Raw genomic sequence first — 143,026 nt, 5'->3', positions numbered from 1 at the left:
TAATCTTATTTGGGCAACTTTACATGGATCATTGATGCTCAAGCAATCCTAATTCTCATTTCAGGAAATAGCCTATTGGCGGCCAGGATTGACATAATCAATTATACTAACGAGAATCTTTATTCACATTAGTGCAAATTATAAGGTTTGTGATATGCATCAAAGGAAACTGGTGGTCTGATTAGCATCACACTATAGGCTAATGCCCAGATTGCTCTCCACTCACAGGTGAAGCCAGACAGGAGAAGCAGCCACCCCAAATACCAGAATGACTGGATCATACAAATGCCTGTTTTAAGGTGCTGTGGTCACCCAAAAAAAGAGCAGATTTAAGGTGTAAGGTGTAACAAAGATTGTGCAGTTTTCATTTATTGTAAACATGTGAATATTTCCCTTGACAGTAACACAGAGCCTTGAGAAGCTCAGCAGAGAAAGAGAGAGCTCATTTATATTATTAGCAGGGTTTGCAGACTCAACCAATCGATATTTGCAGAGTCATTCATGCAGGGCAAGCTATAGAGCATGCCAAGGGGCTGCTGACAGGTACTAGCTACCCTTAGGAGTGAGAGAATTCAACTCAGCAAAGAAAATGCATTCCCCCAAACACATGCAACACATCTCTTTCAATGAAAATCAGTTTATATGTATGCCTGCTTTGCACCCATTCATTAGAGCATTGTCATTTATTTTCTTTTTAATAAATGCTACAGTTTAGGCAGGTATTTTAGCATGTCTTTACTTTCAGACCCGTAATCTCCCCCTGTTGTTTCACTGGATTATAAAAAGAAGGACAGTTTAAAAATTCCGGACACATTCTGCATGTTTTAACTCGAGGGCTTAAAGAGACCAAAAACAGAAAGTGAAACATTAGAGGGAATCAGGTCCGATTGTCCTGGACCCAAAGGGAAGCGGTCTGTAAAATATATCACGGGGCTTCCTTTGTGGGCTTTAAGGGTATTGCTCACGTCTGCCAGCCCTTACTTATCAATGAGATGAATGCGCAGCCGCAGGCTGTACTGTAGCACTGTAGCTGCGCAGTTTATGCAATATTTCTTCTACAATGCGGTATGTATGGACTGCAGTATTTTTGTTCTGCTGGTTTAATGGCATTGCATACTCACTGATAGGGGATGACAGGTGGATTACACCAAAGCTAAGGGGATTAAGAGATGAGACTGACCAAACTCCTATTGAGACTGGAAGCTTTTCATTCACTCTCAATCCTAGGCTCCTCTGAGTAGTTTTTCAGTTCCCCAGGCTCACTGTATGCTATGATTTTCCCATGCTCTTGGGTGGTTTTACCAAGCTTCATATGACATTTAATAAAATTTGAACATTTCATTTGTTTGAAAGGAAATATTTATATATATATATATATATATATATATATATATATATATATATATATATATATATATATATATATATATATATATATATATATATATATTCTATATCAAATTATCAGACACATGGGGACCATTTATTTTCCTTGAAACAAAGCTCTTCCCTCCCCCTGTCAGTGACTCCCAGATTAAAGTTTAATTATTTGGGAATTCCGGGAATGTGTTTTCACTCTGATAATACGTTGACAATCCTCTGCATTGGACTGGATCCAGAATAATGATTAATGCCAAATGGCTCCGATCTCATTACTGCCTCCTGCCTGGCCATACAATTCCCAGGTGCCATTTTTGACTGTCATCTTTTATTAACTTTTTTTAGCACCAATCTACTCTGTTTGCAAGCACGTGCATGTAAATTAGACAGTGAGCTGAACCAACATTGTCTGCTGTTGTGTTGCATCCCACAGCCAGCTGGAGCTGTTTAAGACCAAAGCACAGCAAGGTGCAAAGTAAAGCAAGTCTAGGGAAGCACGGTAAAGAGCATAACTTATCTATGCATAGCAAATATAGTACAGTAGCTACAGCTTGACATGGTATGGGAAGGCTCTTTGCAAGCTTTATCACATAGATCCACCAATACACCTCAAAAACCATGACCTCAGCAGTCACCCCTGCTATTCAATCCCGAGCCTATTCTGAGAGGTAGATTTCCAATGCCCCTGGAAGACTAAGCTGAGGCCAGCAAACTTATTTTGATCATTATTGGTGCAGTTTACAAACCGTAGAGTTAACTGTCATGCCATCTGAACAGACTGATTTTGCACAGTGTTGCTTGCAATGCACAAGCAGTTCTTTGGTTCGCTCCCATTGTCCCAGAGTACAGGAGCACTGCATTGCAACCGAAGATCATTAGCAAACGGTGGACAGCAACACACCACTAATGATACTAATTAGCTAATTATCAGCCCTGGAAAATATGAGTATGGTGCTGAAGCATATTTGTACAGAATAGTTTTTTTCTCCCGATATTTCCCTCAGTTCAGCCAGTCGTTTGTCACAAAGAAGAACTCAGTCTGGAACCTGGGAAAAAGCAGAGGAATTTGGACAGTGCCTTTTAGTGCACTAGCACTCTATTTAGAAAGCAGAAGCTTTGTGGGGTCTCACTGAGGTAGCAAATAAGCGACTTCAAAGCACTTGATGAGGAAGCAAGTAGATGTCATTGTTTGGAATGGAACACTGAATTGTATCACTGGGTTCCAGTAACCATGGCAAGTAGTGTAGAGCTACTAGTTTGTTTTTTTCTAATTTGCCTTAATGAATCTTTAACATTTGTAGCACTACTGTAAACCTATATAATAACAGCAACCTTATATAAGTTTCCTGTAAAAGTATAGAAAATAATAGTAAATGAAATCCATTAAATACATGAGCTGTATTAGTACAGTAGTTTTGCAAGGGTAAGCTGTGCATTTCATTCACGTTTCACAACTTGCCCTACTACAGTATATTATTATAAACAAATAGCAACAGGTAATTCTATCGAACTGTCAAATAAATAAAATGCAAAAGCATTTTGACCGTATTGTACCACATTTGTTATCTTGTTCTCATTGGCATATATATTTCAATTGTGATTTATCTCTTGAAGTCTATCACGAAAGCATTTGCAGTGTAAAGATGTGGAAACACTTGACTGTTTAACTGGGTGCTGTGCAGCACTGAGGGATATCTCAGTGCTGCTCCACTGGAAGGTATTACAGTATATAGTGCCCCCATTGTGTCTAGATTTTGCCTCCAGCCTTTACGTCATGTTTCTTTGAGCTCCTGTAAGTCTTTGCCAGACAGTTCTCACTGACTGGGGAGAAGACACAGACTCTGCTGCAGCAAAGAATCCAGCTGGAGGTTCTGAGGAACGCCCATGGATTTCTCCATCTGATCATTAGAGAAGTTCTTGGCGGACAAATTCCCTAATCAGCGACAGCCATTCATATTAACAAGCAACCATTCTCACAATGCCTCCCTGCACTCGCTGAAACAAATACGCACGCACACACTTCCACTCACTCACACACACACAAACACACACACACAGAAACACAAAGGGGCTGCAAGCTGGCCGTGAAGGAGGGAAACTTGTGTCTTGCCAATCCTGAAAAATCTTCCTGCATCCAAATTAAGCAACTCTTAATTGTGACGTATTGGTGCGGGGAGGGTGGAATTAGTTTTCAACTCAGTTCGTCACCAGACAGAAAAAAAAAAAATGGACAATTGGCAAAAGTTTTGAAGTGAAGGCATTTACTTTACTACAATTTAAATGAAATTTGTACCTAAAAGCTGATTTTTTTTCTTTCTTATTTTCAATAGCACAGCCGTGTTGCAGAAAGATGCCAATGAGTGACTGTGGTCTGACCCATAACTGACCCTGCTGAGAAAGAGCCAAGAGTTTAAACAGAGGGGAGTTGTCACTAGCACTTCCATTTACAAACACAAGGCAAATTTACTCAAACAATCTGCAGTATATCCCTCCACAATGCAAGAGGGGTGAATTGATATAGTCCCTAGAGAGAAGAGGAAGCACTCTTCCACTGTGTTAAGACAGCATCAGGTATATCACAAGACCTTTTTTACTGGCAAGCACAGAAGTAAAATGTTGGACATGTTTTGTGGTTAAGCAAGTCTCTCATCCTCAACACATTCAGCAAAGCTGGACAGTGCAGCTAAGTTAAAGCACAGCCCTGTAGCTTACACTGGGTCTGTCTATCTGTCTGTGCTGTACCTGCTGCATGGGTAGCAGAAGGCTTTGATCAGCAGTAGCGGCTGTGGAGCATCTTTCTCGCACATTCAATACACAGTATTTTCCTTTAGAATATAAAGGCGTCATTGCTTCTAGCATGGCCAACAGTAACTGAGGGCCTTGGCAGAAACTGGTACCAGCCTCTTGCAGACTTTTAGAGCACGTTGCCATGGCAGCGACCGTGAATGGAGCTCAGTTCGGGAACAAAAAGAGTGACATTGTCAGTGTGAATGAATCGAGTTTCCGAGTCTACAAATTTGTGCACACGAGCCCTGAATCCGTTATTAGTTTCAGGGTGCTTTAACCCTTTCCCCTGCCAGGCTTTGCTTTCTCATCGTTGTGATTGTAATGGCTCTTAATGTATTGCTCTTTTCCTGTTTTATATGAGCCATTGTGCTGCTTTTATATTGCCGGGCTTGTGGGTGGAATGAAGGACAGCTTTGTCTAGCGTTACTCTGCAGGGGAAAAGAAGTGGATAAAACGTGTGTGCAAACAGCCCTGTTACAGATTTAACTCCTCAACTGCCAGGTTCCGTGATAAATTTCGGTTTTTGGACCCTAAGGAGTAATTATGATTTGACACTTTAACCAACCTGGACCTTGAACCTAAGCACTCTCGATATCTCTACATACGATCTCGTGATCCTAAGAGTATAAGCCATGATGCCACATCCTGCTGATACAAGCAATTAAACATGGGTCATGCCACGTCAGCCTTTTACAAGCTGAGCCTGCGCCATCCAGTCCTGTAATTGACAGGACATGAGTGATCTGTCTTAATGTGTTAAAGTGCTGCATGACAACCTTTGCTGTCTACAACTGTGTAATACAAACAGCTGATGCTCAAAAAATATAACAGAAAAATAAAAAAAAAAATCAACCATGTCCATCCAGAAGAGGAGGTAGGGAAAGCCAGCACTCACAGAGTCACAGTACTGTATTTTGCACTGTGCAGAAGTGCACCTTTTGAGGTTATAGAACTTTTCTTTTGCACTATTGCACAATGTTAGTAAATTAGATCAGTCTCAATGTACAATGCAAAGGGAGCAGGTTCAGGGTTAGGATCCTTTGTAACCTGCTGCTTTTAATCTAACCCAGGATCTTCAATATCGGAGCAAACAGGCTTAGCCTGCTGAGACACTGCAGGGGGTTCATCAGCTGGGACAATCGCATACAGTACCTGTCCATTCACCAATCTGTGGAGACACCAGGGGTGGAGCCAAGGACAGGGGTGCCTCGTTTTCATGGGCACACTAATCAGCTGCGAACCATGTCCCCCACGCTGTGTCACGCTGTCATCACCTAAAACCTGCACGCTTTGTAAAATATGAACTGTGACTGTTTGGAAGCACATCATTAACTGTGTCCCAAGCCCCGCAGTGCCCTTCGATTGGGGTTAGAGATTCAAATGCCCGGATTCCAGACTAATTCATTTAATTGTGCCGTGCGAGGCCAGCTGTGTCAATAACAACATGAAGGGGGCAAAAGGGATGTCAACTCTTAACACACTGGCCCCAGAGATCCTTTCTCCCAAGGGATCCAATCCTAATTAAACAGGGATGGGAATAAGACTCCCAGTACATAGCAGTTTGATCCACTTTCAGTTTTACTGGGAGTTTGGTAAGACACACCTGAGCTTGTCACCTATACACAGATATGCAGGTCACTGCAGTAAAAAAGCATGGAAAAGCTGCCACAGTGTGCAAGTACCCATGCATACAATATTGTTTTGGACATTATGCCTATAGCATAGAAGCACTTCATCCTAGCCACAAGTACAATAATCTGCACATTGGATTTTTTGGAATAGATAAGAGGCTTTCTACACTTGCTTTTAATTTAGGTAGGCAATCAGTCTAGTACAGTAAGTTTTTGTAGATAAGATGATATTGCAAATGCATTTTGCTTACAAAATGTTTACAACAAAAAGAGAGAAAATAAATAGAAATTGGACACTGGTATGCCTTGAAATGTTTCAAAGCACACAATTACTTCCAGCAAAAATCAGATTTTCCCTTGCAACTGATGTCTGTGCCAAGCAGCTGGCGCGCATCGTTACTTGAATTCTCGCTCAAACCCCGCGGTTCTAAGGCTATTTGTCGTTGCAATTAGACGTGACTGCGATGGAAAGATTTCAGGTATGCGTGTGGGGCTGCCTGCAATGGATGTGGATGTTGAAAAATTCAAGGTACTGAGCGAGTTTAAGCTCGTTATCGAATGTGCCTGTACGTAATTGAAAGAGCTTGTCTGGATTCAACGCAGATTTTTTTTTTTTTTTTTTTTTTTCTTGAGTTAGGCAAATTTATGTTTAAACTGATGACTGCTTCATGTTGAAAAGAAAGACACGGTATAAACGATGAAAACCCTTAGACTGAAGCAATTCAGCCTCCCTCAGTCTGGGCTGACAAACGTGAAAGCCCGCACTACTTGCTTCAACTGTTTATTTTAATTTAAAAAAAAAAATTGGAACGCAGTTTTCATGTTATTGCCAAACAAACTCTTTCTGTCTAATGCTTTTGAGAGGAACGTAGCTGCGTAACGCCATCTCCCAGAAAAAAGGTTGCTTTAAGAAATCTAAGATGCTACCTCTTGTATTTAGACGGTAACCTAGGAGAGATTTTTTTTTTTAACTCAGTTGGCCGTTTAATTGTAAATGCAATGATCTGGATAAAAACAGGTGTTTAATACAGTCCTTTGCAATGCGGGAAAGAAAAGACTCCGATACCACCAATGTCTTTTTTCTATGCAGCAGGTAGACTAGGCATCGTAGTACAAATCAGTCTCGTGAAAATACACAACGTTTTTATTTATTTTTTTTATTTTTTTTTATTTTACTCTGTAAGGAAAGGGTAGTTCATATAAACTTTCCAGTGCAGCAAACCATTCACAATATGGCTTTAAGATAAATGCATTTATTTCAATATAAACCAGTTAGCTCTGATTATATTGATTATATCGATATTTTATAATAGTTCAACTTATGCACAGTAATTCTGCTATGCCTGACAGAAAGTGCAGTTCGATATAGGGATAATAAAACACGCTTAAATGATCCCACTTAAGGTAAAGTCAGAGCTCTTCAAAACTGTTGCCTATAGTGCTGAAGTCAGGACAGGTTTACTATTCTAACACCACACAAACAAGCAGCGTGTCAAAAGGGAAAGGCTTCAGCCAGCTACTTTCTTGTGCTAATAATAGGGTTGGCTGCACTGCAGTATTTAAAGCCTTTTGAACCATTCCTTTTTATTACAGATGCAGTCTTTCACCTGCAGTTTCTGGACCACCAGCTGTGTTTTACAGCCTGTTTAATATTTCAGTGGCCGCTGGCTCTCCAATGACTGCAAATCTACTAATCTAGAGCCCCCGGATACATCTTTAAAGACCGCCTGCTGCTTCTTTTAGTTCTGCAGAAACCCAGGCTCTGTCAGCAACGGTGAGGCGAGCACTTTTTGAATGTATTTGAATTAAGTGTCTCTCACTCAAGCAGGCACGTTAGGTTCTCATGCCCCCAGAAAGCTATGTCATGGTTAATCTGGAATCTTTGATGTCTTTAAAGGAGATTGAACCTTTATCAGCAGCAACCCTCCCCAGACTCACCACGCTGGAGTAGATTAGACAGAGTAAATCCAATTCATCCCTGCCCAGGATTTAGACTTTTTACATACAAGAGGTTTTCGAATGTATAAACAGCTTCTGTAACTCTTTGCCATTAGTGTGAAGGGGCCACAATGGGCAGACTGGCCAGCACTGATTCTGCAAGGTGTTCAAATTGCATAGAAGTGATAAATGACCATTCCACAGTGATTATCTCCTCTTAATTCCTTTAGGCACTGAACTGTTACTGTATGGTACAGTCACTGATTACAGTAAAGCATATAGTCATGGATAGATACATTAGCGAAATCAGCTGAGTGTACTGGGGTTATGATTTAACAGTTCCTGTATTGTTGAAAAGAAACACTGTAAACCTGCAGCTGTTTTAATGAGTACCATATTTCTTACAACAGGCTCTCTGTGGCTCTGCCGTGACCTGGGACATAAGACTGCATGTCTGAAATGACTATGCTGGTGCTAGACTGAGTGAACAATACATCAAAGATTTGCATGCCCAAGCTTTCACGGGATCAGAGCATGGCATCCTTTAGAAAGCTCACCTGCTCGATGAGGGCTGCAGAGGAAGTCAGCCAGGCATCCGAATGGAGGCGTCTCAGCAGCGCTCTTTTCTCTCCGTGTGTATGCGTGTTTTTACATTTCTTTTGATTTGTCTGTGATGAATGAATGGAGATGGGTTGACGGCGCTAGAGACGAAAGCCCTCATCCACAGCATGTGTCACACAGTTACCTTTCCCAATGAGCCTCAGCCCTGCACTAGAGGAACCCATGCAATCATCGGGTTCCCTGGCAGCCTGCCCACAGCGTGGCTGCTTGGTGTCCCAGCTTTTCCCATCTATAGGATTGCAAAAACTGCTGATTACCACCAAACCAGGGCTAGGAGTCTAGCCTCCCACAGACACTTCATTAGACAGTCTAGGATGACACACTCTGATGATTTCTGCTACAGTAAATTACATGATGTCAGTGGAATTAACTCTATAAGGTAACGGCTCAGATAATCACAGGGATATTTTGGGTACCTGCTAATTCTCCTTCATTATTTCTTTTTTTGCTGTCTTTTCATGCTTGCCCTACACTGTACAATGTAACAGATACACGACTAGGCAGATTCCCAGTGATAAAACATCATACCCTGAGGCAAACTATACAGGCTATTATTTCAACACCTTCCTTTGCTATTTAATCTTGCATCAGTGCAAATGCTCTTGTTTATTATTCAGCATATAGACAAATGGGTTTAATCTGTTATAAGAAGTATGCCAAAGAGTAAATATTTCCAATACAATAAAAGCCACAAACCACTAAGATGAGGGTTAAGGTATTTAGTATAGACTTACAAACTTTTTATGATAAAAACCTAAAGGAAAGCTAGGAAATACTGTTCCAGGACTGTGTAGTTCTCTGATTTACAGTTATGACTATATATGTGATCACAGTAAAAATCATAAATAATTTATTAATTATTGTGCTGTTGAAGTCACACTAAAACTACTGTACACCATACTATATACTACAGAAATACACATACAATATAACTAGTTGTGGTTATACTGCAGTTTTACTGCATTATACCTGTTGCTGAAGTTTTATTATAGTGGTCTTAAACTGAGCTACAACTGAGCTACTGTGCTTCTGAACGGCAGTGACAGTGTAGTTTAGCTGTAGTCTAACTAAACCCCTTTTCTCAGTTTCTGTGCACATTTACATCGGTACAGTGTCATTATTTCAAAAAGTTAAGCTGCATAACAAGTGCTTTTAATAGGGTTTTATGAAAGCAGAAACACCTTTAAAATTAATCAAACAAAAGAAAAACAAAGATCAGTAGAAATTGTCAATGCATATCCTAAACCTGTTGGTCATATTTTTAATGGTTAAATATCAGATAGAAGAACTAACCCTTATGCATCTATTAAACTCCATTACAAAAATCAGAGACCTTACACCAGTAAAAGCAAGTTAGGAAACTAAGCACTTAGTTTGCCAAATTGAGGGCTAACCAGTCCTTGTAACTGATTAACTCACAGTGCTTGGCTAAACCTCTATTAGAAAACAAAATGCATTATAGCAAAGCAATGGAGCCAGAGCTCACTCACTTACCCCCACTGACGGAGTACAGCATGGACACAAAGATCAAAATCACCAGCGTGAAAATCTTCACATTCATTTTTTCCTTTCCCCTCTGGCACTCCGCTAGCTGTGTGTTGTAAAACAGCGTGTGTGTGTGTGTGTGTGTGTGTGTGTGTGTGCTCTTGAATGTCAAGGGATATATATATATATATATATATATATATATATATATATATATATATATATATATATATATATATACAGTGTATGTATGCAGGCGTGACAGCGACACTCCGAGACAGAAGGCACGTCTTTCTCTGTGAGCTTCCGAGGAGGTGTGTCTCTTTTGAGAGGCAAACCAGCGCCAAGTTCAGTAGAGCTGTGAATGTGCGGAGAAGCAGCCTGCAGCAGGTTTATGTATGTGAGCTGTTTGCCTTGGATAAGAACCCCAGTCGGTCATGTGGCTAATGTGTCAGGGACTGTGTGGGTTGTGGAAAAGGGGCCTCCCCCATTGACCCACCCACATGAGACACAGTAGAAAGGGAGGGGGGAGAGAGTGAGCGGTGTTCAGGGGTATTGTAACTGAACCGGCAGTCTTGTTAAACAGACTCAAAGTTTTTTGAGAAGCTTGCCAGAAATAAAGGTAAATTACATATGAAGGGGGGGGATTAACCCTTTCCTGCTTTTGTTTCCTCAACATCTGGATGGGAAATAGACATGTTTCTGCAGTGAATCACTTCCCTGCTCTCCAGAAGAGTTTTGTGCGTGTGTGTTTGTGTCTATGATGTGTGTTGTTTTCTTTAGCTAATTACATTGACCTGTAGGGTGATCCAGGGCCAAAATGCATCCACAGTTCAGACAACCAAGCAACATTCCAAACCAGGAGCCTTTTAAATGAATTAACGTTCTGGGGTCAATTTGAGATATTTTGAAAAATGACAATTTTAGTAAGCTTTGCTTTGGAGTTAAACTTATGTAAGTCTTGTCCTTTCCCTATAAAGTGTTTTTAATATGCTTTACCATACTTTTCTATTATTTACTGTGCTTGCCTATGCTGTACCATGCTTTCACTGTGCTTTATTACACTTTGCTATGCTTTTACAGTAAACCTGTATAAGGGTTACTTCTTGTACCAGATACTGTGGTAAAATGTAGGTTTGTTTTAAATTGGGTGTGCCACATAATTTTATTGAAATTGCTTCCCACAAAATGTTTCGTTTGGTTAAAATCGTGAGAGTTTGAATCTTGTGTTGATTTTAGATGAAGAAGCCACATGCAATAATGACCAAGTGGTTATCTCTCCAGGTGGGTGATTCAGATAGTTGGACAAAAAAGGATACAGAATTTTCAATAATCTCAGGACATTAGACATTATTTTCCACAAGCCTGAACACAAAGAGATACAGAGTAAAAGCCCAGTGCAAGAGCTGCAGAATGATGTGGCAGTGCATCTTCAGACAAGCTTTTACTGAGGTGTCTGGGAGCGTAATAATGTCCTTGAGAAAATGGAAGCTCTTGAAGTCGAAAAAAGTTAGAGCTTGGAAAACCTAAGGAGCACTTAGAAAAGTGATTTGATTGTGAAAATGATATGATTATGAACTTCCACAATTTTAATTTACAACATTTTAAAGCAAGTTTCGTCGTGGACTTTGTCTGTTTTTGTGCACTGGTTTTTAGTATGCTTGTAATACTGTATAAAACGGTGTAGTGCTTGGGGTAGTTATGTTCTAAGTCAGCTGAACTTTGTAGCACATGTGAAAGTTGTATACTTACCTTATTTTGGTATGTGTAAAATGAAGAAAGGTGACATGAGTTTTCAACGTGCACATGAAAGCAGTAACGTGATAAAAAAAAGTAGAGGGGGTGTTGGGACTGTGTGGGTCAAAGGAACTGTTAAACAATGATGCTGTGGACACAATGCCAGTTATCCAACCTAAACGAAGCATAAAATGTGATCAATCAAATGAGGTAAAACGACCAGGACAAGCAAGACAATATCACCCACTTAAAAGACTGAAGTGCATGAGCGCCTGACAGGCTTTCTGTGCACTTTCAATGCCTGACTACATGTAAACTAATCAATTACTGTCCAGGCCACCGAATCCCTTGTTAAATAAAGATGCATCTCTCCCTGTTTCTTTAAAGCACTACCTGCAAATATGTGAGCCACATCAGTGGAACAAAGAGATGTAGAGGAATCAGAAATTGCAATGCTGGTTGTCAAACTATAACAGTTTCTCTCTGCCGTCTGTTGCAGGCTTTTCTTTGTAGTGTTTTTCTTTGTTTCTAGCAGTGTGATTGGTATGTGTATATACAGCGTATATCACTATATACTGATTTGCAGTGATTTCTTTAGATTTTACCCCTTTTGACGCTTGGATGGCGGATCTGATTAGTAGTTTAAATCACTGTGTTTAACTTGCATTTAAATGATTTTCTGTTTCAACGGCATGTCGTTGAGAAAACATGCATTAGCATCCTGTTGCCATGTTTAACGCTCCATTTAACAGCAGACTGATCACTTTAGGATGTGCCTCTTCTGCAGGGACAGTGTCAAGGCTATTTAGTGGTACGGTCAGGAGTGTAGGAATGATTGTGTGAACGTAAACGTGAACTTTTATCAGTTTGATCCATCATCAGACGATCTTAGTGTCTCATCTTTCAACTCCTCTTAATCCCTATGGGCATGTTTAAGCACGCCCCCAAATTGTTAGTTTTAATTGAATAAGGTTTCGTGCAAAACATTCTGTAGCAGGAAATTTGCATATAACAAAACACACATAAACCTCTCCCAGCAGTGGTGCCCGGCTCTGTGCACATGCTTACCGACTTCATGTACACTTTAGTCATTTAAATTAGCACACATTTTTTCTAAACCTGTGTATTTATCCATGCACCAAAGCACATCAACGTGAGACATTTAATGATTGACTATTAACTTAAAAAGGCATACTCAAAAATATTTGCATTTACAACTAGTGTGTACTGTATATTCAAAAGTACGCATCTGCAAGGTGCTGACTCTTGAAAAAGGGTATGTTTGCCAAAGGAAGTTGTTCAGAAGTGTTTTTTACTACTCCAGTTCAAATATGCACAATTTTTTAATTTTATTTCTCTATTATTCCTGATACAGATTATACAAATGTTATTGTTTTTCTAAGGAAAATGACCTATTGGCATGATATCCTTATGCTATAAATCTTAAAGTGACCTAGCCTTTGTCAGTTACTTTCCTACATCATCCAGGATACCGCGACAGCTGGAGGAACTCAGGAAGCACTTGGATGTTTGCGGGAAACGGGGCTGTAAAAGAATTTCAACAGCCTCACAGTCCAGCTGAACGCTGAGACCGGTAAACACATTTTTTATTGTTCCTCTGACTTTTAATTTTTCCTGAATTGATCCCTTAAAAGTAGTCTCGAGATGTGCCCTTCATCAGGAATTTGGCACAGGAAACCAAAATGTTTTTGTGTGCGTGGTTACAGGGCTGAAATGGAATAAGGGAACACAGGTACTGTGTATTAAAACGCATTTAAGCAGGATAGTTCCATTGTATTGTGACATCTCTCATTGAAACACGTGCCATCCTAAATGTTGGAGTTGAAGAATCGACGAAAGCTATTAAAATTTATTTGCTTAAGGTATCCCAGCACAGTGTGTTTTTTGTTTTAAATGTATTGGAATGTTACCATCACAAAATTGGTTTATTTTTGGCCACTTACTTAAAACAACTCATAAGGGATTTCCTATAGCTCAGCTGCTGACATCTAATCAGATTAGGATCCCACGCTACAGTTTAATCTGAAATAGACAGACGCTTAGAATAACTTTGGAATCACATGTGTTTCTATGTCAGGGTGATCAAAAGCAGGCAGAAATCTGTTATTACTTGCAGTAGAATCAAATTTTCAGCAATATAATATTTCCATATCCATGATCCAGATGCTGGAGAATTCTTTGCTGATGTTTCACCGGAACAGATCAAGCTTGATGTTAACAAGACTATACTAATTCATATACTTTTTTATTGTTCCATCACAGTATGCACACTTCTGGGATAAGAGTCCGTTCAATCAGATCAGTCAATCAGATGGCAACAAAAACATTACAGGGAGAATGGAGTCCATTTCTGAAGCAAAAAGACCAGTGTTATCATATAACAAAGTGGGAGGCATACTATACTTAGGTCATAACATCACTCATATCTGCTTGTTCATTCAACACCCAGCAACATTTTTACATTACACATGATTCCCAACTTTGAAAACAGCCTTTCCCTGGAGAGATATTCATTTGAAGTTTAGTCTGTGGACCTTAGAAATAACAGAACTGGTCTGGCTGTGATTGGCCTGAAGGTTGCACAGGGAGTCCCCGTCCCTCCACATCCCCACTCCAACTTTCAATCAGAGGGCAATAATGAAAGCAATCTGCATTAGGCCCCAGTAAGATAATGATGTTTGCCCTGTACAGTAATTATCCAGTCGGGGTTTCATGGAGGTTCTGTCAGCCTGAAATGACCAGAGAAGCAGTGTGATTGTGAAGACACTGTCTGCTGGGAATGAGATTCCTCCTCGCCACCCAGTCCTGCAATTCAGAGGGCTAGTGCAGTTATTGATTGGCAGTGCGTTTTATTTACAGCGGTTGCATGTTGGTTAAATTGTTGTATAGTAAGGGGCCTGACTTGCTACTTTTACAGTACAGTCACGTGATCGCAGAGCGTTGGCAGCAGCTGTCTCTGTGGCCTGCATTAGCAGGAGTTTCACAAGTAGTGAATTGCATGTTAGTTTGGAGGTTGCCAGCGATTGGCAGCTGTTGCTAAGAGAAAAGGATACATCGGAAAGTCACCACTGCAGTCAAAATGCCACCGATTGAGACCAAGTATACAATACTTCAACCTCAGTTTCTCTGTGCTGTCTGCAATGGCAGAAAATTAAATTACCTTTCCGCTGCTTGATTAAGAAATAAAGGGGTTGTTTTTTTTTCCACCAGAGTGCTTTTTATAGATCAAAGGTCTGAAAAAACTCTTGCCCATTCTTTTGTACACTGGCAGAAAGGGAAGGGCGCACTGCACCTGCGCTGGTTCAGAGTCCTTTCCCATTGTGTTCTCTCTGCTGATTCTGCAGAGGCTGCAGGTGACTGGTGAGGTTTGGAGGGTTAAGTTACCCAGACAGGGGCTGCAGCAGAAACATGGCTTTGTCTAGGCAGGTTCTTCTAAACTGTTGGGAGTGGATCACTGGTTATCAGCAGTTGAGTGTCTGCTTCTTTGTATGGAAGCTTAGATCACTGATCTGCTACACAATGCACTGCTGGCTTTAGAGTCCCAACAGAGGTTTTTTTTGTTTTTTGTTTTTTGTTTTTCTATTTGTACTTTAACTGTGATTTTTAAGAACATCAGATATACCTCACATTTATCAAAACCAACTGCTATGGGTGCCAGAAATGAGAGAGGGACCTGATCCAAGCGTCTAATGTTAGGACAGAGTGGAGAATGAATCCTGGAATATGGGAACACAGATAGGAGCACATGATGTAGTAGGTAACACTGTACATTAGGTGTCTCTGATTACTGTGTGATTACATAGCAGTCATTTAGTAAATACATGTGCACTTGTACACAATTACAGTGTTATTATGCATAGTTACAATATACTTAATGTGTACATCTTTTTGCATGATATATGTAAGTACAAAATTGTATCAGAACAAGGCTAGGGTTAAGGTTGGGGAGAGGGTTAGGGTTATATTGTGCAAAAAGTGTTACCAAATAGTATTACATTCATGTTAATTACATGCAACCTCTTTGTTCTTCTTTTTTTTTTATATATATATTTTCAATATGGATTATTTAAAAAGTTGCCAAAGTGATATCCCTGGATTGGAGTCATCATAACCAATAGCATCGATAGGAATCCAGCCCTGAGGCAGGGTTTAAGACTGCTGATGCACGCTACAGGCTTGGGGATGGGAGCCAGTCATCAATCCCCAATGCTGTCCACCCTGCTAAAAACACTTCAGTTTGCTTGCGCTGTGTTGAGTGGTAGAGCAGACTGGGTTGACTGGAATGGTAAAGTGATGTAATCGAGAGAATTCTAAGTGCTGTGATTAAACTCAGCCCTTCATGTACTGTGCAGCACAGGGCTGGGATGCATTTCCCTTTATAATAACTGTGAAGCCATCGCTCTGTTTGCTGTAAATTCCTATAACATTTGATGTATATATTTCTATAGTGTATTGAGAGGTAAGAGTTATTAATAGTGTTTGTAAATAAGGATGCAATTATGATAATCTCTTGTTTGTTGTAATATATCTAATGCTCGTCCAGTTTATTGAAAATGGTAATAATGTATTGAAATGATTTCGATAAGAATTATCTAGATTTTATTGTGATGTGATTGTCCTGTCCTTTGCACACACATCTGTAACATTTATCCATTTTCAGTATTTATTATAAAACTGAAGTTAATTCAAGTGATTTATGGTCCATAAATGTTGACACAACTAACACCTGTCTTTTAATGTTTTTTAATTGTATATTTTGCACGTGGTTTACACCACATTAATTGATTTAAGTTAATTAAGCTAATTGCTTAAATATGTGGATGTTTTCTTATTCTGGTAGCACTGATGATGGTCAAACACTGAGCGAAATGTTTGCACTTTGTTCTCTCTGCACAATTGGTCAGCTGTCTTAGCTTATGTAAATAAGTGACCTGTTGGTTTTCACTCTTGTTGGAGCGCTTTCTTTTCTTCAGTGTGCGGATCTACTTGAGGCTTATGATCCCTGTACTGTATAATAACTAAAATGACCGTAGACTCATATTTGACAATGGATGGGACCACCGTTGTGGCTTTCAGATATGTTACAGAGGTATGATAAATCCCATGATGTACAGGGTTTGTCTTTGCATGTTCTACACATAACCCTTTCTCGTAGTGCATCCATTGTACTACAGAAGACTGAGATGCTGAAGATAGTTTTTTTGTACCCTACTGCTTTTCATTGTTAGACTGTTTGACTACACAGTGGTCTCGATGCTGAAGACCATTTAAGTTGTTGCATGGGTTCAGTGAAACCTTCATGCACATGAATATATTGCAGCTGGGGAACTGGGATTTAGGAGATCCGAACATTATGTCAGATTCTGCGATGGTAACCCTTTGTCAGGGCTTGCTAATTTTCTTGGAAGTACCCGTTCCTCAGTCATGATCCTTTTCCCCCAGAAGCCGTACTTTGGTTTATTTATCAATGGATTGATATTTGCTGGTCCTTGCATCATCTTCTGGCATAATCTCTAAATAGAAATGAAGATGACCTAGTGACCGCGGCCCTCCCTGCACAGGCACAGCTTCTAACAGGAGAAAGCGCACCGCTTTGTTTTAGAAGAACTCCTGCTGCCTGAAGCTGTCTCTGAGAGTTTATAATGTGGCTTTTGCTTTCCTTTCGAAAAAACATTACATTACTGTCTTTTTCTTGCTTTCTGCGTGTGGCTCCAGTTCTGAAGTATAAATCACCTGACGTTATCAGGCTCTCAGCAGGATACACCCCGGCATTTCATTGTGCCCTTGCCAAGAAGCAGTGCGCTGGGATGCAATATAAGGAACGTTAGCACAAGCAGCTAGAGACTGTGACTTCAATTACAAAGTTAATAATAATGAAAATAGAGGAGTGATATATTAATATTAAAAGAAAGAATCTGGGGAGCTGAATATGCAGAATGTTAGAGTAAATGGATGAAGTAAAATGCAGGGGAAAGGGAAACGAGCCCATGAAATATCTGGTGTGCTTTGTAAGTTTGGCAGGTTAGCAGCGCTTGATAAATGGAGTTTAAGAAGAGCATTTTTCTTAACACAATAACGCTCCCCCTCCCCTCACCCCCTCCCCTGTTTTCTGTAGCGTAGCAACTAGCCTATCAATTCTAGGAATGGGATTTAATTTCCCAAATTGCTGTCAGAAAACTGAAGGTCAGCAACTCTATTCCAGGCTGCCTCAGTTTTTAATTTCATTTTAGATTTTAGGGGTCCCTTTTATAGAGAACGATGGTTCTCTCAACGAGTTGCTAGGTATTGCTTCATACTGTACCCCATTAACCCGGGTTCCTGTCCCTTGTGAATAGCCAGTCCTATCGGAGAGGGATCACTGTAATTAATTCCTGGATTTAACCATATTCCCTCATGTCCGTCGCATTACGTCACAGCGATTTCCCAAGATATTTGCTTTGCCACTATGCTGTGTTAATTTCCTAACCTGATTAGCAAAGTTTGGCTTTAAATCCATGATCTTCTGATATAGAGAAGCAGAATGTAATTTTATGCAAAAAAACCCCCCAAAAAAACCAAACAAAAAAAAAAACACTTCCTGATACTTGGCCAAGTTTTAAGTTCATATTATAAAATTAAATCATTTTTAATTTTTAATTTTTATTCTTATCAGAATATTTAATACCTTTTTTTTTTTTTTTTTTTTTTACTTTATCCTATCATTTGGAAACATTTGCTGGAATAAAACGTTGTGATCTACTTTTGTGACTCGATAAAGAGAGTTCTTTACAACAGCGCTGATGAAATCTTTATAAGAGTTTTGTTTTAGGGTCTTGTTTGGTTTGGCTGAACTCTGATGTGTTCACTATCACCTTGATCTGCCCCTAGATAGCTTTGATTAGTTTGAACTCAGCGTACTGCAGTTAAAAAAGACTAAAACTATTTAAAGTGGTCATAATATTCTGTGAAATGCAGAAACACAGAAAATCCCTTGACAGTTAATAATTTTGTACTGGGAGACAAAATAACTAGTGCACTGTTAGAGACAGTACATTTCTTTTGATTTGTTATGGTCTTCATTCTCTAAAGACTTCTACTGAAAAGAAAAACACAGACAAGACTTGCATGAATAATACTTGACGGTTGATAAGAGTTACAATTTAATAACAGCAGCATAGTTTGCCGTTAACAAGCTGTCTCAGAGCACTGTTTGGATATCAGAAAAAAAAAGATGCCTTTGAACACTGATAAACTCTCCTATGTCTCTATTCCAAATGCTGTTTAGGCCCAAAGCGATGCACCTTGCTAAGTCCATGGTCTACACATTAATAACCTAATTTGAATGCATGAAAACAAACATTTGGTAGTTATTAGTTTTACTGCAAAAGCTACAGAACTGTGATGGATGCAATTGTGGTGTGAATGTTTTGAGAAATAAAGATGCATGGGTATAATAATAACCAGGTTTTCAAATGATACTAAAATGAGTGCTCAGTTGTGCTGTGATGTGAGGTAAGGCTCTGTGGTATTTGCACATCCAGCATTGGTTGTAAGCCTGGAACAGGAGGTAAAGTCTCACTGCTGTGTCCTTCTGAGTATCCTCCCTCTATGCTGGCCGTATGTTTTTCCCAGCATTGGGTTACAGTGAACAGGGTCATGCGGCATACTTGCTGTGCCATGTCGATTGGAGCTACAGCACGGAAACAAACTGGGCTTCACAGGGTGAAGTGTGGCTGCTATGGAAACTATCTGCTGACATCACAGGCGGGATCAGCCTCCAGTCACGTCGTGGTAGGATCTCACGTAGGAACGCCAACTCAGGAGTCAGGACGGAGCTCTCCAGAGCACAATGGACACCTTGGACCAGAGCTGGCAGGCAGGGCATGCATTAGATATGAGAATGCCACCTTGGAATGCCGTCACTCCGCGTGGCTGACTTGTTATACAGCAGATTGTAAGGGAATCTCCGCTCCTTAAAATATATATATATATATATATATATATATATATATATATATATATATATATATATATATATATTGTCAGTCGCGTACTGTTTCTAAAGTGTTTCACGAAACTTTGTCATGTGTAGAGCCACCCGGTGCGGTTTAGGTTCTTTTGGTTCAATTTGGAAACAGTAATTTATTTTTATTGAGCTTCTCTTAATAATATTCAATTATGAAATCTAAATAAATGCATTATAATGTGATATGGCTTATTTATTAATTTGCTGTTGTTTTTATATTGCCTAGACATGTGAATTATATTACATGAACGTAATGTATATATTCAGTATGTAGGCCTTTGCTGTGGAGGGGGGGGGGTGGTAAAATTATATATCATCTTCTGCAAGCACAGGCGACTGTTCCAGTGAAACAGCTGTAGGGCAAGGGAGATCTTGGAAACTTGTTCCCCCACCAAGCCTCCTGAATCCGCTGCCAGAATATTTCAGCTTCCATTCATCCTTTACTGTATCTGCCTCATATTTGGCTTCATTGAAATGCATTATCCTGGCACTCAGCTAGCGTAGTCACCTTATCTATATGTATATATACTCTAAAGCACCTAAAGTTGTTAAGACCACAGGTTAAGGGACAGGTTAACTTGGCCTTACTAGAGAACTGATCACAGTGGAGGGAGATCCACCTGTAATCTCCTTATTGAAACGTTCTGACACTCGGGGGTCTTAGCCGTGTCACCTTTAAATACAAACTGTTGGTTGAAATTTGAACAAATTCACTGATCCCTGAACAAGTTACAATATGTTCTGTTTTGGAAACAGTTTTTGAGCTCATATGTCTCCGTGATTAAATAATGCAGTCAAAGGCAGAAGTTTAGACTTGTATTTAAAAATAAATAAATAAATAAATGAGGGAGGTGTGTTGCTGTTGAAAATGAAAACTATGAGAGCATTTGCAATGAACCCTGAGCATGCCTGCCCATGCTGCTTCACTTCGGGGTGAGAATCCACACGCCTCTCCAGTATATCACATTGTCAGTTGTTACACCTCCATTCTGAAAGCCTCACGGCCAGTAACCCTAATCATGTGAACAGCATCCTGCATATACTGTACATGTAGATATAAAAGAGAAGGCTTGACTGCAGCACACAATTCAAATATTAAAACGCAACAGAATCTATTTAGTCTGGAACAAAGAAGAGTCATGGGGGTGTGACAGAAATACAATGAATCTTGGTTGTAAATCTCCCGACCTGTGAGGGCGCTAAGCGAGGACAGAGTTCTTTGGATGGGCTGGCCTGACAGTTCTTTCCCCCAGGTCGGGAAGTCGGTCAGTCTGGAAGAAGGCGCGGCTGCGTGGCAAGAACATATTGACCCGGAAGGGAAACAATGTAGCAGCCGCAGATTGTAAAGGCAGCTGCATTCATTTACCAAGGGGTCGTGCATGACAGCATATAAGGGGGATGGAGAATCGTAATCTGTTCCTTCGCATTGGTTTGTAGTGATTAAAAGCCAGAAGGACAGTGAAAGAGTGTTATTACCAGAAATCGTGAGTGTTGTGTTTTTGTTTGTTTGTAATTGTCTTGTCTTGTATGTTACCAGACAGTAAACACAGTTCCGGAGCTGTCACCAGGGGTCAGCACGAAACCGGACAACACTGCACCTTTGTCACAAATATAAACTGTATCACCCACCACGAGCACTACTGCACACACCCAGGACTGGTGACCATGTTTGTATTATTGGGGGATGGATATTTGTTTAGTATTTGGGACTGTCTGTTCTTATTATATACCCTGTGCTGTACACATAAAACGTTTCTAAACTGGATTACAATTATCTCTGTCTGCTTTTTTCATGCACTGCATCACCCTGGCACCTGTCTACAATGAACCACTTTGCCACACAGGGTCATGATTGGCGTCTTTATAATCTTAAAAGGAGTTGACATAGTTAACCCAACCCATTACTTGAAGCACAGTACAGAAACCAGGACCAGAGGACATGGTTGGAAATCAAGTGGAGATAGACAGGACTGATTGAAGGAGACACCTCTTCGCACAGAGTGGTGAGTGTATGCAATGGGCTACCTAGTCATGTTGTTGAGGCAGAAACACTTGGATCCTTTAAGACCCAACTTGACAAAGTTCTGAGATTACTCAGCTACTAGGAACAAGACGAGCTTTGATGGCCCAAAGTACATTTTCTTATGTTTTTGTAATGTTTGTCATCCTATAAGGATAGACTGCTAACAGTAATTATGGAGTTCAATATTTCAGGAACAATGGAATGGTTTGAGTGATGCTTCTCCTGACTTCAGCTTCATCTCAACCACTTGATTTATTGATACCCGTTGTTTTAAGAAAGGTGTCAAGTCTCACAGAGGAGCCCCTTTGAACTGTCTAGAGATGAAATGACAGTATCTGCTAGCTTTGCAAGCCCTGTCAGAATTCTGTAATGGAGTCTTATTGTTTAGTCTTGGTAAGGCACCTTTGCTCTCATTTTGAATAAAACAGCATCCCCTCTGACATGGGATTGAGCAGAGAAATGAGGACACGGTCACGGTATGTGTTGTGTCTGACTGCATGTCAGGTGGTGTGTTGGTATGACCTCACTGTTAAAAATCCCCTGTTCTGAGCATGTCCTCACACTTGAAAGTGAGCGGTAGAACTGGGCTGATTGTGATAAGGGGGTGGGCTCAGGGAGGGCTCTCTGAATGGCTCTCTGTAGAACAATGATAAGATCATCATTGGCCATTTTTCCTTGACGTATCCTTTGAGTAAAGCTTCTGCCTGTAAAAAATACGTTTTGACACATTTCCAGAGTACTGTTCGACACATTGTACCCAAAGTGGATTTTGCTTTTGTTTTCCTGCTGGAATTTCGATATAAACTCAGTTGGTGTAGGCAGTCATTGATAGTGTTAAAGAAATAGCTGCTGTCTTCCAAACCAGTCCGGTTCTGTCACTGCCAAATTCCCCGCTCCTTTGTGTAAAGCAGAGTTAAAGAGTTAAACTTTCTGCCTGGAGGTGTTTGATGACTCTTAGAATTGATGTCAGAATCACTGCCTTATTTCAGAGGGATAAACCATCTGCTTTAATACAGCAGTTAGCAACCCGTATCCCAACTAAATTAGATTATAAAATATTAACTAAGATATTAGCCAAGAGATTGAAAAAAAATCCTACATTATTTTCCATACCTAGGTTTTTGTGAAAGGGGAGTAGGGTCTGGATTATGCCCGCCATATTCACTTCTACTAGGGTAAAATGGAAGTCAGGCTGGTTGACAATACATATTGCATATCCAAACGTATTGATGTGTTCTTTCTGTAAACAGTGAACCTATAAAGGCTGAACTAAATGTTGCAAGCTTAGTCAGGGGTGAAGAGGCACACACATGGAAAGGGACTTTACTGTATGGAGTAGAGGAGTCCCATATAGCCCCCAGACAACCCAGCTAGTGCTATTATCCAGGGGACTCTTGTAAAAACAAGACTTGCAAAAATCGTGAAGTATAGTTAAGTGATTTGAATTTGGTGTTTCTGGATAGTAAATCACTAAATTCCCGTGGCAGTGGGGGTCTCTATCTTGAAAATAACAAATGAAAAAGCCAGACAGCATTATCTGCTTAATGTAGCATGTCTGCTGGGGAGTAAAAAAAAAAAAAATGAGACACAAAATCACTCCATCTTTGAACTGGAAGTAATTGTGCAGAATAAGGTACTTAGAGCAGTCAGTCATTTAAAACAAAGTCTATTTCTCCAGTGCGGTTTTAGCTCTTAAAATAAATAAACAACTGAAACACTCTTGTTTACAATTGACAATCAGACCGTATTCTGACTGTGTGGAGATAATCTTTCACTGATTAAAAAGAAACGTTATCGTTTGTTGTGCTTGATGACTCCTCCATTTGGAGGGGCATCATTGCAATGCAGCTGGACAGTTACACTCCAGGCTCAATCCTTTGCAAGCTGAATTTGATATATTGTCTTGAGAGTGCGCTCTTTGCTCTATGTCCAGACTTTGTAGTGTACAGTATGATTCTTCTCTTAAATCGACCTGAGAAGTCAAGGGTAACCACAGCCCACATTGAGGGCTCATTTACTACATCTCAGCCACAAACCATACCGTGCTGGAAGTATTCCCAAGGAGATTCCTGTTTTCAGTACAATTTAAGACTTTCAATTGCAGCAAATATCTGTGCATCTAATACAAAATAATAATAAAAAAAAGATTAGTGTTCAAACTTTTGTTGGACGTTTATCATATGCACGGTTATTTTTTCTTCCAGTAAGTTTTGGAGAATACTTGACTATACTAGATATCAAAATCACTGTATTAAAATAATGAGTGGCGTATTAAGGATACATTTTTTTTGTCCAAACATTTGCTAAAATTGATTATTGTGCTTTAACTTTTCTAAGACAGGACGATAGGGAATTGATATAAGTAAAGCAACACTTGTAACACTATTAAATCCATTGCGCATTAGGCAGAAAAAAAATTGTTCTATGTGTAAATAATCAATATACCATTTTAAACTTTATCAGAGAGATACTGCAGTGCAGTCGTCTTGCAGACACAGATACTTGATAAGGAAATTAATAATTAATGCACGTGTTTTACAAGTAGCGTCAATGGTAATGTATCATCTGCACTGGCATTACTCTGCATTGTATAACAACACATTTCTGTTGCAGTGTGGAAATTGCCACTGGCAGCTCTCCTGATTGCAAATACGAAATACAACTGGAAAGATAGAGATAGCCCCTCTGTGAACTTCATGAGAATAAACTGCAATCCTGGAATAGAGGTTTGATAAACCCTAATCCTTGTTTTATTACAATATACCAGGGATTATCACTGCTGAGTCAAACATGAAATTAAAAACAAAGCGACATTTGGTTCTCTTCCTAAAAAAAAAAAAAAATTTAAAAAGGCTCTATGCTGAGTAAATGACAAAGAAGGGGAAAAACCAGTCTGGGAGAAGTCCTTATTTAATTCTGTCTAAACCCATTCTCTTTGTAATTCAGCCAGAGACATCTGATTTAGTGTACGGGTGTCACAGTGAATGGTATTGCTGTTGGCTGATGCAGTGTGTTGTACGTGAAGTGAATATTAACGCAGATAAAAAAAAACAAAAAAACTAGCAGTATGCCATTTAGGTCCTTCTGTAATCTGAGTAGTCTCGTTCCAAAGAAGGCTCCTACGGTACAGAAAAACTGGCTTTGAATCTTGGGAAGGGGGCAGGGACTAAAGAAAAAGTGGGTATTCAACACTAGCCCCTGATTGTGTGTGAACACTTGTGGCTGCTTTAGAGTTTAGAGGTTGCTGCCGCTGTAATTGACAAGGGTCCATTGTTTTGTCTTGGTTCCCGGGCTACTCATAAACGACATGCAATCTGTGGAAATGTGGGGTTAGGGAAAAACAACCCATTGTTTTGTTGCAGTTTTTGCAACACTGTAGCTCCGCAGCCCCAAACATTTACAACTGCATAAGAGCAAAGCCATCCAAAAACTGTTATGTAAAGCCTTAAGCTACCTAAAGCAATAATTACTGGCTGATTCATACAGTGGGGCTTATTGTAGGTTATTGGTTGCTGCTAAGTGGTTTAAGTATGGTGTTGTAAATGATATGTAGGATTAATGTCACATTGTGTGGGGGTATGAAGACCCTCCCTCTCTATTTAGTTCCATACAGGAGCAGTCAGGTCAGTACTGGTAATGAAGGAATGTTATTTAGATCTTGGCTTTGTTACACAGATTAAATACAGTTGGGTCATCTGTGTCCCTTGCTGGTTCCTGTGGTTTCTTTAAAATGACATCTGTTTATAAATGTAAACAGGGATATTGTTTTCTGGAATTAATTATAGTAAGTGGAGCATTTAGAAGTGCTGAGCAAAGTCTATTCAAGAGTTTATTTTCTGATGTGCCCCTGCTTATTGCTTGAGGTACAAACCACGCAATTGGGGGGCACTTTTGCATGCAATGTCTCCGTATGGGCGAGGATTGGAAGAGCTTGGAGAGGGAGCTAACCTCTACACATGGCTGTGTGTTCATTCGAAACTATAGAAGAATTGCCATCTCCCTCAAAACACAATGGACAACATGATGTGTAAAGATATGTAAAGTAACTATGGTGTGATCCCTGGGCATTGAGATTATAATTGGTTCGGCTGCACATTAAACAGATAGTAAATATTGTCTACATTTTCATAAATTCACAACATCTTACCCGTTTAATAGCATGCTATGTGTGTTCACTGTCATTCCTGCTTCAGTTATTATTTACCATGTTTACTAACTATTCCAGACCTCCTGAAGATTTCTATGTAAAAAGCTGAATTTCTGAAGGTGGTTTGAAAAAATGACCATTAGGTGTGGGTAGCTGTAATCCTCTCTGTAAGGGTGAAATGGAGACCTTACAGCACACAACACATTAATTATATAGGTTTTAGGTTTCAGCAAAAATAGCTGTTAAAAAGCAATTGACGTGAGTGAGGTTTCACAAGAAAGCGTGCATTATCTTGAGGCAGGGGCTGCTTGTTTTTGAATGGCAGTATCCCAGCATGCAGGCAGAGCGTGCTCCGCTCAGAGAGTGGTGTGTCGTGATCCGAGTTATCTTGAAGTGGTGTGATAGGGGACTGACTCACAGCTCTGTGACTCGCACACCCTGTGCTTCAAAGTGATAATGGTAAGTGGAGGAAAGATCTTGACATGCACAGGAGCTGTGTGGCTAAAATTACTGCTCATCAGTTTAGGATCTCTAATTAGGAAATGGCCCCTGAATATGTAATCGTGCAATCAGTTTCCTGCCCTGAGGTAAGTTGAGTAATGGTCAAACCCAGCTGCCAGCCTGATCTCTTCACACCGCAGGGGGAAAAAAAAAGAGAGAAAGCACTTGGACAGAATTAGGTTGACAACATTATTTAAAGGTTTTTCAATTATTTGGTGCAGATCAGACTTCGGGAATGAAGGACTGCAACCCAACTTTTAATGGCTCCACTAAATTAGCTGTTAGCTGTTCCATATCCCTTTCTGCTTTATCAAACTGACATTCACAAGGCCAGAACCATTGAATGCACTTCACGTCATACTTCCTTGTTAACAGTCAGTCTGTCTGATCACCCCCTCTTCCCTTCTTTCATAGAATTTATACAGTATCTCACTGTCTGTGTCATATTAGTATTACGATCACGATTGCAAAATGTTTTTAAATGTATCTAAACTATATCAGTTAACACACAGTATCAGATGTACAATGGTTGTCAATTTTTAAAACATTAGTAAGAAGTTTTAAGATTTCCTTTTTTTTTTTTTTAACCCAAAGGCACCTGTTTAAAACTTTTTAAATGTATGGACCCTTAAAAAAAAGTCTGCCACTATATTTTTGAAGTTTTGCCATGCTTTTCCCATGGTTATACTATACATTTACCCTGGTTTACCCTGGTTTGCCATACCTCGCTATTCTTTACAGTGCTTATCTATGCTTTCACTATGCTTTATTACACTTTGCTATGCTTTCATAACAATTGTTGGATTATTGTTGGATTTTATTATACACAATAATGAATTTCACAATTACTGTAGAAATATTTTAGGTAACCTCTGACCTTCTGAGGCTAGAACGTTTCAAAATCAGTAGGATCCTTAATCAAGCAGACCAATCTTTTTAAACAATAAAATGTGCTGAACATGCTCGCAATAATAGTCCTTACAATTATTTCCTGGCAAGAATGATATAAATAATAATTGCGGTAGCTGAACAAACCAGGAAGATAAACATCAAGAAACTGAAACAAGTGTTGTGCTTTACTGTGAATGGAGGCGGCCATCTGAAAGGCACTTTGTTAAAAAGCTGGCAGGGGTCCAGAAGCTTGTTCCATATGATCCCGCTCTACAATCCGCTGAGCGCCTGATTTATAGCTGCCATGTAACGTGTTGACTAAACTTCCTTCTCCTAACAAGCAGAAAACCAGTATAGCCGTGCACCATGAGGGCAAATCAACACAGCGGGGCAGGGGTACCTGTGAAGAGAGCAGAGCAGCAAAGCTGGAGGGAACAGGGCAGTGCAGTCTAGCTCTTGTATGGAGCAGACACGTGTGTGTCAAACACGAGCTAGTAAAACACTTACTGAGCCAGACTAGAATTTTTATACCATGCTCCCAGAACCAGACTGCTGCACAAAATGGTTAATTTGGACATATAACTACAGGCAAGTTCATTCAATCATTCCCCCCTCCACTCCACTCCACTCCGCTCCAGACACCTGCTGATCGTTCTGCTGCTGTGGGTCATTTTCATTAGTGTTTCTCAATGTCGCATGGCCCCTTCAAGGTCCTTCAAAAGCCATTAACAATTCCACTGTAGGAGTGTTCGTTTAGCTGATTTGGAGTAATTACTGTACATTTCTTACACTGGAGGAACAATCCTGCTGGGTTCTGAGTGGAATATTTTTTCAGATGCCTGCTTTAAAAGCTATAAATTATACTTTTCTCCTTTTTGAATTCTTTGAATTTTAACATTACCCAGCCTGGAGTGACCTGAAGCCTAAAAGCTTTTTGGGGTTTGGGCTCAAACGTATCTGGCATTAGACTTTGATTATTTTAAACGTGATTGCACACTTGTGCAGCTCATTTTCACCCTAAAACAATTACTTCCCATAAAACCATCTATATCTGATACTGTAGTACATGTACATAGTCTCCCAATATTCGTACTCGAGTAAGAAAAAAACTTTTTTGTCTAGCCCAAAAAAATTAATTATAACTGGAAACAAATGCCTGCTGTACATGCATGGGGAATGCATCAACCAATGTTGAGAGGCCCTTTCTTGTATGTGGCGTGCATATCCCATAAGAAAACTATATACGCATTGTTTTATTCTTAAACCCAACACATGCCCCTTAATAGAGGCTATGGAATAGGTTACTGAAGTATTGGGATCCTTTAAAGACCCGGTTTTACAAAGTTTTGAGCACAACTACTGTACTGTACAAAGCACCGAACCAGCATTGCTGGGCTGAATAGCCTCTTCTCATTGTTACATTTTCTAACGTTTTTTACCACAAGAGTTCTAACTCTGATGTCTGGTGCTTGTGAATTTGGGGTTATGAAAGGTGAGGGGTAATGGCATTGGCTACAGTAGGGTGCAATCCTCCCCACGTGGTTCTGTGAGTGCACTTCATTCCTGACCTGAACACCCCTGCCACCTCCCCCCACCCCACCCTCCTCTCCCAAGCCAGACTGACATCAGAATCAGGTGCTGGTTTCGTGAAGCTAAGCTGAGACCACTCAGTTGATTTCAGTTGTAACCTGAGACCGATTTGAAACCATGCCTCCATGGATGAAAAATATGTTTTTTTGGTTGTTTTTTTTTTTTTTTTTTTGGTTGATTAATTAAATAATATAATAAGTTGGGTTCATGCATGAATATGCTTTGCCTGCGCATTGGCGTCACACGGGTTCTACAGGATATGTGAATCAACCAGCCTGTATTTCTGAATACTTTCATGTTGGGCCTGTAAACCTTACAGTATCTGCTAATCAGCTCTGTTTAGGTTGGAAATGAACCGGCAGACATGATCTGATTTGCCTTGTGTGGGTTTTTCCACACCGATGCACTGCAGGTGGCATGTTTATCAGCATCCAGTACGACGTAAACTGACTGAAAAGAAGTTTAGATGATTCTGTCAGAAAAAAAAGACACAGCATAATAAGGGAGCAAAGGATTAACTACCTCAAATTGGAAAATGTGAAATGGCTGTTTTAGTTTAGTTTAATAGCCCCCCTCTGTGTTAAATATCAAATATCCATCCGTTTTTGTTACCCTGTGCAGTTCTGCTTGGGGAATCCAGATGTTGTGGAGCAGGAAACAAGTCTGGAGCTCGGCCATAGAGGAACTAGAGGAGATAGTTCACAACGACCCCTGCGAATGAATTCCCAGGTTCTCCTAAATGAGGGATTATAGCAGAAACGGGAATAGAAACCGCAGGCTGCTATCAACATGCAAGGAAAACATCAACAGCTGTGTCATCTGAGCATCTAGACATGCATTGAAATAGGATGTCTAAAAACGGTGTATGTATTTAATGGCATGAAAACAGTTCTGTGAAGTCGTCCTTCAATCACCCTGTTGATTTTGATTCTGCAATTCATCTGAACACTGCGGGTTCATCAAAGAATTCTCAGTAAACCGTGTCTTTGTTAAAAACCAAACAGTAAATAGACCTGCAGTGGTGTCTTACTGAAGGTAAGTACGTTAAAAAGCTGTAATGCACGTACAGTGCTATATTTAGTCACGGGATACCATGGCTTTAATAAATAACGTTGTCTTGGATCAGCACCATTGCTGTTTATTGAAATTTAAAAGATCCCTTGCATCTTCGTAACTGATTCAACGCCATTCGACAAGCTTTTGTTTGAATCCAAAAAAAAATACTTCTGATCTGATGTTGCCAAGATCTGTCTAAAGATCGCAGCTCTGTTTTGGAATCGCTGGGCTCCTTCCATCCTCCCTTGTTTTTCGACTGCTCGGTTCAAGTTCCTCCCGTTTGTGAAGAGGACGCATTAAAAGTTTAAAGTCCAACTATTAAGAAACCCCGGACACGAGCGGAAAGCATCCACAGGAAACAAAGACTGTAAGATATTCAAACCCAGCTAATGGCCGTCACAGTAAAGACCCACTCTAGTTCTAAAAGCTTGGAATGAAAACAGCTCAAGGCGATGAGGGACGCTTTCAACATAAATCACCATTTCCGACAAAAAAAAAAAAAAAAAAAACTGTCACTCAGGTTTAGCATTGGCCCTGGAACAAAGAGCAGGACACCTGCTCTTTTAACTTTGTGTGGATTTTCTTATAACTGTTTAAAGACAGTCCTTCTGCGGCCAGCCTGGCAGATAGCCCTGACACTGATAGCCGCTGCCCTCTGTAAATCGATATGCCTCAGGGGATCTTCTTTCTCCACCGACCACCTTCATGTAGCAGTCGTGTTCGGTCAAGGTCACAGAAAGATACTGTATCAGCACTTTTCTCCAAAATTAATTCCTGGCGCAGAAGATTTTGGAAACTGTCATTTCTGGCAGATCAAACTTCAATTTTTTTCCAGTTGGGATTAGCAACTGAGGCTTTTGCTTACAGGTTCACAATAAATTGTCCTGATCCTGTTGATATGGCCTCATGAATACAGAAATTAGGACTCATGGGAGAAGCAGAAGACGTTGCCAGATCCTCTACAAAATCTGCAAAGAAAAACTTGTAGCCCATGGAAGAAAATCCCATGTTCTCCCTCCAAGACCAGCTTTGTCAGTCGGGTTTGTTTTGTTGGAATGTGTTTCTGCCCTCTGCTCCAGAAACAAATAGGGGCAGCAAGGAGGATATTTGTTTCCCACTGCTAATCCAGAGTGGGTCAATGAAAGAATGGAATAACCATACAAGTGCAGAGGTTCGTTTGCTGTTTAATTTTGGAAGTTAATTTCTTCATAACAGTACGTGTTGTATTCAGTATATCTAACGCACTCCTGCTTTTAAACACAGAAGGAATAATCAAGTTGCTCATCATGACCCAACATGTTATTCCCTTGTTTTACTTAAGCATCTGACCAATGATTCTTCTAGAGAATTGTAAGAACTGAACAAGTGCTGATTAAGAAAACGTGCTGCTCTGAGTGTACTCATGGCTGTTACAATAGCATCAGTCTTATTGAATTGGTTTCACTAGTTGCGTTTTCCCTCATTCTTCCTCAGTCCCTTCAGCTCTTGTGTTTCTGAGTATTCTCCCACTCATTGGCTGTACTTTGGACTGCTCAAGTAGAATAAGTGCAGAATGATTAGAGTGGGTTTGACAGGCTGTGCTATAAATCAATCCATCAAAACACAGTGTTCCCCTTTTTAATATATAAATCATTTAACCCAATTGTGATTGGTTGAAACTGTTTACATGTCACAGTTCTGGGAAGCTGTTTACTTGCATCCTGTCTAAAGTCTGCTTGGTTTCTGAAGACGTTTTTCACTGTGCTTAATGTTCGCTGGGGAACTGGGTCACCAGTTAAGTTAGTAACCTATGACAAAATCAAACATGATGTTGATAATAAGATGCAGATGTTTTGTTGGCTTCTCCATGCATACCTCTGTATTTGATTTGATCAAATGTGGCATAAGCTCCAATATTTTTCTATTTGAAACGCAGGCAGAAAGATGGACAATTCAGATAAATGCAAACCTTATCTGTTGATGACAGTGTTAGTTACAGTGTTATGATTTCATACCATCTGTTGCACAGGAAACATTCCAACAGCATTCCAGCAGACCTACAAACATAGTTATGCAGTGGGTTGCAGGATGCATTGTATCTTGTAATACAGAGGTCTCCTTAATGCATCCCGTAGACACACAGACAAGCTGTTTTAGCTCCTCTACTACAACCCAGATTCTCACCTTTGATCTGTGTTTCCTAGCTTGATGATCTCTGCTCAGTGTATTCTTGAATGAACACCTGTTTAGCAGCAAACAATACTTATAATAATAATGAAAACAAAAATGGACAAATACAACCAGTCAAAGACTTGGGATGAACTACAGCACATTAACACTAATTCTTATGGACACTATTGGACAGTTTGAGGGTACAATATATTGGACAATAAGCTAATGCTTATAAAACATATGAGACAGGTCATTTTTGTTGAAATGCTGAGTCTCAATACATAAGTTTGTTTTGATATTACTGAACAGTTACATCACCCCTATAACCTTTGTGTTAAACTTTATTGAATAATGAATGTGTATTCTGCTTACCGAGATGGTGCACAGGGTTCATTTTAAATGGTCTGTTGTGTTTCATTGCCACTCACTTTGTGGTCTGTGCTGACTGTCCTGTGCACACAGCAGCGCTTTGCAGTGGCGTGTTGGGTTTCTAGCTGCGCGACAAATCAGTGGGAGTGAGAAAGTGAAACACTAATAAACTGTTGGAAAACATTCTGTGGGATTCCTGTTTGAGTCAGTGTGACCCAATTGGAATTCCACTTACCCTCCCAGAGTTTGTTGTTTCAGAAACAACATCTCATTTCTGTGTGTGCGTGATGTATAGTATTTAAACAACAGTGTTTATTCTTTGTAAAGATGCCTCAGTTGCTTGAGCACAGGCCTCCCACCTTGACTGTGGAAATGTTCCTTTGTATGTTCAGTAAGGCATTGCTCTCTGAAGTTAAAGGTCACTGGCTTGATCCCCGGCACTTAAAATGAGATTTGAGAAACTGAGAAAAATCCAATTTACTTGAAAAGGTCAGACTCCAACCTATGGATTTATTCATGTGGTTCTCAGTAGTTGATGTAATTGAGTTTGATTTGCAGGCCAGCTCTTATCTTGCTTTGCAAAGTTCGTTCTAATTGCTTGATTAATTAGGTCTAGTAAACTGATAAAAAAAAAAATCAGGGAAAGGATATTCCTTGTCTTGTGTGGCTTGAAAATTGAGGGGGGTGGGGGAGGGGTTCTAAGATTTCACTATTTTTACTTTGCACTGTAGTTTATATCATTGTTTAGCTTCAAGTTTTGTTGCTTTTGTAACTTTCTCTTTCATTTGTAAGATGTTTGCTGTCAAACATCTGTCGCTCCCCATATTGAGTTCTTAAGAAGTTCTAAGAAGTTATTTCTTCAGAAGTTCAATGAAGTTACTTTTAGAAAACTTAAAGGAATCTTTAAATGCTTTGCAACTTGGAATCTGTTCGATTTGCCAGCGTGGATCACTCTTGACAGTCACTGTTTATGAGGTCTGCCACTGTGTCGTATGGAAGCTATTATAGGGTTTTGTTCCCACCCTTGTCCAAAGTCTGGTTGCCCATCTCCTGGCTTCTGCAAGACATTGCACAGGATGGGAATTATCCATAGAGGCAGAATTCCACTGGGATTGAGATCAGCACGAGATGATCTGCATGTACTGAGGAGGGTGGGGGGCACAGATGTTCTGTTTGTAAACAAAAAACAGGTGCTCAGCTTTCTGAAGGGTTTATGGGGATCAGTGTTCCACACACATTGTAAAGAAATGCTAGCAGTGGTAATGCAAAGGGTATTTTAATAATCCAGAGTGTACTTTATTATTTTTTAAAGGTTAAAAAACCTAAAAAAAAACATGCACGTTTAATATACATCAGGCTGCTTTTAAAGAATTGTGATGAATACACTTTCTTAATCTGTGTACCAACAGATTGGGTGATAACATGAGAGGTTGTGTGCTGTGCGCTGTTGATTTATTTGTGTGGCTGTCTGAATTAGCAACAGAAGAGGAAACATTAAAACAACGCTTTTCAGGAGAGAAGTGTTCTGGATTGCAATTTGACAAACATTTTAAAACTCAATTTTCACTGTAGGGGTGCCGTAAAACAAGCGTGTGACAGCCAGCAGTCCTGCAGATCTGCATCTTGAGAACCCTTCCCTCGTTTTAATGTCTGAAACACCAGCTGTTTAAAACTACTCAATAACAAGGCAAATCTGTTCATTGGTTAAGCTGTAGAACTGTTGCTTTTCTGCAATTTTAAAAGCTTTTCAAAAGTCTTTTGGTGCTTTTGGTAATTTTATTTTGGTCTGAGTGTGTCTTTTATTAAGGATTCTGTTATGTTGTTATAGTACTTTGTAGGCTTACCTCACCGACACAAAAAACTTTTAACATATGTAGCACATGAAGTACCTGTTTTATAATCCCATTCCAGTGATAGAAGGCTAACGCAATACCTAGTCCAAAGGTTAACTATTTGTAAGACCTTGTGAATTAAAATGCAGTCACATTTTAAATATGAATCATTTATTACAGGATACCTGGCTTTAAAGACCTCTTTTCACAGAATACCACACAACAGAGGCCACTTCTCCCTGGGCCCCAAACCCCAAAAGGATATATTATTTTCCATGTAACTGCAACTTCGGATTGGGACCACCTGTCTATCCAGACTTGTTGTTAGGCCCAAAGGTGGTGTTTAACCAGCAGTCAAAATATGTGTACATGTCATCAATTACACACTTGGTTTACTATTACCAAAAACAGCTCTGAAGGAAAGGACTAAGTTACCAGTGTTCACTCCCAGCAGACTACTCAAGGGTTTTGATCTCCCAGTGGATGCAATATGCAAGCCCAACATTTCCCATTTACAGACACTCTGCTGCTTCCTGGAAATCGCTAGCAAGTTAGCTGCAACTTTGCCAGGGGATGAGTAACCTTGTGCTGATTTGGCCCGAACCCCAGCTGTCCCGGGAGGCTGGAGAGTGGTGGAGGAGGATCTAACTGCTCCCCAAGGATTTGGCACCTGCGAATGATTTGAGTGTGTGAAAGACCCAGACAGCAGAAACAGATGTCCGCATCGTCTTTTTTAAAATTTATTTTACAAGACGTCGACAAGAGAAAAAGTAGCATTTCTACACTTAATCCTCTCCGACCCTCCTCAGCTGAGAGCATGACATTCTGGTGATCTGTCCTGTCCTCGGATGCAGCTTTTCCACCTGTTGGATAAACTGGAGATCAATCAGTTGTCATCGCCGGCTGGACTGTGGCTTGGGCACATGAACTGAGGGTTGGGTCTGCAGGTGAGAGCTAGGCTTTCTTCACCAGCGCTGTGTTTAGGCTGGCCACGTTTCAGCTGTTTCTCAGCACAGCTCAATCATTTGCACTGTTTTACCTTGTAGCATGCTGCCAGCTGTGCTATGGTCATTTTGCAGGTTTAACCTACCGATAGGTTAGCAAGTCAGGTCCGTACATCTGAGATGGTACGGGGGCTAATCTAAAAAGGAGCCATAGCAGATTCAACAGGAACTGCACTGTGCACAAACGTGAGAACCGCAGATGTTTACTTGCAACGCAGGATAATTAAAATCTCTGTTACCAGGATGCTGTGGAGATTGACGTGGATTGTTTTGAAATGGTATTTGTTTGCATTCATCTTAAACAAATATAACCGTACTGTTAATTAAATCTGCTTCAGCTGCGAAAGCCGCTAGGATACGGTAGCGAGGTTATTGCTATTGGAATGGAAGAGTGGTCGTTCTTGGCTGCCTTTGTTTTGACCTGTATAAAGTTTCACCTCCCTCCAGTTCTGTCTGGTCTCCACTGGAAGATCCTTCAGCTTACATTTGAAGCTGTTCACAGGATAGCCACTGTCTGTTTATGAGCTGAACAAACTCTTAAGTACCAGGTCGCAGCGTGCACTCTTCTGACCATCTCTGCTACCATCTTTTCTTGCGTCACTCTTTAGATTGTGTTCTTTGTACTTAATTCAAAGGGACATTAACTATAGTGAGCCACTAGTTACCACTGTCATTGATTATTGTTGCTGTTATTATTTCATAATGCATTTTTTTGCATACAATTTGCTCAACGATTATTGTTGACACCAAGTGTTTGGTCTCCATGTCTGACACTCTTGGAAATGAGTTACAATTCAAGAGTTTATGCTGATAGGCGAACTGCTGTCATATTGTAAATTACATGCTCATACTTTCTAATTTCTAATTTTAAACAGCAACAGTCATTTTGGCATGACTTTCCTAAAGCAAGCCTCTTGAGAAACATTGTATCCTACTTGAAACTAACCTCTAAAAAACAAAGCCACAACAAGAGATTGTGAGAGCTATTATAACCTGCTATCCAGGCATAATACTGTTACGCCCTATACAATACAATACCGTATTTAGTTAGTGTAAAAGAAGGCCAGTCCTGGATTCATGTTCTTTGTAGATATAATGTATGTTACCACATGGGTTACTGAGAGTCACTTTCTTAAAATAAAAATTAGAATATGTTTTTTTTTCACCATGATGATTCAGTAGTCTTAATATTGGTAATAAGCTCAAATGCATCAAATTTATTTTTATTTTTATATTGAATAAAGCCCTCTATTGGGAGCTGCTTTCATTCTATAGGCTGGTAAGGATCTGCTGATCTGTGTGTTTTAATGAGGAATGGGAACATAATAGCATAGAGCTGGAGAGTGGTTTCGGTCTGCAATGTGGTGAACAAGTGGGGTTAAGAAGCCATGCGGCCCACTTCTCCATTCCACTTGACATGGGTTCAAACCACAGTGGGATGCTGGAGAAAGCTATGGCTGTAAGACCCATTGAGGGATCAACAGCTCACAAGCAATCATGTCATTTTCTAGCAAGACTGTGGCTTAATAGGGTGTCATAGTCTCAAGCAGTTATTTACTGCTCCTTAAATGATAACGTCCAACATGTAGTATGGTAAGCATGTACTAGATCTATACACCGAACATTAAGTATGGCAGAAAGAAATAATAGAATATAGAAAGTCATTTATTGTATTCAGATCAGGTTATAAGGGTGTAAAACAGAATAGGATCTCTAGGATCCATCATGCAAACCGTGCACAGAGAATCTCGAGACATTTTACAAACACTGCCACTCATGGGGGGTCTATTATAAACACCTTAACTTTTTAACAACCTAAATATCACCGCCATTTAACTCTATATTAATACGACTGAGGCACCCAGGTGATATACTGACTGCCTTATTATCATCACTAGACACCATAGAAAGTAGGTGAGGGGTCCACACCTTGCCAGGTTTATAGATAGGAGGGTGGTGGTATTAAGATCCGTCGCTGTTTAGATTGTTTAAATAGAGATCACTGAGTGACGGCCCCCTGCTGTGCAGCTACTGTACTTGTGGTGGTTTTTTGTTCCATTCGTTTCACACCTGCACAATGCACACAAGCGCTTACCTTGTTAATGAATGCACAGGGGGTGTTTGTTGTAGAATTCCTGCTTCAGTGAGTCTAAAGGAATCAGTTTAGGGTTAAATCTGTGCAATGCCCATTCGTTTAATTATCTTCAGGGAACATACTGGAGTGGAGAGATTCAGCAATTCGAGCAATTATGCTTTTAAATCCATCTCCGGCAGACACACTGGCTGTATTAAAGATGTGATTGAGCTCTTGGCAGACAAGGTATAAAAAGCCTCCTTTTACTTGAACTCTGTACTGAAAACAATTTAAGGGTGCAGTGCAGTTTGTTTTTGCTTTTGGTTAGTCCTCCCCCCAATCCCTCCAAAAAGAACCTACCCAGTATGTTACGAGAGAAATTTTGTTTGACCTCTAATGTATTGACCATGTCTTACCAAACTGAGGAAAAAAGCTAATTGAATGACATGCCAGGCTTGGCAGTCAGTATTACAGAAACCCATGTTGGAAGGAAAAAAATTTGAATCGGCCATATTTTCAAAGCATTTCGTCCATTCTTTAATTATACAAAAACACCTTGACAGCTAATAAAAGTACTTGAAATATATCACTTTAGTTGTTCAGTTCTAGTTTTGTAAAATTTAACTGATATTTTACCTCGTTCATAAAAACAGGAGTTAATTAAAGACTGCAGTCCAGTCATTTTATTTTCAAATTGAAAATTCTCTGCACTTTGCTTATTTAAATATGTGAGGGAACAATTATAATTGGGGATACCAAGATGTCTAGTAGTGAGACAAAACTTGCACAAATGAATATATTATGGACAAATCTATGAGAAGTTAAATAATTGTCCATTGGCTGAACCCCAGATATTCATTAAGTGAACTTAATCTTGAAACAGTTCAGAGCTAAGTACAGCATCTGACCCCCAAAAATCATGCATTATCTTGACCTTCACATCCATACAGCATGTGCAAAGCAGCGAGTCAAATTCCATTCCTTTTGTCTTCTGCAAGAGGGGAAAGCCATCAGCAGAACTTCAATTTACTGGACATCCTTGGAAAGTTCATCTCAGCCTCACACCTGTTGTCTGGACCTTGGAATGCCCTTTATTTTCACGGCTAAGGAAGCATCAGTAGGAAAATCTACAGTAGCATTCTTGACTGTCAAGGTAAAGGAGCGTTCGCAGAGGAAGCTGCCTGGAATGTTAACCTGGTCATCATTTCCTCTGGATTCCAACTGCCAAGAATTCAGCCATTGTTTTAGATCGCTTATAAAAGATATTTATTTAAAGCCTGCAAACTTGAGCTTGTTCTAATTGTTTTATTGTCTTTTTTTTTTGTATTACTCTTTTGGCTGATGTGCAAGAATTCAACTCCCAAGCTGGCAGTCAAAGATTGTCAATGGTACCATACAGTAGCATTAGCCTTGAAGTGTGTCAGTGACGTACTTTACAGAATGTACATGCAGATGTTCTGAACAACAGTTGTTTGATTTGGGTATTTTTTGTAGCTGTTTGAAACCCACTAGTACTGTCCTGCCAAGATTCTGACTGGAGTGCCGACAAGAATAATGCTAATTCTCAGTGGTACCGTTCCTTAACACTCAAACCTATCAACTCTTAAGGCCTGGGTTTGAATCCAACTTCAATCATATAGTTTAAATGCTTCACTTCACCTGTCCATCACTACTTTGATGTTGACCTATTGGCTGGAGTTTGGGTGTTGTGCCATTGGTTGATTTATGATTGCAATATTGAATGCTAACCTAGCTGGGGTTAAACAAAACAGATTTTAATGACTGTGGCAAAGTGCCCACCCCTGTGTGTATTTTGTGTTGTATGTTAATGTTGATAGTCATTGGTACACGGGATATAAACAGGTCTGTGTAACACGAGTGTTTAAAATGTATATTTGTATTTAGGCACGAGGATTGCACAGCACTTCACGTGCAAGTAAAAAGTAATAATATGTAAGCACGAGGAATTGCACTTTATTAATTCACATGCAGTTGGACTGAGACTCAAATTGAATGATTGATTAGCAGTCGAGTCTCGGTACAGCTGCATAAAAGCAGCATGTTTTCACATACTCGGGGTTGTGTGTTCGGTGAGTGGAGAACGGGTGTGGAGAGGAGAGAATTAAGAACGAGAAAACTTAACAAAGTAATTTACATGACCATTGTTTTCACTCACCTTGTTTGTCTGTTAGTCCACTGTTTGTGTAAGTGTTAGTCGGTTTTGTTTGTCTGTTTATTTTTTCTTCACGTGCCGGGTGCTATTTTTGTTACAACCCTTTTATTTTCTGTTCTGTTTATTAAATGCTGAGCGAAACCATTCGCTCAGCTCCACCAATCTCCACCTCTCGTTGTTTATTTCCTGTTTCTGGTCTGACGTCACCCACTCTGGCCATCTTTGTGACAATGGCCAATAAGGGGAAGCAGTGGGATTTAGTCCATCCAGACAAATAAGCCACTGAGACCAGGGCAAAGTACAGCTGTTGAGTGTTTTGACATAATGCAGGAAAACATGCTTGACAGCTGATTTTATTGGACTTGAAGATGCAAGACAACAGTTCTGGAGATCTGAGAAAGGTCTTCTTATGGAGCTCAATGACAGAGCTTGAGAACAAACTGCCTGTGGCGATGCAGGCTTGAATACTGATGGCAGTTTTAGTGCTTAGTAAAGTTATTTATGACTGTGTCAAGGTCTATTGTGTAATTTAATACATGTTGAAGTCAGGGATAGCCAGGCATATCCAGGCATATGTTTTGCATTGGTGGCATACAAATAAAACTAAGCTGGTGTTGCAACAGCACATACCAGGCAAAAAAAAATCATGCCGTTTAGTTCAAATACTAAGAAGTGGAAGTTTAAAATCTGACAAATTGCATTTGTTTTTGGTGTCTCGTTTAGCCCCCTCCGTGATTCCACCCAGTCACAACCGTGTTGAAAGCAGAGATAGCTGTTTGCTATTTGAGAACGTGCTGACATGTTATATGAGGGATCGCTGAATTTCCTATGATGGGTTTGAACTTGCTAAAAGAAGTGGGGGGCTCTTTGGTCTTCATGGAGAGAATTAACCCTTCCCCTCTTAACCAGGGCCATGCAAGGGAGACATTCTGCAGTGAAAATTCTGCGTGCTGTATTGAGAGGCAGGCTTTTGAGAGCGTTTCTGGTTAAAGAAGTCTAAATCAATGCTTTGAAATCCATTTTCCTGCCATTTATTGGCTTTGTTAACATTATTACCCTTTGCTAAGAACTTGTGGTTGTTCACTATTTCTGTGTTAATGCAGGTTATGCAAATATTATAAAAAATATATACTCCTGATTGTTCTGATGGCAGCTCCACCACTGAAGTGAGTCTGAACTATAACACATGAGGTGTCTAGGCAACTGAGCCTTCAATCTACAGCAATAACCAAAGTTATCACCCTATTGAACAAACTCCTTTTGCTTCATAAAGTCTAATGAAGCCTGCTGAATAATGTTACATTAACATAGTGAATTACGTACTGATTTGTAGTTTTCCATATACTTAAAAGAAATGTGACCTTTCGAAATCTAACGTGAAATACTATACTACTGTTATGGCTTCCTAGCAGACATGCGATATCATTTTGTAGTGTCTTTGATTACATGATGTTAAATAAAAGATCTAATGTTCATATCATTTTTTTTTTTAACATTTTTTTGTCTTATGTCTCAATACTAAAATTCTAGTTCATGCTAAACATTTGGCCATAGTTGTACAGTGTTATCTTTTAAAGAATCAAAATAATTTCAACAGAAGAAAATTGATATTTACTAGTGCTGATAAGATAACATATATTAAACCTTGGTTAGCACGCCATAAGCAGCTGTAGCTTAGTAGGCCACCTTTCAGCTGTGAAATGGAATAGGCTAAAATCTATATGAAAATGTTAGGGTGACAGGCAAGTGCATAAGAGGGACCCCCAAGATCCACAACACCCAGTGTCCCAATACTTGTAATCTAACAATAGCCTGCTAATCGGGACCATAGAAAGAGAGCTCTCCCAAGGGTCGTAGATTGTATGTTAACTGGGGATCTAAAGGTAGGGGTATGTAGAGGTCTATGTGTCTGAGGATAAAGAGGTGGGATCCAGGGCTGTAGATGTCATGGGACAGGGCAGGAGCTCACACCCCTGCTCTATTGAGAGTTTCACCCCCACAAAAGAAGTGGGCAGTGCCAAAGAGCAATGAAAAGGGTCACTGTCAGGCTAGCCTCGCAAGTCAAGAACCCAGCAGGGTCGTTCTCAAAGAGCAGCTCCAGGTCACGAGGTCACAAGTCATTTTGGAAAAGTGTTTTTTGAACTTTAGAGCACCGGGTTAAAAGTGTCTTCCTGGCTAATATCAGAGTCGCCTTTCTTAAGCTATTGTTGATTCGCAGAAGATCAAGGGCCACATTGAGAAAGGTTACGAGGTTAGCTTAGGCATTCTGCAGCTTCACTTCCTGCTCAGCCAATTGCAAACCATGAACACAAAGGCTGTAGAATGGTTCTGGATTCACCAGGCAGGCTATGAGAATCCCATGCTGTAGGGTGCATTCAGCATTGATATTATGTTGTGGAAAAACCTATGATGGTCACAAACAGGCATTGGGTTGCAGGAAATCATCAGCACACTAAAGGCGATTTTTTTTGCTGATGATGGCCCTATTTTGTTTATCAGAACCTGCTGCATGTTCATTCTGGAAGACCTTGCTGATGAACAACCATGCGTAATACACAACATAACTCCTATTAACACACAGTTCAAAAGAACATTTCCTACAACCCAATGAGCAAACACACTGCAAGAACTGCAAGACATTTTTATATATTTTCCTAAGTCATGTTCCATGAAATGAATGCAACACTATGTCAAATTTAACTCAGATTGGGCCCTGTGTAATTTAATCAAAATGAAAACAAGTGGAAGTACAGTTGTAATGACTTTAAAAGCCTGCTGCCTCCTCTACCTCTGCAGTAGGCTCTCTCCTCTGGCGCCATCCTCACAGTTGGCACCTGGCTCTTTATTTTCACTTTCATGGGCAGCACCAGAATACTCCAGGGGATGCTGCTGTGTGCCACACCTCTTTTAGCATTTGTAATTGTAACCCTACTGCAAATCACTATTGCAACTTTACAGCTATTCTTTCAATGCATGTATTCATCAATCTGTATTGGGCTCAACTATAGGAACACTTTTCTTCCATAAACCCGTCATTTTGCATGTGGTACCCACACCTGGCATTGCTGTGCTTTCACTGCTATTGCAGTAGGCTCCTGGTTAATGCCCATTCCCTTTCTAAAACTCTGTAATGAATTGTCTGGAAAGCGGTCAAATAATATAGAATAAGCTGCTGTTTCTCCTTCATGAATTATCAGTTGGATGCTGTTGAATAACCTGGGGAATGCGTCAAGCAATCCAGCACAGAGGTAGCAAGTGTATTTGTGTTTAAACAGCGGATCGTTAAATCAAATGGTGCCCAACAGTCAAATTCCTCAGTGGAGAGAAACATCCTATTCTGTTAAAAAGGAAAAATTCCAATGACTAATTAGGGGCCATTAATAGCCCTCTGTGGATAAAACGCACACACAGGATGCTACTGTAGATGGGTGACGAAAAACAGCACGAGCAAGACTCGAGTGGATGTAACTGCATTCAGAGTGAGGAAGCAACCGAGGAGGGACCAGAAAGCTGGGCAGACGCACGCTTGAACTTGTCCTTCCTGGCTGTGTTTTCCTGTTGACTGCCTCTGCTGTTTGTTTGGATGTTTTCTTTTCCCTCTGAAGACAATCTCCGCTCGGCGAGCCTCGGATGTTTGCCTAAGCCGGGCCTCATTCCGTCTTTTCTCCAGGATGTCATTAACCGCCTGGGATATCGAGCCCCGGAACTTCTGTTTTAGCTTGATTGTTTTTATACCCAGCAGGTTTCTCCAGAGGGCTGCGCATTGACTCTTTCCAGATGCAGTGCTCCCTTCCTCAACCTTTCTTCTAAAAACACCAAAGCAGCTAAAAACAGTAGCTTAAATTTAATACTTTAAAGGATTGATTCCTTTTCCTGTTGATGCTGTGTTCTTTGGCTAGTTGCCTGTATTAACGCTGAAGCATGTCAACAACAACAAATCTTTAAATTTGATAACTAGCAATCGGTGCCAGCATGTCAGCTTTTCAAAATCTTGCGAATACTGCAAGTGGCTTAAACGGTTGGGGTGAAAAGGCAGTTTCACATGTCAATGTATAAAACCCTTCTTGGCAGCATTTATGGTATCAGGTCAGAGTAAGAGCCTGTGAACTGTAATGCAGTCACAGCCTACACAGAAACTTCAAACACTTTGTTCTTTCAGAAAGCGAGACTCATCAAGCAATGCTTGAACATGACATCCTCACCCTATGTCCTTTTCAAAGAGAATAAAAAAACAAAGAGGTGTTTTTTAAAATGCAGTATACCCAGGTAGAAGCATGTACAGTAGTTAAGTCAAGCGTATTAGTAAAGCATGCTTTTACTCATAGGAAATTCTAAGGGTTGTAAACTCCTGTGCTACTGTGGACGTACTGGCCTGCAGGCAATCTACTGAGCCACTCATCCCCTCTGGACAGCCTGTTGTGTCACCTCGGCGCCCCATGATTGAGTTACTGTTGTGTCTTGGCCTGAATCCTAGTGGCCTCTGAACTCCTACTGCCGAGGGCTTCAGTGCAGGCCAGTGTCGGGAGCCAAGAACAACTAGCCCACGCGCTCTGCTGCAGCTTCCAGTGCTTTATTAATCATATTCAATTACACTTTGAATGGAACTAAATATCGAACCCCTTGCTTTCTAGACAAGAGGAGTACCCCCCCCCCCCTTCATAACGAGCAAGCCTACTGATTAATCGAATTCCAAAATAAACGCAAATGAAAGAGCACAGGAGGAACATCGTCTCCAGGAAAGACAAGCAGCACTGATCCAGCCAATCTAGCTCAGGGAAGAAATGCTGGCAAGTCCTCCTCGGCAGCTGTATTGAGATGATCTGTGGCCAACTTTGTTAACATGAAAACCTTTTACTTATAAAGCAAGAGCTTTCAAAACCGCCTTTCACTTTGATTTACACAGTGATACTAAAATTGCATATAGGATTTGAAAGGAAAATACAATACACTTCAATAATCTTAACTTAGTTGGAATCTAAACTTAGCTTGCTAAACAAATGAGTCATGCAGAATATTCAATTGGGATTCTAAAATTAATCCAGAACGACTGCTAATAGAAGGCATTATCTGTGCATACAGCTGATTGAGATTAGGTGCAGGAATCCTGTTGCTGCATGATGTAATCCAAACCACTTTTCGTCTCTGGTTTATGATGCTGTTGTTATTTGTTTGTAAGCTGCACAGAAAGCTAGCTGTTACTGTGAGGTGAGGTGAGGTGAGGTGAACACATCGGGCATGTTTCCATTGTGTGCTGTGTAAAGGGGGCAGGGTGGTTAAAGGGAAGTGTGCATTATATTGCCTTAATATTGTGAAACCTTTAAAACAGCCAACAAGGCCCTCATGGACCCGCATGTGAAATAAGTGCCTCTTGAAAGTGATACTGTCCCCTGCCTGCCCTTGAGAGACTGGATTGTGTGGGAAGCAGTTTCAAACAGCACTGTGCCAGCTGCAGCCTTTATAAAGAGTTTGGTCCATTCAGTTTAAACTCCTCCATTTCGACCCCTTGTTCCACTCATGCTTTCTAGGAAGCGGACAAAGACAGTTCTTTTAGAATTCCGATTGATTGGCCAACCTGTGGTTCAAGTGGTTCTCAAAATAACAAAAAAATGTCAACTTGACGCCCATTCTTTTTGCTCCACTGCAAAGTTTTCCGCAATTTATTTTTTCTTTTTTGCTATTAGGAGAAAATCAACACGACATCAGAAAAGTCATTCACCTCACCTTGTGTTTCTGGTTTTTTCTAGGTCTGACATTGCTAGACTAAGAGTTATACTTGGATTGTAAGATTCACGGCTGATTTTTCCAGTCCCTGATCAGCACTTGCTGTATTTTGGGCTGAAGGTAACTGTAAAGTGAGTTTGGCATGGCATGACTTCCTTTGAAATACAACAGCACTCTGTGAAACAAGCTGTGAGGGTTATAGCATTTATAAAATGAAATGTGGACCCTGTGTTTCATTATATTCAGTATGAACATACAATATTCCATTTAATATAAAACCCCATTCCCTGAGGGGAATTCAAGAGGAAACAACATCCCACGTTGACTTTGATACAATGCAGATTGCAGTCCATGCCAGATTTTAAGTCTGTTCCCTTATGTTCCTCAGACACACTGAAATAGTTGCTGAAAACTGTGGACGTCAATCAGCAAAACCCCGAATGAAGTGGTTCCCTAAACCACACCCGCTCCATTCACTTCCCCACTCCCAAGCTGCTGCTAATAAAGACCTGGCCTTTTATCAGACACCTTCCCTTTTCAAAGCTGGGATGGGGGGGAGCGTTGACATCAAAGCAGTGACATCAACCATCAGGAACGAATGTGAGAGCAGTCAGCCCAGATGGATCAAGGGTGCCGCTGGTTGGCGTCTGTTTTCTTTTCCCAGCATTCCATGTGTAGGAGTCAGAGCGTTTCTTGAGGCTTCAGATTGGATTCAGCCTATTAAACACTTCAGTCAGAGAGACAAGATTCGTGCTCCAGCGGCTGGGATGTTCACTGGCTTATTTATCTGTGTCAAGCTGTCTGATGGGATACCGAATCACTTGCTTTTTGTTGTGCAATGGTACAATACTGTTAGCCAGGCATTGGAAGTGGAGATAATAAAGGTACTGTAGAACTGATGTCAAGGTAGTTTAGGGTTTCATTTAAAAATTGTTTAATTAAATTAAAAAAAAAATAAAAATCCATCTGCGTAGGGAGCCATTAAATGTCAATGTCATTTGAGAGAGAATATTTCTGTGTTTGTTGTGGCCGCCCCATAAAACATCTTGTTGCCCCCAGTTTAGGAACCAGTACCCGAGATAGGGGTGGTAGAGGCCCGTGGAAGGAAGCCAACACAAGGAAAGACATCAGAGACAATCTTTGGCGAGGCAGTGTAAGCCATAGCCATAGGAACAGACAAACTGTAAAAACAGTCAGCCACTTTTGAGGGCTTGGTGGTGCCATGATCTCACGAGACGTCGGTAATCCAGTGGAAGGGTTAAATGCCCTAGTGAATCATTTCAAAAGCTGACCTGTGAATTCTGTTTATTTTAGTCTGAGATGAAGCCAGTTTGAATGAGGCAAGGCTGGGGCCTGGGTGTGTGGATTTTTAAAGTTCTGCTGAAGAACCCTTAAGGAAATCCTGATTACATCATCAAAGCATCTTGTATCAATACTTATTGTACATCTGTGAGGTGAGCGCACACAGGGAGGGCTCGCTCTTCACAGTGACACTGTTATCTTGCTGTTCTGTCTGCTCTTCATTGTAGCGGTCTAGCGCATCTCAAAGCACACTAGTTGCTATTAGGACAGCGATCAAATGATAGGTAATGATTTTTTAAAACCGCACAATAATTACCAGTTTGAAGTTTTGTTACTACAATAATCAAAAGGATTTCCCTTTTTCTATGCATTACCTCTATCTAAATCTTAACCTTAACTGAATCCTGTTTACCCGTTATCAGGAAACCTAAACAACAGCACAGAACCGCCCTGTTAATTCCTGTTAATTATTTCTCAATTAACAGTGTAGTGTTAAAGAGAAGTCTGCCTGTCCTGTAATTGTTGTGTCAGGTGATGAAATATCTGTATCCCACACCTGACATGTTGGTGGGTAATGTGTTTAGCAATCTGGCACAACAGCTAAGTATTGCAAGCAAGGGACAGTAGTATTCTAGGTGATATTGAATGCAGTGTTTGTGATAGGTCAGCTGTTCACAAACTGGGGGTCGGAAATCCGTGAGGTTGTGGGAAAGTTGTGTTATTTATATATATCCTGTTTAGTCTAGATTAGATTTGGGGGGGGGGGGGGGGGGGGGGCACGCTATTCCAAAGTCACTTAACTAGTCTCAACTAAACAAAGTTGAGGAAGTTGAGAAGCAATGTAATAGGTTATGGTGAGAACTCCTACCAGAGGTCAAGTAGGGGGGAAGAAAATAACCAAGCTGGCACTGAATTAAAAAGGTCAGATATGTTCCTGCTAGGTACAGGGTTTACTGTTTCACTGAATGTTGACCTAGCATTCATTTCCAGATTGCAGCTCTTCACGCTACAGAACAGTACGTGACCACAGGCACAAATTGCTGTGAGCACCGGGGACAGCAGTCTCCCATTGGAAGTCATGACTGTTTCTTGCACTGGGCTAAAAAACACACATTTAAGACCGGTTGTACAGCATGAGGTCTAAGCAGTCAATGCAGAGGAATGCTATAGAGCAGTTTTTATCTTTGCTAGTGCTCAAATGGATTTAATGTCAAAGCCTTATTGAATTGCTGAAACTGTAGTTCGGCAGCAATACAATCTAAACTGAGCCGTGAGTCTTATAATGAATATACATTCTAAATGAAAATGTGCAAGTGTAGAGACAGAGTCAGCTCCATGCCTCGTTAGCTTTTAAAATGATTTGAGAATAGATAACTAGACCATCAGAAACACATGGTGTTTGGGGTCCTGCTGGAACAGCATTATATTCACCAGTCGTCTCCTGATTTCAATGTATTAAGGAGTCTTGATTTAAATTTCTCCCATTCTGACTGGTATCCACATGCTTGAGTGCATATTTTCATAAACAGTTTTATAGCTGTACAAATTCCAAGCTCAGAGGGGATGAAAGATTTTTACCAGGGCAGACATTTAATACAATAATGAACATATCTTAAATGTGGTTGGGTTATTTATGTAAACCCATTCTATGTGTGTTTTTATGATATTCTTCAGCCACCAGTGAATTATATTCAGTTGTAGTACAGGCAGTATTTTACTTAATTGTGATTAGTAGTGCTACGGTAATACTAATTCATTGTAATATTAAGTTTATTGATTACCACAGTCAGCCTGTGCCATGTACAGCTGGCCCTCTTTGCCAAATGAAACTGCTGTCTAACACTGCCCCCTACTGTTCACCTAAATGAATTACAGTAGCTTATTTTATTTACTTGAAGTGGTTTTAATTGTGCAGGATTGTATACTGCAAAACATATACTGCAATAATTTTATATTTGCCTGAATAATTCATTTTTTCGTTGTTAAATGCCTTATGTGAAAATGTGGGTGTTGTCGGCAAACTTTCAAGTATTGCATTCCAAATTGACTCGAATCTCTTTTGTGGAACAAGGGCACTGACTGTCGTGTAGCACAGTTAGGATGTACAGGTTTTATCAATCTGCAATACAGTGCATATCAGTGAGCCTGTCTGGCTCTGGGGTCAGGTTATTTTGAAGACTAGGATTAAATGCATTCAGAAAGATTAATGAGACTCAGACAGGCACATGCAAAGCACAGATGAATCAAGTGGGATGATTTGTTACAGATTTTATCATGCAGGTTGATGATTAGTTCAGTATTGCTTCCACACTTAAATTGCATCTCTTCTAGAAATAATATATCTGTATTCACCCTGCTGGGAGACTGAATAGCAATTTTGCAGTCAGACACTGACTTGAAGTTTAGGATTAGGTATATTGTGGCATAGAATTGTATGGATGTTTCTGTAGCATTTATACCCAGAAGAATTTACTTTGTGCTTGGCACCCCCTGGTGGTAATAATTGCAATTGCATGTTGTAATTGCTTATCTTGAAGAAAAAGTAAAATTCCTTTTTCTGCATCCCCTTACAACCAACCCGATTGCAAGAGAAGCTGGTATCCCAGGAAGTCTTATACAGCCTTTTGGCTTGTTCTTACATCAGTGTGATTCATTAAGTAGGCTTTCAATAGGAGGAATATAAATGAACATGGGGTATGGTCAGGATTAATGAATAAATTAAACAGAACCGTCTCTAATCTTGCTCCTATTTCAACCACGTATCATTATTCTGTGCCTTTGCAAGCGCTACACTGTTCAGATCAATCAGCTGCTCAAGACTTTGCCACTATAAGTTTCTGCCATAGTACACTACATGTGGTCCAAAAAGTAGTTTTTAATACCACTGGCCATGTGATAGCAGCAGCTGTGTAACAGTGCCCCCTACTGTTCATATGAACTACTGTTTGTAGTTTGGAAAATGCAAGTAAAAGGCTGAACCACCTGCTGCACAGATATCATATGGTTTTGGTTGAGTTTGGCTTAGGATTTCTGTTCAGTAATGCCTAGTTTTAAAAAATATAGCTCACTTTTAGAATGGGAGAAACAAACAAAAAATACTAGTGACAGAAAACTGGTACAGTAAATTTTAATGTTATAAATAAATGCTTAGTATTTTTCACTGTATTTCAATTTTTTTTTTTTTATTTCTGTTTGGTATTGAATATTGCGTAAGCCCGTTTTTGTTAATCCCCTTGCAATTAATCAAACATTGCCTATGTTAATGTTTGATGTGTATTTTGTAGTGTTAACATTTCATAGGCAATGTAGCCTAGATAGACAATACTATACTTTACATGCCATTCAATAAGAGAAAAACAAGTATTGCTGACTGCTGGTTTACAAGGCTGTTTTTATTAAAATGCACAATACCACGTTTGAATACATTTAACAATCTGACAGTATCAGCCATCCCCTTTATTAAACTCATGAAAGTAGGATAGCAATCTTACAGGACTGCCAAATTCTTCTGGAATTTCATTTTTAACACAATTTACTGCTGCTTGCTTAAATATATGTTTACCTTATTTTAACATGGACATATGATGATAATTCAAACCTGGTGGAATAACAGTTGAAACGCGGGTGACGGTAGTGTTGCTAGGTTAATGCTGATTAATTGGAAGACTTTGGCAGTGACACAGTTTTGCTTTTGAATGTTTATGTAGAAGATTTGAAAGAGCTGGCTGGGTTGGAGTTATTTCTAGGGGGGGGGGTCATTTTTGTTGCCAAACGAAGTAGTGGAAAATGAGAGCCTGTTGCTTTAAAAAGTTAGACTTTATACTAATAATACAGATGGTTCCGATCATCCCTCCATCCAGGTGTCTTCTTCTAATCTAATAAAGAAGTCTGTGTGATACAGAGTGCTAATATTTACTTGAAGAAAAAAACACACCTGCTGGTTTGACCTTAGGACTGCAATGTAGCAAAGACAATAAATTCCATGTTCAGAGTCTAGTGCCGCTGGCTGTTCTGACTAAGTACGTTACTGCTCTTCAGGGAACACACATGTGGAAGACACAATCCAGATCCAGACTTTGCAAGCTGGCCGCTTGAGCCTTTTGGAGAGAGAGGAACAAGAGCTATCCCACTGTATTGAGAGGAGGGGTTGTTACAGCAGTGTTTAGTGCCACCCCTTTTCTGTGCACAGTACAGGAGGACTTGGTCGCAGTGTGTAGCCTCAGTGTGGAGGAGAGGTTGCATTTACATTGCTTGGATTGCCCATCTGTCCGCTGGGATAGTTAGAATGGGGGAGAGGGGCTGGTGTCGATGGGCTGTCCCGTTGTGGATGTTCACGTTGGCAGGTACAGAATGTGTTTTTTGAGAGCACCAAATTTTACACAGGGTAGGAGTGCAGTATGTAAAGAATATGTGTCAAAATGTTTTTTTTTTAATTTGAATAGCAAAATCAGCCTTCAGGTAGATTTACCTATTCTCTTTGTTTGTTCATGTTGTGTTTTCAGGTTTTCTGCAGCTTACTGTGTCCTACAGTGTGAAACACTCGACTCTTTCTGACTTTCATGACAGCAGTGTGAGAAACTGCAGTGTTGTCCCACCAGTAAGCAGGTTTTTGTATTTTCGCTTTTGCTTCTGTATACAAATGCTCTTAGTATATAGTGCATTGTTCTTTTTTTTCATTTCTGTCTTTCAATGGGTCACTTATATTAATGTTATAAATCCAGCTAGTTCTTATACTCAGTTAAAGCTCAAATATTCCCATCATTTCAGATATCATCAGATCATGGCTCAGTTGAGGGATTTAAAGAAAGAATTCCCACCCATTTGTGTTCAAAGGTACGGTAGCATTCACTGTATTCAGTTTGAATGCATTTTTTCGAAAGGTTTTAATATTTCACTATTTTCACTATTTCATTTAGATGTTACACTGTTCCCAGGGTTTACTGCAGTATACATGGTAAAACATGTTGAAGTGGGTATAGCACAGTAAAACAGAAAGGCTATGAAATAAGTGGCTTTCTCTGGCAACTGTTGAAACAGCTGGTTGACATCTTCAGGAAACTTGTCAAATAAAATTACAAAAATTATAACTGTGTTGCCTGAACTCTTCATATGAGAATGCTTGTTGGAAATATCCTTAATAAATACCATGGCTAGTCTATACAACGCTTACCTATGCTTTACCATGTTTTCACTGTGCTTTATAACACATACTATGCTTTTTATTACTATGGGAAACTGTTCTAAGAATGTCTTGAGAAAGTAGTTTCATGAAAAGTTTCCTTGAATTTCATGGGTTTCCAGCTGTCCAGAAACACTGTACATCACTATTGTAAACTTTTATCCATGAGTCAAAACTCTCATCTGTTTACAGGAATTACAAACCAGCTTCGGTTGTCATGGTACTGCCTAGAATAGTTTGAGCAATTCTGTGCAGGAGCCAAACCTCTAAAACTCAACTTACCAGTTTTTAAAAAGCTGAAATTAAGACTACAATCTGTTCTACACTCCTCCACTCTGCAGGCCAGTGCTGTTAAAACCAAGTAACGTTTCTTCTGTATAGTGATGGATATAGTCAGGGCTCCAATACCGGGTGCTCTCTCAGTCCTGTATGTTCACCACTGAAACATCCATGTGCTAGTCTGAGCCAAGCTAATTCCAAGACCACCTTTCCAACTAACCTTACTTAAAACACAAATCTTCAATAGCAAACTACTGGCAAAACTCACATTCCGCCATTCTAACTGAGCAACTTCAGTTTAACCAGATAAAGGTGATTTATTGGCACAGAAAGACAATTTATTACCTATATTTAAGTTTACAATATGACTTTGTGCATTTGAACTATGGACACAAAGAACAGGTCTATCGACACTCCTTGCTGCGTTTGTTTTAGATGCATCAGACTTTGATCTTTTGATCTTTTCGTTAGGGTCAAAGCTGGTTGTAATTTATTAGCACATTGCATCTGCAAGTTGCACAGGTTAATGAATCACAGTGAATTTGCTTTGGTTGTTTCCTTCTGTCTTTGTACAGTATATATGGTAACCTTTGCGAGAGATTTTAAACCTGTTTCAATAGAGTGGCTGAGTGAGTCAGTGATGTGTTCCTCTCAACATGCCCTTCCGGCTGTCTTAACATCTCACTCTCCTAAAGCATATTGCTACCATGGAATTACTGAATGTTCTTGCACTGTGTCTTTTACTATATCCAGCATCTGACTTTCTCTCAGACAAATGGATAAATGATGCAGTTAACACAATAAACCTGAGAGGCGCCAGGTAGAGGTCTCTTTATGACCTGTGGTTCACTCTTCTAATCACACTGTTCTTTACTGGACCCAGTGCTCTGGTGGGAACGTTCCACTGCAGCACTGCCTCTAGCCACCCCGTGGGTGCTGGCTACACAGTCGGTTTTCTGATCATGAAAAAGGTCAGGAATGCAATGCAATGCAATGCAATGCAATGCAGTTGAATCCCAGCTCTATTACATTACTGGATCGTTATGATTTCAATTCCAGGAAATATCATCCCCTGAGGTAATACTGACCATGGTTCCGAGCAATTTCTATCTTTAAAAGCGGACGTTCTTATTGAGCGGGTCATTGGTTAGCAACCATCTGGCTGAGGGGGTGAGATTTCATTAAATGTGGTACCTTGTATTACATTCACAGAACAAGTCGATTACAAGCCAGAAGTTAATCTGTATTTCTTGACTTTTAGTGTGTAGCAGATGTTTAGCAAGTGTGCTTTACAGACATTTATGTATTTACTAATACTATATGTATTCCTTATGCGAGTTTACCACAGTAATTTTGCATGGTAATTTAACAGTTTCCCATAGTTACACTATGCCATTACCATGATTTTTTTTTTTAACATGCTTTACCATACATCGCTGTAGAATGCTGACAGTACCTATTCTTTACCATTCTTTCACTGTGCTTTATTACACTTTGCCATGCTTTTACTATGAGAAACATGTAAGGGATACATGAAAAGAAGCCTTTTGACATTCAATTTAAATCCAGACACGAAAATGATCTTTGCCGAATGCTTTTTGAATCGAACAAATTGGTACTTAAGAAATTCAAGGGTATTGTTTTTATTTTTCCTGAAGGATGTGAAGGATTTCCAGCATGTTAAAACATGTGGTTTATTCCTCTTTGTGTTACAGTACCTTCCTCCAACCACAGTTAACACCACCAAGAGACTGGCAGACCTGCGGCTGCTGATGCCCACTCACAATGTCAGCGCCTACATCATTCCAGCAACAGATGCACATCTGGTAGGGTCATGCATTCCAGTTCCTCTTCCATGCAAGCCTGTGCAGTGTTGTGTGTAAGAAATCACTATACGAAAGCATGCAAATCTTGGCTGAAATATAGGCTAACATACTGGCAGTTCAGTGAGATCAGTCCTGGAACACAGTGACTATATCTTGGTACTTCTTTAGATGCGTTATATATTGACTGTGAGGTTTGCATGTGCTTGTACTTGTCATTCATGGGTACAATGCAGCTTTGCACTTGTAATCTGTTCATTTACTTTTTGATGAATTTATTGCAGAGTGAGTATATAGCAGTTCGAGATAAGAGACTAACATGGATTACAGGATTCACAGGGACTGCCGGTAAGGGACTGGGGTAAATGTCTAGGCAAATCACAAGAATAACATTAATATAATACCTTAAAATTAGATACTAGACATGACAATTCTGTTTTTGCACATTCAGAACCAGAAATAGCCCTTCACAACCAAGGACAATAATGCATTTGGTGCTCTGTAGTTAGCTAAGAGGTCCTTGTTCTGAAATCTTTTTTAAATAAATAAACCAGTTTTAACTATCTAGCTATATATAAAATAAAGTTACGGTACCTTCTTCAATTTACAATCAAGTAGTTTCTTCTCAGATTGATAGCATTCATGAGATGTGCTGCTGCCTTTGCCGATGCAGCTAAACAGGGCCCAACATGTAATCATCTGATGGCTTTTATTAAGATATGTTCGCCAGGTGAATTCCCTGAAAGCAGTTCAAGATGAATTCCACACTTTTTCAAGTTAAAGAACTAACGAATGCCACTCCTTTGTGCTCCCCAGGCACAGTGGTGGTGACGAACACCAAGGCTGTTCTCTGGACAGACAGCCGCTACTGGATCCAGGCAGAGAGACAGGTCGACTGTAACTGGGTCCTGATCAGGGACTGTGAGTAGACAAGGCAGAGCAGCTGAATCAGGAAAATATCTTAGCAGTTCATGTTTCGCCACTCCTGCCTAGAAGTTAAGCACAGGGGGAGCAACTGGTTAGCTAACCACTAGGACTGCTGGTAGTTCTAATGCTTTGTGCTCATCTTGTTGTTTGTGTCTCTCAGCCTATGTCAGCAGCATTGTGGACTGGCTGATCAGGGAGATTCCAGAGGGGGAGCAGATAGGAGTGGACCCCTTCCTGTTCTCTATAGGTAAGTGCTGTACAGAAAGGAGCAGGAAACCAACAGTGTACAGCTGAGTGTAGATATGACTTCAGACATTTACATTGGGAAAACTTCTTAAAACTATTTGACAAATCATTCAATGTAAATAAGTGCACTTAGTTATCATAGTTTTTGTAATGTGGGCCTTATAAATGCCACTATAAGGATAGCAGTACTGTAATTTAAATGTAATCCAAGCATAATGCAACAGAAATGTTTCATGATGTTTTTTTTCTCAAATGGAATAGATTATACACCATCACAACCTTTACAACCAATCAGATCGCGCCGTTGCCGTTGGATACGCCACGATACACTCCAGCTTTTGATTTCTTTAGTGTATGAGATCGAACAAGTTGAAGTCGTCAATTAAAATGCAGAATGTTTACTTGATTCTAACCATTACTATTTGGATGTGTATTTCATTATTTTTCAGATACATGGAATAGTTACTACCACCCCCTGGAACAAGCCAAAAGGACTTTAATATCCGTCCCGGAGAACCTGGTGGATAGGGTCTGGACTGACCGCCCCCATCCTCCTTCAGAGGCCATCGAGAGACTCCCTGACTCTGTGATAGGTATCCTCGCCCCTCACTCAGTCTCTTTAAAATGATGGGTATCCACTGATGAGGATTATCCTACCTCATCACCATTGAAAGCCATCATTAGCATATCCTGTATTAAATGCAATGCTATATGAACGCAGCACTGCATAAGCCCTTCTTGGGGTGTCTACTGGAATAAAGAGCACAGAAATAGATTTGCTTGCTTTGCTGTTTTAGAATCATGAACAACTGATTGCTTTTTATGGTGTAGGTCCAAACTTCAACACTACATTTCGGGAAACCACCGAGAAATTCCTGGTTTATTCATTTGCAACTTTATAATGTCAATGCTGGCATTCACTGGGATTCTTTGTGAAGAGAGCCCCTACTGGGTTTATTTTCCAGTAGTACCACAATGCTAGCAATGCCACTGCTGTACCACATAAATATCTTAAAGAAATGGCACCTTGTGTATTACGAGTTGTTAAACTATGCAAAGAACCAGTCTCTCAAAGTGAACAGAGGCTGGGACTAGACATATAAAAGCAATGTTTGAATTTAAGACCCGCCAAACTAGTTGCCTGTGTTTTGCTATGTGTACTTGTTTCGTCTCCAGAGAGATCCTGGCAGGATAAGGTTCAGGAGATCCGGAAGCAGATGATGGAAGATGCTTCCAAACCGACGGCTGTCCTGCTCTCTGCGCTCGATGAAACCGCGTGTAAGAGCGTCCACTCTGGGCTCAAGAGCCGCTTCACTAACAGTACAGTCTAACCCGACTGGAAACTGAAACTGTGGGGCGCTGGCTCAATCTACTCTGCATAAGGGACAAGCTTATTACAGTTTATTCAATGAAAATGTGGGAAGTGCATCTGTCATAAAACACAAGCGGTTTGGGAAGTGATCATTCTGCACATGAATACTTGTCTCCTCATTTCCATATTCTATTTGAGTCACTCAACTGAATTTATAATCTGTTTATCTTTGATGTCTTTTTAAGCATCTGGATAAAATGTAGCTGCAGCGTTAGATGAAATGTCAATATGTTTCTCTTGCACTTGTGTTCTTTTCTTTTCTCAGGGCTGTTTAATCTGCGAGGGAATGACATCCCCTACAATCCCTTTTTCTTTTCCTACACACTGTTGACATTGGATGAGATCTGGTAAGATGAAGGCAGGATTGGGTATTTAGATATGAAACTACAACAGGAACAATACAGTGGCACCAAAACAATGTTAATCCTTGTCCATCCCTTTCAAAGCTTTATTTCTTGTTATTCCAGCTGCTTCTCTGAATGCTATAGGCTGCTGGCAGTGGCATACAGTACTTTGACCCCAAAGAGATTGCTGAGGTGAAATGACCTCTAAAATATAACAGACTACCAGAATGTTAGACTTGCAAACTAAGAACTTTCTTTAAAAACTTTCTTTAGATTTCAAGATTACCACCTCTCAGCCTGCATTGCAGCTGACAGTCACTGGTTACTGGTACCTGCAGTCTTATCTGATCCTGGTTTAATGTTTTCTAACTGCAGTTTGCTGTTTGCCATATTGGTGCATTCATTGTTGTGGTCTCCCTTGTCTAGGCTATTTGTGGAGCCTTCCAGAGTTTCCATGGAGATAAAAGAATATCTAAATGGAAGCTGCTACCTATCGCACTGTGTTCAGATATTGGGCTACAGCACAGTGAAAACTTACATTAGGGACTATGCTATGGGCAATGTGAGGGTGTGGATCGGCACAGAGTACACTACCTATGGACTTTATGAAGTGATACCAAAGGTAATACAATAGGCTTGCATGTCGCCTACGGGCAGTGACTGCGTCTGACACAGTTTCCTTCCACATGCTTTATAACCTGTGTGCTGATTCTGAAAAGAAACTTAAAATAAAATGTTCCCCATTTTCATTGTGGACAGGCAAAGTAAAACCGTTAAAAGAACAACCGAAGCCCTCAGTGCAAGTAATGGACATGTAATCCATTCTCGAAGTGTAATTCAATTAGACCAATGTTTCGGCTTGCGTCTTCATCTGTGTCATTTCTTTATGCAGTATGTAGTGTCCATAGTCTTAGTCAGAGCTAGAGTCAGATACGGTAAGTCTCATGACAGGTGCGGCCTGTCAAAGTTCAAACTCTCTTCAGACTGTTGCTAGCGTCTTTTTCTTTCCACCTTGCAGGAGAAGTTATTGACCAGCGCTTATTCTCCAGTCCTCGTCACTAAATCTGTCAAGGATCAGACGGAGCAGAAAGTCCTAAAGGAGGCTCATGTAAGTGCAGAGGACAGCCCTGCTGCCAGACTCACCCTCGCCCTCGTCAGTCTGTTACTCCAGAGCTAAATCACAATCTCCTAAGTGATCTAATACATACCTGCTGCAGTATTTAAGACTCTGTATTGTACTGGATACGCTGTGTAAGTGCCAAGCTTCATATTTATCGAGGCTCTTCCGAGGTGAGATGCGATGAGTGCTGTTTAGTACTTTTAACCCGTTCTCAGCAGTGGCTCAGTGATGCGGGTACATAATTGATACCATTACAGGTGAGGGATGCTGTCGCTGTCATCCAGCTTCTAGTCTGGCTGGAGAAAAGCGTCCCTAAAGGAACAGAGGATGAGCTCTCTGCAGCACGTTTCGTCGACCACAAGCGCAGGTGAGTGAGGCTGTCATGAAGCCGTACCTCAACAAGACAGACAGACATATAAAGGGGCATCACTTGATGTGTCCAAACAGTGCTTACGTTGTGCCGGTAACACTCATGGGGCTAATGTTTTTAGAAGGGCTTAGAACAGGGCTTCTCAAACTCGATCCTGGGGACCCCCTGTTGGTTTTCATTCCAACCGAGCTCTCAGTTACTTAACTAGACCCTTAATTGAACTGATCATTTGCTTAATTAGACCTTTTTACCGGTCTCCAGCTCTTAAACAGTTGCAGTTCAAGTTACTTATCAAATGTTATAGCTAACGTGAAACATGCAACTGTTCAAGAGCTGAAAACAAGTAAAAAGGTTCATCTGCCGTGTCTTGTGGTTGTTTTTTTTTTAGTGCACAGAAGCTCTTCAGAGGACTGAGCTTTGAGTCTATTTCTGCGAGTGGGCCGAACGCAGCTCTGGCTCATTACAGGTATTCATTCATTTAGGTATTTATTTATAGAGAGTGCATTGGATGCTTGTGCATGCTTACGTTTAAACTGCCTTGTAAATGTCCTTTTTTATCAAACAAAACTTTGCTTTCCTACTGAAACTTGCAAAGCCAAACATAAAACGCACTGATGTACTTTAATTTAGTAAAAAGAGCAGCGCTGTGTCGAGTAATCTTTTTCATCTGTCATGTTCTCAGATTGACCTTAAAATTATCTTGCCTTGACTAAAAAACACACTCTCTCCTTCCTGTTTGACAGCCCCAACAAGGAGACAAACAGGAAGTTGAACGTTGATGAAATGTACATGATTGACTCTGGAGGCCAGTACTTGTAAGTATGTAAATGAATGTGATGATCTCTGCTTGATCATCCTCCTATCATCCTTAGAGCTGCTTCAGCCTGCCGAACTTCATCTCCAGTCACTGGGTCTCCTGTGAGCCAGCTGGTGGTCCATGCGCACTCTCTCTTTTTATGAGCTGTGGTGGTTTCATGTTGTATTCAAAACCCAAGTTTCTGGTTTTTATGTTTGGTATATTCTTACTTAACAGAAGCCAGTTGTTTCTATGGTGCTAATGGTTGTAAATGCAATGAATGCATGTAATTCAAGTGTGCAATAAGCTGTGAATGCAATGCACGCTCCTGATTGGTTGAAAGGATTTGTATCCACGCTAGGCAGGTGTTATAAATAGGGCGGCATGTTCTTTTAGCACCAAAATACTCCAGAATACAGAAAACATGGAGAACCTACCATTTTAGAGAGCTATTGTTAAGTGCCAAAACAAACCTTATTGACTCCTTTGTAACCGTTGCTAAATTCACAACACGGGGGAGTGAATGCCATTCTATAGCATTGTTTTCACATGTGCTGTTACTCAAAGCCAGAGGATCCTGTCTGTCTGTTTCTAATGCGCAGGGATGGGACCACCGACATCACACGCACAGTGCACTGGGGGGAGCCTTCAGACTTTCAAAGGGTATGTGGTTTGTTAGGGTCCTGTCTTTTTCAATTGCTGTGTGTGTCAGGATAGGAAAAGATGAAAGAACTACCAGCAGAACATGTCTGAGGGTTTGAAATACTTATTAGTGGATATATATGTGTGTGTCTTCAGTACGGTATGGGATGTGATTTTGGAGTTTTATGCTACCTTTACTTCAATACAGGAGGCTTTCACCCGTGTGCTGATGGGAAATATTGACCTGTCAAGGCTCATCTTCCCTCCTGGAACAAGCGGTATATATTACATGTTTTCTTTTTCTTTTTCTTTTTTTTTGGATCTTTTTTTTAAGACGGAATGCTGATGTGTGGCAAGAAAAGTCAGTCTCTTAACAGTCAAGCACATTATCTAAAAAAGAAATCTGTTTCTTGGTTGAAAACTGTGTTTTTCTATACATATAATAGTTGGCCTGCATAGGGTGTTTTTTTAATTGAATACAGTACAAGGGTCCCCATTAGGGGTCACTGTTTCTCAAACTGTTTGTTTCTCAGAAGGAAGGAAAGCAGTCAAGCTTGTCTGGCTGGGAAAACAAATCAGTAAAAAATATTTGTTTTCAACAATTTCCTGAAATGCACACTTATAATAGAGTACGGTAGGCACCCATCTCAGATAAAAAGAATACGTTACTATTTTAATATGGAGAGTGGGGATTGACAGACTCCTGTATTATGATAATGCATCTGTAGGCTCAGGATCAGTTCCTCTTATACCTGGTTCAGTCTCTGTTTCTTTTCATTCACAGGTAGAAACGTAGAGGTGCTGGCCCGCAGAGCGCTCTGGGAAGTGGGACTCAACTATGGCCACGGAACCGGTCACGGGATCGGCAACTACTTCAGCGTCCACGAATGTCAGCAACCATTATTTTTTGCGGTGGAGCTACGAAAATCGCATACAATCACATACACGCACAGAACCTCATATTTTACAGTATTTCTCCCTTAATAACGTATTGGTCGTAGACATCTATCTGAAAGGACATTTAAAATATTAGCGAGTTTATAAATACTGGAAAGCAATTTTAAAAAGGTAGGAATAATAGAATGTGCTACAATGCAGTGTCGTGTGCCCTGGGACATGGGCAGTACATGAGGAGGCTCAGGTGCATTTGCACACACTGTGTTAACTTGTCCCTAAAGGAAACTGGACTGCTGACAGCAAACAAGTCACACTTTGATTTCCCCTGCAGGGCCTGTGGGATTTCAGTCTAACAACATCGCATTGCAGGCAGGAATGTTCACCTCTATAGGTAAGAAATCGAGTAATGAAATAGTAGAATCCGGAAAGCTTTGGGCATCGGCTCTTGAAGAGTGTGTTAATTATACCACAAGAACAGTGCAGTCAAAGCCCCTTCTGTAGTACGCTGGCACAAAGAGTTGTTTAACATACATACATGTCACCATGTAGGCACAATATGTTTTTTTAGTTCTTCAGTTCTTTAGTTCTATCTGATACAGAGTTATCAAGGTGTTAACAGAGTTATCAAGGTCTAAGGTCTTGTTAGAGTGCTGTCGTGCTATTTTATGTAGAACGCTAATCAAGCTGTTCATGTTTCAAAACTCTTTTTTTTAAATTATTTCCTCATTGCTAATCTGGTGCCTGCAATCTTGATGAACCCTGCGTTGGGTTTTTTAGAGCCTGGATATTATCAGGAGAATGATTTTGGAATAAGAATTGAAGACATTGCTGTTGTGGTGAAGGCAGACACAAAGGTAAGAATTCAATTTGATGTCCTTGTCGGTTTAATCCTGTTTGTGTGTGTGTGTGTGTGTTTAGCACAAGAAGGCTTAAAAGTAGAATGCAAAGGCTCCATCAAGTATCCTTGCTGGCAGGGTAGGGAAGTCTAAAGTTGATCTTATTGAAGAAATTCAGAGAAGAGATACCATTGTGAATAGCAGAACACCAGCACAAATAGTTTGGGTTGCACAGTTTGAATCAATACATGATTCTATAAACAACCCATCACCATTGTTGCAATGGTAAGAGGTCCACTTTAAAATATGACACGATCCGAGGTGCGATCAGTGAGCCTGTTGAATTAAAAAACGTTTTCTTTCTTCTCATAGTTTGGAGGGAAGCATTACCTGACTTTTGAGACGGTCTCGCTGGTCCCATACGACAGGAAGCTAATCAACACTGCCCTCATGAGCAGAGAACAGGTAAGGGGAGCGAGCAAACCTGACGATTTTCTCACAGGAGGGAATCAAATCTTATCCTGAATAAAACAACTTGATTTAAAGAGTGTGTAAATGTCATTTCAGTTCCTCTACCATTACCATTTTTCTCTGAGTATATGTTGAGTACGTTGGGCTCTGCAAATATGTGTAAGTAGCAGGTGGCAGAGTTGAAAGGTCACATGACTTAAATGGAATGAGGAGGCTGTTCTGTGCTGGCACTCAGGATTCTGCAGACAAACTCAAAAACAGCCAGAAACATCGGAATGACAGCAAACATCATAAAACAGCAAGACAGTGTCCAAAAAGCAATTGAAATGACATTTGAAACATAATGTTTAATTAAAGGAGCACTGTGTTGTTTCAGATTGAGTGGTTGGATGCGTACTACCAGAAGATCCGCAGGGAGGTGGGCCCTGAGCTGGACAGGCAGGGGTTGAAGGAGGAGCACAGCTGGGTAATGAAACACACGGAGCCCTTTGTCTCAGGAAGTATCCTGGCGACAGCCTCCTCATTCACACTGACCGCTGTGCTCCTGTCCAGTACCCTCCTCCAGCGCCTTCTGTTCTAGAGCGCAGCACGGAGACTGTGGGACGGATTTCTCTGGGGTGAAATAGCCTGGATAACTATTTCCCAAAATGCTTTTTCCTAGCTAAAAATGACATCAGATCCGAAATCAGGCACAAAGGCTACAGTGATACTGCATGTGTCAGTTCAGAAAATCAATTTAAAATGATCTGTATGGCTATGCAAATTCTTTTTATTTTTTTAGGTCTAGTTTTCCAATGCGTGCATGTGCGCAGAATTCATATGCAAGTGCTGTAAGAGGAAGTTTATTTTTTTGAATATAGAGCAAAACAGTTTGCTTTCATTCTGAGCCCTAGGAAATTGTTTATATGCAATAAAAAAAGTATCATAATTCATTCTGAAACAGGAAATTACTCATAGATATTATCCTGGCAGCATTTTTAATGAATTATGACGCTTTGTCACCTTTTTTTTTTTTCTTTTTTTTAAATGTAACAGCTGAAAATATATTTTTTGACGTTCCTTCTCAGAAATGTGAATGTCATCAGATGAAATGTGTTTCTATGAATGCTGTGGTATGATAGCTGTCACATTAGGAACATGTGTTGCAATCTGCTTTATCCGTGTCTGCTCTCTGTCATAAAATGAATCCCTTTATTGATTGTTTGGGATGAAAATCTAGGCTTCCACAAATGTTTGAGTAAAACCAGTTATTTTACCATTTCAATAAAAAGGGACACTATTGACTTTGTTTTGGTATTTTACAAGCATTTGCCTCAAATGTAGCATTGATTTTGACATGCAGTAAAGTTGACTATCAAGAAACAAAATAGTAAAATACAGTACAAATTACAGGGAAGTCCTTACAAATAAATGTTCAAAACAAAGCAGGGAGTTTGTTCTTGCATGAAATGCATTGCTCTAGTTGCCATGGTTCATGTCCTAAAAGAGAAGTGTATGTGCAAACAGGAAATATGATGATGCCATTAGGGGAAGATGACATCATGGAACAGGCTTCATTGTGCTTATGAATAACATAGCTACTCAATTTAAACAAAATCTTGCTGACTTTTCCTGTCTAATAGTCTTTTGTATATTGCATTGCCCTATGATATTGTAATATAGGAGCCTTATCTGCAGAGTACATATTAACATGCACATCAGGTTGTAAATTAAAAAAAAAAAAAAACAATCACAGTGAAAATGTTCCTTGTATAGCAACATTTAGTCATTTCAGCCAGTCAGTTACAATTCCCTATAAATTACCCCATTTATAATCATGAAATGTTTCAAAATTATATATTTTAATCACTTTAAAGATTATGTTTGCTTCATGCAAATTCAATGCAAGTTTGATCACAAATTATACTATCATTGCATTTGACTTATTCATCACTTTTACAAAAGAGTTTTTTGAATTTTTGAATCGTATGATTTAACCATTAAGCAACTCTTGATTATGTTTTTGATAGCTAATTAGAATGCAGGGTATCTGCTGTTTAATCAGTATTGTAATTCTATTTGAACATATACTATTTGTCAAGGCATACATTTCTCCTTGCATTCCTAAAATCTGGTATGCACATTATCTTTTAAATTTGATAGAGGATTTTTCCTTGTATGACTTCTGAAATATCTTTACCAATATATTTGAATGTTGTAGATGATGGCTGTTGCTTGCTTGTAAAGTCTCTCGTCACACCCCGATGCACCCAGCTAGTTCGTCTGTCTGCAGAACATGCTTGTCTACCTGTACAGCAACAGGATATCCTGTCATGAGCAGCCAGTCAATGTGCATGAACATCACAGATGCACATCTTTTTATAAAAAGTTAAAGCTATATCAATTTGCATCACATAGAAATGCTGTGGTAGACTAGGACCCCCAGGGAGCTCTGTATTGGCCTCTGCACTGCAACGGTTTTTGGCTGAACAATCAGCTGAATTTGCAGAGCCCTGCAGCTCAGAGTCCAGGCAGAGACGCCTTTCTAAAAGCTGTGGGAACACTTTCATCCAAACAGCAAAGTGGGCCCGCAGATGTTTCCTCCGGAGAGGAATTCTTCCATTGCCTCTCTCCATTGACTTCTGCCCCAAGCAATTCCAATAACCTTGTCCAGTTAACCAAGACAGCGTCAGAGTGAGAAGACGAGACCAACGCTTTAAGGACACAGAGCTACGAATGCCATTTATTTTTGTTTTTACCCCTTCCTTGCATTTTTCTGATGTTTTTAATGATTCTGAATGGTTTCTTTGAGCTTATTGTGGCACCACTCTCCTTGCAGTACCCAATATCAAGACAAAGAACTCCAATAAACAGAGTTCATGTTTTGTGACATTGTATGCTGTGCACTGTGGACTGATTGTATCAAACTACAGTATATCCCAAAAGATTAAGTTTCAACTGGATTTTATTATATGTATAATTTAAAGATGTAGATGTACAATTACAGTCATGCACTTAAAGCTCCGGAAAGGGTTCTTGAAGAATTGCGGCTTGCAGGCACTGTTAACCTCTGCTCTGGGGGGTGAAGCTGTACGTTATGTCTGGTTTCACACGACCTGATCAGCACTAATCTTGGACCACCTTAAACTGAAGCAACCAATGGATTTTGTTTTTTAGTTTGTTTTTTTCCTGCTGTTTTCTTTGGAGCTCAAGGTTTTTTTAAGAAAAACGTTCAAGGTTTTTAAAAAAAATAAAAATAAATGAACAAGCTGGTGCTCATTCTTTAAAAAGTGCTGCAATAAAAGCGCACTTGCTATCTGTGGGTTCTGTTGCTAGGCGACTCAAACGTAGGCACGGGAAGGTATGTGTGTGTGGTTTTTCACACTATTGTAGCGGTTTGAAGCAAGTCTCTTTCCTACATGCTTAGTGTTGCACAAAAATGAAACTGGTAAAATAACAAAAAGAACAAACCAGTGTGCCTTTAATTAACTTTGATAGATGAAATATTATAAGGTCGGAGACTCTTGGGGAGCACTGCATTGGCCTTCGCACTTTGCTGTGTTAGGGAGGAAGGCTGGGGATAGTTTCCTTCATTGCACTACAGTGACCCCTACTGTTCAGTGCCTGGCATGTCCAGGCAGAGACTTGCTAGGCTGGCCCTTGCCTGTAGGGTTCAGTAGCTTGGTAACGTCTGTTGCTTAGGTTTGGCAGGTAAAACGAGGTGACCTGTTGATCTTCAGTCCTTCGGATGGAAAGTGGATTTCAGGGGTGAAACAAAATGAATTTCACCTGGCTGTCCAGTTCCTTTTATAACTCCAATTGCTCTAAAGGCCGTTTTAACAAACTAACAATAGCTTTAGTATATGCGATACACTAAAAACTTTGAACCACCAGAAGTCACCACAGCAAGACTGCAAGAGTGCAGGGTGACTGCCTGTTGAAACTCAACACTTAACAGTGTTATTTGTCATCAGGCAGCCACCAAGGGCCTCACTGTGGTGAGAGCTAGTGGTCTCCAAAAAGTTCAAGAGATAGGAGACTGTGTCAGAGTCCCACCATAGCTCTAATTAACATATATAGCACTTCGACCTGAGACCGAAATGTGGACAAGGGGGTGGAGAGAGAAGGATGATTCAGCAGCTAGTGGCCAAGGTTCACAGGCTGTTAAAAGGTTCAGGACAGAACATTGCTGCAGCCCTTAAAAAGCAATGACTTTGCATGTCATGTATAATACTTTGCATGTTTCTTTTTTTTTTTTTTTACATTTCCCGTATGTTTCCAATCGTTGTGAGTGGTTCTGAGTTGCTCCAATGCTGAGTTCTTATCATTTTCTTCTTTCCATTCAAATCATGAGACAATGTGAAGTTCAACTTCCACTGCCCCACCTACTCTCTCTCTCTGTATATATGTACAGGTGGGGCTGGTAGATTGAAAGGCCAGAATGTCACATGATTTGAATGAAAAGAGGAAAGTCTGTTCAGGATCCTCGAGATCAAAGCAGCTCAAAGTCAGGTAAAGGTAAATGTGGAGAAAAATTGGAATTGAATATAATTCATATTAACTTAATATGAAGTTTAAATTGAGTCAGTGAGATTGTAATTGGCATGCATGCTTAGGCATGTATTTACCTTGCATACTTGTGCTTTACAACACTTCTCTATGCTTTTACCATGGTATACTTGAGTCTTCTAAGTTCATGAGCGCTGTGTTCACCGCTGTCTGTCACTCAGTTCTGCAGTGCTGCTTCTCAGTGTGCCTGAAGCAGCAACACCTCATTTCCACTCGGTTATTTCCTTCAGATCAGTGAGTACACTCGTGTAGAAGTAATCTAGAATATCTTCAACCTATGTCATGTAAACCACTTCACTGGAAGTTCCAGGAAACCATTCATTTGGAGGGAGTTTCCATGCTGAGAGCAAAATTTACACTATATACTGTAGATATACAGATAATTTATTTCATGAATATACAATATATAAAAGGGTGATTTTTTTTTTTTATATGATACTCGTACAGAGTTTTAATAATGTACATATCTGAACACTGTTTGGATTTAGAAACATCATTTTTTGTGCTCTTTCCTAAATTTGGAACCAGTTCTGCTTTGCCTCCTTCTTTCTCTCACATTCACTGATTATGTTGCTCACAAAATGACTAACAGCAGCTTTAGTTCCACTGATTAAGCTTCTTCCTCAAAATGAAAGTAATCACATTTAAAATGGCATTTTTTTTGTTCCCTATTGGAAGTTTCAGGTAGTTTTTTTCAGGTGTAATTTTAGGACGTACAATATCTTCAGCAGTGACAGCTTGGGATAGACATCTGCCAGTAAGGGGGTTTGTGTTTTATTACAAAAGCACCTGGACAACGGCAGACTAATAGAATATCTACCCCTTTGATGGTTCAAATGTACTGTAGTTATGTATTGATCAAAGGTTATGTGGTTATGGGTGTGGGGTGCGGGGTATTAGCTTGTATGCAGGGCTATTTTAAAAAGAGTTAAAGAGAAAGCAAAAAGTGAATACTACAGAGCTTTAATGTGGTCTTTTATTAACGTTACTGTTGCAGCACACCACGCTGGTGTATAGCAATGCACATTTAGCCCCCACACCTTGTATTTACGTGTATCTTTGGCTGCAGAGATGCTTATACTTGGAGATTTTCATGTAGATATGGACAAGTAACCACATTTTCTCAGAAAACAGTGTAAGCCCATGTGCCTGTCTGTGTGATTATACCCATGCAAAATACAGTGCATACCAATTCATTACTGAGTTAGCATACTCCATATATTATCGGGCAACTCAGGCTTCAGCAAACAAAAGATGGGCTGGGTCAAGTCCTATACACAAGTTCTAGTGCAATGTGATTGCAAAAGTACAGAGTCCTTTAGTCCAGGAGTTTTACATGACAAAGCAGTATTAGTTGCTTGTTGGGGAATGTTATTGCATTCCTAATTGTTCTGTGTGAGCTCCCCAGCCTTTACTTTAGGCATTGTTTTATTTATTACCGCCTCTACGTCAATGCTTTGCAGTACTGTCTCCTTATTTGCTGATGAGATGTGTTAGTGCACAAGCTCTACCTTCATCAGACAGTAACATTACCATGAGCTTGCAGTCTGGTTTTATGAGCTTTCGGAATAGTCTGATACTAAATGAAATTAGTTTCTAATAATTCCACACCTTTGAAAAGTTTTCATATTAAAGTACAAAGGCAATCACTTTAGTGTGTACAACTTGAGTAAAAGGTGGACAGAGGATTAGGGTTATGGTTAGGGAAGTGTTAGGGTTAGGGTTAGGCAAATCCTGAAATGAGTCAGGTGTACAGTAGAAAGTAAAGCTTGATAGAGTATTCCGAGGTTAGGTGAGCTCTGACCAAGATCAGCAGAATGTACTCAAAATTTTTTTCCAAAAACACACATGAGGGGGTGACGATATTCTGCTTGTCACAGTCAAAGGTGTTGTGGCAGAGCAAAGCTCTGCCCTTTTTAAATTGGTAGGGATGGGGTTAATTTCCCCTACCTGCCTGGGTTTATTATGTTCAGGTGGCTGGGGTTGATTAGTTGATTAGGTTAATTAACGATCAATCAGCGCCCAGCCACCTGACATAAAAAGAGGCCTCTGCTTCTCATCTGAAAGGAGGGAGCTGAGGAAGCAGGTTGGTGTTTGTTGGGTTGGGTTGGGTTGGGTTTGGTAAATTTGAATCCAGTGAAGGCATTGCCCAGCCTGGACACCTTGTTTGGACACAAGTTTGTTTTTGTATTGGATTTTTTTTGTGTTTAAATCCCTTTATTTTGCCATTGTGCACTTTTATTTTGTGTTATTTATAATAAAATTAGTATCTTTTTTGAACTGCAGACTGTCTCTGGGCCTCTATCCACTCTCCAGCCTGCCACCGGGTTAAGCAGTTATACCTTGGCAAAATTTTAGGGTTAATGATGTGATGAGCTTCATAGAGTTCACACTTGAACTTTTTTCTCTATAAAAGGATTCTTGGTTCAGAGAAGATTAATGTGTTAACCAATGTGGGAACTGAAAGGAAACTTCTGAGAAGGTTTAGCTGACACAGAAATAGCATTTACAAGAATTGCAGTATAAATACACTGGGCTCGAAAGTAAAAGCGATTGGAATTAGGACGACCTAACATATTTCTGGCTGAAAAAAGGAGAGCTGAGAGATCTCTTGTGGTTGTTTTAGAAGCTGAGCTCAACAAGAATTGTAGAATTCTATTTTGCCCTTTCGCTTGATCATGAAATAAAAGATAATAAAATGATCGATAATAAAACAGTTAATTTGAAGTTCTGCTACTGGTAGAAGATGTGTGTTTTAAGAATTAGCAGCTCAGTAGTAGAAGCCTTCTTGTAAAGAAGATGTTGCATATCAGTGTTGATCTATCCAACATCTCTTCAATTGCTTTAAGACTTGCAAACCAGGGTTCTAAAGTGTCAAGTCTTTAGAGAAGATCGCATGAAGAGCTATAATGTTGTTCCACCTTTGGAAAGCTGAATGTTCTAGGCATGTTGCGTCATTTTCTTTTGTAATTGTATTGCATTATTTAGAGGATTTGTTTTGCAAAGACTAGTGTGCAATAGTTCTTGTTTTTCAGTCAGTGGCACGCAAGCCTAGTCGAGATTCACCAACTGATTGTTCCATTGTTTGGACTGAGCTCACCACAGCATGGTGCCTTGCACCCAGGTGAGAGCCACTGGTGGTGTTTCCACCAGCCAAGCTTAGGGTCATCTAGAAGTGTGACACTGTTTAAAATGGGGTTTAGTGAGGTGTTTTTATTCTACAGAAGAAACAAAAATCCATACCCCCCCCCCGACCAAACGCAACTGCAAAAACTCTGAGAAGACACAAAGAGGTGCAAACTTCCTGCTTTGCCGAATACCACAGAACTGGTCACGTGACTTCCTCCCTCCCTCGCAGTGCTCAACTCTGTGCTGGGCTAACAGTGGTTTTTCTGCTGCACAGGATATCAGGCTGCCAGCTTTGTACTTCTGTCATACTCTACCTGGTATTTTTCCGACAGTCTTACATATGTAAAATGTTACGCCGAAAACCTTCCAATGCTTCGGAAAAGGAGCAGGTGCAGAAGAAGAAGGTAAGTGAGCGTGGCTGGGGTGAGAGTGGAGCACTCTGGGAGGTGGGGTGGCCATTCTTTTGACCCAAGAAAACACGTAAAACAAGAGAAAGCAGGTTTAAAACAGTCAGGGAATGTGATGGAGGATACGCCTCAACCAAACAGCAGACGTACTGATTGCTCAATTCATGTGTTTCAGTTTGAAGAAAAGTGCTCACAGTGCTTTACTAGTTTTATGATTTCATCACATGCCAGCATTGTAGAGAATGCAATATATTGGTGTCGTCTGGTGCTCCCTTAATAGAAAAAGCCCTCTGTACACAGTTACAAGATTAATGTTAGTGGTGTGGTTTAAAAAAATCTCTTCTTCTGGTCTACATTCACGTTACACTCAAGCTAGTGTGGTGCACTGGTATTATCTGTTAGGGCACTATTTCTGTATACTGATACAGCTAAAATCCAATAGAAGTTTATTTGTTTCTTGTGCATGTTTTTGACAATGTGCTTCTGTTGCATAATAGATAACTCCATAGCTTTTATAATATACTGTACATTAGACCCTGATATTAATGTGATACAGCCATCTGAAATGTCTTTGTATTGTATTGCATCAGATTTCGGCTTGTGTCGTTGAGCGCACTATTCTATATTGTGTGTGTGTGCGTGTGTGTGTGTGCATCACTGTGCTACTTGCTCTCTGCTGGTCACCTCTTATACACAATGACAGTGTTCAGCATAATAATGAGATCACTGAGGCTTCGCCCCTCAATCTTTCAAGACATTTTTTCTAGGGCTCTTTAGGAAAGGTCCTGGGAGCTGAAGCAACTAATCTAATTGATATGTTGCATGAACTGTACCCAGAACCCAGCAGAGAGCTTGGCTTTCAAGTCTTACCTGTAGAATATAACCTTAAAACCCTTGTATAATGCTTGGGGGTTGATTCTTCCATTTGAAGATGGTTTGCAGTATCCTGGTTTTCTAACAAAGCACGTGGAAAGTTTTAAGTGTATTTAATTGGCAATTGTTAATCTGCAATCTTCCTTTTAAACCAGGGGGAGGGTATTACTTTTACAGATGGCGTGGAACTGTTGAGGCATTAGGGAAGTAGAGTGGCTTGTCTCTACAACACACATACACTCAGTGAGCCAGTGCTGAGCTGGGTTGAACCCAGGTGTGCTATTCTAACCACTAGCTAAAGTTGTCCACTCACTTAGTAGTTTGTATAACCTTTTCTTTGACATTTGTCTTTCAATGTGCTTAGATGGTAAAAAAGCAAAGTGACAGCTTTCAAAATTATACTACAATTACCCGCAATCGTGTTTTTATAAACAGCACTATGCACAGGCATGTATTTATGAGTACAGCACAGAAAAAAATATAGCCTGGCTTCTTGTACTAGAAATAGTTGCCTTCCTATTATATTTAATTCTGTCCCTTATAAGAGACCTGCAAATGTTAAGAGACGTTAGTCTGATTTGCATAAACCCCAAAATTCATAAACAGGGAAGAATGACTATTTGCAAGGTGCTTCCTGCCAAACGCTTGCAGTAGTTGGCTGGGCACAGTCATCTGACCAAATCCACTTCCTGTGGTTCAGCTCAGGAGCTGAAATGGTGTTACCAGATTAAGCAAAGTGAGGATGCTGCGTGACTCTGAGATACAGTATGGTTCTAACAGGTTCAGAACCAAGAGACGCGGTTCTTTATAAACAATATGGAAACCTCAGTGTACATGGTGCTGCTGCTGTCATAATGGTGATTAACGGCTGTAGGAATAGCTAATGAAAACAGAAAACAACAAATATGCATTGTATACTTGGGATTTCCAAATAAATATAAGACAAATGAAACCTAACCTGTTTCACTTCAAAACAGACAATACTGGGTAACACTTCACAGGAAGGGTCTCTAATTACTATGTACTTACATAGTAGTTAATTAGTAAACACATGTGTACTTACACATAATTACAATGTTATTATGCATAATTACAATGGACTTAACGTGTAAATATTTTTACACAATATAACCCTAACCCTTTTCTGATACAGTTGCGCACTTATATATTGTGCAAAAAGATTTACACATTAGGTACTTTGTAACTCTTTGCATAATAACATTGTATGTGTAACTACACATGCATTTACAAAGTAACTTTGATGTAAATACATAGTAATTAGAGACCAAAACAAAAGCGGTTTTAGCTTCCCTTTTCCAGTAAGCTGTGTACAGGACCCTTTTCTTCATGTTTTCTGTAAAATGACTCCAGGGCAAGCAAAATGCACAAATTGGACTCTAAGCAATGCAATACATATTTGAAAAGAAAACCGAATTGTTTTGTATGTAGAACAAGAATACACAATTCAGAAGTTTTAATGGCTTTTAAATAAATATAATTTTCCCCTTGATAGTTGAGTCAAAAGAACAGAACTGGAAATAAGACTTAGAAACTAGGTGCCAAGATATTTGACTTAAGTCTAATTTAAAGCCATTATAAATCTGAAGAGTCAAAATAATTTCTTACAAATACTAAAAAAAACAACAACCTGACACCGTAAGATGCACTTATGAGTCTTGCTGGAACAGTCCTATAAAGAAATAAAGTTAGCAGTGGGGCTAGATGTTTTACAGTTTGATTATCCCAGCATCTCCGTTATCCGAACAACCCCTTTGATGACCTGTACTGCTGTGTGTGTGTGGTGCTATTCTACCCTGTTGTCATATAAAATTCTCTAGTCAGCCCTCAGCTATTTACACAACAGTGTAGCACTGTATAATTTATACTTGAAGGTAGTGGGGTAGTATTGTATCTTAAGAGGTTTCTTGATTGGGAACGTCATATAAACATTTGTAATTTGATTGTAATTCGAAATGATTACCAGTCCCAGTTAGTTTGTATGATGGGTGTTTGACTGCAGTACTTCAGAAACATGTCCCAGACTGCCACCTGCTTCAGGGTACCCGTCCCAACCCCAGAGAGCATTCCTGGGTCTTTTAGTTTAGTAATTAATAAGCAAATAGAGTGAGCAGTGGAGGATACCTCTTTCCTGTGCTTGTTAGAGACAGAAATAGCAGAGATAGCACAGCTGTGATCACACCAGACTACCAGCAAACACTTGAGAGACAGTTCTTTCCAGACCTCGTCATCATCATCATCCAGCACACACTCGAGAGACAGTTCTTTCCAGACCTCGTCATCATCATCATCCAGCACACACTCGAGAGATGATTCTTTCCAGACCTCGTCGTCATCATCATCCAGCACACACTCGAGAGACGATTCTTTCCAGACCTTGTCATCATCATCCAGCACACACTCGAGAGACGATTCTTTCCAGACCTTGTCATCATCATCCAGCACACACTCGAGAGACGGTTCTTTCCAGACCTCGTCATCATCCAGCACACACTCGAGAGACGATTCTTTCCAGACCTTGTCATCATCATCCAGCACACACTCGAGAGACGATTCTTTCCAGACCTTGTCATCATCATCCAGCACACACTCGAGAGACGGTTCTTTCCAGACCTCGTCATCATCCAGCACACACTCGAGAGACGATTCTTTACGGACCTTGTCATCATTATCATCCAGCACACACTCGAGAGACGGTTCTTCTTCGAATTTTTAACAACTGAAAGTACAGTCGAAGGCTTGGAATTGTGTAGAGACAGGGGTCTGAGTGTTTCAAACAAAAGAGACACTTGGAAATATAAAGTCTTTGTGGAAGCCTGTTGTTCACTTTTCACCATCTCTGTGTAATCCCTGCTCTAATCCTTTATTTGCTATAACTCATTAAAATGAAACCTTTCAAAATTATGAGAAATGTCAACTGAAGTAAAACTGTCCCAAACATGAAAAGAAACCCTGGAGGTTTTTTTTTTTTTAATGTATTTTTATTTTAAAAAAAATAATAATAATTAAACTTCCAGTAAGCATATTTAATCCCAATTAGGATCTCCTTCTGATGAAACGATGGGTATTAAGATAACATGCTAATGCTTTTCATTTTATTATTGGATAATCTGGTTGAACACTCTGACTAAAGAACACAGATGAAAGGATCTCTTGTGGGCAGGTCCTTTTCTTATCATACAGGTCTATCACTGTTCCTCTTAATGAGAATCATGATGATCCTGTCCAAGCCCTGCATGATGCAATGCCCGAGGTAGTCTGGCCTCTAAAGACAGACAGTCTGGGATGAAACTGTGCTGCAGTAATGCTGGTCCCATAGACGTCTGAACTCTTCCTTCCGTGCTATTCATGGTTTGAGCTGCAGACACACACATCCTGCCTTTGTTAAAACATTGCAATATCAATGCACTCAGCCCAGCAGACCCTTCGAGATTATACAGGTCTAAATCAGTGCATCGGTGCCGGGTTATATGGAACCGTGGTGCCCGAACTCCAACAGTATTCTGCAATGTGGGTCCAGCACCACCAATGTTTGAGCTGATACAGAATAATTGGATGTATCTTTTGATAGGAACGATATCGTTATACACAATATGTTTTTAAAATTCCACCTCATAATGGTAAAATACATTTCGCATCAGATTAGTTTAACAGGGAAATCAATGTTACTTTCCCTCTGTTAGGAGTGAAAGTTTTGAGCCCTAGTCATTGGGGCAAGCCTTTCACAGCCCACCGGCCCTCACACAAAGTGACAAAACCAGAAAGGGGCAGATTGTGTCCGCTTTTGTCATTTCCATATTCAGCGTTTTATTTTTGTATTCAATATTATGGTAGCGTGTTTTTATTCTGCCTACCAAGGCAAAAAAAATATATACTTGTGAACCACTATGTATGAGCCAATCCATGTGACGTGCACCATGCAATAGGGTACGATGCGGGAGTGTTTATAAAATCTTTGCTGTTGCTATGCCAGCCATCGCCCCCATTAAAATAGTTTTATTAAACAGAGACAGTGGCGGCAAAGACTAGCCCTGCTGAAATTGGAATTAGAATTGGAATTGATATACACAAACTGCAATTGACCCATAGGGTCTATTAAATGTGTCTGTGTGTCCCTCTCTCTCTCCAGCTCTCCCTGCAGAGGTCCAGCAGCTTCAAGGACTTCATGAAGCCCAAGCCCTCCTCTCCGGTAGTGAGAGAGAAAGAGTTCACCTTGGATGAGAGTGTGAGTATCCCAGCTCCATTCCAAGCACTCCGAATCGACACAAGGCTTGCTTTTCCCAGGATGTCGTGCAGTTCTCTGTCTGCACCCTTGCTTTCTTTTGCAGCTACATCTCCCTTGGTTGACCTCAACAGAGGCTGCCTTCAGCTGTGTTCAGTTAGTGGAAAATAAAGCATATTTAGTTGGTACCAAATCAAATTTAATTGTGATTGTAGCAATAAACGTTTGGCAGAGCATTACTGATAACGGAAAATGTCATTATTACTCAACCCTAGCTGTTGTCTCTGAGCTCAGAGAGTCTGCACAGAGGTTGTGGGTTTGTGGTGAGCGCAGAGATCTGGGAGCAAAAAACAACAACACCTGTCTTATTAAAAACCATGTCACTGCATACTGGAAATGCAGTGCAGTTTGGAGGAATTTTAAAACACAACGTGTTTCCTAATACTAGAGTGCGTAACAGGCTATCTCATTTTCGCAAACCTCTCATTGAATTGTTTATAGCAACTGTACACTTCTTCGACAATATCAAACAAGTAGATGAGCAGTTTAATATGTCTCTGAGCATGACTTTAAGAGCTTGAAAGGAAACACTAGAGGCCAGAGTGTATTTTAATACAGAAGTGCAGAAAAGGTAAGAGGGATTTTGCCATGATTTGCCCTCAAGCACACATCCAGCAGAGTCTGGGGATGTGTGTGCGGCTGTAGAGTTCCGCTGTGTTTGTTGGCAAGGGTTAAAAAAAGAATGGAAGGGCACAGAAAGGGAAGTGGCAATTGACGGAAAATATGTGTTTGTGTTGAGTTGTAAAAAAAAAAAAAAAGAAGTAGTTGTCTTTCTCACATGGAACAGCCGGGTTTGAAAGAGGCAGCCTGCAGGTGGGGCTGCAGAAAGAGCCAGGATTTTACCTCAACTTTATAATTAGTTGCCTGAATGCAGGCTTGATATACAACGCTAGCTAAGCTCTGTGAATTTGCCCCCCTACAAACAGCACAAATGTTTAATTATGTATCATTCGTTTGTGCTACATCTGTGTCGGTTTGTGCTGCTATAGTTTTTAAGATATTAACGATTATTTTTATTTTTTTAGGGGAGTGACTTCACTCAGCCCCCCTACAATGTCAGACTTGACAAACGAAAGAAAACAAACGAAAGCAATCGCCCCCACACACAGAGCGAGTGATGATTCATCAGCAAAGAAATCTGAGTCATTTAACTGTTAAATACTTGTCTTGTGTGGGGCTGCTGCAGTGTTCTTCAGCATGTTAGCGTGCGGTGTGTTCTTGTTAACGTGCAGAGAGTGTAGGGTGACATTCAGCAACGCTCATCATGAGAAATCTAACTTCTGGCCGTCCAGTTGGTGAAACTTCTCTTTTGAACTGAAGTTTCCTGGGTCTCGTCCACCTCAATAAGAATTCACTTTGAAAGCCTCTCGGAGTGCAGTAGCATTGGTCAGGACTCACTGCAGCATGTTCAGTGTATGTGGCATCTATTTTTACAATAGGGACACATCAAGGTGTTGTGTGGTGAGATTACAGTTGAAATGCACTCAGAGCGTGATAGGACTCATTTTAACACTTTTTGACACGCTTCAAGTAGCTTTCTGTACATCTTTTCATTTTTCAGGTTAGCAGTGTCATCACTGGTCAATCTTTTGGCTTTATAAAACTTGGATAATATAATAAATGTAAATGAATGCTGCTGCTTCAAACCAAGTCAAGCCAAGGCTTTTTTGCACAATATATGCAAGTACAAGAATGTATTAAAAAAGGGTTAGGGTTAGTGATAGGGTTATATCATGCAAAAAGATTTACACACTAAGTACATTAATTTTTTGAATAATGTACTGCAGTTAAACTAAAGAAATAAATAAATAAAACAATTGCTTTAAATTTCACCAGAAACAATTGCTTTAAATTTCACCAGAAATTCCTCACAAGTTTGCAAAGTTGGAACGTCAAAAACCTCAGCAAGAGCATACAGCTCCCTTGTGGTGTGTCTGTGTAATGTTCCTCAGCCCTCTTTAGGGATCCATGCTTTCCACACAGACCATGCTTCAAGGCAATTTCCAGAGACTAATCTGAGCATCAGATTAAATATTTAAACACGAGCTTCACTTCGCACTGAGCTCTCTTGCACTTAGGTAAGAATTGCTCTTGTCGCACATAATACATACAGGAATGAACCCAGTCAAGCTTTCCATTTAGAAAATGCCTTTTAAACTATTTAGCTGTACAAAAACATTGTATATATTTATGCTTATTCCAGGAAACCCTTGTGTAGGTGCTATAGTGGTTTAGCAATATAAAATGTTAATAGTCCCCGTTTATCTTTTATTAATGACCATGTAAAAAACAAAACACTGTACTGTCTAGTTTAAATTACACGTTATTCCACAGTCTGCAAGCCTGGGTGCAGCATTGCATATTTGATGAATAAACTCAGTTTTGCTCCAAACCCAGAATTCAATTGGCTTGGCTTATCCCGCACTTGACCTTTCTAAAAGACTGACAGCTCTTGCCAAAAATAAGAATAATGGTTTAAAAAAATAGTCAGATCAGCAGGGTTAAAACATTCTCATTCCTTGCCTGGCTCCACACTCTTCAATGTATTTCTCTACTGTAATCAGCTTCAGCTTGTTATGACTTCTCTTGGCACTGCACAGGATTTGCAATCATCCTTAGTGGTGCTGGGTTCTGCTGCTCTCATATTGAATTATTCATTTGTTTTCTCTAATCAGCCTTTGCCTATCTGAACTTGCTTAGACTTGTCCATGTGACTTGGCTTGAATGTTACTGTGGTTCTGTCTTCCAAGGAGTTTGAGGGGGACGGGCAACAGCTAGGGTCGAACGAGGGGGGGAAGAGCGGCGGCAAGCTGGGGAAGAAGTGGCGAGCAGTCATCTCCCGAACCATGAACCGCAAGATGGGCAAGATGGTCCAGAAAGCACTCTCTGAGGAAGGGGTGAGAGCTGGGAAACAAGATGAGCTGGCACACAGTGCCCTCTACAGGGGAGAAGGGAACATAAACTGATGGGTTCAGCGTGGGTCATGTAAATTGAATTTCCTGCCACAATTGCATGAACTCATAATTTTCTTTTGCCTTTCAGCAACAAAAAAAAATAAACATACGTTAATTAACATACGTCAACAATAACCAAAACTCATTAATATTACATACTGTAGGATTCTGGCAATGTGACACATATTGTACCCTATAAACTGCCAGAATGTTTTACTGTCATCCTCTAGGTCAGGGTTTTACCTTCATTTATCATATTCAAACAGGTTATAACTGAGCCTTATAAAATAATGCCCTTCACTCTCATTAGAACTAATATTTACTTTCTGCGTTTTATTCTTTACAAATGTTGTTTACAGTTTGACTTGGGCGAGGCCAATTCAACATGTCCTTGACTGAGTGTGAGATTCAGGCCATATTATCTGCTGTGCTGCAAGTGAATTCCCAGTGAGGTGATAGGAAGCATTGACTCCCCCCCCCCCCAGTAAGTGAAAAGCCTGGTAAGAGCTCTGACTATCTGAGTGGCCTGTGTTTCAGACGGGGAGCGGGGAGGAGGCCTCCATGTCTCCCATGGCCTATGACGACATGCCTGACGGACGGGCGGGTGAGAGGACCTCTCAGTGGTCCTTCGACTCCGAGGACCAAGTCCACAGCCCCCTGGGCCGGCAGCTCTCTGGCTGTAAGTGTACAGAACCAGGTCCCCTCAGAGGCACAGCTGAGAGCATGGCTGGTGAGCTGGGGGACTCTCCCTACTGGAGCTCCATGCTTTTAACAAGGCCAGAGCTGTTCTGACATTGCTTCTGATGATGTCCGGAAGGCCTTTTTAGACCAGTTTCAGTTTTAAGGCCATTATATATCTAGCACTATATATAGCATTACCAAACATGCTGGAAAAACTAGAATTGTCCCAGTTTTCAGTCTTTTGTTATTGTATCGGTTGGAAACAATACAAATTGTTAAATTGTCCCAGTTTTGATATTGTATTCACATTTGTTTCAAAGCACAAAACTGCATCTGTGCGCTCAGCAAGTTAACAGCAGAGTGATTTATTCAGCCATTCAAAAAATAAAATAAAACAATCTTATGGATAATTTGTTTAATACTTCTGATTATGTGTCTTTGACGTGTTTTAATGGAATAGCTGATCTATTTTTTACTAATCTGGCTTTTTGTACTTTTTGACACGCTTAAAGTAGCTTTCTGTGCATCTTTTCATTTTTCAGATTAGCAGTGTCATCACTAGTCAATCTTTTGGTTCAGAGTGTTTTTTATAAAACTCGGATAATATAATAAGTGTTGCAAAGAAACTGCTTCAAACCAAGGCTTTTTTGTACTATATATGTAAGTACGAGATTGTATCAGAAAAGGGTTACGGTTAGGGTTAGGGTTATGTCATGCAAAGAGATTTACGTAATCAGTACAGGGCAACTCTTTACATAATAACATTGTAATTGTGTATGTACACATGTATTTACTAAGTAACTACCATGTAAATACACAGTAACTGCATATTGTGATTAGAAGGCAACAAAGGAAAAAAAACGAGTTATTATGCAATAAATTTATCCGATGTTTAATATTTTAATTAGGATTGTGTTTTTATGTATCATTTTAACGGCTTCAGAGTTGCTACGGCTTATATATATTTTGTCCTCTATACTGTAAGTTCCCAATTAACGTCAACAGGTACCTCCTGGTCCTTAAAGTGGATGCCTATCCCAAGTGTGCACAACAGTCAATATTGTATCTAATGGGCTATCCTTGAAGTCACGCGTTTTAATAAATGATTATCTTGTTGCGAGTTTTACTGAATTGCTAATTTCGCAGGGCATTGTATGAATCAGGCCTTCAGGATAACCTTGAGCTGTTGTACTGTGACTGAGTGATGCTCTCCCTGTCTTTCAGGTGGAGACAGGCAGAGTTTGGACAGTGGCTACAGTAACAGAGATAGCATGAGGCTGGAGGACGCCATCCATCCCTACACAGGGCCCTTCTGTGGCCGAGCGCGTGTCCATACAGACTTCACTCCCAGCCCCTATGACTTGGACTCTCTCAAACTCAGGGTAAGGCTATAAGGGCCTGCATATTTCTTTTATCTCTGGGGCTAGTTTGATGTATGCTTGTGGTGCAGAGTCTGATCTCTGCTCTGCTGTTCCGTGCACACAGAAAGGAGACATCATCCAGATCATCGAGAAGCCTCCAGTGGGCACCTGGACCGGCTTGCTGAACAGCAAGTTGGGCTCCTTCAAGTTCATCTACGTGGACATCCTGCCCGAGGAGACGAGCCTGCCCAGGAGGAAGCGCTGCCACAACAAGAACAGGAGGCCCAAGCCCAAGACCCTGGAGGAAGTTCTGCAGAGGAACAATCTGGAGGTACCGGCTTTACTCACGCTGCTTCATAGCTATAGCCACTGGTAAAGAAAGATCAATGGATCACATGGTAGTAATGGCTGTATGGACACTCATTGGTAGGAGTGGCTGTGAAAAAAGAAAGGCAATACAAAAGCTAAAACAATTAATCAGTCTCCTGACCCTGGTATGGTCATAACAACCAAACCTTCTCCTTGCAATCACGGTCCATTGTAACATGGATTCCTACTGAAAGAAATGAAGAAAAGCGTGCCTAAAATTTGACTGGTAATTAAACGTTAACAGGACATGACCCATTCTGAGCTCCGCAACACTTCTAATGCGTACACTGTGAAATCAAAAAGTTTAAAGTGTAAAAATAAGGGTATTACCTAATTCTATCCACTCTTGATACTTCTGACCCCCCCCTGGTCTCCTCTCCTTTGGCAGGGACTGAACTCCATCCTCTCCATGCACGGCTTCAAGAGCCTGGATGATTTCAAACAGCTGAGCGAGTCGCACCTCAACGAGTTAAGCATCACAGACGCAGAGCAGCGATCTAAAATCCTCACCGCAGTAGAGCAGCTCCTGGACTACGACAGTACGTCTCTTATCAATACTCCCCTTTAGTGCCCCCTGGATATATTGGATGTGTGTCATCATTTAAAAGAGTACAGTATAGGGTGCCTCCAGCTCACACAGCTATCTGGTAGTGGTGTGGTCCTAATTAAGGAAGTACCAGAACGCCACTAAAATATAGATTTTTCTTAAACAAGAATTATTATACGAATTTGCATTTTATTTGTAGATTGAACTTCTAGTAACATGTATAATTGGTAATGCATTTATCAAATTTCTACCAGTAGAGTACACTGACTCAATCACTTCTTGTTTTTCCAATCAGTTTTAAACACACAGACCTGCATTTTTGCTTGATTTCTACTTCCTAATACTGCATACTTCTTTCTGCTTTAACTGACATGTAAAACACTTTACCATACCGTGGTATGAAAGGCACTGTAGAAATACATTAAAATAAATAGAAATTGAACTAAACTAGTGGGACAGCATTAACGGTAATCGGTACACTTCCAGTCCAGGCTAGATTTTCATGATCTGAGGTTCCGCAAAAGTATTTGCTGCTTCCAAGATTAATCAGAAGATTTGGACGTAATGTCTTTTTCCTCTATCCCAGCTGGGAGCGACACTGAAGGTGACGAGGAGATCGGCTCCCAGAATTCGGACTTGAAAACAGACTCGGGCTGCTTCGAGAGCTCGGATAACCTGGAGAACGGGCGCGAGGAACCCGAGGCGGCGCTAAGGCCCATCGAGGAGCAGCTGCAGGGGCTGTCCATTGAGGAGAGCTCCTGAGAGAGGGAGCAGATGCTGCGAGCACAGAACCACCGCAGAACCTCAAGGTTCTGAAGTGTAGGAAAAGACGGAGACTGGATTTTATTAAGTACTGTAGATTCTGGGGACAATGCAATCAGACACAAAGTTTTTTTTGTTTTGTTTTGTTTTGTTTTTTTTTTTGTCACCAGGTTCAGTGCTTAATTCTCTGTATTCAGCAGGTAGGCATTACTGAATGTGGCTATAGCTCCAAACCCCCGAGCGACTCCTGTGTGAGATGTTAGGAGCTGCAGGATATACACAGCTTCCTATGATATTGGAGTAAGATGATCAAGGACCTTTTGAAAAGTACTTTTAAACTTCTACTCTGGCCTCTGCTGTCGAGCAAATCAAGACCACAACAACACAGATAGGTTGATCTCCCAGAAAGGGAGAGATGGGTGCAGATTAGTTCAAATTTCTATCCATGCGCCACAGATTTAGTTAAGGATACAGAGATCCAACAGCTGCATACTAGGAAGCAATTGGTCCACAGTGAACAGCTAGAACACATCTCTAAGCAAGTGTGTTTTTTTTTTGTTTTGTTTTTTTAGTATAACCCAAATGAATGTCAGAATGCGATATTGGTCATTTAAACCATACAGAAGTCTAATGACCACATGCCTGGTAACCTAACAAAGGAGTACAGCTGTTGCTGTATCAGACTGACGAAAGGGGGCAAAAACTGGGATGTGGGCAGCATGGTGTTACAGTTTCACTGCTATTGAAACCGAGCGACTATCCAGTAATAACAGTAGTTTAACAGCTCAGCTGTTACTTCAGAGAGACATATTGTACTTTAGCTTAGCTGCCACGACCAGAGCAGAATTACAGGGAAAGCAGGACAATGCTTACATGCAGTGCTTTATTATTATAGCCCAGCACAGCACACAGTTAAACAGAACTGTATTAGAGCCCACAGCAATGTGATATTACAACTGGGACAGGAACTGAAAGCATTACATCTGGCTGCCATGGAAATGGAACGGTATATAAAAACAAACAAAAAAAGATGGCTAGCTACAGAAAGTTAACAAGTTGATCGATTTTATTATAGAGCTTCTATGCCACGCAGTAAAAACACTTTTTTCATCATTTTTTTTTTTTTTTTTTTTTTACTTTGACGATAGCCACAGATTACTAAGATGTTGATGCAACACCAAAAAATAAATAAATAAATAAATAATAACAACAACATAAAAAGGTACACTGGACAAGATTGAGGCTATGGATCCAGAGCAACATTTACACAATTTTCCAAGAAAAGTAGGATAATAAAATAATAATAATCTTAATGTTTACTGTTACTTTTACTGGTAGTTTCCCCTCCCTTTAGAAAGTAACTCTGACTCGTTATTCTGTAGTAATCAGGGGTCTCCAGCCCTGGTCCTGGGGAGCCACAGGGTCTTCTGGTTTCATTTCAACAGAGCCCTCACTTACCTAATTGCACCAATTACTGGCTTAATTAATTAAGATTAACAGGTGTTCCAGATCTTTAGCTATTGATGACACAGACACCTGTAAAACCTGAGGATTTGGGGCTCTCCAGGACCAGGGTTGCTGTCCCCGTGTAGTTTGTGTTTTAATTGTTTTTATTTTTGTGATTGTATTTTTGTTTTCTTATTCAGAGAATCTTTTCAATAACTCTTGTTTATATTTTTGCTGCCTTGTAGTGTTTTATAGTTATTGTTTTATTTGTTCATGTCCTTTTGAATGTAGTATTTTTTTTTTATTGTACAGAATATAAATAAAAAAATAATAAAAATAAAGCAATCACTCCAAAGAGGCCTTAAGGAACAGCTAGTAAGCTTGTACATATATAAAAATGAGAGAATGGTTTGGATACCAATTAACAAGCAATGCCAGTTTATTACAATAACTAATTATATATTTGAAAATAGAATCAATATTTATTAGTCGGATTTATACCCAAATGCAATCCGAAAGGAACAGTGGCAAAGAGAACAGAAGATTCAAGGCAGCTATCGTGTTCACTAGTGCATTGCTTGTAAATATCTGCCCGTTGCACCGCCCAGCACTAAACAAATACTCTTCAATTGTAATGTGTCAGTTCTACTTCCTCGCCCACAGGGCGGCAGCATCGCTAGAGAACTACAGTTCAAACGACACTGAAGCCCTTCTTGCAGACAGGATATGGTTTCGTTTGTTTTGTTTTCTTTGGTTATTTCAAAACTGACTTTTAAAAAAATATTACCGATAGTAAAACAATTCTTACGAGAAACATGAAGATATAATACGTTTAAGATACTGGTATGGGCACCTGTACTGCAACATTTTTGTTAACTTTGAAATGTGTTTTTAAGGAGCGCAGGGTTGACAGCTATAAGAACATAAGAAAGTTTACAAACGAGATCTTGCTCGTTTGGTTGTTAGTAGCTTATTGATCCCAAAATCTCATCAAGCAGCTTTTTGAAGGATCCCAGGGTGTCAGCTTCAACAACATTGAAGGTCTATGAAATTACAATATGTAATGTTTTCACACAGCAGGCAGCTGGGTAGCTCTGTTAGTGGATTTAAACCCATGTTAGGGCATGTGTTTTCTTTTCATTTTCAAAGACTTTGCTCTTTTTGACTGGTGTCAGTGCACTGAAGTATACAAAGAATAATATAGAGGTTGATATAGGCTTATTCGCAATGCTAGACTCTGGCATGGAGCCGAGTGGTGCAGTGTGATAACTGACAAACATACTGTGCTGATGTCTTTGGAGTACTGGGTTAAAATCCTGGGGATTCCTCACTATTTTCAAATAATTCTCCTTGGAGTAGATGCACAAGTCTCACTTAAGACTTGTGCATGCAGTTTGCCTCCTTCCTCTTCTCTTCAACACCCCCACCTTACACTCTCCTCCCTCCACAGGGTAGGTCTTCTCCATCTATGGAAACACAACCAACATCAATACTTACCCCAGGAACTCCCCTCTGGGAGCTGGATTCAAACCGCTGCCTTCAGGTAGAGGCGGCCATGGGATTAGCTCACTGCACCACCACCTCCCTCAGGAAAGGTGTGTTTCACACCAATTATAAGGCAAGTTAACCACTTGTTCGACAAAACAGGAATGAATTGCCTTGAATGAAACCCAGTACTCACAGAAAAGTCAATTAACCAATTATTTGGAGATAAAGGAAGGAATCGCTACTACTCCAAGGGGAACATCACAATTTGTTTGTGAATTAGCCCACTGTGCCATCTCACTTCCATGGAAAAGCTTGCTTTGCATTAAGTATAAGGGGCATGAACCAATTCTTTGCAACTAATGAATCAGCTGGATTTAAAACCAGTCCCAGAAAAAGGACCTACACAACACGCTAGTCAACTAACCCACTGCAGCACCCGTCTGCTTGAGACAGTGACAGTACATGAGATTAACTACCCTTTTCAGAGATTGCACACTTCTGGAGTTGAGAATCATGAATATTATTGCACAACTGAAAAGAAGATGGATTATCAAACCTATTACAAATTAGGTCTATCAGGTAAATACCACGGCATATGCTAAGAGTGTTAATACTCTATATGAAAAAATGTCCGTGCTAATCTTCATTGGAAAATCTGTTTTTTATATTGTGTCCCTGGTCAAGCTGTGGCTTCTGAAGCTGAGCCACAGAAGCAATTCCACTTCTAGCTTGCAATGCTTTTCCCGATTGTTCTTGGAAATATGCTGGATAGCCTGGAACTGGAACGTACGCAGTACCAAATGACTGACTTGATGGATGTTAGACGGGACAGCCACGTTTTCCTACAGTTGCCAAGTTTGGCATTAATATATTGGCTTTACCACACAGTACAGCAAAAATTAGAAACTTTTTTTTTTCTCAGATGAACCTTCGAAAAGCAGACGTAGAAATCAACTGTCTACAGCCATACTGGATCGCATTCTGACTATCAAGACTGCTGTTAAAAACAGCACCAGCTTCCAACCAACTAAACAAATTATCCAGTCTGCAAAACGTGGCCATGTGTGGCCTTAAGTAGTAAATAAGACCTAAAGAAATGCAAGTACATAAAAAAGCCTATTTTATAACGTATTTCATTGTTTTTAAATATCAGTAAAAATATGAAATACTCTAGGGCTGGCCAGCGAGCCGATACTGTTCTAGCTGTAGAGTACAGAAGGCATTACCTTCTCCTAGTTGACCACATTGTGAAGTTCAGAGCCTCAGCCCGGGTTGTTTTAACCACTTTCAGATCAGCATGTGGCTAATAACTTACAGTTAGTAATGCTATGTTGTCCCTAAATGAATGCCCTGATACAGGCTTGAAAACAAAGATTACAGCAACCCTTTTAACACAGATAAAAGACAAGAGCATTTTCTTCTTTTAATTATTTAAACACACATCAATCAAATGAATCCTTCATTTAAAAAAAACTAACACTAAATGAAAGTGAATTGTACATAAATAAAATAATTGTCTACATAAATCACAGTGTTATTACAAAGCAAAAGGGAAGGTAAATTATACAAGTGATTTTTTTTATTTCTCTCTCTCTCTCTCTCTCTCTCACTGTCATTTGCTTTAATTATAAGTAACAAAGAATAATTACAAACCCTTGAATTGTTTGCATCAAGACTTGACATACTTACATTTTGATTTTGGTCACTAGCATGTAAGTTCTACACCTGGAACAAAAAATCCTGAGGTATAGGGTTCATCCTAGAGGGATGGCTTTAGAGGGTGCACACTGTATTCACACAACAAGAGTTGCCAAATAGGCCACTCTTGTTATTAACTGAGCAAAAACTAACTACAGTTATGGATGTAGTTTTCAATATTCCTGAAGATACCTGGTAATAAGGCTTAGGGTTTGGTTAATGTAGGGAAATAAAACATTACTTGGTAACAGTGTTAATTATTGCCCAGTTAATATCCAAACCTTCTGGACTTTGATGAAGCAATAACTCTCCTAGAAAGCCTACAAAACAGCTTCAGTATTTAATCGGATTGTCTTTTTGTTTGTTGAAATTCTCTCTTTTAAAAAAGTCTGTCCAGTTTGTTATGTACTCATTCTGGAAATGTCAACTCTTTTTCCACTGTCTGAAAAATACTGTCCTAGGATTAAAAATTGCCCCTCACTCAGTTCAAACCGATACGATCTTGGGCTGATGCAGATGGAAACAAACCGTCTCACAGACAGAACTGAGGCTCTACGGTTCATCTAATCGATCCCCCATCCCAGACGTCATTACTGCTCTAATTATATGCAATAGGATACGTGCGGGCAACACCGCTAAAAAGTCACCAGAAAACTCACAGAAACCAAAAATCTTGTGATGTTCAATTAACCTTAACATGGAAAGTCCCTTTGTCGCGTTAAACTGCTGACTGAATATACAGCTGGTTTCTAACAAATTAGTTATTTATCAAATAACTAAGATAAACAAAAAATAGTAGCATTGACTTGTACACCATTTTTAACCTTGCTTGATATTAATAATACTGCTAGGAAGGGCCCACAGCCAGTCTTGCAAATCTTTTTCTGGCTCAGTAGGAGGACAAAAGACAATTAAACCTGTTCTTTAAACAGTACATTATCCAGGCTGCATTCCACCCAGATTACAGATAGCTCAGCATTTCCTGACCGGAGAGGTCAGATTATTTTATTTTTTTAAATTGTCACGTGTAGCATGCAACAAAATTGTTTAGCCCAGATCTACACTATAGATTGTACATCCCTTCCCTCTGCGATATAAAATGGCTTTTAATATCGATGTCATGCTGATGCCAAAGAAACGTTCTCCAAGGGAGTTCCAAACCACCCACGGATTGAAGTGCAGAGGCTTCTTCACAAATGTTCTAACTCAATTGTGTGAAACGTGGGATAGTGCAGCTTCAAATAAGGCACAGGTACAAACACATAACACTCAAAACAAAACCCTTCTTGTTTATGCTCCCTTCTGCAACAATGTAGGTGCTCCAATTAAATGAACGGCATATTCTTGGCACCAATAGGATCCAACAAGACATGGCAGTGAAATTGGCCCTTCGGGATTAGATTACACAACTGTAATAAGCCAAGGATTCCTCGTTTTTCTGCTGTTGTCCTTCAACGTTGTGGAGGAGTGAAAGAGCAGCCTGTCTCCAAACACACAAAACAAACCAGGCCATCACAGTTATGTAGCAAAACACTGTACAGTATTGCAATGAAAACTATAAAAAGAAACCACAATTACAACACTAAAAACACAAAACCCTATTGTCCACAGCCAAGCAAACTACAAACCACACAAGAGATCAGGATTGGAAGTCAAAGAGTTGACCAAATTAAAACACACACACACACACACACACACACACACAGTGCCACAGCAGTCAAAGATCTTAATGGTTTTGCATAAGGGAAAGAAGAAAATTGGGTCAATCTTCTTGCAAGTCAAATAAAAATATCAATCCATGTTATAGCAACACAGCTGTCATTGGGAAGTATTGAAAGACACCATCATTCTACTTTAAGGAGACTGGATGTGTTCTCCAAGGTGACTTCCTCTACAAAACACATTGCCTTCATTAATGAACTTACAAGAGGTGCCACTGTAGCATTATGCCATGCACTCCCATCACTGCAAAATGTAATCTTATTCTGTGCAGTGATTCAGATATTTCATTAGGTTCTCTTAGCAAGACTTTTCCAGGAGCAGATGACCAAGTCCTGTACTTCAAGTCGGGTCTGTTTTTTAATTCTTTTTTTTTTGTATAAATTCATATGAGTAAACCTGATTTCACTATATCTCATAACGTAAACAAATCAAAAAAGACAAACCAACAGAAATTATTAACAGTAACAACACTTCAGAACAAGCCATCAACTCGCAGCTGTCTGCAAAGCTGGATATCTTCTGCCTTTGAAAGGGTTTGGAGTTTGATTTCTTCTGTCCCATGAATGGCGTTTAAATTTTGCCTCCGAGGTCATATCCTTCAATCTATCCCAAAACAACTGTCGGGCTTCACAAAAAAAAAAACACACCTTCATCATTTCTCAATGACACAGAAACCTGCCCAATGCACAAACAGGAATGCAAGGCCCCCACAAGTGACGGGGACTAGCCGATTGGGCGGAATGATAAGACGAGACTCACAAGAGTTCTTCGGTTTCCCGGACAAAGGCAGAGTTACAAACGAAGATGCTTTTTTTCCACTTCCACAGAATGTATCGTTATTGTTTAATACTGCAAAAGAAATCATTCAGGGCGTCCTCCCCTTCTGGAGACTGGCCAAGCCCAGCCTGCAGTTAAAAGGCCTCCTCCAGCTCGGTGGTGGATTCTGCCGTGTCTGCTGGGGGCGGTGTGGGCGGCTCGCTGGGAGGGGACTTGTTTTTCAAAGGGGACAGCTTTTCTTCCACGCCCCCCTCCAGCTCCGGCGCTATGCTGGACTTCACATCATCAGGGGTGTGCTCGTTGGGAATCAGAGGTGCCGTGTTTTTCTGCAGAGAAGGAATGCACACTAGATTAGCAAGCGTCTGAAAATAACTCCCCGGAATTCCTGCGAACCTCCACTCAATCCCCAGGCTCACTTACGTGAAGCTAGGTCAAATGCATTTCCTTGTTTGAACTATAAAAAAAAAATAAAAAAAATCGGGTCACAAAATCTCTCCCACAACCAAGCGATTTATTTTTTCTACCGTAACTGTTTAATTCCTCTCTGCAAGTTCGCCTTTCCTTTAAAACAGGAGTCAGGTGTTGAAATATTAGGTAGATCAACACGCAGGGATGGCAATAAGACTCCCATTGCATAGCAGTCTGATCCATTCCTGGTTTTACTATTTTATAAAAGTTTAAAAAGACACACCTTAGCTTGTTACTTATACAATGTGACTTTATCAAGCACGTAGTAAAGCCTGGAATGGGTGAAACTGCTATGCAGTCCCTGAACCCAGTCAAGCACACAACCATGCTCTTCAAGTCTGGGCTCACTTACAGTAGTTTGCGGGTTCTCCTTATTGTTCTTTGAGGCTGGTATTGGGACAGGGGCCAAGGGCAACTCTACCAATTCCCCACGCCGGTCCAGAGCACTAAGAAAGAAGGAAAGAAAGTTGCAGTAATAGATTACTGAACAACCAAGGCATTTCAAACACCCATCCCAAACTTACAAAGAAAAAGTCTTGAGAAAGACAGGACAATACATGTATTCACCAAGAGATATAATATGCTATGATATGACAAAATCCCCAATGATATTTATTTTTCATAAGCCACTCAATTGTTATAGCATGTATAGGGCTCTTCACGTGATGTCCCTTTAAAGTTATATTGAGCCGACTCTGTTTCTTAAATTCTTGGAAAAGCATTATTTGTGAAACAGGATCAGTTTTGTTTCTTCACCCGTAACTTGAATTAGACTATGATTCTGTTTCATTGATAATGTATTAAAAAAAACAACAACTTCTTATTCTTAATCCAAGAATAACACAAAAAGTGAGTTCAGTTAATTGCTTTTCCTGGATTTAAAAATCTTAATGACTCAATGTAATCAATATAACTTAACTTGCTGTTTGAGTTTGGTTTGAATTAAATAAGGAGCTGCTTTATTTTACATTATCGATGAAACAGAATCATAGTCTCAATCAAGCTGCAGGAGAAAAAAATAGTGAACCTGTTTCACAATCAACACTTTTCCAAAAGTTTAATTGAATGTAGTTGGCTCAAAAAAAAAAAAAAAAAGGAAGATCCCTAAGCTCAAATAGCAAAGTAAAGCAGAGTTCCACTTGTTTTCTAACAGCCTCATACCAAGTGTACTACTGCGCTGGTTCAGGCAGAGGTACATCTCCCACTGCAGAAACACCAGTCACAGTTCTTCATGATGTTTCAGACTCTCTTACCTGGGATGCATTGGCCCGCACAGCACCTCACAACAGTTCTTCATGATGTTTCAGACTCTCTTACCTGGGATGCATTGGCCCGGGATGCACTCACAGCAGTTCTTCATGATGTTTCAGACTCTCTACCTGGGATGCATTGGCCCGACAGCACCTCACAGCAGTTCTTCATGATGTTTCAGACTCTCTTACCTGGGATGCATTGGCCCGCACAGCACCTCACAGCAGTTCTTCATGATGTTTCAGACTCTCTTACCTGGGATGCATTGGCCCGCACAGCACCTCACAGCAGTTCTTCATGATGTTTCAGACTCTCTTACCTGGGATGCATTGGCCCGCACAGCACCTCACAGCAGTTCTTCATGATGTTTCAGACTCTCTTACCTGGGATGCATTGGCCCGCACAGCACCTCACAGCAGTTCTTCATGATGTTTCGGTGGCTGTAGGGGTTCTGCACCCGGTTCTTCCCCGACCACGAGCCTTTAATCTGAAACAGCAAGCAGAGCCTTGCAATAGCAAACAGCAGCAATGAAATGCAGTGAAGAGAACAAGCATTAAGAAGACCACGCAATTGTATTGCTATTGGTATTATTTTTACTGTCGTCATTTACGATCCAACAGCAACCCAGGGTTAGTTATTAAGCAGCGCTTCAGGCTGAGTTTAGTGCAGTGGCTCTCGACTGTGGATTTACTCCAAACAGCACACAGTGGCTGCTGTGTTCAGCTGGAAGAGAGGCCAAACATTTGGGTTTCATGAACAGCAAGGCTTTTCAATTCTTTTTTAATTAAGCAAGAACACCACACACACTGGGCAACTCCTGCCAGAAAACTGACCATGAAGCACCCCAAGACAAAGCAACTAACCTGTAGTATGATAAGACAAACAATCTAGCTGTCCGAGGTATTGTAAACACTACATTTGTTTTTGGGCTTGAAGATATGTATTCATATTTTACATTCTGTTGCTGATGCTGTTAGAGTAGTCTGGAGCACACAAGGCCACAACATAAGCATTATATAAAAGGGGCTGGTTGCACAGACCTGGAGTAGATCTTAATGTATCTTAGACTAGCTTACGTTGCCTTGACGTAGTGCAGCAGTCATTTACAAACCACGTATTACTGTAAAAAACAGTTATTACCACTGTAAAAGTTATGATTTTAGGCTTAGCGGTTATCTAATGGTCTTGACCACAGAATCGGATTGGCATAGGAACAATGGCTGCAGTGAAATTTATCCATTACTGTTAATTCATTTAAGGTGCATTAGAGCTGTGACCATCTGAAGGTGCCCTTTAGTCCGAAATTGCCTTCAGAGTTGGGCCATGCTAACTGCAGGAATACAGGCAGCTATTGATTGATCTATTAATAGAGAGTCACAAGAGCTGAACAAACACATAAGGGGTGGGGAATATTTGCACAACGTGTGTTTTCCCATTTCTAATTATTTCCTTTACTAACAAGAGAAACCTTCAGGGCAAAGTCCTATCAATCTTAACCAAGGAACATTAATATTGAGAGCCCAAACGATATTTAACAGACAGTACTGTATAGGCCCATCACAAGAAAATGTTTGCTACACTGCTGAGTTAGTGATATCAGTAGACCTGTCAAATCTCCCTTATTTGCCGGGACTTTCCCGTTTTTTGGACACTTCTCCTGGGACAGATTTTCTCCCATTTTTTGCTAAAAACTCTATTGTTAACCCCTTTAATGTCAGCAAACCTTTAATTTTTGCAAAAGTCATGTACGGTCTGTGGTTACTGCAACCTGTACCGAGCAGGGTTTGGGACCCAGGGAAGCCCTATAGCAAGCATGCATTCAGTGCACGAGGCAAGCTTACATACTGGACCACCTACGATGGCTTTGCATGCGATAAACCCTCTCGGTAAAATAATAAATATAAATGCTAACTTTAAGCTTCGTGGGCAACAACATTTCCTTCTGTAAACTATGAAGAACTGATTTTAACAGTGGGACATGGGAGAAAGAATGATGTTTCTAGTAAGCATGAGATTACAAAAACACCAAAAAGCCAGCGATGAAGTGTAGCGAATAACGTTGCAATACCACCCTGTTGCGTATTTTGGCTTTAAATATTTTTTTATGACAGACTGATTGAATTTAGAGGGTTTTTTTTTTTTCTTGTTATAAAGTAGGTGCCACAGCTCACGCTTTGATGACGAGGTCAATGTGCAGCGCCAAACCCAGCCTTTGGTTTGCTGTGTAGTGAAAGTAACAACGCCAACTGTGTACGATTGGCGATCGTGTTTACAAAGTGCTGGCTGCTGCCAAATCAGCCACCTATAACTACAGAACAATAAGAACCACAGAGGCCAAGAGAAAACTGGACTGTGAAGCATGGCATGGTTGTTTTTCTGTTTGATATTTATCCTTTTTAAAATCAATTAGAAGGAGCAGCATATCACTGTCATTCCACCAAGTAACACAGTGGAATAGTTGTATGCCTTTGTCTTATGTAGGTATAAACTTCAATTCAGGCCACTAAGATTTAAGATTTTAAAAACTCAATGTTGACAGTTATATATCAGACTAATGTGGGGATGGGTCGATCATAGTGCATTGTAGTTTTCATTATATATGAACTATTAATGAAAAATCAGTAACGTTTGTTAGTAAGCTAGTTGCAGACAGTTACTGCAAAAGTGCCCCTTAAAATACAGCATGAAAACTGATTACTTACCCATTGTAACAAAAGTTAAATTTTTCATGGAATGGGCTCTATAGTATTATTGCATTGTTTCCGATACCAATTGCATGTAGAGCATTTGTATGGGAACAGTGTGATCATTATTACATTAGGAAAACAGATCCATTACTAGGCATTGTATCATGTCAAACAGAAACAAGGTTTCATCAGCGGAATTGAAAGCACTCACGTCTTCGTTGGTGGTTTGATTGAGTGACACCAGATAGGTATGAAAGCCTGTCAGTCCCACCACAGACCACAGCGTGAAGAAGCAGACCACGACCTCCAAGACAGTGGGGGGCAGTTAAGGGAAACAGTCATTAAAAGATTCTTGCAGCATTAGGATCTGGGGAAAGCAAAAAACTAGTCCTACAGAACAGTGGATGTAGGCAATTGGTCTGGACACAAATGTTTCAGGAACATACACACACACCCTAATCCTAACCTTCAAATCACAATTAAACCCCAAACCAACAACCTGCTCTTGTCCGAATATCAAGTGAATCGTTCAAGATGGTGCATATTCCTGACAGGAATGTTAAATACTTTTGCTGGTTTAAAATCGCCAGAGGAGAAGCTCCATGTGGTCAAGGTCATGGCTTTGGGACATGCATCTATGTCACAAAAACCTGATACACTTTCCCTCTCCCTCCCCTTTGGCTAAAGCACTAGTAACTTGGTTACTCCCCCCTCCCCATTTAGAGAGCTTGGAACCAGACACAACGCAGAGAAAGTTTTCTGTTTTTCTGCCAAATAGGAAAATTAATACAGCAGGAGAACAGAAGGGCCTTCTGGCAGGACTGTATAAAGCATGCAAGTGAACAACACAGCCCGTCTCTCTCACTATCCGTCTCAAACCTGCTAGCACAGCAAAGCACTCTAATAAAAGGGATTTATTACACATATCTGTCTGTTAAAGGATATGTTCCAGGGGTATCTTTGAGGGTGTTGACAAACCCAGAATCCACAGAGCCTGAAAAACAAGCAGAGCACAATCATTTAGTGATGCAAGTGCGCTACAGTAAAAGCACAGCAAGGTGTAATAAAGCATAGACCATGCATGGCAAAGCATTGTAACGAATAAGGGGGGTATGGTGAAGCATCTTACTAAACATGGCACAGAAGTGTAAACTATGGTAATCGCACAGTATAACTATGGGAAAACTGAAAAAATACTGTTCAAAAATACCATGGTCAACTTTAATAAGGGCAGGCAGGCACACCCACAGTTTCAATCTCAATCTATTCCTTCTCGAGACTGATGTCCAGCGATTCAGATTACATGCAACGGTTCAATTCAGACACAGAAAGGTCTGGAGTGCAACGGTGGAGCAACTCCTGGCTGCTGGACTTCTAAACACATGCACTGCTGTAGGAGTTGCTCTTATCAGCTGCTGTGGAGCTCGTTCATTTACTTCTCTTGGGTTCAATAGGTATCTATCGGGTTGGGGGGGGGGGGTAGGACGAGTCTGGCGGTCATCCAAGTCACATAACACACACTGCTATATACACCCTTGAAATATTCCAGAAATAATGCATACTATAATTTCATGGTTATGTTTAGCTTTACTAATGACTGGGTGGGCACTAGATCTAAACTTGGGGGGGGGGGGGGGGGGGGGGCACAACCCCCTAAGCCCCCCCCTTGGCGTCACCCCGGGGTTACAGTATATTTAATACCATGTGTTCTTTTTTTATTGCACTTTATATATGACAAAGTGTAAGGGAACTGAATTGAGACTTTCTGTTTTTTACTACATCAGTCTGTAGTGCCTCTCCCTCAATGTGTTTGTTGCTGATTTATTCATGACACAGTCGTTAGGGGAGCCCTGTACTCACGCAGCACCACGTGGACGATGTCGAAGGTGAAGATGTAGATGGTGAGGAGGGACAGCGACAGCGTGAACAGGTAGAAGTAGCGGTAGTTCCTCTTCCCCACGCAGTTCCCCACCCACGGGCAGTGGTGATCAAAACGCTCTGAGAAACACAAACTGGGATTAGGGACAGAACCAATCAATCTTCTGATCCTCTCCTGCCTAACTCTTTCATGCATGGCAACCTCATATGGAGGAAGGATTATAAAAAAAAAAAATTGGACAGATGGGAGACGCAAATGCATAACGATCTCATATGAGAATGCCACCCAGCATATAAAGCAATGGAAATAAATTAAATAATATATAAATGAAAAATATATTAATGTCCAAAACCTATAATGAAAGGGTTAAAAAAGGCACAACCAGGAATAGATGTGGAATGAGTCATCGGGGGAAGTAAAGCAATATTATAAAATGGCAACATTTGTTGTAAATTTGATGAGAAATGCAGAGTCACAATAGCAATCTGGATTCCCCAGGTTAGAAACAAAGGGCTGCTATTCAGCTTTTGGCCACAGGGGGAAACAAACCCCACAGGCAATGTACAACAACAGACTGGCTAAAAAACACATTTTGGTTGCTTCAGAGGATTAGGAATGGTGTCACTCCAAATTGTGACAGCTGACTACAAGTACAGCCGCAGCAGCAGAAGCCGGTTCTCCTGGTTCCAAACCTGTGACAGAGACGGGCCGGCCCGGAAAGCCACGACTCACCGACACAGTTGTCACAAATCCCGCAGTGGGAGGCGCGGGGCGGACGGAAGATCTTGCAGGTGTAGCAGTACTTGAGCTTCACAATCTGGTTATTGATTTGAACGTTTCTGATCCGGGGAGGCGGGCGCTGGCCAGCTGGGACGTTCCCATTGGCTGCCTCTGTAAGAAAGACACACAAACAAAACACTGTTCAGCCAATAGGAATACATCTGCTCTGGTAAAAATACAAATAGGTTTTTTTTTTGTTTGTTTGTTTATTTTTACAATACTGTTAAATTTGTACCATTTTCATATTAATGTTACAAATTTCATAAGGAATGAAAATATTATCGGTGTTTTCTTTTAGGAAAATTTAAAAGCGGTGCCAAAGATGCATTCACCGCTTCAAATCAGGCCTCTCCAGTCACATATGAGCCTCAGTGGGTACAGAGTGCAGTGTTAGTCCAAAGGGTACAATTTGATTAGCAATTACATCACTGCAGACTTCATGCAAAACTGTGATAACACTCGCTGTCACCTTTAATGACTCAAATTGTTAAGCCCAAACTCTGTTGGTGGTAGAACACATGACATATTTATCAGGCAAGTACTGTTAAGTGTTATAACCACCACATTAAATTTTTTTAATTTTTGTTTAAAACACCACCCCAAACATTGACCCCTCATTTCACACCAAGGTAAACAGTACACATTATATTAGGCTATCAAAATGTAGTCTAACCCTGTTGGTGTGGGTTTCATAATAGGAATTATCTGCTATGAACCCCAAGCCATAGGGTTATATATTTATTTTTATTTATATATATATATATATATATTAGTCAGTATATATTATATATTCAGTGTGCGGCAACAGGGAGCTTTCAGTACAATGACTTGAAGAATTGCACAAGTGAACACCCCTAAAATAAGGACTGAAGACATCATTAAAATCTCTTGAGATAAACACACTACATGACTAACCCCCCTGTGTTTTGCTCAGCAAGTCAGCAACCTGTAAATGATAAACTCCTAAACTCCTTGGCCTATTGGCAACAACAGCTCCCACCAGCTCAGTGCAAACGAAACTGCATCACATGAAGCCGGCCACCTCGGAGGACCTGCTTACCGATCTCCATCTCGATGAAGGTGGCCTCATCGGGCAAGGCTCTGGGCAGCACCCCCGGGTCACTGAAGCTGGTGCGCAGCAGCGTTGCCATGACAAAGAAGAACAGGATGATGGCAAAGACGGGGATGGCAGGGGACAGGTGAACCGCCAGGTATGGGCACCTGAAAACAGGACAGAAAGAGAGAGAGAGAGAGAGAGAGAGAAACAGCTTGAAACCAGCCCACGCAATACACAGGAGAACATCAGACGCCTCTCATTTGTGCCGTAAAATTAGCGTACATTCATACTCAACTTAATTAGGGATTTCACCTTCCTTAGAGACTGTGAATTAAGCAACACTAACCCCTTCTTATCCTGCTAGTTCAAAGCCAGTATCTAAACAATCTACTGTTATACACCACCAAACACAAAACCTTTAATGTGAAAAGTACTGCATTTTGCTCCACCTTAATAAAAAAAACTGCCTTTATGCTCTGCTAAAATGGGATCCTTCAATGTTAATTGCATAGCAGCAGCAAGTACTGGCAGAGCAGGCGATTCTCTAGCTACAGCCGGCAGGCAGATGGTGGCTTTGCAGGTTGCTTGGACCAGTCCCAGTCACCCACTGCATGCCGGACGGGCAGCTGTGATGCCAATCAGAATTGCACAGGCGCAAAGCTGCCCCCTTCACAGGCGACCCCCATTCCGTGTGTGTGTGTTTGGGGGGGTGTCAAGCCAATTCCATATTATCCACAGTATCGTTTCTGCCTGATAAAAGGGATCCCAATTTGTAATTAGAATTATTTTTTTCAGGGATGGAAATAAAAATCCTACTGCAGAGCAGTTTCACCCATTCCAGGTTTTAACATGAGCTTGATTAGCCACAGCGTATAGGTAACAAGCGCAGGTGTGTCTTATTAAACTCGTAGTGAAACCAGGAGTGGATCAAACTACTACGCAATGGGATTCTTATTTCCATTCCATGTTTTCAGTCCATCAATATTTACAGGTTCTTAACATTATTGTGAAAATGTATTTTGCCAAGGATGTTTTGTAGAGCATTTACATTTACAGAATGGCTTTGACAGACACCCTGTCAAACAAAAATCACATTCCATATGCATGCAAACCAGACACAAGAAAACAGCCAGGACAAAAGCCTAAAATATCCTTGACTGTGGCCTTCAGACGAATCCCTGTCTGTGACAGAGCTTCAGTTTTGGCGCTCGTCCAGCTCACCCTGGATCCTGGCAGTGAAGTATAACTCGCTGCAGGAAACAATTTGCTGAACTACAGGATTTCAGCATCAGTGCTTCTGAAAGGGAAGGTAAAGTACAGACCTTGCTTTTTAAGGCAATTTCAAGTTACCACACTGACGGGAAACAAGTTACAAAGCCCAGCGCTTCCAAGCTATTAGTGCAAGGGCTCGTTGATGCTGAAAAGCATGCTGTTTTCATCTTCAATAAAACTGGTTTTGATCATATTGTACAGTATTAGTCTAGGGATCACCATTCCTCTATACAGTGTTCTCAGGCCATTGTGCATAACTGGATCTAGTGTTGGGACGATGTCATTCTCATATATAATTACATTTTTGGCAATAGGTGCAAAAAAGACGAGCCACGTTCTATACCAGATTCAGAAAGACGGGCCAATGTAAAACTCTGCAACATTCTTTCACAAGCACATGAAATGTTCTCTTTGAGCCATTGCAGTTCTCAAGACCACTGCACCACACCTCTTACAGCTTACCCTGTGTGCCGTTTTCATAATGCCCACTAACACAGTAAACATGCGAGTGTGACAGCTTCTGACAGCTTAACCATATCTTTCTGAAAAAGACCATTATCCATTACTGTTAAGTTATGTTTAAAGTGTGGCCTGTCTTTCTACACTGATGCCCATTTTTGTTTAGAATTGGTAGAATACAAGAAATCTCTTGGGAGAAGTAGACCTGTTTTCACAACAGATTACCCTAAACAAAATGAGCGTGGTGGCTGATACATAACCTTGTTTATAAAACTCGGTTCACCTCGCTCTCACAGCGATTCATTTTACTAGGAGTGCCAACAGCAACTGAATCGGACAGGTGCAGGAGCACACGGCAGCTTCCACAAGCGTCAACTCGGAAAGGCTTCTTGGTGTGAAATTCAACTGCCCTTCCAACGTGCATTTTAGTTTCAGTATTTCAGCCCAGAATTTGTATTCAAGTCCCAGATTATTCTTACAGGTTTTAATGACTCTGAATTTGCATAAAATACATTATTTTGTATCTGCTTAATAGCCCACTATTTGGATTTTTAAAATCCAGATTTAATCCAAAATCCACCTTGTTCAGGTTTGCTCAAAGACCGCCCAAAAAAGGTCAAATATGCCGATTAAACATGGCAGAAATTACTGAAAACAGAAACAGTAATACATAATGATCAAGGACACAAATAACTACATAATAAACACTTCCAAAAATATAGTACGCAAAAATCAGGCATCATAAAGTATCCATTAACATTTGTCTTGTAATATTTAATGCACTGTATCTTTGTACATAATCGTAATAAATCAGCAATAAGAATTGCATGTTTTTTTCACGCATGAAGTAATTAATGCAAGGTTAATTAGGTACTGTATTAGGCATTTTATGGTAATGGTCGCCCTTGTGTGTAATAAAATAATGCCTCCATCAGAGCGGGATGCTTTCCTAAAAGGTACTTCTACTGTGTAAACTTCATCAGCAGGTAATTTCTGAGCTGGTCTACAGCCTTTGTGCGGGTTCTATTAAAATGTTGCTATGGTTACGTTTTTGTAACAGGCACAGGGCGATTTGCCTGGATAAGACCGAGAGGTACAGCAACATTCAGTGCTGCTCCACCACTGATTGTAGGTGTGTGATCACAGTGATTAGCAGACAGTAGAGATCCTAAAAAAAAAGCCTTCAGAAAATTGGGATTCATACAGCCACAGCCAACTAAAATAACAGAAAGCAGCTGGGAACGTAAATGACTGCTGAAATGGTGGAGAGCTACCTCTTTATTACACTGTAGGGAGCTGCAGTGGAGAGTCTATCTGTATTTCATTTTATACAGAATGCAAATGGAACATGGGGCTCATGGGAGCTGTGACTTTGCATTTTAAATGTATAACAAGGCAGCACTGTTGTACTGCAATGCACTGTGTATCTAGGCAAAAAGAAATGGTTGGCACTACAGTGGGTGTGCTTCCTTAACAGTCGCTCTGCATCAGCCAACTGAACTGCTTGCTTTCCTGCCTGCCTGCCTGCTTTCCTGCCTTCCTGCCTGTCTGCTGGCAGCCTCGTCCGTCTCTACATGCAAGGAGACAGATTCGGGTCAGGGAATTATTACAGGAGGGGTACATGGGGTTTCTTGTGGGCGCTGTCAGCAGGGGTGGAAAACCAGGGAGGGTAGGAGCCACAAGAGACCCGACCTTTTCTGTGCATCAGACAAAATATACAGCTAGAGCAGCCGAGCAATGCTGGGACTCAGCCGGTAATAAACAGCACCAATCACCGCCGAGCGCGAGACACAATGCTAAATTACTTGATTGCGAATCAGTTCCACATTGCAGAAATTCAACCAACAAAAACGACAACGTTGGTCTAGCATAGGTGACTGTGGGTTCCATCTGTAGCCAAGTCTAAATTTCTTTTTTTTTCTTTTTTAACAAAAATTGGCAAAGTGCTAGTGCAAACAAAGCTGCTTTACTTCAGATCTGCTTATTAAAATCGCTGATCTTAACAGCTGCGGACGGTTTGTGCAGAGAAACCAGTTTTACAAATCTGCATGCAGCACACGCTGTCCTTTGATAGCTGGATTCAAACACCAACATGTTCAAGTTTATAAACTAGTAACTCGCAAAAAGAGCTGTGTTGTCAAATGAATCCAGTACAGGTGCAGTACTTGCCTACTAAACTTAACCCATTCATAGCGCAGAAACTAAACAGGCAAGTATCAGATTTAAAAGATCAGTTTTCTCTAATAGACAATATTTAATGTTTTGTCTGTTAGTCACTATGTAACTGACTATATAAAATAGCCAACCATGTAAATATTCTACCCATACACAATGATAAACAGGTAAATATATATTTCATTTTTTAAGCAAGTAAAAACTATTTGAATCGAAATTGTTCGGATTCCAGAAATCAAGGCATTACTCTTGTATGACAATTGTGTACTTGGTGCGCAAGGTATAATATAAATGTGTAATAAATACTTTGTAGTGTAATTAGATGATCCTTCAATTGGGTGTGCAATGGACTTTGTACTAGACAGCACTATGCAGATCTTAGACCATCGCCTCACTTCCAGTTCTCAGGGCTGTTTATTTTATTTTGCATTGGTAGTGGACAGGATTTGTACTGGCTTGCATGAAATTAGTGTAGAGTAAAGAGCTTTAATGCACTTTCATACGCAGAGGAAGAGAAGACACACAGATTGAAACGACAGCTTGCGTGTGGGATTTTCATGGTTTTACTTGCTTTGGTCGGGAAAGTGTAATCACTGTTATTCCACCCTGGTCCCAGGTCCAACCTCCCTTCATTTCAAAACAGGTAATATTGGAAAGAGCCGACCGATTGAGCATTCCTGTCCCGGGTCCTGCCGGGCCCCTGCACCCTGCTGACCCTTATCTAAAAGAACGCTGCTGACACATGCAAAGCCCCTTTCCGCTTGCAGATTGCCGCTGGAAGTGCGAAACAAAGGATGAGTTCACTGAAGTAACAGTTCAAAAGCTTCAAGAGGATCCAGAGAGCGGACAAGAACCTGTGCTCATACGACACAGGCTGAAAGACGCCAGTACGAAAGGGTACCAAGGCCCCATCTCTTGAGAAATCCTTACAAAAAACAAACAAAAAAGCAAGATATAAATGTTATATATAAGCATATTGCATGTAGAATGAAAATGAAAACTCCACTTTCAACCACCTTCTAAAAAAACATGTTGGCAGCTACATGTAGTTTCTGAACCGTGCTGGAGCTGGTACTGAATCACACGCCTATACCAAGGTAAAGACTAGAAGCCTCTATTCATATTTTCATTGCTTCCATTTGGAGCTGCTTTTTAATGTTATGCTCTTGAGGCTTACGGAAGTTCATCTGTAAATCTCAGATCAGCAGATCCTTTCACAAGGGATCTGCAACTTTCACGTTTCTCGACATCTGGGCTCAGCTGCTACTGGACAAATTCAGCCTTCCGCAGAAACTTGACATCTTCTTTTCTCCGGTTCGAAGGCTCTCCCATCCAATTCAGAGGAGAAAATGAAATCCCTTGCAATCCTGATTTGTTTATTCCAAATGCTGCTGCCTGTTGGAACTTTATGCAAACCAGCTCAATTTGAGGTGCAGAAAGAGGGATCTCGATGTGGTTTTACACTCCTAGATGACAAACTGCATTTCAGTCATCTAGCACTCATTTTAAAAGGTGTTAGCTGGCTAAACAGCCAAGGCGTTCACAGAGATAGAGGCTGGACCGCGTAGACCATATTAAAGCAATTTACAGCACCACATACAAGGCATGAGCTAAATCACTAAGGCAATCTTAACACTGCTTGACATTTATTTACCCCGAACCTCCATGTATGCGATAACGAGAGTTCTGAAGAGCAAGTAGATGTCACTTTAATTACTCTTTTACAGTTCCCTTACAAAATCTGCCAAAGCGTATATTATAAACCTAACCTATCACCACCATTCAGAAGCTTCACTGCCAGCAATAGCTGAGGAACATTCAGATAGAACATCTGCCTTTAAAACAAGTGAAAAACAATTATTGAAAAGGTGAATAAATCTGCAAATTAGATACTTAATGTTTAAAATAACAAGTTTTTAATTGTAATAGAAATCTGAATGATCTGGCACAACTTTGGTAGTTGCCCTCTAAATTATTATTATTTTTTGCTTAAGTAGGCAGGGCTGGCAGAGTTGAAAGTTGACATTGCTGCTCTGTCCTGGCACTTAGGATTCTCCAGACAAGCTCAAATGTAGGTACAAGACTCAAGTGGAAAACAAAATAGGACCAAGAGTATAAGAGCAACAGAACCAGCAGAATGATTGCAAACATCATACAAATGCACTCTCTTTTAGAAAGGGAATTCCACTGGCTAGAAGACATGGTCCAGTAAAGAATTGCTGACCTAAAAACCTGACAGCAGGGCGGCTCTTCTCATTTACTGTGCAATCTACCAGAAAGCCGTCGTTAATGTACAAGCAGTCCCTGATTGGCCACCGAGTTAATGGACAGGATGCATCAACTGCACTGGAGCCATAAAGGAGAGCTTTCCGAGGGGCAGGGCTGAGGCAATTAGACAAAGCCCTAAAGTGAATCCTGCTACAAGGGACTTTAGTCTCTACTGATGTCAGTGCGGCAGCTTCCAAGCACACCAACTAAACTCACCCCCAAAACCAAGATTAATTCTTTGATCACCAACCCTTGTGAGACTGTTAGCGTAGTGTTCCATATAGAGGGGAGTCTAATGCACTGTGCCCTGGACTACAAGCAAGAATGAAGAGTCTGGCTATCTCGTTGTCCCCAGAGTCTCCTATACTGGGGCTCTCAAATCAAAGGGTTTGGTTTTAAAGTGCCCTATACATCTGAGACCAACATATCTTTAGAAGTAGAATCACAGACAACACAGCTGGATCTAAAGAGCCTGTGTGAAAAAAAAAAAAAATAGAAGATTATGTAGTCTAATATTGTGAGTCCACAGCCAGAAGACCTCATATTAAAGTCCCAACTCTGCCACCGTGTATGTGTGTGACCTTGGGCAGATTGCATGACCTCATTTTGCATCAGTCCAGTAGTTTATTCCTCTAGCCCTCTTACAGTACTGTACACCCCCTCCTCCAAATGCAAGAACTCCAAAGCAAACTTCCAGTTTACCAATGAAACCAGTCCAATCCTTGGAAGAGAAAATGCTTCACTACAGAAAACACTGAAGATGCAACACTCATTAAGAACAAGAACTTCACTGGCGCTCAGTTAAAGGACTTCTTTGACCACTGCATGGTAGTTGAAATCTTCCTTAAGAGAACTTAGTTTCCAGTAAGAGTGGATACTGTTTCTTTAAATACAGACACTGCTCTCAAGCTATCTAGCATTATTGCCTTCCCTGGTGTCTGCTGATCAATGTCTGTACCTAATTTACATTTTGTTCCAGTAAAAGAAGGCAGATTCGCCGTTTCTAATACAAAACATATACCCATTCTGGGTTTTATTACAAACTTGATTCACAGATTATACACAGCAAGATCAGGTGTGTATTATTAAACCCATACTGAAACCAGGAGTGAATCAAACTGCTAAACAATGGCAGTCTTATTTCCATCCCTGCTGTCGCCTGGTAGCCAATGCACAGATATTGTACCTCCATAACCATGACCCATCTGTTCTTACATAAGAGGCCCCTCATCAACACAGCGCTAAATCTGCTTATAATGTGTTTATACCCACAGTGGAGCTCTGCAGAATGCTGTACAAAATCCTAACTTTAGACAAAAGTGCTAAACTCTCCACCCACTGCTGTTTGAATTGTATGCAAATGTCTAGGGGGAGTGGAGTGGAATATCACAAAGGGTGTATACTACAAACACGTCATCAACTCCTTACGGTGAAACCAAATTAAAACACACCGAGGAACCAGAAACTCGTTAACTACACTTTTAAACAAATGCAATGCCAAATCTGGCTCCAATGGGAACTTTCTTAATTATACAGCGTTTTCCAGATAGGTTGCATTTTGTTTTGTTTGACTAAACTGTTGCCCAACGTCGTGTGGCGTCACAAGGTGGTTTATATAATGGGTTCGCAACAGCAACGTCATACATACATGTATAGTATTTATGCTATAATAAGCTATGAAAATTAAATTACTCACCATTGACAAAGAAAGAAATCAATGAGTACCTGCCATACATCAAATTAACGTGAAGGGGTGACGCCCCTCACCACACAACGCTATCAGCCTTTTTTTCAGTATTAAATGCAGTGGCTTACTTGAATAATATTCGATTCTACTTACTCGAATGCGAAGAACAGCGCGCAGGTCCCGACGATGAGAAACAAGGTTAGATAAAACACGCCTTTCTGTCTTGCCATCATGACTCTCCCGTCACAGCAAAATGTGTTTTTCCCAGGGAGCCTTTCCCATTTTCGTAACACCTTCTTAGATACCATTACGGCCGACATTTTCTTGCCTTTGTGTGAATTGATTGATTGTTTAAGTATTTTAAGTGTATTTGAGTCACACCAAATGTTCCTTTAAAATTTCTACCACGACTGACTGTCCCACCGCCAGGGCTTCACATTCCAATTGTCTGTCACCCCAACAACCAAATCATATATTTCTTTTTCATATTTAAACAAACAATAAACCTTCTGCAGTGTCTTATTTAAATATGTAGAAGTATTTTACTTCCACCGCAGTACTGCTGGTAAACAAATTATTCACGCTTGCTCTGGTCTTTCTTGGCTTTATGGTTGCATTTTTTTTTTTTTTTTTTTTTTTTTACCCTTTAGAATATTTTAGTTCTTACTTAAAATACATGCATTTGTATATTTTTTAGTCAAGCTTACTCCTGTGGTAAATGCATTGATATATTTTCGAAATTCCACCATTTAATAAGGATAATATACATTTAGGAGACACGTTTATTCAGAGAAATCAATTTTTCCAACACGAGTGGCGTTTCGTTTTTCTGCAATCCACACTTGCTGTACACGTCCCCTTATTAAGATCTCGATAACATCCAGTTCTTGCACAGCACATTCAGAATGTTCACCACCGTCTGTCTCGTCACAAAAATCCACGATTCTTCTGTCTGCTTTACCACATGGAGGTCCTCGGAAATGCATTCATTTCAATTTACTGCAATTGCTTTTTTCTCATGCCAACGCGACTTCCTTTTACCTTTGTCAATCACGCGATTAAGATATCTGCATGTTTCTTTTTTATATTTTATAATGGTCCTCCTGTTCGAGGTGTGACTGTCGTGTTAAAGTAAGGATGATTCCTGGACACGGCAAGCGACCGCTTTATTCCTTTCCCCACTCTTCCCTGTGATTCTCCCCGCAAGCTTCCTGAGTGTACTGCTTCATCAATGGCAAAGAAACACGCCTAGGAGTCAAACAGCCCTCCTTTAAAGGCGCAGCACACCTTGCAAATCACTGCACTGAAACAGCAGCAAAGAACAATAGACATGGTTAACATTTCTATAAACTCTTATCACTGGGGACAAGGGCAGTACACGCCATGCAAAATAACAACAACAGTACCAATAACGATCTGGAAATAATACTATAAATTATAATAATAGCAGTAATAATTCTGTAGTATTGTATTGTTATATGATACTGTAAAAAAATATGTAACGCCTATTCATTATTCATAATATAACATGTAAAAATATAGAGAGAGAGAGAGAGAGGTCATACTTTAATCTCTGAATCTAGTTTTAGTGCTCCCTGCCACGAAGACTATTCTCAATTTGCACATTACTCTAGGCAAAACCATAGAGTGAGTCTGTAATAATGCTCTATAACCCCACCCCCTTTGGTAATACTATATTTAGGCCATATGGGCTGTGGGGAAAGTACCACAGACATCTGATTAATATCTAAACTGTCACCTGCCTCGAAGATGTATACTGGATGTAGGAGGAGTGAATAAAAAGCAGATATTCTCTCCTTCACTCCCGGCGGAAACACTGAGAAACCAGCAGAGACCAGGCTATGTATTTCCACAAGGGATTGTATCTATTTAAATCTGCTGCAGACGGGCTCGGCTTATTTATGGCTTGTCAGAACTTGCCAAGGTTCGGCCATAAAACTGCAGGTTCATTATTTGTGTGCTGGAGCACCCGTCAGAAATGCAGTGAAGCAAACTGCTCATGATAACAAAGGGAAAGTACAGAGCGATTATCAAGGTGCTCATTCAACTAATGCTGCCGGGGAGAAAACTCAACCTAACCTGGTCACTGACAGTGCCGGTCAAGAAGCGCTGCACATTTTATCTTAGCAGCTAGCGGTACTATCACAGCACCCTATCTCATCAGGGGTGGTAGCCTCTAGAGTCTTGTGTTGCCCACCTTTATCTGCTAAGTTTCATTCCCTGTTTCACAACATTGCGACTTTTTCGGATCACCCTGCATGGATGTACATACTGTACTGTATATGTCTGTATTGTTGTTAGGTTTCCCATGCAAGTTTTACCAGACTGTATCCTGTCTTGTTCTATACCCTACTGGTGTTTACTACTTCATTACATTTTGCTACATGTTTACATGCATCATGAATATACCACAGTAAAGTTTTACAAGGGTCAGATATTTTTATTAGGCCTAGCGTTTCTTAAAATAACCTTTACCATCGTAAAGTTTGCTGTTGATTATGTAAATCTGTAATATACATTAATATTTATATTGTGCTCACTTCAGAAAGTGAGCAGACATAAATATTTGACCTCGTATATATTTTTTTCTTTAAACAGTCCATAATAGAATAAACAATCTTCCTAGCTGCTCTATAGTCTTATACCAAGTGGGATTCTGCCCACGTATATAAAATACTGGGCAATTTAAAAATACATAAATAAACAATACCATTCTTCAGATGTCTGTCTGACTTCCCCCATCATGTGTATCTGAGCATTTAAGTGTTTCCAGGGTGACCATCAAAAGAAATCTTCACTGAGGAAGACTGTACTAAATGATACTGAGCCCTCCAACACAGCCCCTCAGTCTTTCTTGGTTTTATTTTTAGCCAATTTGCAATCACCCATGAATTAATCTCACTAAGACACTCTGACAGCTTGGAGACTGCCATCTGCTTTAAAAGAAGAATAGGTAGCGTCTATGTATCAGTGATTATACCTGCTAATGATCGTCCCATGATTGACAGCATGTACTAGCTGGACAGCAAGGGAGCGAGGACAGAGCCCTGCAGAGCCTCATACTGCCCATAGCCTGGTTCGGAGGTACAGTGGCCCAATGAAATCAAATGTATTGATATGAGTAACTGGTGGCTACCTCTAATCAAGCTGCATGTGCGTTTCTCCTCGCTCTCTCTTTGCTGTGTCAGGGTGTCTGGTACACTCTCAGCCTGATTTGATGTAGCCATCGAACAAATATATCATAAGCCATTCAACCTAAATAAAAAAGCAGACATATTAACATACTTAATCTGTGTGCATAGACCCTGTTGTGGTTTAAATGATAGAATGCTTTGTCACTGACTGCGGATCTTCACTCAATGAAATAAGAAGTGCAGTTGCTGCTAATAGGGTCCGATGGAGATGTCACTTATAATCAATAGATACGGTAAGAGTCAAACCATTCCCAGACAGTGTCTGAAATGCCAGCTTGGCACAGTTTCCATGAAGGAAATTACATACTTCCCTTTTTCCCAGACCATGGAGAGCAGAATGAACCATGCCTTTAGAAAAGTGAAACCCTGACCATTATTACCAAATAAGCCTTTGTATCAAGCGAAAAACACAGAGGTATTTGAAGCATCGACCATTTGACGTGTGAGATTGCTTTTTAAAATAAACCACTGAATTCGAGCTCAATGTTAATGTCTGGGAATGCATTGCAGTGCTCTGCTGTTTATTTTTTTTTCTCTCACTCTGGGGAGAAAAAGATAGGGATCTACGCATGTTCATACTTTTCTAAGCAGCTACTGGCAGGGATTCAGAAGATCAAGCAACGTTCCTGTTCTGAGTAAGTGGGCCTCATTGATTTAGGCTTGGTGCTATCTTGAGCAGTTGGGGGAGGGGCAGCAAAATTTTAAACACATCACTGTAATTGATTTATCCATACCCTTTGTCCATCTGTTTAATGTTATTCGTTTGCAAGCAGGTTCCGTAGAAGGTGGCTCGATGCATGCTGGATTAACTTTTCAAACAGCTAGTCGTTGGGGACATTTTTAAGCCTCTCCGCTCCGCCTGCACTAGAAGAGTGGCTGTACCTCCTCTATGCTCCCCTGCCTCCAGAGCCCGCTCCTTCTCCACCCTCGCCCCTCAGTGGCGGAACGACCTTCCTATGGTTGTCAGGACTGCCCAGTCCTTGACCTCCTTCCAGCGCCTCCTCAAGACACACCTCTTCAAACAACACCTGGAAAACTCAACTCTTCCCGTCTGGACAATACAGCACTCAGCCTTTAATACACTTTAACTTGTATTTATCTGCTCACTATTTTACTGTATTTAATTAACTATCAACACTGTTATCTGCTCTTGAACTGCCCGATATCAAATCGTACTGTGTTTTGTATTTGCTCTTATTAGGACTGAAGTCATTTTATGTTGTATCTTGCTCTTAATTGTACTGTAATTCTTGATATGTATTTTTTGTATACAACTGTAAGTCACCCTGGGTAAGGGTGTTTCCTAAGAAATATTAATAATAATAATAATAATAATAATAATAATAATAATAATAATACCGCAAAATTGTGCAAACAATGTACCTTGAACTATTCACATGGTGTAAATCAGTTAATTCCAATGGGGGTGTTTGTCATTTGTGCTATACATGTTAGTTATCAGATGCCCTACAGGGATGGAAATAAAACTCCTATTGCATAGCAATTTGATCCATTCCTGGAAAGCCTGGAATGGGTGAAACTACTGTGCAGTAAGGAGTTATTCCCATCCCTGTCCTAGCATGTCAACAACACAATTAGAATCAGAGCTCACACACCTTAAAGAGGATGAGACTGACCTTCTGGTTTTATTGCATGCCCCTTTCATAAGAAATGCTGTTCTAAAATAATCAAGTTCTTGAAATGCAGAGCGATGATCGGATCAGGCTGTGTGGTGTTTTTGGATAGATTTTGAAAGCTGGTCTTCCTATGCAAATATTTTTTTTTTTGTTTTGTTTTTGGTCATATAAGATTAAAATCTGTCATACTTATCATGCTCCTTACAATCAAATGGCTTCTTTCTACTGGTGCTGACAGCTACCTGTGTTTTTATCCATATTAGTATTTATATATATATATATATATATATATATATATATATATATATATATATATATATATATATATATATATATATATATATATATATATATTGGTCTATTCTGAGCTGCTTCTGTGATGTTAAATGATCATTGACAACACACTGTGACTCAAACCTGATCGCTCTAACCCTAACCCTAACCCTAACCCTAACCTGATCGCTCTAAAATACTAGTTTTCATTCTCACGGGAAACAGGAAACTGGTTAAACATCGCAGGCAGTTTCAGTCTTCCTTGTAGATAATGAATCAGCCTGAAAATCCGAGAGAAGGCTGAATGGATATTATTTTGTTCAGATAGTATTTACTCAGCACCAGTTTATCTGCACTGGGCGACAGCGTGCAATGAGAGAGAAACGACTGACACCTGGTGGCTACCTGGTGTAGTTCTTCCATAACAATTCTTTATTTCCATTGTATGGGTATCTTACTGTGTACAAAGTGCCACTTCTTCAATTGATATATGACATCTATATGTTCTCCAAGGTTACTGGAATTAAATGGCTGTATAAACTTCACATTTACCATTGTTTTGCTTCTTTGTTAAAACTGCTTTTTAAAGTTACGTATAACCATGTGGCATAACTGAAGAGGGTTTGGAGAATACTGCACACCTTCAATTCCACACAGGTGTTTTTAGTAGGCTGGCATCTAAAGCACTGTATGATCTGTATTCTTCCATTACACAATGAACTTTCACAGCTAAGTTGTAGTGGTTTTCATTATTTTGTATTCTACTGTTTTGTTTGTTTTTTGTTTTACATATTTAAGAACGTTGTTACCTTATGAATCCGTAGCATGTCATACTGTAGTGACAAAAAACATAATTCTAATAACTAAGTGCTAGAAATGCTGGGGATGAGTGGAGCCGCTAATTTAACTTATTCAACGTTACTGTCTTTGTAAATTATAACAATAAAAAATCACTGCACCCGTGCCATTCCGTTTAACTAAACACAACCATTCTGCATTCAATTATATTTTCATTTACGTATAACATTGTACTTGATTTGTTTTTATCTTTTGGGGGAAATTGTGAGTTTTATATATGTATGTATATATATATATATATATATATATATATATATATATATATATATATATATAATATATATATATATATATATCAATTTGCATTATTTTCGTTGTGAAGTAATTCCATGAATGCTGACCAGGGGAATTCGACATCTATGCTTTCAATAAAGTTTAGCTGTTGAAATAGGCACGGCATCTTTGTTCTTCCGTAGAGGAAACAAAATAATAATAATAATAATGACCACAAAGCAGTACCGCGCTAAGGTAGACCGCTACATGTCAAAAGGATAGTATAAAACATATTTTAGTACTCAAAATCCTAACACCAAGACGTCGATTTACATTGTTTATCTGTGTATCGCTATAAGAATGAGTTTGTGTCATGTGTAGTGTATTCCTGCTGCGAGTAACAACAGACAGACGCTTGCCTTTGTGATCGAGTGACAAGCAAGTCTCGCAGCCTGTAAGGAGACCTTTGTCATCAATACTCAACCAACCGCTGGATGTGTAAACACTGAAACAGACTGGATCGTTTTTAAAGTACAGAGAGCTGCACAGAATGAAAGTAAACGACACTAATTAGTTATTTTTGTGTTCTTGGCTGTGAGGTCTAAATCTGTTGTATATTGGTCTGTACAACAACCCCAAAACATATCATTTTTTTCCCTTGCCTAGTTGATTTTGAAATGCGACGGGACGACAGTATTCCTGTCTGCTGCTGTCCTGTCTGCTGTGGGGGCAGGACGGCTGGGTGCAGCATGTGGACAATGGGATCAGGTACGTGAATATCAGATGCAGTATTGGGAAGAAAGAAAATAAAAACTAGAGCATTCTCACAGACTCAGATTTTACTGTCTGTATTTCAGGTACGAATTTGATGTGACAAAAGGCATGTTCTCATCGGGAAACATCACCGAGAAGCTGAGGATCGCCTCGTTTAACTGCAGCGGGGAGACAGTGGTCGATTTGTATGCAGGTATCTGTCCTTGCCATTATATATATATATATTCTGATCCAAATACCTAAATATGTTAAAAGGTTTAGAATATGGGCGCTATGTAACAAAAATGCTTTTAAGTTGCACGGTGTGTGCTGTTTCCCCAGGTATTGGGTACTTAACCCTGCATTATCTGGTGCATGCTGGTGCTTCCTTTGTCCATGCTTGTGAGCAGAATCCCCACGCGGTCAATGCATTGCGGAGAAACCTGGAACTCAATGGAGCTGCCCAGCGCTGCCAGGTCCACCAAGGAGACAACCGGCAGGTAGGGGAGTCACAGCCTCTTATTACATCTGCGCATTAGGGTCCTGTGATTGTGGAATTGAAGGCTATCTCTGGTGGGATCAAAGTAAAGCCATCCTTAGGCTTTGGCTTCAACCACTCTGCACTAATGGATGGATTTGGATGGGATTACCTTTCAACTCACATGGCAGCTGAAATGAATGAATACAGAAAAGATTGTTTGCAATACTTCCTGGGCAAATACTGTGCAATATGGTTTGAAAACAACTTTGTAATCTTTAGTACGATTAAGAACAGGGCATGCTAACTAGTCCTTGTATTGTTTTTTTAGCTCTCCCTGTGTGATGTTGCTGACAGGGTGAATTTGGGGTTGATCCCTAGTTCAGAGGAGGGCTGGCCCACAGCGTGCCGTCTATTAAAGCGCGAGACAGGCGGTGTCCTCCACATCCATCAGTACGTCTCCTCTCACCCGCAGAAACCCAACCCAGCGCTCCTCTTACAGAACCTTTGCCTCCAGGAGGTATCTGACCCCAGCAGCCCTGCATGGAAGGCCACACGTGAGTCGGACACTGCAGACAGCAGGGAGTCTGCTCCAGGGCTTGACCGCAGAGCTGTGAAAGCAGATTGGCAGGCATGGTCGAAGGCTGCAGCGTGCCGTATAGCTGCACTCCTCCTGGAGATCCAGGGACAGCCTTGGAGGACACACATCCTACACATAGAGCATGTCAAGGCCTACGCACCCCACGTTGATCACATTGTATTGGATTTGGACTGCAGACCCATCTGTGTTGTGATGGGCACATGTTTGTATGTCTTGGAAACAAAGGTTGATATCAGCAATTGAAAATGTACCAGAACAAAACCCTCCCCTTACAAAATACCTTTTTACAGTACAATTGAATCAACGTGATTGCTTGCTATCAGGGGCTGTCATTATCATGTATCATTGAACAGTCTAACATTTAACTTCACAAAGTAGATGTTGTACAAGGCTAAGGCCGCCTATCTCAAATAACAAGACAAGCATATATATATATATATAATATATATATATATATATATATATATATATATATATATATATATTTGTTATATGATTATTTATATATATTTATATATATATATATTTTAAACATATCTATATATGATATATAAATGATAATATTATTTTTTGACTGTTTTGTACCGGCCAAGAAGCGGATATTACTACTTTAAACATGTATGATAAATCCTGATATATTTTATTTGCTTGCTGAATGTATGTGCATTGTTTTCTCCATATGTAAGTTGATTTTACAACAATAAATTGCTTTTATAAAGCTTTTGTCTTTACTCTGTGTCTTCTTTTAATACATTAAGTGATTTTCTTTTCAGTGCAGTATTTAATTTCTGTCAGTTCCCTCTTCTGTCTACGTATACAAGGGTCTGCACTGTCTCAAATATGAGTGTAATGTTCTGTACTTATAGATACCGACCCACTTAAAAGAAAGAAAAAAAAAAGATTCTGATTGTGATCAGTTCAAAAGAACCCCAGAGCTCTTATCAGAGCTGATTTGTTAACACGAGTTTATATAACAAAAAGGGCCATACAACTTTAAATGTGTCACTGTTAAAGAAAATACCTGTTTTGAATCTGATAACTTTGAAAACCGACCTGCCCAATTAGTAAATACTCTGTTAACAGCTGTGTCATTATTGAGTAAGCACTGTGATCTTAGTGGAGGAAAGAAAATACAGACCTGGAACCCAGAAAATCCTGTTTTACTGTGCATTCCCAGTTCACCCACTCACTTATTTATGGTTGTTGAGCGACTCTTGAGGGGTGGGGGTGTGCTGATCCTCCCACACATACATTTAAGAAGTATTTATCGGCAGGTGTTAAAAAAATCCATTCAGTAATTGTGATGATGCACTGTGGTGCAGAACTTACACGTCCCTTTTAGTGTCATTAACAGATTTTAAAGCTATTCAGCAGCGTTTGCCTTGTGCAGGATACAGCGAAAGTGCTAAAGAGTTATAATTTTCAAGGTAAGGTCTAAACACACGTTGAATGCATTGAAAGCAGTGTTCCTCTTCTGCAGGTGTAGCGCGGCTCCTTTAAAATGTCTGCGGCGCGCCCGCGGTCATACCAAAAGACAAAAAAGTGACACTCTCTTCCGGGATTTGGGATTGCTTTTCCATAGTGAAGACTGTGGGAAGATACAGAACCGGGACAGCGAATGTCAGGAGAGCGCTTGGTTGACCTGCTGTGAAGAAAGACGTAAGAACTTTTTTTTTTTTTTTTTTTTTTATTTCAGTAGTTTTGTTGTTCTGCTCTGAGGCCACGACGTTTTGTTTATTATTTCCATACATTGTTGAGAGTGCGTTTTCTTAATACTTTACCTTGTGTAGATCTTGTGCGTCAACAGGATACCACATCTCAGTTTAAACTAAGGGCTCTGCGTGGAACTGTGTCTCTAGGGCGAAAATCCAGTTTAGTCACATAGCACCAGTTCGGCGAAATCTTCAGTACAACATTAGTTTTGACGCCCCTTACACTTTTAATATACCGGTATAGTATATAACGTTGTTTAAAGTTTGTTCAAGCTTATATTAGAATTGCGTGTATTTAACAACAAACCTGACAGAGTGTGGGGAGTTGTTGCATAGACAAAAGGTGCCTTTTCCCCCTGCTGTCATGTTTTCTATGCAAATTCTAATGATTGGAGACGCTTAAACCAATACCTGTTTAGGTGTAGTGTAAGTTTTTAAAATTCAATATTCATTGTATTTTTGCAAATGAAAATATTTTACTTGAAAACTGAAGACACAACGTTAGAGTTATTAAGTGGTATTTAAACTGGAAAAGCACATAGGTGTGTGTGTGTGTGTGTGTGTGTGTGTGTGTGACAGACCTGCAATAATGATCGATTAAGTGGCATAGGGGATCGATCTCTAACATTTTTACACAATGCTGACTGATTACTTATTGCACGCCTAAAGCACTTTTATTAAGATCATTATTGATCAGAAAGCCATAAAGAAAATGCAACAGGATACTGATCGCAAATGCTCTATTGCACATAATACATTGTTTTCGTGTGTGTGGGTGTGTGTAAGTGCCTAATGTGCTATTTTAAATTCAGCCTGTAGTGGAAATGTTCCCTCTTGACCTAATGTATTATACATAATTACTTAACTTGCAAGTCACCCTAGTCTCTTTACAGATTGTGTGTTTTCTTAGCTTGTGAAATGCTGTGTCAAGTACAGTATGCTCTTGGCTATTGACTTCCTCACCTCCCTGCGCTGGGATTAACACAGATACCACAGGGGCTGGGTAAAGAGGAGTCAGGCTTCAAGTAAATTCTAGCAAAGTGGAAGAACAAGACACCTGTCAATGATTGCAGTGTGAACCTTGCTTACTCTTTCGGGGTACCTGTCTGCAGGGACATTGCAGCTCAAATCAAGCAACTTGTTTTGACCCTCTTACTTCAGTGGCTACATCAATTCATTATTTATTTGCTGAAAAGCCCTTGATAGCAGCTTTAGAATGACAATATCTTTATTTGTCTTCCATGCAAGTGACGACTACTCTGGAACAATCTAACTTTCACATGTGTACTAGCAACAGCTCCACAGAATGGATTCCACTTGGGCTGCAGGGAGCCCCCTGCTCTGCATACATTTCATTTTTTACATGCTTTTAGGAATCGCCTCTCGAAGATATGCCACTGAACAAGTCTACTGAAACAGAAATATATATCTAAATACGTGCAACCTCAAACCAAGAAAAATGTGTGCAAACCTGCTTAAAATAATAATATCTTTATAGTGGACCACAATCACAAAGCACTTTACAGAGATAAACTGTGAACTGTGCATTATATGCAGAGTCACTTACAATAGGACACTGATTTAACATCTCATCCTCAGGACAGAGCAGAAGGAGGTGAAGTGACTTGCTCAGGGTCACACTGTGAGTCAGTCAGTTGCAGACGTGGGATTTGAACTGGTGACCTTCTGGTTTCGAGCCCTGGACTTTAGTCACTGGACCACACTGCCTCCTTCTTTCACGCATGTTAGGAGATTGAGAGGCCAAAAAAAGTCAGCAGCTCTATTTCTTGCCAAAGGAATCCCCCTTTAATCCTGGGCACTGCTGGCAGAACAGAGTTATTAAATTTGTAATACAGTACATGGTTACAGTGCCAGGCTTGGTAATTTGTGTGACTTTGAATCCTATGGGTGACATTGCAATGTTTTAAAGATTATCCTTATTAATAGACTCTATTATTATTATTATTATTATTACAGTGCCAGGGTCCTGGGTTCGGTTCCGGCCTAGGCGTCTGTCTGTGTAGAGTTTGCATGTTTACAAAGACATGCTGTTCAGGTTGATTGGTCATTCTAAATTGCCCTCTGTGTGTGTGGTGCCCTGGAATGGACTGGCATCCCATCCAGGGTGTAGTCCCGCCTTGCGCCCTGTGTTTGCTGGGTTAGGCTCTGACTCACTGCAACCCTGTAAAGGATTAAACGGTTAATGATAATGGATGGATGATAATAATAATAATAATAATAATAATAATAATAATAATAATAATAATAATTAGTGTTTCAATATTTGAGTTAAGTGCAGCATTTGTGATAAAATCTGAAACAGCTACACACAGTCTGTGGGCAAATATATTTCTGCATGTGCTTAGCCTTTTTCATGCTACAGCCATTTATTTGAAGTTAAGAACATAAGAACATAAGAAAGTTTACAAACGAGAGGAGGCCATTCGGCCCATCTTGCTCGTTTGGTTGTTAGTAGCTTATTGATCCCAAAATCTCATCAAGCAGCTTCTTGAAGGATCCCAGGGTGTCAGCTTCAACAACATTACTGGGGAGTTGATTCCAGACCCTCACAATTCTCTGTGTAAAAAAGTGTCTCCTATTTTCTGTTCTGAATGCCCCTTTTTCTAAACTCCATTTGTGACCCCTGGTCCTTGTTTCTTTTTTCAGGCTGAAAAAGTCCCTTGGGTCGACACTGTCAATACCTTTTAGAATTTTGAATGCTTGAATTAGGTCGCCACGTAGTCTTCTTTGTTCAAGACTGAACAGATTCAATTCTTTTAGCCTGTCTGCATATGACATGCCTTTTAAGCCCGGAATAATTCTGGTCGCTCTTCTTTGCACTCTTTCTAGAGCAGCAATATCTTTTTTATAGCGAGGTGACCAGAACTGAACACAATATTCAAGATGAGGTCTTACAAGTGCATTGTACAGTTTTAACATTACTTCCCTTGATTTAAATTCAACACTTTTCACAATGTATCCGAGCATCTTGTTAGCCTTTTTTATAGCTTCCCCACATTGTCTAGATGAAGACATTTCTGAGTCAACAAAAACTCCTAGGTCTTTTTCATAGATTCCTTCTCCAATTTCAATATCTCCCATATGATATTTATAATGTACATTTTTATTTCCTGCGTGCAGTACCTTGCACTTTTCTCTATTAAATGTCATTTGCCATGTGTCTGCCCAGTTCTGAATCTTGTCTAGATCATTTTGAATGACCTTTGCTGCTGCAACAGTGTTTGCCACTCCTCCTACTTTTGTGTCGTCTGCAAATTTAACAAGTTTGCTTACTATACCAGAATCTAAATCATTAATGTAGATTAGGAATAGCAGAGGACCTAATACTGATCCCTGTGGTACACCGCTGGTTACCACACTCCATTCTGAGGTTTTTCCTCTAATCAGTACTTTCTGTTTTCTACATGTTAACCACTCCCTAATCCATGTACATGTGTTTCCTTGAATCCCAACTGCGTTCAGTTTGAGAATTAATCTTTTGTGCGGGACTTTGTCAAAAGCTTTCTGGAAATCTAAATAAACCATGTCATATGCTTTGCAATTATCCATTATCGATGTTGCATCCTCAAAAAAATCAAGCAAGTTAGTTAGGCACGATCTCCCTTTCCTAAAACCATGTTGACTGTCTCCCAGTACCCTGTTACCATATAGGTAATTTTCCATTTTGGATCTTATTATAGTTTCCATAAGTTTGCATATAATAGAAGTCAGGCTTACTGGTCTGTAGTTACCTGGTTCAGTTTTGTTTCCCTTTTTGTGGATCGGTATTACGTTTGCAATTTTCCAGTCTGTCGGTACCACCCCTGTGTCAAGAGACTGCTGCATGATCTTGGTTAGCGGTTTGTAAATTACTTCTTTCATTTCTTTGAGTACTACTGGGAGGATCTCATCCGGCCCAGGGGATTTGTTTATTTTAAGAGCTCCTAGTCCCTTTAACACTTCTGCCTCAGTTATGCTAAAGTTATTTAAAACTGGATAGGAACTGGATGACATGTGGGGCATGTTGTCAGTATCTTCCTTTGTAAAAACTTGTGAAAAGTAATCATTTAACATATTTGCTATTTTTTTTTCTTCCTCTACGATTTTGCCATTTGTATCTCTTAAACATTTAATCTCCTCTTTGAATGTTCTCTTGCTGTTGTAATATTGGAAAAACATTTTGGAATTGGTTTTAGCTCCCTTAGCAATGTTCATTTCTATTTCTCTCTTGGCCTTTCTAACTTCCTTTTTGACTTGCGTTTGCAGTTCTGTGTACTCTTTCTGCGTACTTTCTTTTTGGTCCTTTTTTAATGCTCTGTAAAGTGCCTTTTTTCGCTGAATTTTTTTTTAAATTGATCTATTAAACCATTTTGGCAATTTAGTTTTACATTTAGATTTGTCTACTTTAGGGATATAATTGTTTTGCGCCTCTAGTACTACATTTTTGAAGAACAACCATCCTTCTTCTGTGGGTGTTTTCTCTATTTTACTCCAATCTACTTCTGTTAGTCTCTGTTTCATACCTTCATAGTTTGCTTTTCTAAAATTGTAAACCTTAGCTTTAGTCTTTACTTTTGGGGATTTAAAAAACACTTCAAATGAGACCATGTTGTGGTCTGAGTTTGCCAGTGGTTCTCTGACCTCTGTTTTAGTTATTCTATCTTCGTTATTTGAAAAGACTAAATCAAGGCATGCCTCCCCTCTAGTGGGTGCCTTCACAAATTGTGTTAGGAAGCAGTCATTTGTCATTTCCACCATTTCTATTTCATCCTTCGCGCTACCCACCGGGTTTTCCCATTTTATTTGGGGGAAGTTGAAATCCCCCATTAGTATGGCTTCTCCTTTGCTACACACATTTCTAATGTCATTGTATAACAGATTATTGTGCTCACCGTCTGAATCTGGCGGTCTATAGCATGCTCCTATTATTATGCCTTTTGAATTTTTGTCTGTTATTCTGACCCATATTGATTCGGTTTTATTTTCTTTGTCCAGGTTTAACACCTGGGCTTCAAGACTGTTTCTTATGTATAGCTCTACCCCTCCTCCTCTTCTGTCCTGCCTGTCTTTCCTATACAGTGTATACCCACAAATATTATATTCGTCCCCATCACTCTCAGATAACCACGTTTCTGTAACGCCTATCACATCATAGTTACCTGTTAGTGCAGTAGCTTCAAGTTCTAGAATTTTGTTTCTGATACTTCTAGCATTTAGATAAATACATTTAATACAATACATTAAGTTACATTTCTTATTTTAAGTGAAGTACATTTAAACGGCTTTTTTATATTTATGCGGAAACTTCTGAAACTCAAATCTTACAGAGACTCATGCTGTCTGTTTGCAGGCTGCAGCTAAACTTGCATTTCATTAAAATACTTGATTTGCCCAGCAAATACTGGGAATAGAAGCCTTTGTAAAATGCAATCAAGAAGACCTAACATATTGAAATGAAGCTGACCTCTAATGCCGTGTGATCTCATCAGCAAGGTATTCTTAAGTTGTGGCCTTACAAATGCTACGGTACATTTTATACCACATCCTGTTCATTTAACAAACAAATGATGATTATAAATGTAATCTCCTGTAGCCATGACCTTAAGATAATACTTAAGTCTCAAGACAGTAAACCAGTAGTACGCAGTGTGTATCTCTGCTTTAGTTTAATGTGTTTTTTATTGCAACTCACTGAAACTATTCCATTAGTTAACCTAGGGCAGTCTTTCTGTAAAGTTACTATGTTGATTTGTCTGGGATAAAGCAGGGCTGGGTTTGTTTAGAGCATATTACTGCACTGGAGAACCACCATAGCTTAGATCAATCACACAGGTTGATGCAATCCTGGGAATTATATACTGTGAAATGCTCTAAAAATCCAGTGCGTGGTCGTTACTGGTAGGGGAGTGGTTGATTGTGCTAAAGGAGTTAATATAGAAAATGGATAACATAAAACGCATTACCGAAATATTACTGATATCAAATAAAATGCATTAAAATATTCTGGATAGACACACCTTGCCCCCAAACTTATTGAAACAGTAATTACACGCCCAGCTGGATTTCAACGTCTACAAAGGGACATATGTTATGCATTCAAGGACACGTGTGTCACTTTTAGAATTGAGTTACCATGTTGAAGGCTGCGTGGACTTTTTCATCACACTCCACTGGTTAATCAGAAGCATAGTATTATTATTACCAAGCCAAGCCTTTAAAGTTGTAATTGCTTTTTTTTTCCCATTCAGAAACAAAACCCGCTATTAATGATTTGTTTTACAAGGAAATAAGTCCTACCAAAAGTCTAAAGGGGCATTCCCACGACCATGGCCAGTCTGCAGTGTTAAAATCCCACCCTTGTTATACTGTATGTTCAATACCAATACAGGGCTGTAGTGAAAAAGAATGAAGCTGGCAAATGGTTTTTGATTCAATATACAAGAAAGGTATACCTCCAATACAGTCATATCAGCATGAGATTTAAACTGACTTCGGACAAAGCTTCACAATGTTTGATATTTATACCTTTGTAAACAACTGTTGACTTCACTCCCATTTGTCTTCTGTCCAGTGATAGGGGTTTCCACTCTATCATTGCACATTCCCTCTGTGGGGGAAAAGGGGGGCTTGTATACCATGTTGTACCTAGCAGAGCGCATCCATCTTATCTTTCAGTTCCCCTCCCCCATCTCACACTATCTCTGCTAATCTCCTGCCTTTTGGCTATTAGCTTAGACACCTATCTGTGACTGACTCGTGTTAGTCTATGCAAAACTGCACGTAGCTGGTTTTGCCAATGGGAAATGAAAGAACTCGAAACTTAATATAAAAGCATACTAAAACAACTGAATTAGTAAGCACATTAAAATGACTGTAAAAACACATTCACACAATTTAAACATAATGATTAAAAACAAATTAACAATAGGACACACACACACATAATGTAAAACATAATTTATACCTCATGCAGAAAGCCATCATTACAGTGCTAACTATTCCGTCTAGGTTTATCTTGTTAGAGGCGCAATTCAATCAACATTATTGGGTTTGTTTAGTGTTGTCATCAATATTATTGAGGTAATGTAGATTTACATAAAACAGGATCAGAGAACAGAGAATGTCTTTCAGCTGGGGGGAAAAGGCCAGACTTATGCTAAAGCACAGAGCTGTGAAGGAGTGGGTCACTCAGTAGCCTTGAATTAGCCTGTGTGTACACTTGTTTGGTTATTAATTGACCCTTCTTGGATGCAAGAAAATAATTAGGACACCAGAAAGAATTGTGTCATTTTGGGAAAAAAAACAACAAACAGAGTCAGGTTTACACTGGAGTCTCCTGTAAACATGCAAGCTCTATTGACGCCAGGTTTACATTGGAGTCTCCTGTTAAACATGCAAGCTCTATTGACAGAGCACAGTTGGCAGATTTAGCATGTCAAGATTTTCAATGACATTTTAATTATAATATTTAAACAGAGCTTTGTGAAGCGGCACGGACAGGGAAACAGCAGAGCCCTGCAGTTCAGAGGCACAGATCTCTGCTAATGTGCTGTACACCATGTAAACTCTGTTTTGATATCCAGCCCTTCGCTCTGTTAATGCGCAGGAAGGACCTTTGGAGAGATAAAGACTCGCTGGGGAATCTCTGTTTTAAATGTTACTGACTCTGCTGTCAATGCAATGCAATTTTCATCATTGGACGAAGAAGTAACTACTATGGGTGTAGGATTTATTTTAGGAATGGATCTTGCTGTGTGTTATCTCTAAATTATATAGATGCATTCTAAATGCAAACAAGTAGAATCATTATACAGGAGATGCCAATGGACATCAACAGAAGGCTCTGTCACAGGTATCGGATCATTCTGAAAAACGTCTGCACAGAATTGTTAATTGCATTTCCATAAAAAAAGAAAGAACGATATAATAGTGACGTTGCAGTAAAGGCTAGGGCTGATTTGTTTGTCCTTTGGGAGTTCAGCTTTAGGTAATCAGGGTGGTGCAGCAGTTCCGTTGCAGCCAGCCAGTCGCACCCACCACACAGCACACATCACGTTGTCACAGCCCAGTGACTCTGTTTGAAGAGCCGGGGCGGAGGTTGTTCAGACCTCTGCTAGAGGAACCAATTCCAGCTGATTGAATTTATTATTGAAAGAACTTGCAGATGAATTACATTAGGTGGGCAGTGATAAGGGAGCAGAGGTTTCTGTGCATGTTTATCACAAGATTCTATTCCATGAGCTGTGGGTCATGTTGACCTCCTTGTTCTTCAGACTGACACCTGTGAAGTAGCATTAATATATTGCTCAGCAGTTTTCTTATTTTTTCTTTCTGGAATTGTAAAGGCAGATTGTTTGCTCGGGAAGGCTGTGCAGAGAATGTGATCCAGACACTGCCTCACCAGTTGGTGTGTTTTGTTTGCAGTGCTTTGTGCGTCAGAACAGCTGGGAGAAGAGTAGAGGAACTGGAGGATGAGAAGCCGAGTAGCGCCTGACAGAGCACACAAACTGGACCAGTTCAAGAACTGGAAACTGCTGTAAAAAAGCAAACTCCGAATTTCAAACCCCCCTGTTGGCTGTGCCCTGCCAGATCAGTCTTACCCGGTGTTGTGCCTCATTTCCTGCGTGCTCAGAATGTCGAAGGACTCGGAGGTCATTGATGTGGAGTTCCTGACGGAGCAGGAGCAACTGCTGATCCTGCAAGTTCTGCAGCGGGATGAAGAGCTTCGCAAGGTTGAGGAGAAGCGAATCCGGTAAGTGCCTGAAATCTGCTGTCTGATTCCCCCACAGAAACACAGCTCCTAACCCAAAACACTGGGCTTCCAGTAATGCAATCCAGGGATGGGAGAAAAAAAAAGACTCCTATTGCATGGCAGTTATATCCATTCCATGTTTTAATACCAGCTTGATTAGGCACAGTATATTGGTAACAAGCTCAGGTGTCTCTTATTAAAGAGGGCTGAGTCCAGAAACATTGGCAGCCTGAGCTCCAGAGAGGCTAATGATGACTAAAACAAACAGCGTGTTGCTCTTAATTTTCTGCCCGGATCCATTCTCAGGCCCCCTCTCTCTGTCAATTTTAGGAAGCTGAAGGCTGAATTGCTTGATATCCGGAGGAAGGGAGCCAAGCGTGGCAGTAAGAAGTACAGCAACCTCACCTGTGCCCGCTGCCAGCAGAAACTGGGCAGACTGAGCAGCAACACCAGCCAGTGCCGCAGCTGCAATCACCAGGTGTGCCGCAACTGCAGAGTCGTCTATCCAAACAGCACCTGGAAATGCAGCGTCTGCGCCAAAGAAGCGTGAGTATCTCGCTGTACGCATAGACTCTGTGATACAGAGCTGAAACTACTTAAATAAGAGTCCACATCAGGGCAGCTTCATTTTTCCCTTTGATTATACCCCAGGCGATGCTTTGTTTTTGTTTCCAGTTCTCGGAAACAAAAACAGAGCTACTCAGGGGCCCTTTTCCTGTACATGCACAGAGTTGAAAGGTGTATGCAGTTTTGTAATCTAACACAGCGTGCCGCGCTTTCTGAAACATTTAGCGAACAAAATAAATAAAATCTTACAAAGGACGGCATGTACCATCGTCATTGCTCTGGGTTTGTTTTTTCTCCAGAGAGTTGAAGAAGGCCACAGGAGATTGGTTTTATGACCAGCGGATCAATCGCTTCATCAATGCTCCCGGATGTGAGCTTGTGCGAGCTTCGATTAGGAAGAAACCTCCAGGTGAGTACAAAAACACAGCAGGTACACTTAACACTCGTTTTGAAGACGTAATACTGTTGCGATAGCTGTGATAGAAAACATACTTCAGGCTTAATAACATATTTTTCACGTCTAATTAACTTCTAAGCAAGTGGAATTTCTTGATACCTTTCCGATATGTGTTTTGGGTCACTGTTCACTCTAGAGCTATATTTGACCCTTGCCCTTTGAGAAAAAAAGAGCTGCATTAAACGGTAACCTACCTCTCCCCTTTTTCAGCCAATAAGCGGGAGACAGCGGCTGAGGTGCTGATGCTTAACAACCAGCTGACTGAGATCAAAGCTCCCATTGCCAAACCCAGAGCGAGGACAGAGAAGGACAAGGGGTGAGCCAGATGCAAATCAACACCAACGTCTGCCTTTAACATTGTGTTTTCATTCATTTAAAAAAAAAAATGTTGCATTGATCTTTTGCATTTCTAATTGTTTTATTGTGCTAAGCACAGTGCTGTGTGTTTCAAGTTGGCAGACCGTACCAGCAGAGGATCCAGTGTTACTTTAACTGCAGCATCTGAATTATACGCTTTCACCTCCTGCTGCTAGTACTGAATCTGGAAGGGCTTGCTTTGTGATGCTGTGACCCTTTCAGACCTCCAGGACCACGATTGGACAGCCCGGTTTTCGTATTTCTTGTTGTTGTATTTCCCTGCCTGTGTGTTTCAGCACCCAAGCCCAGGCTCCAGAGAAGCAGCGCAGCGACACAGATTCTGTGGAGAAGGCCAGCCTGAGCAGCTTCAAGACTGAGTCCCGCCACACCACCCCTGTCCTGGAGCGGTGAGGCAGAATGACACCACTTGCAATCTCATACTGTTCGGACAGCTTGAGAAAGACAAAGGGCTGACTCATTTTATTTTATATTTGTATCTGTTTATTTTTAGGAAGGATGCTGATGGGTCCACAACCAAGACCAGCACTGCAGGGGCCACGGTGTCCACCCTAACTGTCCCCGTGCCATCCACAGAGGGCCCAATCTCCAAAGATGAACCGGTGAGGCAATGACAGGGAATCAGGGTCATCTAGTGGTTTGGGAGGTAATGGCCAAACCAATCTGTAATTCCTGGTAATTCCCAAAGTACGATGTCTTATTGCTGTGATTAATTTTTAGCAAGGACGATTATGTGTTAAGAATAACAGACAGAACAAATGTTCTTGAATCAGTCAATCAGGATCTATAGACAATTGCATATTTTACAAAACTTTAATCTACTATTATTTATTTATTTATTTTTTTAATCTGACCTATTTTTTTCTCATGTCCTTTAGTTTACTGTTTTTCCACAAGGTGGCATCAGAAAGTCTTCTTTGTTTTAACTCTTTGGCTTCTGCAATCCCAGGTGTCGACAGGTGAAATGAGGTGTTTTCTGTGCCGTTCTTTAGGAATCACTTGTTGGGAGCCAGAGTGGTGGGTCTGCTGACGACTCTGACACCTTGTTCAAGAAGAATCCCAGGAAAACGTTAAGCTCCTCTGGTAAAACAGATTCACGTACTTCGCTTTAGTTTGCTTTATGCAGCCATCTCTTTGAACGGTGTAATAATATTTTTACAGTCTAGCATTGCCATGAAAATATAACCTGGGTGGCTACAGTGGATACACATCAGTATCAGACTACTGATAACCTTGAACTGATACAGTGACTTGGCAGTGTAACAAATGCATTATTTACAAGGAAAGGTCTGTTTCCAAAGCTTTTTCAGATAAGCCCAGTAGGCCCAAGTCTGTGCTGGATTTGCGTCAGAATGCACCAGCAACTGAAGATGGTTCTATGGGAGACAGGAGCAAGTCGGTGCCAGGGCTCAATGCAGAGCAGGTTAGTGTTGGGTGCATTGTGTAATAAAACTCTGGACTGGTATGCAGGATGATTCCATTAAAGAGATTGGTGCTTACTGCTGTTTGGTAGGTTTAATTCGCTGTTCCCTACTGCATTCCCCATTGTTGACACTTTCCATATCTTTCCTTTTCAGGAGGAAGAGGATGAAGATATAGATGATCTTGTGCAATTCCATAGGAAGTCAGAGGTTCGTCACAGTCTTCGGAGCGGAGGGTCTTCGGTAGGTTACGGGAAGAGATTCCAGTGCACGGAAGAACAGGGCTTACTGAGAATACTATGTCGAAACTTTGTTCTTTTTAAATATTAAATAATCTGTGATCTGTTATTGTGGTGTTGCACCTCTGTTTTCATCGATTGTGATCAGTGTTGGGACGTTTGGGAAACTGATCCCGGAGGCAGCACCCAGTAATGGAACTAATTGGGTTATAAAGTAGTCGGTGCGCTGCATCAGCCACATGATCTGGACTTTAAAACGAGCTCCTGGAGTATCCAGTGATCTGAGTGTTGTCGTGATGGTTTTGCAGAGCACAATGGGCAGCATGATGAGTATCTACAGTGAGGCTGGGGATTACAGCAATGTGGAAGTTACCGGGGAAATTGTATTTTCACTGCGTTACGATCAAAGCGCCCAGGTCCTCTCTATCTTCATCAAGGAGTGCCACAACCTTGCGTATGGGGACGAAGCCAGGAAGCGCTCCCACCCGTGAGTCTGCCTTTCCCCTTCCTGTATCGAGCCACTTGAGCAAACCACTCCTATTACCTGTTGATTTTTAGCAACGTAAAAGCCATTTACAGCAACTACTTTAGAAGACATGGGGCCACCCTTAACAGAGTAGAAAACAGATTAGTTTTACCTAACAAGTCAGTGATTATTTACTAAGCTTTTGCTTCAGTAAAAACAAAGTCAAGTAGACACCCTAGCTAGTGTATGACATTAGCAGTAGTCAGAACATTGTTGCCGCTGAGGGAAATGGTTTGTTCCAATTTCTTGATCGTGGAAATCTGGAAAGTGGTGAAAAATAGTAGAAAGCCTATAGAATGGTTATTCTAAAAATAAAGTAGTTCCATTTTGCAGTATTTGTTCTTAGATTAACTGTGCTTAAAGTTTTAAAAATGTGGTGGTATTGTTGTTGTTCGTAAATAAAGGTACGTCAAGTCATACCTGCTCCCTGACAAATCACGACAGGGCAAGAAGAAAACAGCGGTCAAGCGCTCCAATACTAACCCAGTCTACAATGAGACCCTGAAGGTAAGGAGTCTGCCCTTATTGTCTATTATTGGTGACCCAGGTGACATGCCCTGGCATAGATTCATACCCAGTCACCAGCATGGAAAACAGTGATGGAAAACAAACTAAATGCAAATGTATAACATGCATTGTGTAACGGATCCCTTTCTTTTATTGATGTCAGTTTTATCAGTTGACCCCACTCTACGTTATGTAAATCAGTGGGAGATCCCCACAAGTGAAACCCTGTACTATTTAGAGTTTTTTTTTTCTCTCCATCCTTAACCCTGTGGTCAGTATGGTTTGGATAAGCAGCTCTCCCACCCCGCACTAATGCTCTCTGTGTTTCTGCTGCAGTACAACATCACTCAGTCCCAGCTGGCAGTGCGGACCCTGCAGCTCTCTGTGTGGCACCAGGACCGCTTCGGACACAACGCCTTCCTGGGAGAGGTGGAGCTGCCTCTGGACTCCTGGAACTTCGAGGCCACCGCAGAGGAGTGCTTGCCCCTCCACTCAAAGGTACCGCGAGGCTCTTTACTTCCTTCCATAAATGCAGAGCATTACGTTGTCTGTTACGTACAGCAGACAGACCAGGCAAGATGTACAGTTCCACATGTGCCAGTCCTCTCCTCGTTTAGGTGTGTCTTCAAGGAGGTCTGTTACTGCTTTGCTTGCTAATAAGTCGTGTTCCAGGAACACAATGAAATCCGTCCTGGGCTGAGACTCCACAGGCTATCGTTACTCTGTTAAAGGAAGTTGTGTTGTACAGCAGGAAGCGATTAGACCCGCTGGACTGCAGTGCAGGCGGTCACGGGTCAGTACAGCTGTGAAGGGGTTCTGCATTTCTCTGTTTGTGGTGTTCCTGCAGGCTTCTTCACAGTCCACTGACTATAAAGGCGAGCTGGTGATTTCCCTCAAATACATCCCTGCCAGCAAACAGGTCTCGGACAAGCCCAGAAGTAAGTGTGACAACCAGTAACCACATGGTTAATCCAATAAAGGCTTTTGCAACCCCTTCTCTTGATGGTGATGCATGTACCTTTGGCTTTGGGGTGGGATGGAGAGTCTGTAGTCCTGCAGTGGTGCAGAATGAGATTTAAGTTGATTTAACACCTGAATGTTTTGGAGAGATAACAGAATCTTTGGAGGTATCGGGATCTTCCATTTTTTAAACTGTCTGATTTAGCTTTTCCAGTGTTTAAAATGAAATATTTGTTGTGTTTCAAGCTAACAGGTTATGTTTGATTGCTTTCTGTTCTGTTTGTTGATTTCCTTTTGGACAGTAGCAGCAGCAGCTAATTCTGTGTACTTGTTTTTACAGTAATCAAGAAGAAGAAGGAGGAAGGAGGAGAGCTGCAAGTTTGGGTCAAAGAGGCCAAGAATCTAACTGCCATGAAAGCAGGAGGCACTTCAGATACATTTGTAAAAGGGTGAGAATATTCATTTTCTCTTCCTTTTGCCTGGTAGAGGGTTAAGGAAACAGACTAAGGTGAATGATGTAAGCACTCATGCTAGTTAAATGTTACAAACTTGTCCTGTAAAGGCACTGCTGTGCGGGTGCAGTGGAGTCAAGCGATCAGGAGCTTGCTGGTTTGATTCCTGGTAGTGCTGAGTTTCCAATCACACCACACATTGTTGGGCAATTATAGTTTATCCAGGGATTAATCCAGCTACTGTCCAATATAGACCTATCCGGCAGTCCACCTCGCTCATTCCTTGATGTTTTTTTTTTTCTCCTGTAGGTATTTGTTGCCAGTGAGGACCAAGGTGACTAAGAGGAAGACGCCAGTGGTAAAGAAGACTCTGAACCCTCACTACAATCACACCTTCGTCTACAAAGGCATGAGTCCCGAGGATCTGAAGGATGTCTGCCTGGAGCTGACAGTGTGGGACCGGGAGGCGCTGTCCAGCAATGACTTCCTGGGAGGGGTCAGACTGGGCATGGGCACCGGTAAGATACGTTTTCTCTTATGTTCCAAAGCTGTCTGTTTTTCTTGCATGTGAAAAAATGACAATTTATCGGAGGGCAGGCCAGGAGGTCTGTAATTTCGAAAGTAGGACGGTCAGTAGTTTGTGTCTGGATCAGAATCCAACATGGTAGGGCTCCAGAGGGTAAGGATGAAGGTATTAAGTGCTTGCTGTGTTTCTGTCTCTTTGCAGGCACACACAAAGGAGAGAAGGTCGACTGGATGGACTCCACAGGCGAGGAGGTCAGTCTGTGGGAGAAGATGATGCAGTACCACGGCTCGTGGGCAGAGGGCTCTTTACTGCTTCGCTCCACAATGGGCAACACCAAATAAACAGAACACCGTCGCTACGACAACATGAAGGAGAGGTGGGAGGCATCTGTGGAGTAGGGCCGATATTCTGTGTGTGAAATTCCATTTTATTTTATTTTTATTTTTTTTTTGTAAGTGAAAGCACTTAAAAGGACTTTGATTAATCCTTAAAGCTATGTTGATTTTTTTTTCATTGTTTGATCTGGAGCTGCCGAATACGCATACAGCCACATTTCTAAATGCTGCATACACTTCACATATTAAAATACCTGCCAATGCAGAGGTTAAAGAGGGAACACTCCTTATTTTAATGTATTTATTATCACTAAACTTACAGCAAGGAAGTTGTATATTACATAAAATGCACATGTTGCGTTTTTGTCTATCACCACAGAACTCTTCCATGTATTAGGGATGAGGTTTAGTTTTAGTTTAACACATTTTCTAGGTGAATCCATATTAATCAAAGTCACAATATTCTGGGTGGATGATGCTGTATCAGTACAGTGCAAAGGAGGTTTGTTGTAATGTTGATAGGATTGTATGTGACCTATTCCTTTGTGCGTATATATGGGTCAATGCATTTGCTTTTTCTTAAAACTTTCACACAATGACAATAGCAATATACTGCATGTATTGAAGCTCAGAAAGAAATATGGGAAGTGAATTTAAAAAAAAAAGGGTCATTTTCTATTTTTAATATAATCAAAATGTATGAAATATATATAAAAATATTCCAATGTTATTAAAGCTGGGCTCTTTTGTTTCTGTGTTTCTTGTAGGGCTTCAAGTGGAACTAGTGGAGGCAGATCATGTTAATCACTTTTTATAAGGATCTGTTTCTTAACAATGAATAATAGTTAATTACAATAGCATCTTATTGACTTTACTAGTGCAAAGCTTAGTGTTCGGTAATTATAACATTTCTTAAAATGCACGCTTTTCTAAAACGTATTTAAATAGTCTTTATATCATCCAGGATAAGCACATAATGTTATATTGATTATTGAAAAGATCCATAAACTAATGGTTTGCACGTTCTCTGTTCATTCTGATTCAGGATGTAAAGCAAACTCCACTACATGAACATAAGAGCTTTACACAGCCCTTTTCTTTTATTACACCAGCCGCATGGCTGTCCTGCTACATAATCTCATTTTGTAATTGTGTTTGTTGTCATATGCTCTGCAGTGTTTGCCAGCCACAAGAATATAACAGGTTCAGTGTTTATCTTAAATAAAGGAGTTTAAAAGACTAGTGTACAACAGCTCACCCAGAGATTATTCTGGTGTGTAGTTTTAGCATTTATTATAAAAACAAAACACACAGGCTCCCGAATACGATCACGTACAAACCATTTGAAATGTACTACCTTTTTTTTTTAATTACAACCTAAACAAATACAGCAGGTCAATTATCCCAATTAGATTTTAAAAAAATATGGCGTGTCCAAGAGTCTGGGGCTTATACCCGTATTCATCGTAGACGTTCCTCTGTTTTAAAGCCTGTGGTTACACTTTAGTAACATGTAGGAAAAACTACTAGTGTTGGTAACAGTCTGTCACTTGTGGAGGCGTAAAAAGGTAAGAGAGGGTATTTCCAGTTCTGAAGTCTGTCACCCGCTAGGTGTAAAGCAAGTCTTGCACTGAAACTCTTTTTCTAGTCTGGTGGAGCTCCTGTGATCTCGGTCTCGTCCCGTCAGTCACAGTGGTCCCGGTTCTTCTCCATGCGCTCCCTCTCCTCTGTGCTCAGCATGTAGGTGTCGATGTAGGAGAAGAGCTCGTCCGAGGTGACGGGGTCGATGTAGCGTTCGCGGTCCATGCCCTGCTTGTCCACCAGGACCACGGTGAAGTAGGCTTGAGAGATCCTCATCGCCTGCCTGCAGAGACAGAGGGGTACCGTTAGTCAAACACAAACTTGCTACAGCCACACAGAAAGGTGTATCTCTGAAATATCACACCTACAAATGGAGATATCACATAAATGCAGGTACTGTGTTTCCTTTTCTCTGTTTCTTGGCTCTAGGATGCCAAGCAGAACCACTTTGAGTACACTGGAGATTTATAATTAAAATACTTCAGCTATAAGGAACACTCAGATATATATACTTGAAGCCATTGGGTTTTTGTTAGGTTTGTGGAGTGATTGTAATCCTGCAGCAGGTAAGCAAGCACTGACAGCAGTTCTGGAGGTATGCTGTATGTAGTTCATGTACATATAATCTCTTAGCCAATCAGAGAGCAGGATTTCTACCCACTGTGATTCAATCAAGCATCACTCACCTTTACTGACTTGAAAAAGACAAGCAGCCAGATTGACAAGTTTGCCACTCGTCTTACCTGAGCTCGTCGATGACCTCGGAGGAGAGGCGATTCTCCTTGATCCGGCCCACCTCTCTGGGCGGGAGGCCCAGCAGCTCGATCACCGTGACCTGCCGCAGGTCCAGCCCGCAGCCCGCTCTCTGTAGAGGGGACACGGCAGGGAACACGATTACAGGGCTGCCTAATCCTGAGCCACAGTTCAACAGCTGCTTCCCTAACGGCTTTCGCGCGCAGTGCTTAAAGTGGTTGTAGCTATCAAGAGTTGTAGTCTAAACACTGTCATTGAATGTATTTAGTTTATTTCAGTATTACGTTTGACCAGACTGCATTTTCATTTTAAATCACGATATTTGGTACTGTACTGCTGTTTAAAATCAGTAGAACTGACACAGTACAACATTCTAGATTTACAACACGGGTGTGGTTAAAGAACCATGCCTTTTATTTTTACTCACCTGTAGCATGATGTTCTGGAGTTTATAGTACTGATTAGAAATATCGGGCGTGGAGACGATGAGTATCCTTCTCTTCTCGTAAAACTGATCCAGAAGCGCTGCGGCACTCCTCACATCAGTGTTGACTTGAATCACTGTGAAGAAGATCCTGTTAATCTAGCTACAGCCACACAAAGCTGTATCGCTCAGTTATCATACCTGCATACATACAGTGCATAATACCTACTACTGTGCTTTATTTTCCGACTTGTATATTGAAATTTGCCAAGTTCTTTTCATTGATTTTCCTGGCCGGTACTCCAGGAATTTTCTGGCCTTAGGACGCCTGTAATGAGCTCCCTCAATGATATTTGTTAGCTCAAAGATCCCAGTACTGGGCTTTGGCTAGGAGATTTGCTGGCTCTCATATCCACAGTAGTGAGCTGCTTGTATGCTAGCTTTCAGATAGGCAGCTTTTCCTGCAATATTTCCATTGGTTTGCATTCAAGTGATCTGTTTCAAGCCTGTCCTCACAGGACTTTATTAACCTTCTATTCTTCTCACATCTCTCATAGGCAGCGTAGCCTGACAAGAGTGGGCTTACACTGACAAGTCTGCCTGTGTCTCCATGAAAAAATAATTTTAAAAAATGTAATTCAGAATATAAATATAAGAATTTCTGATGAGTTAGTAAGACATGACTATTTCATTCCAGTTCCTGATCAGTTGCAGTCCCCACCCCAACACCCCCCCCCCCCACTCTAGAACAAGCTTCCAAAGGAAGGGGGCAGCAGAGGCTAGCACACCCCTCCCAAATTCTAATTAAGTCTATTTAATCATCTGTTTGCTGTCTGGAAGGGTGATCGCTCCATTTTCATAACCTTCTGCTCCACTGCACAATTTAAACTGCAGGATGACTTTAAAACTTTTTTGGATCGCATCTACAGTGTTTTTTTTTTTTTTAACTAGTTCATTAACTCTTCCCTACAGAAAAAGCGTGCATTCCACTAATTTGAAGAGCAAGTCTTTCCTTGTGCTGGTGAAGTTCAGTGAAATAGAAGGGGGAGAAGCACATTCAGCAGTCTGTCTTCAGTGTCTGAACTGTCTTCATGTTTGTCTGTTTTTTTTATACCAGCTTGTTTACAGATGCATCATTCAAGATGCCATATTTTTATTCTAGACTAAAATACACCACATAAAGCCTCTTTGTCAGTAGGCATAATGCAAACTTAAACCACAGACCAATGATCCGAACCACAACAAGGCAATGCCAGGGGCCCATACAGCTGCTATTGTTCTAAACCTCAGCAACTGGATACGATGCGTCTGCATACACATGTTCCCAGGATACTCACTGACACACACTGGAGTGGCTCCAGCCCAGTTCCGGTTGAACTGGCACACCCTGGACAGGACCCCCCTTCGCTCGTAGCCCCCATCGCACGAGTACTCACAGACGGCACCGTAGTTATTGCCCCCCGAGGAGCAAGTGATGTATCCGTGAAGTGGAGGCTTCAGAGCAGGGCACCTTCGCACTGAGCCCAGCAAGACAAAAAGAGAGAGGGAGTGCACGTCAGTGGCAAAAAAACTTGCATTGAAATAAAGCTGTCTTGTGGTATGTACATTTTAAATTTAAAATGTATTTAAACAGGATTAAAACCTTGAGATACGCATCTTATTTCATGGGGGCCCCAACTTTCATATTTCTAGTATTAAGTTCTTCCTTTTAGTCCAAATCTTTCCATATTAATTTTGCTGTCCCCAAGGTACCCACCACAGTCCTGAAGGAATTTGCTGGCTCTAAGATCCAAGCACGAAGCTCTCTGCACTAAATTGTCATTACAGAATGTGCATTTACATTTGCTGGCTCCACAGCCCTGAGTGGTCTGTATTTGATAGAGGTGCCTGCTGAATTACCTTCCACTCGCACAATGAACTTGCAGGCTGCTTTGTTCCTCGCCTGATCGTACACCAGGTAGCGGATAACATGCTCCCCCTCTGGGAAGATGGAGCCTGGCCCCGGCCCCTTCAGAGTCACGCTGCACAGGAGCACAGGAGAACCTAATGAAATGTTAGCAGCACAATTGTCCACGCTGTGGGTCTGTGACAAGGTTCATGTCATACTGCATCCACTCCTAACACGAGACTAGACTACACTGTAAAACCTCTTCAGGGTGGAATGCATTGTGTATTGTACAGTAGACTCCATGGGGGATCTGAAGAGGACAGCTCCAGGTTAAGAGGTGAAGTCTAGCCCTGGTATTGATTTATCTAAATAAACAAGGTCCCGTGTAAACGTCCAGAGTCTATTAAAATAGCCCCCTGCCCTCTTACTCTGTCAGCGTGGCATCTGCGCTGTCCTGGATGATGGGAGGGTCCCAGTACACTCTGGCTGCCAGCCTGTCTGGCTCTGCCACCTTCACCCGGGACTGAGGGCACTTGATCTTCGGAGGGTCGTTATCTGAAAGACTCAGTGAGCTGAAACAGATTCTGTTTCACACGTCTGTCTAAAACTGAGAGGACAATTTACAACGTCTTTTAAACAGCAAAAGAGAAACACACAGGCAATACATCTAACTCCCCAGGCTACTAGGCTACAGCTATGCCAGTCAGCAATGGGATCTTTCCAAACCTTTAAACCTGGTGCCCAGAGGAACACAGACCTGACTTCTGAACATTAAAGAGACTCAGAGCTGAGGATGTGTGCTGTTCGATAGCACACTGCACTGTAATGCGTTTTATTAAAACTTATTCAAATGCTACGTTTGGCTCAGCGGTCGGTAATCTTTCTGGTTTTAATCTGCTTGCGGATTTAGCTGTTCGCCTGAGTTGTTTATGCAATGAACTTACAAGATATTTTGAGAAAGAGAATACAGTGAGAAATAAATGAGACAGTTCTGACAGAGCTGTGAGGAACGAAGTCTTAATAACAAGCAGAACACGGCTGGTAACGCAGAGTCACAAAGAGGTTTCGCACTGTTGTGATGTACAGTAAGAGTGCACATTAACTGTGACTGATTATCTCAGTAATGATACATGTCATTATTTTGTAAGAAAATGGGTAGCACAATTACATTGTAATAAGTATTGGTAGTAACCAATGGGTCTTGCTCCTCCACAGTAACAGTACATGGAGAGCCTGGTGAACTGCATTTTGCAGAAAAGGCAGAACACGCTGATAGTTACCCAGTTATTACAATGTTATTACATGGTTAGGTATAGCCCGTGAACTACAGTTCTACCAATAAATCTGTAACTTAAAATTATTAGCAGCCTAGTCAAGCAGGCCATTTCACCAAATGTCTTCACCACTGTTCAGTATTGTGTTTGTCCTAAAGGAATTGAATTGATTTCGTTTGTAATGACAGCTGGGTCGGTGGCTTCACTTTGACACATGGGTATCCAGTTGATTTCAAAGAGTAAGTAATCACAGAGCTGTGCCTCCTCAAGCTGGGCACGCAGGGGTGTAATTTACCTACACAGCTGGGCTCCGTGCCGCTCCAGCGCGCCTCCTCTAGGCAGATCCTGCTGCGGTCTCCCTCGAGCTGGTACCCCGGGGCGCACGAGTAATCACAGCGCGAGTCCACCGCCACGCTCATGCTGCAGGAGTAGGAGCCGTAGGTCACGGCCGGCAGCACGTGGCACCTGATCTCTGGAGGGGCACATTTAGAGGTGATGGAAGAGTATTATTATTATTATTATTATTATTATTATAACTCCAGGTTTTCATGTGGCTTCAATCACATAGTGCAATGTCAAGATAAGCTCTGGGTTGGTTCATTGCATTTAAGCTGTGTTTGTCACCTGTAACTATCAGTAACTGTAGACGATTCAGTGTGTGTACAGCTGTAGCATTTAAATGTAAAACAATCTTAATTCAGATTACTAGTCTGATACTACACACCATGTACAGTGTGCCTCTGTTATATATATATATATATATTATTATTATTATTATTATAACTCCAGGTTTTCATGTGGCTTCAATCACATAGTGCAATGTCAAGATAAGCTCTGGGTTGGTTCATTGCATTTAAGCTGTGTTTGTCACCTGTAACTATCAGTAACTGTAGACGATTCAGTGTGTGTACAGCTGTAGCATTTAAATGTAAAACAATCTTAATTCAGATTACTAGTCTGATACTACACACCATGTACAGTGTGCCTCTGTTATATATATATATATATATATATATATATATATATATATATATATATATATATATATATATATATATATATGTATTATTTTTTCTTTTTTGTTTCCAAGCCCAATACCTCACAGTGCTGGCAGCCAATTGTAAATCACACACATGCCAGTCCAGCTTATTGGAGGCCTTCATGGCAAAAATAACCCAAATTAATGTGTCTAGACTAGAGTAAATCAACATGTTAAACAAGTGTTCATTGAGATGCAGGACGACACAGCTATGAAACCAAGGGTGGACGGCACAGGAAAGCAGCCAATGTAACCTCCCCTTGGTGTTTGGACAGTCCTGTCCCTCAAACAAAACTCTCACCACTCACGTCGACAGTAGCCGGTTCCAGACCAGCGGCGGTTGGGCAGGCACTGGACGAACCGTTGACCAATGAGGCGGTACCCGCGGTCACATGACAGTTCACAGCGCGTCCCTATGGTGCTCCTGTAATTACCGCCTTGAGGAGAGAAGCAGTTAGCCTCCCCATTCAAGAGCGACAGAGGGTAGCACCAGCGGGGAGCTAGGGAAAGGGGAGCAGTAGAGCCAGTCAAATAAAAATCAACAGCAGATTACATCTTTATATCCAGCTTATTTAACATGGCAACTATACAGATGAGAACTAACTGTACAGTAGTCTGATGCAATTCTTCAGCTGTTGGGTTACCAAGAATAGGTGGACCAGGCTAATTTGAGTGAATGATAAATAATTCCTGCACACTTACTTCTGTAATCTAGCTGGGGAGTGCTGTAGGACACATCAGACTGAACTTCATTGTAGCTCCTCCCAGAACCTGCAACAAACACAAGAAGCCTCCTGGTCACCTGCACAGCAGTGGCATAGAGAACGATGGGATGATCAGAGGGTGGAGCCTAGCTTCTGTCATGCAATGCTTTAATGTGGTTTTCACCATGTTTACCATATCTTTCTTTCATTAAGTGTTCTGGTGCTCTGTCACGTTTTGCTTGGCTTTTACAGTGGGTAACTGTAGTACATTTGTCAGAATGGTGATTCTCCAGTGTCTGCTCAAGAGCAAGCCAACTTCTCCAGATGTGAGAGGCATGCTTTACAACAAAACACTCCTTGTCTCACCAAACAAGTATCATGTAAAACCCTGTGATTACGCTTTCACAGCAAACAGACCAGGACTGTGGGATCTGGAGTAAAGGAACTATACAGAAACCAGAAGATAACCACCAACTACCTCTGTGTTTCATCATTGTCTGGCTGGTAGCCCCCTTACTAAGCCTCTATTAAGTGTGACAGGGAATTTTCAACTCTGTCGTGGAAACACGTCTCTGTCAGGGAGCCTGGGCTGACACAGATGGAAATTCAGTTTATAAGTTTATCGACTACGTGCAGTATTAATGTTACGAATTCAAGCTAAACTCTTTTCCAGAACCACATCATAGTTGAAAATCCATCGCTGGCTGTTTATTTTTCCCCCCACTACTGGAGACTGACATCTTCCTATGGTGGGGCCACTGTTCTGCTAAAACTGTTTGTGGTACAATGATGCAATGTTGGGAGGCAGGACTCTAGGAATATAATAGACACTTAGTTACACTGTGCAGAACGCCATGCGGTGGCAAAATGTTGTAATTACTGTTTTAGTGTGATTTTCTGCAAAGAACAAAAACAAGCTACCCAAAGGTAGAATGTTGTATTTATGTTTAACTGGATTTGTGCACCAGGGGTCAAAATAATGTAATTGTGTGAAAGATCTTGGTAGATTAACAATAAAATAATATGCACACCCATTGTCGGTAGCATAACCCTATCCCAAGCCTTAAGAAAGAGGCACTAAAAATGACCTGTAAAGAAACATTACAGTGATTCTTACTGAGCATGGTATGTATTGGTGAGGTCTATGTTACAGTAACAGAACCATTAGGGATGAGCTGATTCAAGTGGCCAGCTTTGTGTGGGAGTACAGTTTCTGGGAGGCTCTGGTGGTCACCCCTGCACACATGTGTGACTGTACCACATAACGGATGGATCAACACTACTATCCACTATCATAAAGGACAGTTCTTAATAGCTGGCTGCCAGTCACAGGATTACCATCTAATAATGGAGTTGTAACCTGCATGCAAACTGAATCCAGACACACTTTCTGCTGTTGTGGAAGGACTACTGGTACATAGCTTTAAATAATGTCAAAACAAAGTTTGCTAAATGGATTTAAAGTATCTGCAGTTAAAAGTATTTACAGAAACCTGGTTTCTGGTCCTGTAAAACTTTCCCCAGACGGCTCTTACAAACTTAAAATCTGCTTTTTTTAACTTCATTATTTTATTCCATTTGGAAACCATTACTTTCACAACGAGGAAAAACAAGAAATGATTTTAGAGTTGTGGTATTCATTTTCCTGAATTCTTTGTGCTTTCATCTGCTTTAAACTAATGCAACTGATAAACACGTGAGCACAAGAATAAAACTGGCATGACTGCATATTATGGTGATCTACAGAATCCTATGTTGCATTTCAAAGGCCTTTGACTGATCGTGGGTAAAATATTCTGTGTTTTTTGCTTTACTATTTTAACATGTAATACAGAATAAATGCTGTAACTGCACAGTGTGATTGTTAAATGTCATGAGCTTTTTTCTGCTCATTTGCTGTCCCGCAAGTCATTCTCAAATATGAGATCATTCTTCCTTCTGCTGAAATATTGAAAGTTTGTACAGCCAACGCAATAATTCTAGTAAGTCTCATCTAACATTAGTCACTGTCATTTTGTGGGTCTCGTGTGATCCTGTTTAAAAAGATGCACATATTATGGTAGTTTAATGGTGCTTTATTTCAAAGCTATTAGCAAAATGCACTGATGGCTTCCTGGAGATATTTAATTGACGTGATGACAATAAATACAGGTATTAAGTGATAATGACTGGGATTTGTATGTTAGATCTATTTAATAAATTCATTAAATTAAGTAAAAGTGTTTCACTCTATCTCTGTCATGCTGTCTGTGAGCAGTTCCCAGAGCCTGGAGAGTCCTGGTCCTGACCATTCAGAAGGTTAGGTGAACATCATATATTTGAGGTGCTTTAATAGTTGGGTATTAGCATATCAATCAAAGGCTTACCACAGCTGGTGTGCACGCTTATAATTAGGCAGCATTAAGCACAAAGGAGTATCTATAAGGGGATTATGATGGTAGTTCAAACAAACAGGACCGTCACTGATTATATCTCTTCTTCAAGGTTTGTGTTTAGGGGAAGCTTGTGATATAGGAAACACAGGTACACCTGGACAGGGTTTCCATGTAGTATCTACAATAAGAACAGGTATTCACGTCTGAATTTAGGTATGGTTACAGAAGTGTAGGCACACATTAGCGTGCTAGTGAATGCATTGGGGTCCTTTGAAGCAGTGCAAGGTGTATACGGTATGGGAAAAGGAAAACTATAAAACAAAAAAGAATCAAGCTGTCTGACAACGATTAATAGTCACAGAAAAATAAAAAAAAGTCCCATTGCAGTCTGTGCAATTGAATAAATCATGCAATTGGAACGTTATTTAAAGACAGCTATTCATGCTTCAAAACCTGTGTAGCTGTTCATAACCGTCTGGAAAAGATTATCTGTTACAGCTGTGGGTGGGAAGGGATTTCATGCTAAAAGGAAGCGGAAAATCCCTATGACAGCATTGTCTTCTGGCTCCATCGGATCGATGTTCCACATACACCTATCACAGCCAATCAATAAAGGACAGGCCTCTGTAACACCGCTACCTATAAGTGCAACCCTATGCATCTGAAGACTATGATCCAATTTCACAAACTGATTTAGTAGATCATTTAACACCCTTTGTTCCTTTCTATCCCAAAAGTGCTGATTCTTACTATCCTCAGCAGAATAACATAGCATTCCAGTGAGTGTGTGCTCTTAGTGGTGCTAGTACTGCCTCCATCCTCTGCCCACGCTCCTGTGATATAGCTATGAGTCAATGGAAACTAATGAGTTCCTTAGTGCTGGTTTTGTACATTTACCATTGTGGATAGACCGAACAGAGCAATGGTTACCAGTCATAGACATCTGAGTTTAAATGGACACAAAGCAGAAAATAACTATATTAATAGATTAACAATAAACACCAGTTGTTGTTTTTTTTTTTGTTTGTTTGTTTGTTTTACTCAAACCAAAAATCTAGATAATTAAGTACAGGGGTTGCTTACAGGATGGAACTGAATGAAATAATCTCCAACTCCTACCTAAAATGAATCCCCACTGTCCCATATATCTAAACTCAACATTAAGTGCACAGACGAATGGATCCACTTCTGTAATGAGGAATGGATTATAGGAATGTTATATCACATGGGTGTCTGGGAGACCCAGCCCTCCCATTGCTGGCTTACACAGACTTCATCAGGTCTCAGATGTAATCACGGATCAGACTGTGTTATGAGTGAAGTTCACACTATACAAGGCTGGCACAGGCATACAAAATACAAGATGTAAACACAAAAATGACAGCAGGCTCAAATATCTGAAAGGACTAACTCTTAACAATTATTCAATCGCCTATTTATTGTGACGGGCCCATCATAGAGCCAAATATTACTCTTTATTTGGAAAATGTGCTTTTGATTTGAAATGAAGTGTGTCCCCCTCCCACACCATCCCCACGACCACTGCATTAAACTTCATTGGCAGTCAATTGGAAAACTGTGTAAACTGAGTGTTTATACACACACAACCCGTTTAAATAACTCTCTACTCTGTGTTAAAGGATAATAACAGCTGTTTTTAATGGAAACTCTTAGAAACAGCAGTAGAGAGATCCATATGACTGCAGTGACGCTAATGCAAACAGAATGATGAATGATAAAACAAGGATTGCTTAATGCAGAATGATTCTCATACTGATCCTCTGCGGTATATAAAAAAAAAAAAAAAAAAAAACATTTTAAAAACGATCTGTATATTTCACAGACTTCCCTAATAAAAACAGATTTATACTGAGTATAGGATGCAGGCATGTGAAACGGATGTTTAAGCAAGTGAGTTGTCAGAAGTCCGTGTCCCTTGTGTAGTTCTCCCATTGGATTTGAATCGCCTGAATTACCTCCAGCCTCAGAACACAAAAACAGCTTACCTTCATAAGAAAGTCCAAGCAGCTCCGCTGTTATAGGAAACAGCAGCACCAGCGATAAAGCGTCTCTAAACATGTCACCCCTTCCTTCGTTTCACAACTGAGAAGAAATACAGTCCTGCAGTAAGAAAGTTAAAGTACCGAGTTGCTTTCCTCCACATCATCCAATAAAAATAGCAGATGTGAAGCCCACCGAATATCATTGCAGTCCTTCAAAACTTCAGCGCAACTAGTATTAACAGATCACACACGACAGTTAAGTACCGACTACCGGTTAAACAAAGCGCTAACCTATGATTTATAGGTCCTGTCAAGTCTTTGCCAAACTTGTATTTCCGGACATATATCAGACATTTTAAAAGTTTGCGCAATAAATTCTACATGTTGAAGTGATGCTAAAAAGACGCATCCTTTTTCTATTCAGTAACCTAGCAAATACCCGACATCCACGTTCACTGTTAGTACTATGAATGCAAGTTTACCTTTTTAAAATCCTAGTCTGCTGGAATATCTCTTGTTGCGGTGCAGTGTGCTCACTGTCTGTGTTGCCAGAGACTTCTATTGGGGTCTTGTTTCACTGCTGAGTGATTTGCCAGCAGTACGCAACGCTGACTCTGTCATTCGCTTTAAAGAAACCCAGACTGGTTTCTTTAACATTCAGATCTTGTTGAGGTTGTCAGACACCTCCTCGGTTTTGACGCGGTTGGTACTGTACAAATTGCCTTCTTATAACCAGTTACGTCTTACATCCTTATTATTATTATTATTATTATTATTATTATTATTATTATTATTATTATTATGCTACTGCTAACGAGGCTAATAATAAGTGTATACCGCGTGCACTGTAATTGTGTGAACTATTTTTTTTTTTCAATAATTAGTGATTCAATAATTGAATCTTCTGTGTTCCTTCACCGTGTTCTGTGATCAAATATTTATCTTAACAATCAAATAAATGATATACTGTATTTTTATGTTGGTTTTGCGATACGTATTCTGCTGTCGATGACTACACTTTAGCGTCCAAATATATAATCAGCGGATGTAAGCTACAGCCAAAGAAATAAATCCGTTTAAGTACATCTGGGGTGATTTTTTATCAGATAATCCGGATAAGCTCTTTAACTGCGGATTTGTCTTTCTGCGGGGAAATGAAAATCTGAACATGTGTTTCGATTGCACTCGACTCGATCAGTGGATTGTTTTTGTGGCTCTGCACTCTTTACACGGGCATCCTAAAGCATGGCTTTAAACATTTATCAACTCCTCTGTAACGTCGCTAATATATTTGTGAGCTGGTCTGTAAACTGTTTGCAGCAGATCACAATCTCGGCGAAT

At 40.5% G+C, this 143,026-nt stretch overlaps 7 protein-coding genes across 13 annotated transcripts in view; 4 read left to right on the top strand and 3 right to left on the bottom strand.

Moving 5' to 3' along the window:
* Nucleotides 1–10,249, bottom strand: part of apln (apelin) — a 19,420-nt gene extending 9,171 nt beyond the window's left edge. The window contains exon 1 of the mRNA XM_041255911.1: nt 9,852–10,249. Within this exon, the coding sequence (XP_041111845.1) occupies nt 9,852–9,918 (67 nt within the window). The 5' untranslated portion in view covers nt 9,919–10,249. The remainder of the gene's footprint in view (nt 1–9,851) is intronic.
* A 40,387-nt stretch (nt 10,250–50,636) lies between these two features.
* On the top strand, nt 50,637–63,024 carry xpnpep2 (X-prolyl aminopeptidase (aminopeptidase P) 2, membrane-bound). 2 transcript variants are annotated; one of them, XM_041255908.1, is made up of 22 exons: nt 50,637–50,782; nt 50,942–51,036; nt 51,207–51,272; nt 53,613–53,723; nt 54,005–54,068; nt 54,537–54,641; nt 54,808–54,894; nt 55,343–55,486; nt 56,070–56,171; nt 56,531–56,612; nt 57,036–57,231; nt 57,628–57,717; nt 57,987–58,096; nt 58,488–58,565; nt 58,843–58,914; nt 59,498–59,558; nt 59,746–59,815; nt 60,322–60,426; nt 60,766–60,825; nt 61,212–61,288; nt 61,643–61,735; nt 62,118–63,024. In XM_041255908.1, exons 1-22 carry the CDS (start codon nt 50,725–50,727, stop codon nt 62,319–62,321), a joined length of 2,130 nt encoding a protein of 709 aa, XP_041111842.1. In that variant the 5' UTR covers nt 50,637–50,724; the 3' UTR covers nt 62,322–63,024. The 2 variants fall into 2 exon arrangements, with proteins under 2 accessions (XP_041111842.1, XP_041111843.1); XM_041255909.1 differs by lacking the exon at nt 51,207–51,272.
* Nucleotides 63,025–69,350: 6,326 nt separating this feature from the next.
* On the top strand, nt 69,351–82,693 carry LOC121318820 (SAM and SH3 domain-containing protein 3-like). Its single transcript, XM_041255907.1, has 8 exons — nt 69,351–69,822; nt 74,846–74,941; nt 77,749–77,895; nt 78,490–78,631; nt 79,858–80,015; nt 80,119–80,325; nt 80,752–80,902; nt 81,497–82,693. The coding sequence occupies exons 1-8, from the start codon at nt 69,766–69,768 to the stop codon at nt 81,670–81,672; spliced, it is 1,134 nt and encodes a 377-aa protein (XP_041111841.1). The 5' UTR covers nt 69,351–69,765; the 3' UTR covers nt 81,673–82,693.
* A 1,453-nt stretch (nt 82,694–84,146) lies between these two features.
* zdhhc9 (zinc finger DHHC-type palmitoyltransferase 9) lies at nt 84,147–106,082 on the bottom strand. Of its 3 annotated transcripts, XM_041255905.1 has the most exons (10): nt 104,941–106,082; nt 96,930–97,090; nt 95,822–95,980; nt 95,071–95,208; nt 94,156–94,204; nt 93,422–93,524; nt 90,906–91,009; nt 89,624–89,717; nt 89,224–89,257; nt 89,002–89,129 (listed from the first exon to the last, which is right to left on the bottom strand). In XM_041255905.1, exons 1-10 carry the CDS (start codon nt 105,105–105,107, stop codon nt 89,089–89,091), a joined length of 1,050 nt encoding a protein of 349 aa, XP_041111839.1. In that variant the 5' UTR covers nt 105,108–106,082; the 3' UTR covers nt 89,002–89,088. The 3 variants fall into 3 exon arrangements, with proteins under 3 accessions (XP_041111840.1, XP_041111838.1, XP_041111839.1); XM_041255906.1 differs by lacking the exons at nt 89,224–89,257; nt 104,941–106,082 and adding an exon at nt 104,797–104,927 and having other exon boundaries at nt 84,147–89,129; XM_041255904.1 differs by lacking the exon at nt 89,224–89,257 and having other exon boundaries at nt 84,148–89,129; nt 104,941–106,076.
* Nucleotides 106,083–111,198: 5,116 nt separating this feature from the next.
* Nucleotides 111,199–113,256, top strand: LOC121317916 (tRNA wybutosine-synthesizing protein 2 homolog). Of its 2 annotated transcripts, none has more exons than XM_041254012.1 (5): nt 111,199–111,539; nt 111,650–111,751; nt 111,841–111,950; nt 112,079–112,236; nt 112,690–113,256. In XM_041254012.1, the coding sequence occupies exons 3-5, from the start codon at nt 111,866–111,868 to the stop codon at nt 113,056–113,058; spliced, it is 612 nt and encodes a 203-aa protein (XP_041109946.1). In that variant the 5' UTR covers nt 111,199–111,539; nt 111,650–111,751; nt 111,841–111,865; the 3' UTR covers nt 113,059–113,256. The 2 variants fall into 2 exon arrangements, with proteins under 2 accessions (XP_041109946.1, XP_041109945.1); XM_041254011.1 differs by having other exon boundaries at nt 111,201–111,539; nt 112,546–113,256.
* Nucleotides 113,257–114,117: 861 nt separating this feature from the next.
* sytl4 (synaptotagmin-like 4) lies at nt 114,118–130,786 on the top strand. Its single transcript, XM_041255900.1, has 17 exons — nt 114,118–114,474; nt 122,952–123,279; nt 123,610–123,825; nt 124,146–124,255; nt 124,514–124,619; nt 124,957–125,067; nt 125,172–125,280; nt 125,671–125,761; nt 125,980–126,101; nt 126,256–126,342; nt 126,647–126,825; nt 127,269–127,371; nt 127,708–127,869; nt 128,219–128,309; nt 128,672–128,780; nt 129,093–129,301; nt 129,511–130,786. The coding sequence occupies exons 2-17, from the start codon at nt 123,161–123,163 to the stop codon at nt 129,648–129,650; spliced, it is 2,064 nt and encodes a 687-aa protein (XP_041111834.1). The 5' UTR covers nt 114,118–114,474; nt 122,952–123,160; the 3' UTR covers nt 129,651–130,786.
* Nucleotides 130,787–130,889: 103 nt separating this feature from the next.
* On the bottom strand, nt 130,890–142,326 carry LOC121318817 (sushi repeat-containing protein SRPX2-like). Of its 3 annotated transcripts, none has more exons than XM_041255901.1 (11): nt 142,168–142,326; nt 141,689–141,803; nt 137,306–137,374; nt 136,912–137,103; nt 135,860–136,036; nt 134,719–134,845; nt 134,302–134,423; nt 133,740–133,919; nt 132,406–132,539; nt 131,969–132,090; nt 130,890–131,508 (listed from the first exon to the last, which is right to left on the bottom strand). In XM_041255901.1, the coding sequence occupies exons 2-11, from the start codon at nt 141,759–141,761 to the stop codon at nt 131,328–131,330; spliced, it is 1,377 nt and encodes a 458-aa protein (XP_041111835.1). In that variant the 5' UTR covers nt 141,762–141,803; nt 142,168–142,326; the 3' UTR covers nt 130,890–131,327. The 3 variants fall into 3 exon arrangements, with proteins under 3 accessions (XP_041111835.1, XP_041111836.1, XP_041111837.1); XM_041255902.1 differs by having other exon boundaries at nt 141,689–141,785; XM_041255903.1 differs by lacking the exon at nt 136,912–137,103 and having other exon boundaries at nt 142,168–142,325.
* Between the last annotated feature and the right edge of the window lie 700 nt (nt 142,327–143,026).

The sequence above is a fragment of the Polyodon spathula genome, chromosome 7 (genome assembly GCF_017654505.1).
Source record: "Polyodon spathula isolate WHYD16114869_AA chromosome 7, ASM1765450v1, whole genome shotgun sequence".
In the NCBI taxonomy this organism is placed as follows: Eukaryota; Metazoa; Chordata; class Actinopteri; order Acipenseriformes; family Polyodontidae; genus Polyodon; species Polyodon spathula.
Note: the sequence above shows the minus strand (reverse complement) of the source record. Positions and strands in the feature narration are given on the sequence as shown.

What these genes read in the sequence shown, in the direction of transcription:
- LOC121318817 (XM_041255901.1), bottom strand. Translation starts at nt 141,761, where the DNA reads ATGTTTAGAGACGCTTTATCGCTGGTGCTGCTGTTTCCTATAACAGCG. An exon ending in TGGAACCGGCTACTGTCGAC is followed by an intron (nt 136,037 to 136,911) that starts GTGAGTGGTGAG and finishes GTGCCCCTCCAG; the next exon opens with AGATCAGGTGCCACGTGCTG. An exon ending in GTTCATTGTGCGAGTGGAAG is followed by an intron (nt 133,920 to 134,301) that starts GTAATTCAGCAG and finishes TGCTGGGCTCAG; the next exon opens with TGCGAAGGTGCCCTGCTCTG.
- sytl4 (XM_041255900.1), top strand. Translation starts at nt 123,161, where the DNA reads ATGTCGAAGGACTCGGAGGTCATTGATGTGGAGTTCCTGACGGAGCAG. An exon ending in ACCACCCCTGTCCTGGAGCG is followed by an intron (nt 125,068 to 125,171) that starts GTGAGGCAGAAT and finishes GTTTATTTTTAG; the next exon opens with GAAGGATGCTGATGGGTCCA. An exon ending in CAGGGCTCAATGCAGAGCAG is followed by an intron (nt 126,102 to 126,255) that starts GTTAGTGTTGGG and finishes TTTCCTTTTCAG; the next exon opens with GAGGAAGAGGATGAAGATAT.
- xpnpep2 (XM_041255908.1), top strand. Translation starts at nt 50,725, where the DNA reads ATGGGGGAGAGGGGCTGGTGTCGATGGGCTGTCCCGTTGTGGATGTTC. An exon ending in CAGCAACAGATGCACATCTG is followed by an intron (nt 53,724 to 54,004) that starts GTAGGGTCATGC and finishes AATTTATTGCAG; the next exon opens with AGTGAGTATATAGCAGTTCG. An exon ending in TTTATGAAGTGATACCAAAG is followed by an intron (nt 57,232 to 57,627) that starts GTAATACAATAG and finishes TCCACCTTGCAG; the next exon opens with GAGAAGTTATTGACCAGCGC.
- zdhhc9 (XM_041255904.1), bottom strand. Translation starts at nt 105,107, where the DNA reads ATGTCGGCCGTAATGGTATCTAAGAAGGTGTTACGAAAATGGGAAAGG. An exon ending in CTCAAAGATACCCCTGGAAC is followed by an intron (nt 93,525 to 94,155) that starts ATATCCTTTAAC and finishes ACTGCCCCCCAC; the next exon opens with TGTCTTGGAGGTCGTGGTCT. An exon ending in TGCGGGCCAATGCATCCCAG is followed by an intron (nt 89,718 to 90,905) that starts GTAAGAGAGTCT and finishes CTTCTTTCTTAG; the next exon opens with TGCTCTGGACCGGCGTGGGG.
- LOC121318820 (XM_041255907.1), top strand. Translation starts at nt 69,766, where the DNA reads ATGTTACGCCGAAAACCTTCCAATGCTTCGGAAAAGGAGCAGGTGCAG. An exon ending in AGTTCACCTTGGATGAGAGT is followed by an intron (nt 74,942 to 77,748) that starts GTGAGTATCCCA and finishes CTGTCTTCCAAG; the next exon opens with GAGTTTGAGGGGGACGGGCA. An exon ending in GGGCCGGCAGCTCTCTGGCT is followed by an intron (nt 78,632 to 79,857) that starts GTAAGTGTACAG and finishes CCTGTCTTTCAG; the next exon opens with GTGGAGACAGGCAGAGTTTG.
- LOC121317916 (XM_041254011.1), top strand. Translation starts at nt 111,866, where the DNA reads ATGTTCTCATCGGGAAACATCACCGAGAAGCTGAGGATCGCCTCGTTT. An exon ending in AGTGGTCGATTTGTATGCAG is followed by an intron (nt 111,951 to 112,078) that starts GTATCTGTCCTT and finishes CTGTTTCCCCAG; the next exon opens with GTATTGGGTACTTAACCCTG. An exon ending in ACCAAGGAGACAACCGGCAG is followed by an intron (nt 112,237 to 112,545) that starts GTAGGGGAGTCA and finishes TTGTTTTTTTAG; the next exon opens with CTCTCCCTGTGTGATGTTGC.